At 41.3% G+C, this 117947-nt stretch overlaps 5 protein-coding genes across 6 annotated transcripts; 3 read left to right on the top strand and 2 right to left on the bottom strand.

Annotated features, from left to right (window-relative positions):
- The first annotated feature begins 15228 nt into the window (after positions 1-15228).
- On the top strand, positions 15229-25285 carry LOC139458033 (solute carrier family 22 member 1-like). The gene is made up of 9 exons (XM_071239352.1): positions 15229-15364; positions 16135-16361; positions 18034-18264; positions 18826-18936; positions 19267-19280; positions 19898-20374; positions 21354-21488; positions 22948-23033; positions 25164-25285. The coding sequence occupies exons 1-9, from the start codon at positions 15229-15231 to the stop codon at positions 25283-25285; spliced, it is 1539 nt and encodes a 512-aa protein (XP_071095453.1).
- A 6135-nt stretch (positions 25286-31420) lies between these two features.
- On the bottom strand, positions 31421-47594 carry LOC139469776 (organic cation transporter protein-like). The gene is made up of 10 exons (XM_071252066.1): positions 47459-47594; positions 39170-39396; positions 38017-38247; positions 37494-37696; positions 36259-36966; positions 35636-35770; positions 34584-34669; positions 33186-33303; positions 31982-32054; positions 31421-31564 (listed from the first exon to the last, which is right to left on the bottom strand). The coding sequence occupies exons 1-10, from the start codon at positions 47592-47594 to the stop codon at positions 31421-31423; spliced, it is 2061 nt and encodes a 686-aa protein (XP_071108167.1).
- A 4314-nt stretch (positions 47595-51908) lies between these two features.
- LOC139469767 (small ribosomal subunit protein uS11-like) lies at positions 51909-63057 on the top strand. The gene is made up of 8 exons (XM_071252053.1): positions 51909-51945; positions 54756-54862; positions 55830-55971; positions 57763-57893; positions 58755-58780; positions 58999-59073; positions 60942-61007; positions 62349-63057. Exons 2-8 carry the CDS (start codon positions 54781-54783, stop codon positions 62454-62456), a joined length of 630 nt encoding a protein of 209 aa, XP_071108154.1. The 5' UTR covers positions 51909-51945; positions 54756-54780; the 3' UTR covers positions 62457-63057.
- Positions 63058-69013: 5956 nt separating this feature from the next.
- Positions 69014-90665, bottom strand: LOC139469756 (uncharacterized). The gene is made up of 12 exons (XM_071252041.1): positions 90579-90665; positions 87562-88396; positions 84708-84840; positions 82831-82981; positions 80979-81168; positions 80434-80542; positions 79279-79370; positions 76473-76632; positions 74691-74896; positions 73397-73515; positions 69799-69862; positions 69014-69242 (listed from the first exon to the last, which is right to left on the bottom strand). The coding sequence occupies exons 2-12, from the start codon at positions 88342-88344 to the stop codon at positions 69147-69149; spliced, it is 2103 nt and encodes a 700-aa protein (XP_071108142.1). The 5' UTR covers positions 88345-88396; positions 90579-90665; the 3' UTR covers positions 69014-69146.
- Positions 90666-95215: 4550 nt separating this feature from the next.
- LOC139469746 (uncharacterized WD repeat-containing protein alr3466-like) lies at positions 95216-117579 on the top strand. Of its 2 annotated transcripts, XM_071252020.1 has the most exons (21): positions 95216-95449; positions 96496-96586; positions 97291-97378; positions 98387-98483; positions 99578-99686; positions 100952-101020; positions 101539-101607; positions 102269-102452; positions 105401-105494; positions 106538-106636; positions 107097-107187; positions 107731-107932; positions 109033-109129; positions 109247-109386; positions 110695-110820; positions 111340-111392; positions 111856-111957; positions 115033-115216; positions 115905-116020; positions 116405-116498; positions 116872-117579. In XM_071252020.1, exons 1-21 carry the CDS (start codon positions 95347-95349, stop codon positions 117124-117126), a joined length of 2463 nt encoding a protein of 820 aa, XP_071108121.1. In that variant the 5' UTR covers positions 95216-95346; the 3' UTR covers positions 117127-117579. The 2 variants fall into 2 exon arrangements, with proteins under 2 accessions (XP_071108121.1, XP_071108130.1); XM_071252029.1 differs by lacking the exon at positions 116405-116498.
- Positions 117580-117947: the final 368 nt, after the last annotated feature.

Genomic DNA, 117947 nt, shown 5'->3' with positions numbered 1-117947 from the left:
TAATATTGTTCAGTCATAACACTGTCAGCTCACGTATAGATAATCATTCGTAATATATAAAACTAATAATACTTTTAAAATATTTTTCAAGATATAGGATATGGATCACAGCCTTGTTAGCTTGAATAATGTTTAGTTAGTAATATGATTTCGGTGTTTCGTTTGCATATGTAAATACTTATGATTTCACTTATGAGATAATTTGTGTACATGTTTCACTTACAAAGGTCAGGAACATCTGTCAGATGAAGTAGCGGTTTTCGACTTGAATTAGTTCATCAGGTTCCAATCTAGACACTGGTAATGACAACGTTGGCAACTGTCTGTTTAATGTGTAAATGTTCCCGTTTTACCTTAAAAACTGACGCATTGTGTCTTAACAATTGCCAATCATTAGAGGTTAAACTTAATTATATTTCATGTCTTTATTCAGTATTTTGCTACTTCAAGGAATGTTCCAAAGCTTTAGTGTTGTATGGCATAACACCAAAAAATGAATATAATCCGATAAAAGTTGTCCGGATTATCCCAGCATCGTTTGCTTGTGCTAGATTCAACCTTAAAGACGTGCTCTAAAACAAATCTACGACCTTCTCTGTACTTATTACGCTGTTGGGAGGGGAGAGTGTTTAATTCATTGGGTTTTTTATTCTTCTTTGCTTGAACTTGACAAGAAAGCATTACAGGGATAGGGAAATATGCATACTGCTACCACAACGTGACATTCACGGCGTTTACGAGTATATGTGCAAGATGATTGTTCTGCGAACACATATATGCTAAGCCATCAAACTGAGGTCATTAGTAAACTACAAATGATGCCCTGTATGTACCTTGATGTCTCACAGCTGATTTTTCAGTTTATTGTCGTTATTTGAAGTGGTTCTTCTGTTGGACTGGGTATCGTGTAGTCTTTGTTTGGCCATATTTAAAGAAGACTGAAAACTAAAATGTGACACAATCGATACGAACCTGTGAATTTGGACGTACCCAGATATATCCCTTAGTAATGCTTACGAACTGCTTGGGAAATAGATATTCCATGACTACACGGTCATACACAAAATGTCAAATATTTAGGGTTCTCCTTACCCTTGTCTCTTGTCACGACATGGAACTGGATATATTAGAATTCTAATTAATTCGAAGCTATTAGTTATTCGAAGTCTATGGTGAGGTTTACATTCTAGAGATTATGTAAATAAATATACATCCACTTGAATTATTATTTACTTTTACATGTATAAAGGTATCACATGTCATGGTTGTTGCAAAAATAATTTGAAACTTTACAATGATAAAAAATCAGAATGATATTCTATCAGCGTATGCAATGCGTTATTTCAATGATCATCCATGCATACACTGCTGCTGGTAGAAACGAACGGCGTGTAATCTTTCCTTCTTGAACATACAAGTATGGATACGTCACTTTCTTTAACTCAGACGTAACTTAGTCTTATACTTAAAGTTGGCTGATTGCTCACGGATTTCCTTCGCTATTGTAATACGCTTGTTCGAGATTTTATGGGATTCGAATAGAGATTTATATCAACAAGTCGTGATCAGATTAAAGTATGTACAAAATACGGAGACATCTGGAAGGTAGACATTGTGTGTTCACCACATGCAACATGGATCTTTTAAGCTCAGGGTATATAGCAAATGCACGTAAAATCGACTCCGAACGTACTCTCTAAGACGTTGTTCCATACCAGAAGGTGTTTATTCAAGATTGTCAGTAGTTGTATAATGCATGTGGAAAAGAATAATGCCGTATGAAATATGGCTTAAGTTTGTTGAAGATATGCCCATAACGATGATAAACTACATGGATCAGCCATATAAACAGCATGTGTTTCTAAAACTATGCATCATCCACACATCACATAAAAATTTAAGTTTTTCTAATAAAAACACTTTGTTGAAACAACACATGTTAAAAGGTGCATCGAAATTATATTTTCTGACCAAGTATCATCATAGATATGTTTATTTGTTTTAAAGACATGCAAACTCTATGAACCCAATCCTTAAAGAAATATGAAACATATCATTCAGGAAAATTACTCATAGGCTAAATTTGTCACTGAATTATTCTAAAACATCCAGTTGATATTTATTAATCTTTGATCAGGTCACGCATTTGTATGCCATTCTGAAACTTGGGAGTTATGGCTGTAAAAATGTTTACAATGTATTTTCAGATTGTCAAAATTATGATTGTGCGAAAATATTCAGTTACTCATAAAGCGTTTTTCTTGTTATGGTATTGATAAGATTGTCGACATGTGGAGGAGACGTCATCAGCCAAAATCTATGTTAGTGTCAATTCACTTTTTCACGAAGTGAATCATGCCTCAATATTTCACAGACATCTTCTGTTTGCCCATAAAAAGTAATCGTCCTTTTGAGGAATAATATCAAAATTGTCCTGCTAGCTCCAGTCTCTGAAGACGATCTTGGCAAGCAAACGCTAAAAGTAGCACCTGCGTAAGACATAATTTGGAGCTAACGTCTAGCGATGTTCAGACTTGTGTTATTGTATTAAAAACTCTGGTCCAGACACTAAGGGTTGTTAACAAATATAGAACAATTTTAGAGAGTTTTGAACAATATCAAATTACGAAAAAAATGTAAATTGTGCATTACGAGTTACGATGCTGAAATATGATTCATGATGACAAACAGAACAATTTGAATGTTGACACAACCGTCTCAACCAGGTGCATATTGTTTACATTTCATTCAACTATCATGAAGTACACAGAGAAAACGATTGAAGAAGGTTTAGAATTCCATAAGTTTGTTAACGACCAGGCGTTTGTGAAAATAGATACATGTGCACCTACGTCAAAGTTCACATTTAATCTATTTTAGAAAGAATGTAAAATGAATATGGTTTTGAAAAAATATGACATTTTTGCGTTATATCTTTCACGTCTGAGGCTTCGAAATAATTTAAGGTATTTCACTGTGCTATTTTTATCAATAAGTGTTAGTTGGTTTGTTGTCAAGAGCGGCTTTGCTTACTCTGATTCACCGGAGAGCAATACTAACACTCGCCGGTATTTCGCTTCTTTGGTCACAGTAACCGCTTTTTTTCCAATATTTGTGATAATTTCAGTTTGATAAAGTTTTATTGTCTCTCTTATTATGGAACTTCTATGAGACTCGGCAATGTTTCTGTTGCTTATATATCACATTAACACTATATATGAACAATAAAAAAATATATTTTGGTTTATTCAGTACCATCATACCTTTTCATATAGATATGTGCTTTCATGCATACGTCAGAAATGTACAGAGATACGGGTGGCCCAGTCGTCTAAGGCGCCACAATTCGCTGTGCAGAGTTAATTCCCTTAGACGTGCCAGAGTCCATTGATAGTGGGTTAGAGTCGAAGTTTCAGTCTGATTATTCTTTATATGTGTTCGCGAGTTTTTTAAACAAACGCTTATTTTTTATGCAAATTGTGTGAGTATCAGGTTCTAACAGTAGGGCAGGACATGCGTATCCTTTTCAGGATCACCTGGTGCCATCACTGATTGCCAGTGATCCATTCCTATAATTTTCACCTATATTTTGTCTTTTGCGCCAAGGATGGTTGTTCTCTGGTGTTGACGTTTTATATTTCGTTAAATGTTTGAGTTCTCCAGTAATATTTTCCGGTTGCCTGTAGATAATCATGTCTGAGTCCTACAAGCCAGTGGTTGACAGCATGAGCATCGATGTCAACAGGACAAAGCGACACACGATCATCCTGGTCAATACTATTTAGCCTGCTCACATAGGTCAGTCACCCGTATTCATAAGCAACCTATGCAGTTTTTAATGGATCAGATGGTCAGCTTATTTCACATGCAATTAAACAGAGATTATACAAAATGGAAGTACCAACTCTAAGAATCATGGGGGTGTGTACTGCCCTATCATTGCGGGGCCACGATTCGCTGTGCAGGGTTGCGTCCCTTGGGCATGTCAGAAATCTATGATTGTGGGTTCGAATCCTGGTTCGCCCGATTATGTTTTTAGTTTTGTCAGCACCATACCCGTGCTCGTGGTTTTCACCGAAGTGGTAAACGTCTGTGACCTGCATCACTTCGGGCTTTCCTCAAACATTAAACATTAACGATATAACTGGAACACTGTTAAAAGAGGCGTTAAACCAAACTCACTCACTATGATTGCGGATGAGTACGTTGTTTGAATGTGGTGCATCTTTAGATTACTTTGACAGGTCTACATCTAGACAAGTACATTGACACAGGATAGGTACACATGAACGTAAGAGGACATGAGGGAGTGAGTGTGAGGAAAAGCAGTGAATCCCCGGAAGAGTTGATAATGATTTGAAACGGCGGTCTAGACGTCCATATGGCATCTTAGAAAGGATATTGTCGCGTTTTCGCATTATCGCCCTTTCAAAAACAAGCAAAAAGTTTCAAAATTAACCAAAGCGCGACAATGCGAACCAAAGCGACAACGCGACAATGTCCCTTCTGGGATCCCATACATCCATGACTGCGGAACTGAGAATATAGGTGCGTACTCAATTGATGCAATATAGATGACACAAGGAACTGTGCTTCAAACTGTCCAGTAACTGTTGCAATTTTCGACATATGTTCATAAATTAGAATGCATTATTTGTTATATTCACCAGCATCTTAATTCTATGTTATTAAAAGGATTTAAAACTTTAAGAATAGTAAGTACCTTAGTTTCATTAACTGAAATAAGTTATCCAACTACAACTGTGGACTTTTTCTCGGTGCTTATATCATTTTTTTTCAAAATCACATAAGTGTTTTTTACACGCAACCTGTACTTTGAATAAATAGTGAAACGTTTATACGGAGCATATCGATCCATTGAAATCGCCAAGGTAGAAAAATTTCGACATTAACGAAGTATAGCAAAAGACTTTTAAAAGATTGTATTTGATGTTTCCCTGCCTGGCGCTCGCTTTTATGGGATAACAATAATGAGGATGACTATCCGTTACAAGGACTGGTTGGCTCGGAATCAGTTACTGTGTCGGAGTGGGATATCTATGTTTTAACGGAGGTATGGTATATCATTGACTGGCACTATAAAACTGGGAAAGTCTTGACTTGTACAGGCAGGTCGCTACATATATAAAATAATCTTGAAGGCGACGTTAACCTGACATCACCAAACCAAACAGAAACCGTCCTGGAGGTGGATTTTCGAGACTAGCCAGGTCCGAACCCACAGAGTGTCGCTGTATCGACATGTACAGGTGCCACGAGTATCACAAATTTGTAATTCAAGTGGTTTTGGTTACATTGCAAACATATACAAAAAAACAAACAAAGGAAAATTATACCATTAAAAATAATCATATAATTCACTTAAATTGCCCCTAATAAGAATGCCTAGATCATCTATCACCCGGTGTAGGTTTCGTGAACGGGATCATTAAACAAATGGGCGTTAATCAAAGATTTGATTTTACCATCACCACTGTATTATTTGATTTAGTTGTTGTGAGTGATAATAAAGACATGTCTTTGTTTTCTTTCACCCTAGTGTATCCCTCAGATGATTGCATGGTCTTCCTGTTGAAATGGAGGCGGTCCAAAGAAAGGGACATGATTATATTTGCGCAATGGCTTAACAAGTTGCTGAAGGATTTATTCTTAAGCTTTTATACCTTGTTTTATTAGACATGCTATTACCACGCAAATTAAACAGTAACCGGAACGTTTGTTTTTGAATGAGAGTTAGGAAGACCACACGAGACTTATCACCTGTCCGCAGTATGACATATGTGAGACGTATTAATACCACAACAAGGTCTTTTAATAGCGGCCATGAACCCTATTCCTTTCTCTAAACCAATCAGAACGCTGGAGAGGTGTAGAATTTAGTGTATTGTGGAGAGACATTCTCAACAGGCCATGTGCTCATCTGCGGCTTGGATCAGAGTGTCTGAGAAACAGGCACTTTGAACAAAAGAACCGCTATATATTAACTATGCTTTAGCGATAGTATGGTATTAAGTACAGTAGAACATTGATATAACGAACTACAAGGGACCGGAGGAACCAGTTCGTTATATACGTTGTTCGTTATATACGTTTTCGCTCGGAAACGTCCGCCATCTTGGCTAAAGCTAAACACAATATCCACATACACGTTTATACACGTTTATACACGTTTATACACGTTTCCTCCCGCATCTACTGGTGGTTCAGTTAAAAAGTACCCAATGATAACTTCAAAACATTTTTATCCAGTTGTAGGATCAATGTTTGTCTTACAGACAATATTGGTCCAAATTACATGGACATGTAAGATTAACATAATGCAAGTTTAACACGGTTGAATTGTCAGTAGCACTTGACACTGAGTGAGATTTCCCAGTTCGCTATACGCGTCACTAATTAGTGGTAGATGGGCCTTGTCGGTGATCAGATATCAGTTCGCTATATCCCTTAGTTCGGTGTAGAGAGTTCGTTATGTACGTAAATTATATGTGAGAATATATACTAGGAGATAAATTGTTTTTTAACAGTTCGCTTTGTTTATGAAACAAAATGTTTCATTCAAAGTTGACACGTGATTAATAAAAGACATTCAAGAGATAAAACCAAGATTCTTTTTGTACACATTTATCATCGATATCCAACACTAGCATCGCCTGTTGATGTATATCGCTTAAGTGACATCAAGCGATGTATCGTAGGAGATTCCGCTGCAATTGAAATTGTATCACTATGCTTTGCAGGCCACTGTGGCCTCATCGGTTACCAGCTGGTTAGCTGTACTTTTAACAAGACAATAAGAGTCGATAAGATTTCAAAACTCTGAGACTTGCTGTATTTGATATCAGAATAATTTAAAGCAACAAAACCCTTTCCATATCCATGAGAAGTATGAGTCGATTGTACGAGTTTGACTATATAATCAATATGTGTTTATGAATCACTATCAAATAGTGATGATGCAAGGTGTTCGCGAAAAGGTGAGCGTATCCTGGCCCACCGGTGGCACCGTCACAAACACATGCAAGTCAAAGGCAGGTCAATTTGGTCACCTAAAAAACACGGGGGGAAAGGCATTCTCTATCTAAGTAACGAACTCTCGTGAGTACCTACTGAAATGAGTTTGATCTATAAGAAACACAACCAACGATAGTCACAGATATAAGTCATTGCTTTATACATATTTTATGTTATGTTTGTACATGTCATAAAACTAGTAACTCCAACTTTATCGGTTGCAGGTAAGAGTGTCTGGCTATTAAAAGGCTATCTGGCTATCTATTTATATTTTCCATTTTACAGTAGGTGTCACGTAAATTTAAAACCATACATTAATTTCTGTATCAACCACTCAGGAATGTCAGCCTGGAATGTGGTTCCCCAACATTCTTCAGTGACATCATCAGAGTCTAAGCCCTCAGTCCTTCAGTAGTTTTTCATTATGTGGTTTTACAATATTTGCATATTTCTTATTAATATGAATATTATTGTTGTGTACAGAAACGATGTAACATAACGCTGGCGACGATACCCTGAGACTCCCTGAGGAGAAAGTAAGTTGTCGGAGACGTACTCAGGAAGCAGATATCGACACCTCTGGGGCCTGAAGGAAGTGTTTGTTCATTTTTGTGTGCTTTAATGATACTATGTGTTCAGTGATATCTGCCTCCAAACACCTCTACATCCTATAATCACAAATTGAACCGCTAGAAGCCTGTCCCGCAATGCAAACTTATATATCCTTAACATATTATAGATTCTATACCGCCTAAGCATAAGTATATATTTACAACTGTATTTAGGTAAAGAATTAGATTCTAACACAAAGACCGGAACCCGGAACGAAATAATAAAACAAATCACAGCAATAATTGGGGGTTTTTTTCAGAATAATCTTACCCTTCGTGAAAAATACAACAAAATACAAAGAAGGATCAGTTGTAGAGGTGGACAATTTGAGAAAAAACATATTTTGATATAAAGGCCTATGGGGTATTCATATTTATGTCAGAATAACTTAATCATTTTTTATATTACTATTTTGTACCCAAAGGATGTAGACCTTGATCTATACACAATTATATTTAGTACGGGTGACTTCATGTTTACACTGACAGACTTTCAACAACCCGCTGTTTCGCGGAATAAATAGTTCCTCAAAAGGAGAGGTGACATGGGCGTATGTATGCTCAACATGCTCTACAGGAACAACGTCTGTAGTTTCTTCAGAACAAATGTATTCAAATAGTATCCACATTAGATGCGGAAGGTCTGTAAAGAACTACCTCAGTAAGTCAGTCACAATGACAGCCCGTCGTAATACATTTACATCAAGTACAAGACGTCAAAATGGCCGACACGATTAACGTGACGGGAGAGATTACCGAAGTCGTTAATGAACCTGTTGCGGTTACATATGTTGATCATCATTGATCAGTTGGATGATCATTGAAAAGTGATTATAGAGATGTGTCAAATAGATACTAAGCCTAAGGTTAATTCATAGATCGCTGTTGACTGTCACTTTCAGTCTACACACGGATCGAGTCGATACTACGGTAGTTTGGATGTGTATTTCTTCCTTTTGTTCATTAGGATGGGTCGTAGCGAGGAATCGCGAACGATCATGCAATGCAGTCAAACTCTCTCACGTTTCTAAATGTCCGCTGAAACGTTGAGTTCAAGATTAAAGGGTCTAAATGATGAGAAAAAAACGCTTCTGTATGTATTCGTGTGAAGGAATTCCCAGGGGTTTCCCCAGGAATGTGGAAGTAGTCCGTCAGTGTTTACGTCATTTCAATAACACGGTCTCGTGAAAAACGTATGAACGTCAACTTGCGTCGTTCATACACTTACAAACGTCAATTTCGCGGTCATATGACCGACCTCTCGTCCAATGGAAACGTCGTGTATCGTGTAACTTCAAAATAGATAATTATATATCAATAAACTGGATGGAGTCCTAGAGTATACGCCATGACAACCACATGCATATCAACTCATGACTATCTCTGTCCAAGTGGATACCAGAGCGAGAAGGATCGGGATGGACTCTGGATGTATGTTCAATATCATTCATTCGTTTTTCCTCATACAATGGGCTATGCAAAAAGCGTTTAAGTGCATTATTAGTTTATCTTGTCGACAGTCCCAAAGCATCGACCACAAACGGAACACATTCACATAACACATGGAGGCTCTAAGGTAACACCAATGACGATGAGAAAGTCACCTTCACGATAGGCCTTTCTTCCCTATATTCTCTCTCTTCTGTCTCTGTATTCACACTGGGGAACAAAAAGAACGAATAAAGATAAATAAATTGATTAAAATTCCAAAATCACATAGCCACATAGTTTCCTTTTCACGTATTTCATAATTAAGGGCCTGTGTTGGTAGTCTCTGCTCGTGAATGTCGTCCATTCCACACCATTTAAGCATTAAAAATTATGCTGAGCTTATAAAATAAAATAAACTGATTTTGGGATAGTGTTAAACTGTCAACCGGGAAACGTGACAATAGCTGTGAAAAGGTCCACAAAGCGTGTGAGAGTGAGGGGAGGGTGTGAAAAGACTTGTCGAGTGGGGGGTAGGCGGCCCTGCACCCACCGTTCCGCCCGCGACAACCATTGTCACCAATCTGCTATCTCTTCCCCCTCAACTCTAACTCTACTATATTTGTTATTGAACAGTTTGTTTCAATAGACACGTGTGTTACAGGTTCAATGTGTAGTGATAACTCGTAAGACGCTATGTTCAAAGAAGATTTGTAGATATTGGTACAAAAACCAGGGCACAACACTTGAGGGAATGTACTCACAACACGTGACTCGTGGTAAGACATGTATTAGTACATAAATCAAGTTTAAATATTCTCTTGTAAATAAAGTTAGATCATGTAAGGCTCCACTGACAGTCAGGGTGAATTTTGAAGGGAATTGTTACAATGGCAAACACGAAGACGCTCTTTTTGTATTGGCAAGTCTTATTATTTGAAAATCCGTAAAGCCGATAAAATGATGTGCCATGCCTTTAGTTTTTTTTCAATATGGACATTAGTCGGTATTATTTTTAAATTTGTAAATAGATCTACTATCTATTGGGTTTTTTCAATATATTGGACGGGGCACGGGTGGCCCAGTCGTCTAAGGCACCTCAATTCGCTGCGCAAAGTTGCGTCCCTTGGACACACCAGAAACCTATGATTGTGTTTTCGAATCCCGGTTAGTCTAGATTATGGTTCTAGGTTTGTCAGCTTCATACCAGTGCTCGTGGGTTTCACCGAAGTGGTAAACGTCTGAGACCTGCCTCACTTCGGGCTTTCCTCCCACATTAAGCTGATACGCTGTGATATACATGTAACTGGAATAATGTTAAAAGCGGCGTTAAACCAAACTCACTCACTCAATATTTTGATCAGATGTGTACATGAATACTTAGTAAGGTGATGAGAGTAAAAGTACTGGTTGAAGATATGCGATCGAAAGCTACGGAAGTTACGTCAACAAACATCAGTGGTTCCTTTAGGGATACTTGCAGAGATATAAGAAACACAGTAAACGACTTTATATGTGTAGAAAGTAAATAAATATCCACAAAGACTTCATGGATACCATTCTGTATCGACCACATCACGTTCCTGTCCTGCTCGGATGGTCATTTATCACCATAGTTTGTCATACTTTATGGTTCACTCTCGTGCATGTAGACTTTGGTGGGGTGAGGTGAAATTGGGTTTAGCGTCGCGTCCAAGTTTATTGCACTTATATAGCGACGTGCATGTACGTGTCTGTGTGTGGCTGCTTGTACTAGTCCGGACTGATGCCGATTTATAGTGCTCGCACACTGATCATGAGATACCATGCCGCAGTTTAACATGAATACTCCACCCAGATACCGTATACTGTCTCCGACCCGCCTTGTCCTTGGTTTAGGCCCTTAATGCCGCGCGCCAGACAGGGTAACAACAAGTACCATCTTTGAACGTATTTTGGTATGATGCGGCCGGGGATCAAACCCCGAACCCTCTGCTCTCCGGGCGGACGCTCTACCACTAGACCATGGAGGCGGTCTTGTAGTCTTTGGAATATTATGAACCAATATTATGGATGGTGATTCTTTTTTTTTTCATATTTAAAACAACGACACATTACTAATATCTGTCATTGTAGTGAGTTGTTTCACTTATCGATTTGCAGATGACTATTTTGGAAATATCAGGTGTTATTGAATATTTGAATCAACTTATCATATTGAGATTTAACGCCCCGCATTTCGGCGTAGTTTGGGTAATACAGCCGTGCCAGGATCCGCTGATATTAGTACGAATCCCAAAGTCGCCCAGATTATAATCCTGGAGCCAGGACTACACGTCAGTCAGTTTGGGAGTACTCCTTCACACTGTGATATCACTGAACATGGCGTTTGACCAAACACACTCATACATCGCTCACTGATCACTCGCCAAACCCTATTATTTACCTATTTCGTGAGCGAGCTCTTGGGGTAACACGTAACGTTGAAACAGATCAACATTATGTTCTTATATACCGACGATCAGATTACCTTCGTCAACATACATGCATGGCGGCCGCTGGGCACTTACGTGTTGGGAATTAATCAGAAACGAAAACGTAAATGCCTGTCTTTGCACACAATCGTCTCTACTGTCTTGAAGTAAAATTCGTTGAGAAGGTATTACAGGAGTAATGACGGTTGGAAGTGATATTTTAAAGGTCGGGCGTTTTGTATGTATATACAATTCCTTTTCGTTACTGCGCAACAGCATTACTTGAACATAACAAACACCCTGGGCTCGGCTCAATATGGCAGGGGAGATAACTACTGTCACTGTTCAGCAGGTGAGTGTGAGGTGTTTTATGTTTGCTTCGGATGACACGGCATATTCCATAAACACTTTAAAATCTTTAAGAATGCATTTTGTTGTTAATTGTTACGTAAACAATGAAACTGCAAACAAACCAAACAGTTTGGTTTTTGTTCTAAATAGGTCCAGAGGGGACAAAATAATGCAAGGAAAGATACGTGACGCATGAATTGTTTCACTGATTGACAGTCGAAATAATTATCGATTTTCAACTAATTGGGAGATGGGGAGTGGGGGAGAGAAGTGATTGAACATCGAAGTTCATTCAACATATGTCAATGTCTGTATAAACATCTGTCCAAAAGACAAGTGTGTCTTTATTTCTATGTATAACATACAAGAGGGAGATGAGAAGGGAAGAGACCATTACTCGAACACGTATACACCTCCGCTAGCTGTAGTACAGTACATACTGGCTGTCAGTTAGACCGTCTTTATCTATGAATAGTGGATACTCTAAGAAGCGATGCTTTTGAAGTGTTACCAACAGTTGAATGTATTGTTGAAATATACCCAAAAGAGTTATCTCCCTTAAAATGAAGTTTCTCTTACAATTCGTTCCCTTAAAGGCGTTTGCCAGTATGTGGACTCAACGCTATGTGATTCTATTCACATACATCATTATATCCCCACTGGGTGAACTCCTGTGTGTACAACAAGCATTGGGCACGGGGAATCCCCATTGAATTCACTATGGAACTGTTTTTAACTTCTTTCTCTTTTCACGAGCACCCGGTGTCATCAATGGTTTTTAGTGAGCCTTCATAGAATGGTCCCCGCTATTTTGTCATTTATGAAATTCGCTTTGCCATACAATCGAGACTTATTATTCTCTGGCGTTGACGATTTTCAGTTGTCCCCACTGATAATACCTTAAATAACATAAACATTATATGGAAGCATCACAGCATTAATTGTTGGGTCAAAGAACCTGTTATAAGTGACATATCAGATAATGCCACATGTAAGGCCAGTATCTTAACTGAGGAAGACGTCTGCCATGCATAGTACTATCAACTTTTAACTTGACTCTAAGACATCCAATCCTCTTTTATACTGGATTCCAAAAAAACATACAAAGAGCGAGTTATTGCTGGGCCCAGCTTATGTACCACCAAATCACTGTCTGAAAGATTAATAATAATCCTTACCACAGTCAAGGAAGGACTTTCTTTATATTCAAAGAAAGTATTTGAGACAAGTGGAAGCAATACCATCTGAATTCTAAAGAACTCAAAGGATTTGCTTGATATATTTTGGAAATCTCAGGAAAGAACCAAGTTCGATAAACTTAAGGAACAACGTCATTCCTTGATCCATTGGACATTTTTCACAAGCGGAAATGACCACAGATATAAGTAACATATCTGTCTTCGGAGTTCAGGACAATTTGTCAAGTCTGAAAGAAAATATGTGAAATGCTTACATTTGGGATTTAGGCAAGAAGTAGGCATCCCCATCATCAACTTCCCCTTTATGTCGAGCAATGTTCCAACAGCTCCAGGATTTTGTGTTCACATTTCACAACTACATTTCACAGATACAATCGAGGATGCTCTTTCTACGAAGATTTCAAAGATCGTCATACGACTCTTGCTCAAAAGTCGTTTGATCAAGGTGACAACTTTCAAAGCCTCAGTAAAGGTTTAAAAACATTTTTTGTGCAGACATGTTGAGGACATTTCTAAATTTGAAGCATTAGTGACGAAAATTATGACCGATGCAATTCCCTATTCTGTTCCAGTGTTTATTTAGGTGAACAATTGACTTGCCTTTGTGTGTGTTTGTGGCCGATGCCATCGGCGAGGAAGAATGCACTCACCTTTTCGCGATCACCCGGTATCTTCCCTATTTGATAGTGATTCGTGAACACCCATTCATGATATAGCCCATTTTGCAGACATACCAGTTTGTAGACAGGTATATAAGACTTACAGATTTATCTATCTTCCAGAATAGAGATTTTATCTTTTTAGATTTTGTTACAATGTAGATGAATGAAACTTGTGTCATATACCCTTGGATCAAAGGGCTTGTCATCAGTTCTAAGTGAAAGGCCATCCCACCTCAAACATAATCCTGTTCATGTGTTTACTCGGTCCAGGAATGGCTCGTAAACAAGCTCTTTATAACACAACTGAACTGATATCAAAAGGATTATTAAAATAAGCTTTGTTATAATGAGAATAGCAGTAATTGATAGTAACTGACTAAACTCTTTTTGTTCACTGGAGATGTTATTACAATATTTGCTACCTGATGATATGAATTATAATACAATTTAGGAAACCTTGCAACACAAGTAATCTCTTAAAACTGGCAATGGCAAAGAATGACGCATAGCTAACGTATACCACGGGGTTAGCCATGAAACCAGGCAAGCTCAAACTGCACAGTAGTTAAGCGTTATGTTTTGTTTGTTTGTTTGTTGTTTAACGCCGCACGCAGCATTATCCCAGCTAGATGACGACTGTCTGTAAATAATCGTTTCTGGACAAGACAAGCCACTGATTGATATCATGAGCATCGATGGAATTGGAATCGATGACATGCATCAACCAAGTCAGCGAGCCTGATCCCGCGAGCCAGCGATCTAGTTAGTTGCCTCTTACGACAACCATAGTCCCCTTTTACGGCAAGCATGGGTGCTGAAGATATTCTACCCCGGATTTCCAGTCGTTGATGTTGGCCCAAAGAGCAGCTGCTCAAGGACTGAGAACCCGACTTGACTTGGGTGCTGCTGGCAAACTTACTAAGTTAAATTAAGTTATCTTGATGTCTTAAAACATGGAGAAACATTCTTTTATGTCCTTGACTAATGTCTGCAAAGTGGGATCTGTGGGTGATGCCATTTCATTGAAGAGGTAGGAAGGTAGTAAATTGCAGTGCATTTAACCTTGTCTTTGTTTGTTTAGTCTGTCGCTTTTATTTTGTATTTATCATAGTGACATTCCTGTGGGTAACAAGTAAATCGTCTCTCCTACCCAACGGGAACATACATGTATACATAATTAAAGGGGTATAGCATGGTTGAATTGTTTAACTTGTTCTTTTATAAAATAATTTGCAGATTATCGGTGTATATTCACTAAAATTGGCATTGTGATCCTAACGATATGTAACAGTTCGTATATGTATACAATACACGGTGACAAATATATCTGTCAAAGGATAAACTCCAAATAAGCAGTTCAGCGAGCTGTGCACGCCACCGAGACAGATGGATGTGACAGATGTCATCATTGAGTCAGTAAGTTACAGTCCGCGTGACTGGCATGAGTAGCAGGCGAGTCTGACATCCAACTTCCAGACACAATGGAAGTATGAATTCTAAGGTCCGAGTTGAAGAGTTTCTTCAAGTTCTCGGGCGTAAAGGACGCTATGAGATATGTCAGTACTTCTGGCTGTTCCTGTCCATGATTACAGTCTCCTTTGGGAGTCTTGGTTACATCTTCGTCGGTGAGTTCTTCTTATATATACTTTGGTAAGACCGCCATTTCATATGGAAAATTATGGTTGTTCTTCATACCTTTTCATATCCGCTAAGTTTTCAAAACATTACTACTGGGCTACATTCATGGTGGATGTTGTTATGTTTGCAGTAGCGGGACACTGTTTCATCTAGTACTCGAGATGAACCTCTACATTACTTTGGCTATTGGCAATTTGTTTCTATTGATACGAGCTTCGTGAAGAATCGGGGTAGAATAGATCTTCCACAATCCATGCTTGCCGTAATGGGCGACTATGCGTATCGTAAGAGGCGACTATGCTTGTCGTAAGAGGTGACTAAAGGGATCGGGTTGTCAGGCTTGGTTGATGCATGTCATCTTATCCCAATTGCCTGGATCGATGCTCATGATATCAATCACTGGATTGTCTGGTCCAGACTCGATTATTTACTTATTTACTTATTTATTTTCATATAGCTGGAATATTGCTGAGAGAGGCGTTAAACAACAAACAACAAACAAACAAATCTCTTAATACGAAAATGGCAATGACTGTCTACAAATATTTGATTCAAGACAAATGTATATATCAAAGTATATACGTTATATCAGGTAATAAAATCATTGCTGCCAATATTCGTTATGAAACGTTATAACTAAAGGTGTTATTGATGATATCGCGTTCAGAGAAAGCAGGTAGTTTTGTGAGACTGTATGCCCTTTCATTTTGAAGATCTACCTCCTACCTTATTACCACGATTATATTACTGACTCCAGGCAAGAGTGTGACTCACCAGTGTGCTACCTTGTCCGCTCAGTCAATTGCAAACATACTAGCATCTCTTGGCATTCCTGCTGCTGACGTGGTTGGAATTGACACCAACTACTACAAATGCAGCGTGGACGTCACCGTCAACACTGTAACGTCGTCACAGACAGTGGAAGTAGGATGTCTGGACGGTCAGGACTTCGGGGATATCCTCTTTACGTCTGTCATATCAGAGGTAGGTATAGCAGTATGAATACACACCTGCCTCATCAGAGGTAGGTATAGCAGTATGAATACACCCCTGCCTCATCAGAGGTTGGTATAGCACTACATAATAGACTCCTGCCTCTTCAGAGCTGTTTATGGCACCATATATACATATCAATTACATTTTTTTATTAACAAACATAAATTGTTTCCGTGATAATTTCCATTTCATTTTCAGTATACACGTTTTCAGTAACAACAGATGTAGTCACTAACAAGTGCAAATTACTGACTGTAGTCACTCACAACTGCAAATTACTGACTGTAGTCACTTGCAACTGAAAATTACTAACTGTAGTCACTTTAACGGCAAACTACTGACTGGAGTCACTTACAACGGCAAATTACTGACTGTAGACACTTACAACTGCAAATTTCTAACTGTAGTCACTCACAACTGCAAATTACTGACTGTAGTCACTTACAACTGCAAATTAATGACTGTAGTCAGTTACAACTGCAAATTACTAACTGTTGTCACTTACAACTGCAAATTACTAACTGTAGTCAGTTACAACTGCAAATTACTAACTGTAGTCACTCACAACTGCAAATTACTGACTGTAGTCACTTATAACTGCAAATTAGTGATTTTGGTCACTTACAACTGCAAATTACTAACTGTAGTCACTCACAACTGCAAATTACTGACTGTAGTCACTCACAACGGCAAATTACTGACTGTAGTCACTTACAACGGCAAATTACTAACTGTAGTCACTCACAACTGCAAATTACTGACTGTAGTCACTTACAACGGCAAATTACTAACTGTATTCACTTACAACGGCAAATTGCTAACTGTAGTCACTTACAACGGCAAATTACTAACTGTAGTCACTCACAACTGCATATTACTGACTGTAGTATCTTACAACTGCAAATTACTAACTGTAGTCACTTACAACTGCAAAATACTAACTGTAGTCACTTACAGCTGTTGCAAACGGCTGCTGTATATTACCATCTTCCCGAGGGAATGGCGTTAAACTGACTGTCAAAGTCCAGTTTCCATCCTTGCCGAACTAATTTGGAATTCCGGAGTTACACTTTGGTTGAACTAACGAGTCTATGCATAGTCAAATCAAAATCGCGTAACGAATTAGACATCCGTCTCAACATGGATTTCAACGTGCAGCTTTCGGTCGACTGCAGGATTTGCAAAGCATGATACCGTCAGCTGGGCGTCGACAGATATTTTGCAAATCTTTTCATGTTGTTTATCTATGTCCTCAAGTGATTTGATGCACTCTTTGCGGATCAACACCCGTTTTATTACAATACAGATCCTGATTATCGGTAAAAACGTCTTGACTGGGCGCCGCCATTTCGTTTGAATCAAATGCAAGTGATACGGGAGGTGGAATCTGATTGGTCCATAGGAGAGGTTTAGAAGGGATATAACTCGGAAAAAAACACTGGTGGCGCTACGATTGATCCCAAATGCAATTGCAAGTGATATGAGAGATGGCATCTGATTGGTCAATAGAAGGGACGCGGAAGGGAGATAACTCGAGATAGCCTCTGGTGGCGCTACGATCGAGCCTGGAAAATCCAGCCAAATATAGTCAGTTTACGCCCTTGCCTCGGGAAGATGGTATATGATATCCTTGTAGCAATTCTGTTTTGTTTCTTCCCAGTTCGGATTAGTATGCGACAGACGAGTGCTGGGCGTGTTACCCAAGATTGTTGTGATCGCCTCCCAGGCTGTTGGCTCTTTGACCCTTCCCGTGTTGGCGGACTACGTGGGCAGGAAGCCCGTATTGATTGGAGCTCAGGCTTTATCACTGATATTGATGTTATCTCTAGCCTACACCCGCAACATTGACCAGTTCCTCATCCTGAAGGCCCTCAGTGGTGTGTTTATTGACGTAAGTAGCCAGATTTAAATCTGCATTTGGGACCAGTACTTAGAGTAATACGTACCAGGAAGTACGGATTATCTATCACGATAGAGCCTTGGCGGGTAGGTTGTTGTATATATTGCCCATATTCTGAGAAATTGTAGACAGGTGTGGGTTTACTGATCTCAATGGAACCATAACAACAAACTCATCCTGGTCTGCTTTTTATATATTCTTTGAAAGAACTGTTTATACTTCGTACCTATTTTTCGAGACGTGCGTAATTTGGTTTCTTATGCGGAGTAATACAAATCATCTGACAGGATATTACTTTGACAAGAGACGGTTTGTAACAGGTTTCTTCTAATTTTATAACAACACATATTCCTTATTACAATATCTCGTGAATTATTCTCTAAGTATAATTCTCAGTGAGAGAGTTATTGAAGATAATTGCACTAGTATCCGATCCCATGGTAATATTAAAGTCAAAGTAATAGATGCAGTCATATGTCAGTATAAAACTACATTTACTACCTAACACGCAATTATTCATTTAATCTGTGAATCGTTTTCTTTTTCTTCAAGGGTGCCCATTTAGTATCGTTTACAATGGCTTTAGAACTAACCCTCGACAGAGACCGGAAGTACATCGCCGTTTTATTCGGTTTGGGCTGGTTCCTTGGATCCGTCACCTTGGTAGGCGTTAGCTATGGCTTTCGTCTGGATTCCTGGAGGAGCATACAATACTTCACTGCGGGAGGATCACTATTCGTTTTCGTACAGATACTGTAAGACCATTTCACTTCCAATCCAAGTCTGTGGAGCACTCTAATATATTACGTGTTATCCATAGACAAGCGGAGTTTCTATATTACGCCATACACCACTGTAGTCATGTACATTGTTTTTCTTGGTAACTACCATTGTATGTGCACGTGTCGAGGTTGGAAGATTGGATTTAGATGAAAGGGGAGTAAGCCTTGGTCCAGGATTCACATTACTCTGTAAAGTGCCTAATTTTTGTAGCCCACGTGGTGTAGGTAGGTTAGCGGTCTCCTTTGCGGGTAATATGGATCGAGCGTTGAATTCCAAAGCATCATTCTTAAGAGCGATATGGACTTTTAGTGCGTGCGTGCGTGCGTGCATGCGTGCGTGCGTGCGTGCATGTGTGTTTTGGGTCGGGGCCGGGGTTAGGGGAGGCTTATTCGCGTCGATGTAATACCGTGAACCGAGGAAACTTCCCTTCTCGACTGAATCGAATCATTCGACCCCGGCACGTTGTGCGTTCAGAGGTCGTTTCAAATGTTACCAACAGACATAACGCTCTAATAACGTACAGTTAATGAAAAGACACCTTGTGACGGGATATATCAAACGTATCGAGTGAAAGAACTTCTAGTTAAGAAGGCTTAACTGTCTTGTTCTATTCGCAATAGGACTTGTACTTTGTTCATTGAAATTGTACCGACGACTTAATTTTCCACTCAAATTTTAGTGTAGCCGGCCCTTCTAATAAATTAATACAATAGTATATGAATGCATACACACTGAGCATTTCATTTGCATTATTTCATCAAGATAAAAAGCCATTAAAAGACCGATGTAATATGCCGTGCGTGGTTTGTTATATCACATTGTCTTTGGTGTTTTCTTGTAGGGTTGTAGAAGAATCTATCCGCTGGTTGTTTGCCGTAGGTCGTAATGAGGAGGCTCTGCAGTTGGTTGTGCACGCCGCTGAGGTCAATCATGTTGATATCAACAAGACTTTAAGTCGGCACTATGCTCGTGTGAAGACCCCAAGATCAAGTGAGAGCAATGAACCATCCAGCTCAGCACCATATTCCACAGCGGAAACTTCACCTGACACATCAAGTACCGAAAACCCCACTGATGTTACACCAACAAGTCCTGAACACGAAGGTGCATCAACGACGACTGCAGCAGTTCCAACAACATCACTATCAGGGAATACAACGCCAGCAGAGACACCAATGTCGGGGACACCAGGGCCAGGAACGGCGACATCACCTCGAGCGACCTTGGTGAAGGCAGAGAATCCCGAAGACCGTGGTTGCTGTGGTATAATAAAGAGCAAACGCCTGCTGAGGGAGACGGTGATTTTTGCCTACGTGTGGTGAGTTGAGAGCTATTTCCAGAGACCTGCACGTTGTGCAACCTGAGTGAGGTAAGTTGGGAGACCTTTCCGGAGGCCTGCACGTTGTGCGACCGGCGCGTGGTGAGTTGAGAGTGAGTGAGTGAGTGAGTATGGTTTTACGCTTTTGGCAATATTCCAGCAATATCACGGCGGGGGCTTCACATATTGTACCAACGAAGGAAATCGAACCCGGGTCTTCGGCGTGACGAGCGAACGCTTGAGCCACTAGGCTCTGGTGAGTTGAGAGGTCTTCCAGGCGACATGTGTCTGATGAGCTAAAAGGTTATCCCAAGAGACCAACATTTGGTGAGTTGTGAGGTCCTCCCGGAGACCTGCGTGTTGTGAGTTGAGAGGTCCTCCGGAGACCTGCGTGTTGTGAATTGAGAGGTCCTCCGGAGACCTTCGTCATGTGAGTTGCGAGGTCCTCGCGGAGACCTGCGTGTTGTGAGTTGAGAGGTCCTCCCGGAGACCTGCGTGTTGTGAGTTGAGAGGTCCTCCCAGAGACCTGCGTGTTGTGAGTTGAGAGGTCCTCTCGGAAAACTGCGTGTTGTGAGTTGAGAGGTCCTCCCGGAGACCTGCGTGTTGTGAGTTGAGAGGTCCTCCCAGAGACCTGCGTGTTGTGAGTTGAGAGGTCCTCTCGGAAAACTGCGTGTTGTGAGTTGAGAGGTCCTCCCGGAGACCTGAGTGTTGTGAGTTGAGAGGTCCTCCCGGAGACCTGCGTGTTGTGAGTTGAGACGTCCTCCCAGAGACCTGCGTGTTATGAGTTGAGAGGTCCTCCCGGAGACCTGCGTGTTGTGAGTTGAGAGGTCCTCCCGGGGACCTGCGTGTTGTGAGTTGAGAAGTCCTCCCGGAGACAAGCGTGGTCTGTAAGAGCAGTGTCCTTTTTCATACAGAGAGGGCATTTCTTGTGTTTGTGATGCAACGCGTGACATACTCGTATAACTTTTCTGTTCAACAGGTTTGCTGTGGGCTTTTCTTTCTTGAGTTTGTACCTGGCTGAGACGGCGTTGGCGGACAACCTATATCTCAACTTCTCTGTCAATGTTTTGTCGGAACTTCCGGCGGGGATCATCTTCTTAGTGGCGGTTGACAGGTTCTCTGCCATTCTCCAAGATCGAATCTATGAGCCTCAACACCTGGTGTTATCACTGATATGTTGCACTTATTGTAGTATTACTGCTAGTGGACAATACACCTGTGAACTTCTTGTACTTATTGTAGTATTTCTGTTTGTGGACAATACACATGTGAGCTTATTGTACTTATTGGAGTATTACTTATTGTGGACAATACACATATGAGCTCCCAGTACTTATTGTAGTATTACTGCTTGTGGACAATACACCTATGAGCTTCTTGTACTTATTGTAGTATTACTGCTTGTGGACAATACACCTGTGAGCTTCCAATACTTATTGTAGTATTACTGCTTGTGGACAATACACCTGTGAGCTTCCAATACTTATTGTAGTATTACTGTTTGTGGAGAATACACATATGAGCTTCCGGTACTTAGTGTAGTATTACTGTTTGTTGAGAATACACATATGACCTTCCAGTACTTATTGTAGTATTACTGCTTGTGGACAATACACCTGTGAGCTTCTAGTACTTATTGTAGTATTACTTCTTCTGGACAATACACCTGTGAGCTTCCAGTACTTATTGTAGTATTACTGCTTGTGGACAATACACCTGTGAGCTTCTTGTACTTATTGCAGTATTACTGCTTGTGGACAATACACATGTGAGCGTCTTGTACTTATTGCAGTATTACTGCTTGTGGACAATACATCTGTGAACTTCTAGTACTTATTGTAGTATTACTGCCTGTCGACAATACACCTGTGAACTTCTTATACTTATTGTAGTCTTACTGCTTTTGGACAATACACCTGTGAACTTCTAGTACTTAATGCAGTATTACTGCCTGTGGACAATACACCTGTGAACTTCTTGTACTTATTGTAGTATTACTGCTTGTGGACAATACACATATGAGCTTCTTGTACTTATTGTAGTATTACTGCTTCTGGAGAATACACATGTGAGCGTCTTATACTTATTAGAGTATTACTGCTTTTGGACAATACACATGTTGGCGTCTTGTACTTATTGTAGTATTACTGCTTGTGGACAATACACCTGTGAGCTTCTAGTACTTATTGTAGTATTACTGCTTGTGGACAATACACCTGTCAACTTCTTGTACATTCAAACCTTGATATCCCGGATTCCCTTAATGTGGAAGCCCGCCGTGATTTAGAACGTTTCAATTTATAAAATTTTACACAATATATTTAATGTTTCAGAAAGTGATAAAACGTATAATAGATACTAACAACAGAACGCTGATATACCGTTTCAGAAAAGAGCGGTTGTTGTGTTGGTGCTATATACAGTACATCACATGTTCATAAAGCCGCATGATCTGCACCAGTGCGTTCTAGAGTCATATCCATGGACTGGTAGTCAACTAGCTAAATGATGTGGCTTTAAGCGTATACAGGCACTCCAGGAAAATGTTCCGACGACTGTTGTTTTTCTTACAGAATTGGGCGGAAGAACACAATGTTCATGTTCTTTGGTATAGCCCTTGGGTTCCTCTTCGCATGCACCCTGGTTAAAGTTCTGGCAGGTAGGGCAAGTGATCTCCCATAAAAAAATCTTTTACTATATAATATATATAACAGAGAAGGTAACTCCAATTTGGCTAATTTCCACAAAGCAATGAACACAAAGAGTTTGTCTTGTCATTGGAAAGGGTATGTAGATAAAACTGTTTCATTTTACTTTTGACAACAGATGTGGCCGTTCAGACGTATGTGGTACCTGTGTTGGGATTGATCGGGAAATCTGGTATCGCTGGACTTCAGTTGACGCTATTCCTCTATACTGGAGAAAGCTTCCCTACTTCTTCGCGGTAACTCTCTCTCTCTCTCTCTCTCTCTCTCTCTCTCTCTCTCTCTCTCTCTCTCTCTCTCTCTCTCTCTCTCTGACTTATTTTTGGTTTTTCCTTATAGATTGATTGGGCTTGGCACTAGTTCGCTGGCAGCAAAGTTCGGAAATTTGGGTGCTCCGTTTGTCTTCTTTTTCGTAAGTACACTGTATGCTATTTAAGATCTTCACCGGAACACAGCCGATGGTTCTGTCTATCAAATAAGCAATCAGTGTGGACCCTTACCATGCTTTATACAGTAATATCCATGGGTTCATTGTCCGTGGAGACCAACCCAAGTGCAATTTCTTCTTGTCAGTATCGCTTAAACCTATGGCACTACTGCAAACACACTCTCTAGGGAAGGCAAATCCGTCTAGGACAGAGCGTTTCTCCTTCTGAACAGTGTGGCCAAACAACACAAACGTGTTTAGTGTAATAATGTACTGTTAGGAATGTTTAGACTAATTCGTCATTATTTATGTATTTCGTATGTACACATATCATTATAAATCTGTTTACATCTGTCCAACTATTACTCACCCCAATGTAACTTTCTCAAAAAAAAAAAAAAAACCAGCAACACGAGAGTAATGCCCCGTGCAGCTCCGGGCTGGTATTGGTCTTCAGCAACTTATGCTTGTCGTAAGAGGCAACTATGCGTGTCGTAAAAGACGACTAACGGCATCGGGTGGTCAGGTTTGCTGACTTAGTTGCTGCATGTCCTTGTATCCAAACTGCTTAGATTGATGCTCATTATGTCAATCATTTGATTGTCTGGTCGAGGCGTGATTTCTTTTAGACCGCCATCATATATATAGCTGGAATATTGCTGAGTGCGGCGTTAAACAACAAAAAAACAAACAGGAGTGGTCATGTCAGGATTGACCTGCAGACATATGCACTGGCACGATGCTACCGTATAGAACCATATTAGGGGCCGACTACAAAAATTACATTGTTGCAATTGGGACGGCGGGGTAGCCACACCGTTGGCTCGTAACGCCAAAGACCCGGTTCGTGTGTGAAGCCAATTTTCCGGTGTCCTCCGCCGTGTTATTGCTGGAGCATAACTAAAAGCGCGTTAAACCATATTCATTCTTTACTTTCCTGAGAAAGTGTAATCCCAAATATAACATGTGTTACATTTGACCATTTTCTAAATGGCATTGTGTGTTCATACCTTTCGGCCATGGGAGCCTTGCCAATTTACACTGTCAGAGGGGTACACAAAGTAGATGATCTAGACTACCAGTTGTCGGACTTCACTTTTTGTGGAAGCCTCGGTGGCTGAGTGGGTTAGATCGCTGACTTTGTGTGCTGGCGATTAGATGACTGACTCTGGCAGTGGGTTCAAATCCCTGACGGGACGCAACCTACAAAAAGTACGAGAAACTGTACTTTACTATGAAAGCTTTTTATATCAGAAAAAATGGCAGAAAGTATCCTGTCAAATGCACTCTCATCCTTGCAATGCTACAGTATAATGGCCGCGGCACACTACAGATATAAACATTTACAGTTTCCATGTCACCTGAATATAGTTTGCCGATGCCAGGACATCTGGCTGTTACCACCGTATAAGTCTCCCGTAATGATTCCTGGTTGGAATAAGGCACCAACAACCCATGCTTGTTGTAGGAGGCCACTTGAGGGAATCGGGTGGCGAGTCATTAAACCCCTGCGACGTGGATCCTTGCCGTAATATCATTAATTGAACTGCCGGCTCCAGACTCGATTATTTACTGGCCGGTGTCTTATAGCTGGAAAATTGTGTGGCGTTAAATAACAAATATATAAAACAAACATATTTAATTGTTGCTATTCCAGGAGAAAGAGTTTCCATGGCTACAGACGACACTGATTGTGATCCTGCTGCTAATAGCCACTTTTGCCATCTTCCCACTGCCCGAGACGAAAGGGAACGACTTACCAGAGAGCGTCGCCGATGAGGACGTCATATACAATACATGACTTGACGCAATACTACATCTTCTTAATAATATGTTGTAAACTTTACGAGTGCCTTGCGCTATTGGGGTCAATATTCAATAAATGTGGGATAAAGATTTTTCATTCTTTTAAAATAGCACAATGTTTGAGAAAATCTGGCATTGCTTCACGCACAAACACGCTCATAGAGAAATAATTCCAGACATGAAGCAATGCCAAAGCAACATTATTACCAGTCGTGAAGACAGCAGCATTTATATCATACATCTAGACAAGCAATGGTAAGGCAGATATCACGCTTGTGTGTTTTGAGATTATACAGTGTCATTCTTCAGGGACGGAATTTAAAAAGGGAGGAGGGGGATATTCCACATTGGCCATTTGTAACATCGGTGGAGGGGGGAGGGGGGGGGGGGGGTGGAATTCTTGCATACAAAATGTCATCAGATGTAAAAAAAAAAAAGGGGGGGGTGGGGCACCTCCAGAACACACACACCGGATCCGCCACTGTTCTTAAATTATGTTGTCGAAGAACTGTTCTCATCTCTCACAAACATGAACTTATCATTGCAAGTTTTCCTTGCATTAACGCATGGATATACATGTATATTACGTCAGGAGATCGGGGATTTGTCAGTCGGACAGTGACCGTAGTCAGTATAGTTCCACCTGAAACCAGTTTCTCCAGATTCCCGATGGTTTATTCCGACTCGATCGCCGATTGACAAGGGCGACGCCATGTTTTTTTTGTAAACACTGACCTACCTGGCTTTTGATATTTGCATCTATATCCGTATATGACCCAAATGGATATGTTTTTATACGTTGGCTTTATCCTGCAAAAGAAACCTGCCTCTCGTATGTTAGAAATGCATATCAGTATAAAGACGTGCAATAGCAACATACATATCGGACAATAAAGTATACAATGCCACACGTATATCTGCCCACGAGCATACACCAACAACATAATATATTTAATTGATCTTGATTTTGTCAGTGTGTTTTTGGGCTAGTCAGTTAGTCTCGAGAGCGATGACGTGTTGTATTTACATCATATTTACACGTGACGTTGCCAGGCAATGACAAATTAGGAATGTCTCAGCGCTGACATGCTTATTGTATTCACAATGTTGGAATATTGCTCGACCTAGAGGGAAAGTTGACGTTATCTCTTGTCATATAGTTTTGTGGAGAGTTTTTGTCACAGTGAATCTTTTAGCATAGATCTAAATGCGGAAGGTGAGACTGTCCTTTACTTCTAGTACAGGAGGGTAAACCGGAAAGTTTTAAAAAGGGAACTGGATATTTGATCATTATTGTGAACGATATCAGATCATGATTATACCTGAAGCTTTAGTAAAACTTCTTGTTCAAATTCCGGTGTTTTCATTTTGACAATACGAGCAGAAACTCCAATTCAAAGTCAAAATGTCCAGAAAAAGAAAGGCACACACATATATTGTTTCTACATGGCTTTCTGGGGGCAAAGGACCCAAGCCGCAGATGTCTTCAAAGTTATTCGTAAAGAAACAGATCTGCAAGAATCAGCGATAGAAATTGCCACCAGTCCTACAGTCATTTCCAAATTGCCCAATAGTTAAGGTATCATAAGTACAAGTAGAAATTTGCCATTTTGATATATGTTGTCATTATAAGAACTAGTGGACTAAAACTGTTAGTTTCTAACGTTGAGGAGTGGTGTACAATTGGTGCCCATTGGAGTGTCTACTTCTTTCTTAAATGTCCTATCCTCAAATTCCAGCGTTTAACATACTGTTTTCTCAGTACAAGTCTGCCTTCAGTTTTTGAAAATATGTCCTTTCGAAGTTATTGCCGTGAGAGCACGTGGGACGTAAATCGTCTCGCCAACTGTTCCCGATTGTCGTTGTTGTTTTTATGTATATGGAATGTTGTTAATTTACTATGTAGCTGTATGCCTTCAGCCTGAACAGAATGTAATCTAGGAAACAAAAAATATAATAATAGTTAAGAAACGTGCCCTTTTCAAATAAATTAACAGCATCAAGAACAATTAAAGAACTACCAATGCATACAAGTAGTATTGGCAATCCTGAAAAGGTAACCCTTTATTAAGATTTATTATCAATATTGAAGTTTTGGGCTATAATTTACAACTGAAGGAAGCGCGGTTTGCTGTGGAGATGTTGTCCGTTGAACCGGAGATTCACTTATTTTGGGTTCGAATCTCAGGTCAGGTATATGCTATACAGTAATGTTAACCAGTCCATAGAGAGATGATGAACTATTGCACAAGTATGTCTTAAGTACATGTGAACTTCAGACGTTCAAGATTATTAATGGCGACGTTGCATGTCCGTGTGTGTTGGGCTGCTGTGTGAGATACCATGTCGCAGTTAATTAATACTCACTCCGATCAGACCAGGCAGGGCAACAACAAATACCATCATTTAGCGTCAATACACACACCTTCTGATTTCTGGGCAGACACTCAGTCATTTAGAACACACAGAGCTGGTCAATTGTATAACATTGGTAAAGATATCTGTAGCACCTAGATACTATGGTTGACCTTAAGATCGCTTTGTTGAACAAATGAAGCGGTCATTTGTTTAATATGGGACTGTTAAAAGTTAAAAATAATATAAGAAAAAGAAATATTGCCGAAGATAAATATATGTATTTCAGTATCAGTGTGTGGTATTTTAGAAGTTGTAGTATCAAAGAAGATCAATTCTAACCCTGATTTTCACTGGTCCAAGTGATTTGGTACCGCTACCAGTTTCCGAATAACACCGCGTGACGTGCTGCCACCTGACAATGGCTATCACCCGGAGCATCCCAAGAGCTCTGGCACGATTTGCAATAGTCAGTATTTGAAGTCGAGACATTTTTTAAGTATGTATTGTAATCTGCCACTGTTAATGAGGACGAAAACTCAATACGTCGACCTGCACGTACAAATAAATGCAACTGATTGTCTTCGGGTGTTGCGTTTGTGTGACCATGATGACAACAGTGGTGACAGGTGTGGTCAGTGTATATCTTCTCCTGTATTAGGTGTTAGGTATCCTTGTTCCCATTAACCTGTGAAGATCCGGGGTAGATCGCTTGCAGTATGTTTGTCGTAAGAGGCGACTGCGAGGATCGGGTTATCAGGTTCGCTGACTTGGTTGATGCATGTCATCGTTTCCTAATTGCGTGGATCGATGCTCATGATATCAATCACTGTATTGTATTGTCCTGGTTCTATTATATACAGACCGCCATCATATAGCGCAATATTATTGAATGCGACTTTAATTAGTGAGTGAGTTTGATTTTACGCCGCTTTTAGCAATATTCCAGCAATATCACGGCGGGGGACACCATAAGTGGGCGTATGCGGCTTTAAACAACAAACATTAATGATGTCAAAAACGTCATCAGCGTGAGTTCTTTGACGGCTGGGGATTTGTCTATTTATATTTCGAGTTTAAACACCTGGACAGTTGCAACTCATTTCTGTGTGAGTGAGGGGCGGTCGGGTAGCCCAGCGGTTAAAGCGTTCGCTCGTCACGCCGAAGACCCGGGTTCGAATCCCGACATGGGTACAATGTGTAAAGCCCAATTTTTGGTATCCCCCGCCGTGATATTGCTGTAATATTGCTAAAAGCGGCGTAAAACCATACTCACTCATTTTGTGTGGGTGACTCTTCCATACTTACATGTATATTGTGTACACACAAAAATACCACTGGGGTCCGTTCCACATAGCGATCTCAACGTAACGACTGTCGCAAGTCTAGGTTAAAGTATGGCAGTTACGATCCTCTTAGCGATACGATCGCTTTGAGGAACCAGGGTCCACTTGCACAAAGTAATCTAGTGTCAGTGAGTGAGTTGGGTTTAACGCTGCTGTTAACAGTATTCCAGTTATATCACGGCGTATCAGCTTAATGTGGGACGAAAGCCCGAAGTGATGCTGGTCTCAGACGTTTACCACTTCGATGAAACCCATGAGCACAGTTATGGTGCTGACAAACCTAGAAACATACTCGGGGTGAACCGGGATTCGAACCCACAATCATAGGTTTCTGGCGTGCCCAAGGGACGCAACTCTGCAGTGCGAATCGCGGCGCCTTAGACGACTGGGCTAAAAGTGATCTAAGCGCTACAAATAAATTATCTCTATGTTTAAGTATTGAGTTACGATCGTCGTAGCGCTAAGGTCGCTTTGTGCATGTGGACCCTTGTCAGGCCGCATTCCGCATGTAAGGAACCGGCACGTAGTACTGTCTCTTACTCATTAACCGGTAACACACGTCATGCATTTCAGGGCCTATATTTTCGAAACGATCTTAGCTAAGATAAATCTTAACAACTTACGTTCAAAGATAAGATATCTTAAGGTTAAGATAAGATAGATTCAATGATGTTTGGCTTGTCTGACAGCATTGCTGAGGATCATTTACTAGTATTTGTCCGTTGATCCTCAACGTGACAACGATTTTATTGTTTGAATGGTCTCAAGTATATCTATATATTTTTTAAACATAAAACGGGAAGATGTAGACTTAAATATTATAAACACCAAAATATTTTAAAACCGGTTTATTGAATGCAAAGATTATTGTGTTGAAAATGTGTATTTTATATTGATCAGTCAATTTCATACAATAAACTTTTTTTTCTGCGAACATAAATTGGAATTTGCAAACTATGCTACATTTTGACGAGAACCAGAATGAGCATGGAAACCCATTTTTTATTTGGGAAATGAATGCAATAACACGTGACCAATTCAGTTAATCAGAATGCAGGAATTTCCATGAACCCAACGAAAATTTAATTATATGCCGTTAATCAATGTTTTTAAAGAATGCAATTGTTCAACAGACAGTTTTTAATCATTTTTTTATCAAATATTTGTCTTTCAAGATGATATAGATAACATAGGTATTGAATTTAAACGAAACAAATTTCAATTACTTTTGCAAGAAAAATATTAGATATTGTATACAAATATTTGATCACGTGTATTTCCTTGTAAGTCAATAAATACTACACTGTATAGTTAAAATTCAATTATCAAAACCACCCGTCCCACACGATTTTAGATGTAAAAGCTTATGCGAAACCTTTATGGGTTTTTTACATATGTAGATTGATATAATTTTATAAAATGCGAAAATAAAGACTAAAGCATTGACACAAATGCGATCCAGAAAATATAACAGCGGAACTCTGCGCTTTATGAAAACTGTAACATTGAGAAAGGTGTCCCGGGCGAATACAAAGGGAAACCACAATCAACTAGAGTTTGAACTAAGATTAGATCCCCCTGAGTTATCAATGGGTTCACGGTCATTACTGTTGCCTGCCGACACCTTCCGTTTTTATCCTTCCCAAAATATCGAAAAGGTATGTTATTTCACACTTTTTCAGCATAGACTCGGATAGAAATATATTGTAAGCTATTGACCCCACAGTTATGTGGATCGCTATCGCGATTAAGAACATTTTTTACGTGAAATCCTTGATGCGTTCTTCGTGTTTTCGAAGTGTCAATTTGAATCACTCAGTTTTACAAAATGAAATGTCAGTGTTTGAACGTAAAGCAGACTAATTGTTTGGAAAAATATCTATGGAAAAGTATGCCGCCATCTTGGATGAAGATAAAATAAACTCACGACAGGTATGGGGCTATCTTAGATTTATGACAATCTAAGATATCTTAGGGCTACGATAGTTTCGAAAATACGCTACGATAGCCTACGGTTTCCTTACGACAACTTTACGAAAATTTTAGGGCTACGATCGTTTCGAAAATCTAGGCCCTGGGTTTAAATAGAAATATAACTCAACAACGAACAACATCTCGGAAATTTTAAGAACAAGTAGACCAAATATTACATGTTATACACAACACGAGTGAAAAAGCAGATCAGCTTGAAACAAACATATATTTATCAGTGAAAATAAAAATAATTTCCCCACTACCTCTGTGGATGAGCAGTGAGCAGTACGGCTCAGGCAAGATAAGTACATGATTGAAATAAGCCTTTGAATATCATTAGTTGTCTTTTTGTGAGATTTGCAAGTCCTCTGTATGACGTCCCAGGGTTTCCATCTGCCCCTAGTCTCTTTAATGTCCTTAATATAGGGTACAGTCAGTTCCTGTAAAGTTCCTCAATGTCGTCCACAGTCTGGGGCAAATCTTTCCCTTTAGTTTCGGGCAGTGGTATAGCAACAAATATGGCCATGAACAGGAGAGCCGAGATTAGAGCTGTCGGGAACCAGGGCATGTCCTCAGCCTACAAATACAAAACACATGATCAGAGAACATGCTAGGAGTCCGCTGATTGGCCATTGGTTAACGTGTGCAGTCACGTTTCTTAATCATGGAAGGGCCGGTGAAAACGTCTGAGATCAGTATCACTTCGGTCTTAACCCACACATTTATATGTGCTACAAGGTCAATGCTATTCAAACCGGCGTTAAACCCAAATCCCCGACTCACACTTTTCCCAACTGCGTTTTATTACATCGGGGTTGGTGGGGTATACGTAGCCTAGTGGTTAAAGCGTTCTCTCATCATGCCGAAGGCCCGAGTTCGATTCCCCATATGGGTACAATGTGTAAAAGCCATTTGGTGCTCCGGGTAGTAACGAGGCCGGAATATTGTGAAAAGCGGTGTAAAAACATCGATCGTGTCTTCACACCCTACTTACAACAAAGACCATGAATGGGGCTCCAAGTGCACCTAGTTTCCCCGACATACCAGCTGTGCCGAACCCGATCAGTCTGAAAGTACAAACAGTACGATTATATAACAATACTTGACGATACTTGAAGGTGTTTTGGCAGGCATGGCACGCACGGCATACAGTAGGGCCAGCGTTGGGCTGGCCTGTGGTAATGGCCATGTTACATCATCTGTCAAGACCACTTATTGGCTGATGATACGTTATATCATGTGTCTAGGCCAGTGGCTGGGTAATACCATGTTATATCGCGTGTCTAGGCCAGTGGCTGAGTAATGCCATGGTATATCATGTGTCTAGGCCAGTGGCTGAGTAATGCCATGTTTTGTCATGTGTCTAGGTCATTGACTGGGTAATGCCATGTTATATCATGTGTCTAGGCCAGTGACTGGTTAATGCCATGTTTTGTCATGTGTCTAGGCCAGTGACTGGGTAATGCCATGTTATATCATGTGTCTTGGCCAGTGACTGGTTAATGACATATTATATCATGTGTCTAGGCCAGTGACTGGGTAATGCCATGTTTTGTCATGTGTCTAGGCCAGTGATTGGGTAATGCCATGTTAGGTCATGTGTCTAGGCCAGTGACTGGGTAATGCCATGTTATACCATGTGTCTAGGCCAGTGACTGGTTAATGACATGTTATATCAAGTGTCTAGACCAGTGACTGGGTAATGCCATGTTATGTCATGTGTATAGACCAGTGACTGGGTAATGCCATGTTATGTCATGTGTCGATGTGTCTAGGCCAGTGATAAAGTAATATCTTGTTATGCAATGTGTCTAGGCCAGTGATTAAGTAATATGATGTTATGTCATGTGTCGATGTGTCTAGGCCAATGATTAAGTAATACTATGTTATATTATGTGTATAGGCCAGTGACTTGGTAATGCCATGTTATATCATGTGTCTAGGCCGGTGGCTGGGTAATACCATGTTATATCATGTGTCTAGGCCGGTGGCTTGGTAATGCCATGTTATATCATGTGTCTAGGCCAGTGACTGGCTAATGCCATGTTATATAATTGTCAAGGCCAGTGACTGGGTAATGCCATGTTATGTCATGTGTCGATGTGTCTAGGCCAGTGATTAAGTAATACTATGTTATGCCACATGTCTAGGCCAGTGATAAAGTGATACCACGTTATGTCATGCACTGTATTACTGACCTGTAGGTTGTGGGAAATGTTTCTTCGACGTACAGAAACAGAGTGTAGTAAGTCCCGGCCACGCCTAGTTTTCCCAAGAATCCGAAGAGTGGTAAAGCCACCGAGGTAACGCCCGGGCCTGTACAATTAGGAGTATACTTAGAAATCGATGTTCCTAGTATGTGTACAATAAATAGAGAAGACAACACTTACTTTTGTTAGATAACACGGAAAGTTCACGAGTTTCGAGTTTCGACAAAAGTGGTATCTAAACAAGGATGAATGTGGTATTTTATTTATTACGCACGCTCATATGTATTTCAGTGTGAACAAATAACCTTTTACGTTCGTAAAGCAAACCAAACCGAAACGGGTTGGATGAATGTTGATATAATCCCAAACATTGGCATTGTTGACAGTTCTGTGCATACGCAAAGGATCTTCAACGTAATCGAGTCACGAGTGTCCCGCTCGTCCAAAGCAATATGCTGTGCAGGGTTGCATTCCATAAGCAAGCCAGAAAGATAATCGTGGGTTCGAATCCCGGGACTAGATTATGTTTCTAGGTTTTGTCCCATACTCTTCACCAAAGTGATAATTTTCTAAAAGTGCATCACTTTCCTTTACATCAATCTGACACGCCGTGATATCCCTGAAACCCGACTTACGCACCTTAAGGCCTTTAGGGGGCAGACGGTCAATAGATTGAGCACTAATCCCGCCAACAAAATACCACGATACACAGTCAGTGAGGTCGAAGTTGGAAATGTTTGTTTGTTGTTGTTTAACGCAGCACTCTGCAATAGACCAGCTATATGACGGCGGTCTGTAAATAATTGAGTCTGGACCAGACAATCCAGTGATTGACAGCATGAGCATCGATCCAAGCAGTTTTACTGCAAGCATGGGTTGCTGAAGGCCTATTCTACCCCGGATCTTCACGGGCCCGAAGTTGGAAATGGCTCTTCCATTGTACTCGTCCATCTTATAATCCATAATTAGGCAGCCATTGTCGCCATCTGATCCCGGTGTCTTCCATATTCATGATTACATATTCGATTACAGAACGTTGCACCAAGAGCCCCGTTGGTTAAAAAAACGCCACAAAATGCAAAATAGAATAATTGGTCCTCAAGTTTTACCAAAGGAAATAATCGTTCCCTGGATATGTTGGATGTCCTAAATAAATGCTTTTTTTAAAATTGTTTGTCTTCCTCTTTCACAGGAAATGATGTCCCTTTTACATCAGTGACAGAAAAGACATCCTTTCTCTGACATAAATTCAAGTATCCCCAAACCCAAATATTAATTGGTGGTTCCACAGTCAACTTCTATAGCGTGTGCTTCTCTACAAACACAGGGTCAGCTCTCGTGGAACGATACCATGATTGTGAGAAGCATCCCCTCGGTCATACTTACCTGCAAATAATCGAACTATAGTTGAAAGTGTCAGAAAGCCAACTGCAGTCCCCAAAAAGAGAAAGATAGTCTTTTTCCTCCCAATGCTGCAAAAAAAAGTTTTTGTAATCTGAATCTGTGAACATATAGAGAAAATGTATTGTTACAGTGAGTTGGTGAGGTGAAATGGGGTTTAACGTCACGTTCCAGAGTATTGGACTTGCATAGCGACGTGATGCACGTGTGTGTGACTGCTTGTTCTAGTCTAGTTTTTATTATGCTAGCCAACTGATATACCGCATTTGGATACCCCATTCGGACACAGTATACTACGAACCGACCAGTACTCCGATAGTGCCACCTCTTTACCTTCTTTTGCACGACGTGGTCAGGATAGAACCAGCAGCCTTCCTCATCTCTGGGCCGACGCTCATTCCATTACACACCGAGGAGGGTTTTGTTTTAAATAATATAATCATGTAATAATTAGGTATCTAAAAAAGAAATATTCAGATTTTCCTTTTAAGCGTTTGTTCGTCTCGCCGAAGGCCCGGGTTCGATTCCTCATATGGATACAATTGTGGTGTTCCCCGCTGTGATATTGCAGGAATATTGAAAAAGCTGCGTCAATCAAAACTCAATCACTCAGTCCCATATTAAATTGCCACACCGCAATATTATTAGTTATGGTGTCTTCAGTTGCCATATACGTGTCATATTAGGTTAGAAGAAAGATATTGGGTGGTTTTCTTTAAAAAATAATGTCTTTTCACATCTCAATTAATGATATTAAAACATAAAACAGTGTGGAATAACGAATTTCTGTACCAGAATTTTCATGTAAAATATGTGAGGTGGGTATTGGAAAATCCCAAATGGCTGTTGCTGACGGTGTACGGTCTCATATTAGGTCAGTAACAACCATCTTGGATTTTTACTGACGGTATACATTCTCATTGGGGTTAGTAGTTCTGCTCTCTGATTGGTCAATCCCACTTTGAGGCATAATAAAACTGAAATACGCGGCGTTGAAACAGACTTATTCTAGATTAATGGGTTAATACGTGATATACCTGTCAACCGCAAAGAGCAGGATGATGGCGGCGGGGAGTTCCGACAGTACGTTGATGGTGAAGTTGAGGTACAGGTCGTCGGCGAGAGAGCTCTCAGTCAGGTACAAGGTGTAGTAGGAGAATCCAATTACGAACCTTCACATTACCAGACATCAGGCATTAGAGAGACAACATACAATGGATGAGATATCCATCTTTGTGCAAAGGGAGGGGCAACACGACCGAGAAATTATTTAAAGTGTTTTGGAAAGTGTCTTAATGCTATAACATATTTATCGACCAATCCTTATTATGATACAGAATATGCAAAGCAAGGTATACTTGAGCATTGTCGTAAGAGGCGACTAACAGGATCGGGTGGCCAGGCTCGCTGACTTGGTTGATGCATGTCATCGTGTCCCAATTGCGGGGATCGATGTTCATGATGCCAGTCACTGGATTGTCTGGTTCGGACTCGATTATTTACAGACCGCTGTCATATAGCTGGAATATTGCTGAGTTCGGCGTCAAACGACAAACAAACACACACCTAAGAATGGTCTTTGACATTGAAATTGCACTAAACGAAATCAGACCTGTTGCATGTGTTTCATTATTTTGTTTCCTATAAATCTTGTACTTACCAAATGTAAATGAAAATAAGCAGGTTTATTAATAAATGTTTGTTGCGAGCAAAAGCACAACAGTTAGGTGAATCAATATCTTCCTTGAATCCAGTATGTGTCGTTACTACTCTTGGTCTTGTTGATATTTCTGATGCTGTTCCTGCAACTAATATCGGTGCTATTGCTGTTGATGTTGCTGCTGCTGTTCCTGCTGATGTCGTTGCAGGTTGCGATGCGTCTTCTGGAACTGATGTTCTTATTGGAGCGCCTTCTGGAACATTTGTTCTTGTTGGTGTATTTTCTGGACCAGATGTTTCTGTTAGAGTGTCTTCTCTAATGGATGTGCTTGCAGGTTTGTCTTCTGGAATGGATGTTCCTGTTGGTGTGACTTCTGGAACTGATGTTTCCGTTGTTGTGTCTTCTGTAATGGATGTTCCTGTTGGTGTGTCTCCTGAAACAGATGTCTCTGTTGGTGTGACTTCTGGCACGGATGTTTCTTTTGGCGTGTCTTCTGAGGCCGGGGTGGTGCCATTTGCAGGATTAGAGTTCGTTGTAGGCTTAGGTGTTGTGGTTGTGATGACGTCTTCCTCATCATTGTGTCCTACGCCATATATCAACTTTTCATCAACATCTACACCATTAACCTCAGCTGCGAATTCCACCAATCTTTGGGCACTCTTATATCGACCGACAGCAAAAAGCCAACGAATAGACTCATTCAGTATGCTGAAATATGGTTATCAGGAGATGGATATGTATACAAATAACAATACTCATGTCAGTGCAGCACTTACCATGAAATCTTATTTTAAAATATAAATGTAAGGCTAAAGAAGGAATAGTTTCTCGTGCATCGTCGCGACACTCTAAATCCTGCGTATCAAACATTTTTATTGCTAACATAAAAATATTTTTCCAAATGTCCGCCTTATATGAAGAATTCTGTGTTATCGATAAAATGACATGTTGACATCTGACATTGTGTTAAAGAGCAGAGTTTACTGTGTTCCTCCCGTATCACTATTGTTTTCAATTATTTATAAATTCAATAGGCCAACCCCTTCCTCACATTTGTAAAAGCTGTGGCCGAGAAAATTTTGTCATGCATCTTAAGGAATGCAGTCTACCTGATTCAATTTTTATTGCTTATCTTCTTATAAATATTGCAGGGTATGAAACTTACAGCCATGTTGCCTATTACGAAAGCAAGCAATGCACAATGAAGATATGCCATAGGTCATAAAATAACTTACAGGATTTGAGCAAACACAACAAGAGAACCAGCCGCCAGTGCGTACTGTATGGTTCGCCAAGACATCAGCCTCAGACTAAACCCAATGGCGCTTAAGGTCAAGCCCGCTATGGACCAACTGAACAGTAAGAAGAACGCCAGAAACTTTCTTTCCTTTGTGAGGGTTAACTCCAGTGCCATGGTCACCAGCACCAGCAGCACACCCTGGAACAACAAAGGAACAACCTGGCAAAGTCAGTTGAAACATTTACAAAATCAGAAAGACCTGGATCTTGTCACTTATTGCAAATGAGTTTCACCGTGACAATTTTGGGGTCGCTTCTTTATTATTTGACGTCGAACACTGATCCGCGCCGTCGGGTTACGATGACAAGTAATCAACCAAGTCATCAGGCGATTTATAAAAGAACATGTAGAGTTATATATTCAACGTGGTGATGAGGATTCTCGGGTGCGCTACATCGCCTTAAATGAGAACGCGACTTAATGGATAAATAGCAATCGGGATTATATTTTACACTCACTTCAATAAATATTCCAGAAAAGGCTTTAAGAATGGTTAATTCAACAATAGATCGGGAGAATGCCATCGCCACTGTCAGGAGCAGGGTCACCGCATGCGCTGTGATGATCATTGGTTTTCTGCCCAGCCTGTCGGCCAGAAGAGGAATGGTGATGGCGCCAAATGCTTCCCCGGCCAAAACCAGGAACTGCGGTAGTCTCGACTGGATCTTCCTGTCGCACACCAGGCCAAACTGGAACATGTGTATGTACGCCTTAGCCAACGACGTTCAACACATCATGCTTTGCAATGGACAGATCATGCTACCCAGATGTGATACAACAGGCCAACTAGCCAACTATGCCATGACAGACCACATCACCTACCTTCTCGTAACAGACCCCACTAAAAACCTATCCCGCCTACCCCACTACCTACAATGAGCAGGTCATACTATCCAGTTGTGACACAACAAAGCCCACTAGCCAACTATGATATGACAGATCACATCACCTAACTTCGATATAACAGACCCGATTACCTACCTTCTCGTAACAGACTCCATTATCTACCTTTTATGCAACAGACCCCATAGTTACCTTCTATGTAACAGACCCCATTAACCACCTTCTATGTAACAGACCCCATTAACCAACTTCTATGTAACAGACCCCATTAACCACCTTCTATGTAACAGACCCCATTAACCACCTTCTAAGCAACGACCGCCTCCGTGGTCTAGTGGTAGAGCGTCCGCCCGGAGAGCAGAAGGTCCGGGGTTCGATCCCCGGCCGCGTCATACCAAAAGACGTTAAAAGATGGTACTTGTTGTTACCCTGTCTGGTGCTCGGCTTTAAGGGGCTAAAACAAGGACTGGTCGGCTCGGAGTCAGTATACTGTGTCTGAGTGGGGTATTCATGTTAAACTGCGGCATGGTATCTCAGTGAGCTAGCACTATAAATCGGCATCAGTCCGGACTAGTACAAGCAGCCACACAAACACACACACGTACATGCACGTCGCTATATAAGTGCAATAATCTTGGACGCGACGTTAAACCCCATTTCACCTCACCTCACCTTCTATGCAACAGACCCCATTAACCACCTTCTATGTAACAGTCTCCACGACCCACCTATGCTATGAGACCCAATACAACAGACACCAATCCCTACCTCTGATACAACGGAAGTGAACCGGAGAGACCCGAAGTCTTGGCCATCTAGACATCCTACTACAACCGTCTGTGAAGTTGTTGCAGTGTTTACGGTGACGTCGATGGTACATTCGTTGTAGATGCTGTCAATTCCTACCACGTCAATCGCAGGGACGTTGATTGACGCTAGGATGCCGTCGATGGACTGAGTGGACAAGGTCGCGCATTGGCTCGTTACACTTTTACCTGAAACAAGACCCAAAACTTTTCCAGTCGGTGTAGGAAACTTAATAGGACACAGTCGTCATTTTCACTTTATCTACCATCCTGTACACGAACCACTGATCAGTGCATTTTTCAAAAGAGGCTCAAAATGATAAGGAAATAATGAGTAATAAGGAAATTGCTACACTCGCATGTGTTTATATGTATGTTACCAATCTCGAGGTGTATATGGTGTGATGTCCCCTGTGTGTGAACTTCCTCAACCATCAGCTAGTATTTTAATGTATTCTGAGATAAATGTAAATGTCACCTCTGGGGAATATATATGTTTTTATCTCATCTTACATTAAAATACTAGCTTGTGATTGGTTAAGGAGCAGGCAATTATTTTCCATGTAGCCCACTCAGAATGTATTGCGTAAGTGAAATAACTCATTTCGTTTGCATCGTCTGCTACGAGTTGTTTGCTACGACTCGATGAAACTGGGGACACATGGAATGTCCTATCTATTACAGTTGTCTACCGGAATTTTTCTTTTCATTACAAATGTAAAACACTGAAACGTACATTCTCCCTACCTAACACGTTTCACTACCCCTTGTAATTGCGACTTAAAAAGTAGTTCCGAGATTTCAAAACCTTAAAAAATATAAACAAAAGTAATAAAAACATATTTGAAGTGGTTCCTAAAATTATTTACCATACATTATATACAAAACCAACTTCGAAAACAATAATCCTGAAAGCTACGAGAGCGCTGTTGGAAGCGAAGGAATACACGCTGGTCAAGTAACAAAAAACGAGCAGTCTCGATTGACGAGTTAAATAAGTAATTTACAGTTTATAACGAACATTTTCAAGAGAATAACAAACGGCAAGAAGCGATATTACCTCATATAAACGACCATCTGTCATTATTTTGCCTTGTCACTGTGGGATTAACGTAAAAAGGTTCGTGTCCGGACAACAGTTTGTGTACGTGACAAACACTTACAATAAAGGGAGACAATTGGTGGGGAGGTAACGCTTGTATTACAATAAAGTTCCGTCAAACAGTGAAAACATCACTTCTCTCAACTTCTGAAAACTCAGTCTTTCACACTGAAGCATACAATGTAAAATATTATGTCACTACTGGGAAATGTATATGTATATGTCATTACTGGGGAATAGATATGTACATCTTACTACTGGGGGGAAATGTGTATCTGTCATTACTGGGGAATATATATGTATATGTCATTACTGGGGAATATATATGTATATGTCATTACTGGGGAATAGATATGTACATGTTACTACTGGAGGGGGGGGGGGGTGTATCTGTCATTACTGGGGAGTATATAAGTATATGTCATTCCTGGGAGAAAATGTGTATCTGTCATTACTGGGGAATATATATGTATATGTAATTACTGGGGAATATATGTTTATATGTCACAACTAGGGAATATATATGTATATGTCACTACTGGGCAATATATATATGTATATGTGACTACTGGGGGAAAATGTGTATATGTCACAACTGGGGAATATATTTGTATATGTCATTACTTTGGAATATATATGTATATGGGGAATATATATGTATATGTCACTACCGGGCAATGTATATGTATATGTCACTTCTGAGGATATGTATGTGCCAGTACTGGAGAATATATATGTATATGTCACTACAGGGGGGAAATATGTATATGTCACTACTGGGGGGAAATATGTATATGTCACTTCTGAGGATATGTATGTGCCAGTACTGGAGAATATATATGTATATGTCACTACAGGGGGGAAATATGTATATGTCACATCGGGGGGGAAATATGTATATGTTACAACTGGGGAATATATTTGTATATGTCATTACTGGGGAATATATATGTATATGTCACTACTGGGGGAAAATGTGTATATGTCACTACTGGGGGAAAATATGTATATGTTACAACTGGGGAATATATTTGTATATGTCATTACTGGGGGGAAATGTGTATATGTCATTACTTGGGAATATATATGTATATGTCATTACTTGGGAATATATATGTATATGTCATTACAAGGGAATATATATGTATATGTCATTACTGGGGAATATATATGTATATGTCACTACTGGGGAATATATATGTAAATGTCACTACTGGGGAATATATATGTAAATGTCATTACTGGGGAATATATATGTTTATGTCATTACTGGGGAATATATATGTATATGTCACTACTGGGGAATATATATGTAAATGTCACTACTGGGTAATTGCTTTCATTATCAAAAGAACAGTCTTATATACTGAAAATCAGTGTCTAACTGTGACGTAGCTAAGGCATTTTATAAGTTTTGGCAACTTTGGAGATATAAATTTCGACACAATTTTGCGAGGGCACGAGGCCTAGCCAAGCGGGATCAGTTTGCCATATCTGTGCTTGTAGACTGTAGACTCTGCGGCTTGAACCTTTCTCCACAAATTAAAATAGTTGGATTTGGCCGAAATATGTTTGAATTGTTACCTTGTTTCGTTTTGTCGCTGTGTGTACATCTGACTACACTTCCTAACGTTATGACAAGACAGACCGACTGTCAACAACGTCTGACCGTGGCCGTGACGTCTCATAAACTAGGGTTAGAGTAGCTTCCCTTTGACAAAGGGCAGTTACTCTAGCAGACAGACAGATCGATTGCCGCGAAAGGCAATTAAAAACAATTGTTGTTTTGCGTATATGTTGCTTCGCCACTGTATAAGAAAGAGATTTCAGCTGGAACTATATTGGCTACTGTCACTGTCCGACTGACACATCACTTACCCTGTGACATAATAAATATTAATGCGCGCATTCCAGGAAAACTCGCAATGTTTCAGTAATGTTTTTGGGAGAGGGAAAGCGATTTTGAAGCACAGAATTAAAAAATGACATTATATGATAAAGAGGTTATCACGCTTGTGTGTTTGGGGATGGTAAATTTCCTGTATTAGGAATAAACACTATGTATTTAGCTCGCCAAGGCTCGCTAAATACAATGTTTATTCCTAATGCAGGATATTCACCATCCCCAAACATACACGCGTAATAACCTCTATATATGTCATTACTGGGGAATATATTTGTAAATGCCATTACTGGGGAATATATATGTATATGCCACTACTGGGGGGAATATGCATATGTCACAACTGGGGAATATGTATGTATATGTCATTACTGGGGAATATATATGTAAATGTCACTACTAGGGGAAAATATGTATATGTCACAACTGGGGAATATATATGTATATGTCACTACTTGGAGAAAATATGTATATGTCACTACACGGGAATATATATGTATATACACGGTCTTCCTGTGGGGTCGTGACCTTGGGTCTTCCACCACTCCTCGGCCTGTCTGCAGTACTGCCAGTTTGCCTGTGACGTATGACAAATCTGGCGATGGTACACTTGAAGCACCCTGTGATCATGGCAACGTGCTCCTGCGTCGCTCCCATTTGCAACATACCGATGGCCCTCTCCCTCAGCAGTGCGGTTAGTCAAGGCATGTTCGTCGTTTTAAACGTTTTCATGTAATGAGAGAGTACAATCCTGCTCCTGAATTTCATATGGTTAACTTTGTGCACATTTTGCATATTTTAGTGATTAAGTTCACTTTTCTCGCAAATAACGTGAAGCACGTGCACATGTTCACAGGGAATAGGTTAGTTGCATTCAAGCTATGTGTTCCCAACTGTTTTCGTGTTGTTTGGCAAATTTGTTGAAAACTGACGACCATTATTTATTTGGTGGCGGTTTTTTGGCCCCTTAGTTTATGTTTATACCAATGCATTGAGTAAAGGGAAGTAACTCGGGTCCTTGCGTCGCCTTGCTAGCTGTAAAAATGGCTGAATCAAAGCTTTTTACTCGGTGAGACTTCGGGTCATAAATTCCGGTAATGTATGAATGAATGTCGGGACATATGGTGTGATGTACCCTGTGTGTGATTCTTACGGCTAGGGGTACATAGGCTCACACACAGAGTACATCACACCTATTCCCTCGAGTATAATGTCTCTACTGTTGGATACGGAGCGACACTGCCTGCCAATGTGTTCCGTGGGATTTACAGAATTTATCACCTCCAAACCCCTGTACTCTGTTTTACTGAAAATGAACTTTGATTATGATTCAAGATCAAAAACGTAAAAATAATAGTAGCGGTTTTGAGCGTGTTATTAGCTGGACCCAAAGTAGGAACACGAATATTAGCGAATGTTATTTGAACCCTTATGGTTAAACCATTATTTCATAAATATAAATCTATTTTTCAAAATTAAGTATTTATTACTCACAGACTTATGAGATAGGATATTAAGTGAGTGAGTGAGTGAGTGAGTATGGTTTTACGCCGCTTTTTGCAATATTCCCCGAATATCACGGCGGGGGACAACAGAAATGGGCTTCACACAGTGTACCCATGTCGGGAATCGAACCCGTGTCTTAAGCGTGACGAGCGAATGCTTTAACCACTCGGCTACCCGACCGTCCCCATATGATATTAAACTTTATGATATATAGTTGGTAAAGCTTAACAATAATTATGATGCATGCTATTACTTAAGTATGGAGATTTTATGATGTTTCACCCAGTAGTGCAAACATTTTTACAAGTCTCAAAACAACTACCCATTAATTGAACTATGTTTATTTTCGTAAGCATAAGCATGTATCATGTTGTATTTCTTGCATGTGAACTTATTTCACGTTTTACTAAGTCCTATAACGCAGTGTTAAGTCCCTTGGATATAATATCATGGTTGCGATTTTATGGATTATGTGGTGTTACAGTATGACTAGAAATTATTGAGAATTTAAAGATTGTAATTTTTTTAATTTTTTCACTCATTACTCACGTATTAAATGTGAATATTAGTCCAACATAACTCCAGCTTCAAAGACAGGTGAACACTTAGTATTTTGTCAAGTCACCATGGGCAGCAATGCAGGCTTCAAGGCGGCGGGGCATACTACTGATCAAAGAAGTTAGAAAGTCGTGGTTCATGCTGTCCCAATATCGGACCACCTCTTCTTTCATTTCAGCAATATTTGTCAGATTTTTTATTGACACTTTCCTCCCCCCCCCCCCCCCCCAAACATTGTCTAATGGATTTAATTTAGGTCAGGGTTGGGGCTGTAGCTTGGCCGATCTAATAATGTCATATTTTGGGTCCGAAACCAGGCCTCAGAATGCTTTGAACGATGTTTTGGGTCGTTGTCTTGCTAGAAAATCCAGGAATTTCCATAGAATACTTGAGCAAATGGAAGTAAATATCGGGAATATCTGTGTACCACTCACTGTTCATTTTCCCTTCAAATACACACGGGGGCGTGGCCCCAAACACACAGATATGCCACCCCACACGTGAAATTTTGGACTGTACTTTGGGCGCAGATACAAAGGTTTTTCAGTTTGTTTGGTCCAGAATTTTAGTGTAGTAGGAAACAGCCACACAGAACTTTAATCTGAGAAAATCACACTGTCCCAGTTAAAATGTCAATTCTCTAAACACCAGTTCAACCTTCGATCCTTTTGTTCAGGTTTCATGATCGGTGATGGAATTCCTCGACTTTTCTCCCAACCTATTGCATGCAACTCAGTTCTAATTGTCTCCTTACAGACAGCCAAAGTTCCTCTATCAATCATATTCAGTCTTAAGTTTCCTAAACTCCTTCGTTTGTTTTTAGAAACAAGAATACCAAGCCGCCTCCTGTCATCGACTGTCAATTTTCTGGGCCTACATGCGCCTCTCTTGTGCTCAATGCTATCTCCACTTTCAAAAATTTTCAAAACACGATAAACAGTGGACAAAGGGATGCCTGTTCTACTTGCAATCGCTTTAGCTGATCTGATGTCCTTGTTATAATACTCTAAAATCAACCTCCTCTTCTCTAAATCATCCATACTGGGGATCACTGAAAATGATGTCTGCTAGCAAGTAAACAAAGGGGGATAACACTTCACAAACTAATGAAATAGGATTAACTGAGTTGTCTCTCTTGAATGAAACCAAGCACTTGATAGCTGGTCAGTGTTTTTTATACTAGATATCCACTTAAACATATCCCTAAAATTCTCAATAATTTTTGGTCATACTATAAATCATACTGACTTTTCTGTATTTTTCGGTACTCAAGAGTACATTACAAACAATATAATAATATAATATAATAACAGTTATACATTTACTCAAATGTAATATATGTTCTATGAAAAATTGTATAATAAATAACATGTATATATTCTGCAGTGCATCATGGTTTGTACTGCTTAGCAAAGATGGAAATGTATCTATATTTGGATGGACATAATGATTTTGTTTGATGTATCTATTTCTTAACCTTGTAAAGCTGGACATACAAGGAGGATATGGTACTGCATTCAGATTACACTGTTGGCAAATTCTCAGTTTTCTATTAGTATTTGTATATATTCACTTCAACACAGATGGGTTTTATTCTGACCAGTTTTGTAGATATCATATTATACCTGCTTTCCCAAAAATAGAATAATACCAATACAATTTAACAGTTACTACGTTGGGTATATCTCCTGAAGCGCCATACAAATATTGTTCAGTTACATGTTGTTGTTTGTTGTTGTTGTTTAACGCCGCACTCAGCAATATTCCAGCTATATGACGGCGGTCTGTAAATAATCGAGTCAGGACCAGACAATCCAGTGATTAATATCATTGGCATCGATTCTCCCAATTGGGATACGATTACATGCATCAACCAAGTCAGCAAGCCTGCCAATCCGTCCCAGTTAGTCGCCTTTTACGACAAGCATAGTTGCCTTTTACGGAAAGCATGGGTTGCTGAAGACCTATTCTACCCCGGATCTGTTCAGTTACAGCGTGGACTGCCGCTGCCTATTAAGGCGTATGTTGATTGCATGTGTAGGCCATGTGTTATGTCTGTTGAGTTACCTTTTTAACCAAACAATTAATGTTAGAAAACCTTAAGTTAGCGTCAGCAGCAGCCACGATTCAAGGTTATAATGTATAGCCGAAAGGAGCTATAATGTACTAGAGAACGAACGGAGCTATAATGTACTAGATAATGTACAATGGGCGGATGGCCTAAATAAATAATATAACATGTCATGTTTGAGTCATCTGTGTCCGCGTGCATATGAAGTAAATAAGAGAGTATAAAAAATATATTTACCGATAAAGTTAGTGTTCGCTCGTCACACCGTACGCACGGGTTCGACTTCCCAAATGGGAACAACTTGCGATGCCTTTTTTCAAGTGTAACCCGCCGTTATGTTACGGGAATATTACTAAAGTGGCATAAAACAATACTCATACACTTTCAACTTTGTATACTTTTGCTGCTAGGATCCGCGGCCAATGGGTTTGAATCTCGTATTCCGCGGAATTATGGTCAAAGCGGCCTTATGCCAGAATCACACATTCGAGTATGTAAAACACATGGCGTGAATGGGGATAATTGTAGAAGTGTGTTTGGTATAGTTCGGTACGAGTATGATGCTTGAAACCACGAGGTTTTGCGTTTGCGGTGATGTATGGCTACCGCTGATCTTTGAAATGGGATATGAATTTAACTTTTGCCATAACATTCAATCATTCAGTCAGTTTACCTCCTATTCTTAGTATTTTCCAGATTCCAATGTATTGACATCGTAAGAAATGTTATTATCTTGAACACGAGACAAAACTTACTGACAGAGGTATATAGCCGTATTCCGTACGTAACATCCTGAAATAGGTACGTCTTCATCAGCGAGGAGTGAGTGAGTGAGTGAGTGAGTGAGTTAGGTTTAACGTTGCTTTAAAGTAATTCAGCTAAACCATGGCGTGCCTTCTTGTGGGAGCGAAACCTGAAGTGATGCAGGTCTCAGACGTTTAACACTTTGGCGAACCCTACAAACATACAAACATAATCTGGGCGAACCGAAATTTGAACCCACGATCATAGGTTTCTGACTCTTCTAAGGAAAGCCACACCCCGCCCCTCCCCCTCCAACGATGAACAAGGAGACTAAATTTAGCACGTCATCATGAACAAAGAGACTTACCAACGAAGACGTAGCCTAATATCCCATACGTAACCGTCAACATAGACAGGAAGAGCCATACGTACTGGCAGATGTGATACCGTTTACTTGTTCCCAGAGCTCTAAGAACATCTTCCACGCGAACATCCGAGTGCATTTCGATTGTGTTTGGTACGGAGCTACATCTGATGCGGGGATGAAATGCAGATCACAATGAGTCTCCTCTAATTATTAAGTCTGTCATATGCTGCATGGACGTGACGGGGTTATTTATGGTTGCTATAAAACAATTGGCCTCGACAGCTCCTAAAATAGCTTCGTATTTATGTGGAATTTAACAGTGAATTTAACATAAACGTGGAATTGAATATGAAATGAAGTTAATTGTGGAGTGTGATGGACACCTTGCTTGAGGTTCAAGGATCATAATTTGAGACCAATCATCCAAGTAACTAGGAAGACGCCAAGTTGTGGAGCAGTAGATCCTGAAAAAAACAAGGAACATGCCAAGTTGTGGAGCAGTAGATCCTGGAAACAAGAAACATGCCAAGTTGTGGAGCAGTCGATCCTGGAAACTAGGAACATGCCAAGTTGTGGAGCAGTCGATCCTGGAAACTAGGAACATGCCAAGTTGTGGAGTAGTAGATACTGCAGCGTAATAATATTCGAATTATTTATTTTCATTAACGTTAAACAAAGAGAAATATAAAAATAGACACCCACATAGATATGAAACAGTTAACCCATCTTGATGAAGCTTGCTCAAACTGACTACACTGCTTGTAACTCAACGAAACCATCAGCAGTGTTTATGGGATAAAAACGCATCAGGAAACATCCATCAAAATGTCAGTCATTCCTGATGATTTATGACTCAAGAGAATAAAATTTAAAAAAAACGTTAAACAGACCACTTCAACACGTGTTATATCAATTCCTAGGGTTTCGAGCAATATTCAATCTCATTAAAATCAGATCTTAGTTTTCGCTACCGCTAGACATAGATCCGAGGACATCCCAGTACGGGTCACGTCAGAACGACCTTTCGCGAATTTTGACCGACTAATGAAATGACTGACAAGAAATCGACATTGCCCAATCAGAAGGCAGTTTTCTAGAGCTTTACGACACTGGTTTCAAACTGGCGACTACGCTTCGAAACATATTAAAAAAATTAAACTGATAAGAAGAACATTCTGGAATGGCTTATATATGGCCTAGACTGTATGGATATAATCATAAAACCCGTAACTGTCGTTCGGAATACCCCGTGTTAAATATTTCGTGGTTGCATGATTAGAAAACACATTCCGACAGTCACTTTCATGATCTGGTAAGCGACGCTCTGATTGGTTGGATGAAAGTTCGCTCTGACGTGACCCTTAATCGGATGTCCTCTGATCTTTGTTTAGCGATAGCGAGAACTAAGATCTGATTTTAATGAGATTGAGCGATATTGCTCAAATGAGTTGCCTTCTGGACTCTCAGACAAACACTACTACCATGTTTTTTATTGTCAGAGATTATATAAGTTGGGCAAGCCCATGCGTGTCTCATCTCACATTACACCAAGACCATCGGATGCGGGAAGAAAGCGTGACCATTGCTGCTGCTATGTGAATATTATTACCACTATTATATTTTATACTGCCATTGTTTTTGTACTGTCACTCAATTGTGTACTGTCATTGTAATTGCTGTGCAGTAATTTATATTCATTTGTCAACCTAGTTACATTTATAATACATTTGTTAATTGTATACCATTCTGTTGTTGTTTGTTTGTTTCAGACGGGTTTCTTTTACCTATATATTTCTGGGTTAACTTATTGTCAGAAATTGGGGGCCCGTCCGGGATCTAAATACAAAATATCACAATTTTTTTCAAAATTATTGGATAAACATTGTTTTGTACAATATTGCGTGAAGCCAACAAATCACTATGGAATTTAGCGTAGATTAGTTTGCTAGCCAATCTTCTACGGAACAGGTCGAATCGACCAAACATTACAAACTTGACATCAAATCACGTATGCTTACGGCTGATGTCAAGAAAGTTTGATAAGTACCTGGTTTGGGAAGAAATTTTGGATGACGATACTTTGGCTTTGACTGAAGAACGTATGTTTAGGCTTTAAAGAAATAATAATTTGAAAGAGAAAAATTGGCTATGGAGACTTGAAGCTGAGAAAAAAGAGAGATTTTCGGATTAAGTAATTAGGAATTGAAGCTGAAAAAGAAAGCTCAAACATATTGATTTACAGAATGATCTCTCTCAGTGCCTCAACAGGTGATAGATTGTTTGATCTTTCCTGGCAGAATATACTTGCCCCGAAAAGTTCTAACTACATTTGAAAAGGTGGCTAACAGTTTAAAATTGCCTCATGATCATTGGACCGTGTTGTTGCAAAGTGTATTCCGGTCAAGTTCAGGAAGTGTATTCTGCCTTTAGTTACCTTTTTATACGAGTTCTGATTATCGGGTTGTTAAGGCTGCAGATTTGAAAGCATATTAATTGGTTCCTGAAACCTAAAGGCAAGTATATGTCAGCTAAGAAAAGCGATGGTTCTTCTTTTGTTAAGGTTTGATAGGGAGAAAGATACTTCCAGGGTGATTTTGACAGATTGAGTCTGTTGGAGGGCAGTATGTGTCAGCGGACATTCGGACATATCTTGATGAGCAGAAAGAGGATCAGATACTGCTACTTTGGATGATTATTATTCGCTAATTAAAAGGGTTAGTTTTAGGCAGTCAGGGTTTTCACTCAGGAATTCGCAAGGTTACAGATCAGGAAAGTTTGATGACAAAACGTCAAGTTATACTCCAGTAAGTTCTAAAGATACTTGTGGATTTTCGTCGGAGCCTACTTGTAGATATTGCCGTATTAAGCCAGGGCATATCATTACCGAGCGTAAAAAGATCCTTTTTAAAAAAACAATTCTCCCCCGAATGCTTTTGTGAATGTCTGGTCACATCATTTTTTCGGATAATGAGGAGCAGACCCCTCATTAAAGTATGTTGTTGTGAGAGAGGAGTACTTGCCTTTTGTTAGGAAATGTTTTGAGTCAGCTAAAGGTGACAGTTCCAATGTTAAGCCAATTACCATTTTGAAGGATTCTGACTGCCTCCGTGGTCTAGTGGTAGAGCGTTCTCCCGGAGAGTGGCAGATCCCCGGCCGCGTCATACCAAAAGACGTTAAAAGATGGTACTTGTTGTTTCACGGTCTTTTGAGTTTTAGGCGTTTCGTTAGCATGCAGTACGTACAGTTAATGATCATAAACAGCGATATGCTCATGCGATATTATTGGTATCCTGAAAGAGGATGGGGGGCTAGACTCGACCAGCAAATCATAATAGCAGGAAAATGGTGTCTCACGTAACCTTGATTCATAGTTGTTTCCATGTTTTCTGCATTCGGAACAAGCACGAGGAAAATGATATGTCACGTATTTTTTAGATTCAAAAAGAATCATATTGGTGTAGATTAGACAGAGCATATGAATTCTCTTTGTTGGGTGATGGTGGAGGTTAGATAGAGAAAAATATATTTCCAGGTAGAAAACACCTTACATATAGGACCGCCTCCGTGGTCTAGTTGTGGAGCGTCCGGTTGGAGAGCGGAAGGTACGGGGTTCGATCCCTAGCCGCGTCATACCAAAGGACGTTAAAAGATGGTACTTGTTGTTACACTGCCTGGCGCTCGGCATTAAGGGCTAATACAAAGACTGGTCGGCTCGGAGTCAGTATAGACCGGACAAGTGTATGCACGCACGCACGCACGCACGCACGCACGCACACACGCACACAAACATGTGTGTGAATATATAAGTGCGATGTTAACCCTGTTCCACCTCACCCTCACCCTCACCCTCACCCTCACCCTCATATCTAGTGACATACCCAAGTCACGTTACATGTCAGGGTGATCCGCGTATACATCATTTCACAAGCCACACAGCAGCTTTATCACAATCATTAATATTAAATCCATGTACTATAGTTGTCTTTTATGTAGTAGTTGTGAATATTAAAAGGATCATACGATTTTCTCTCAGTGCATGGTGGCATTCCTGAATAAAGATATCGTAATGAATACATAGACTATAAACTAGGCTATCAGAAAGGCATTTAGAAGTGAATCACATAAGGAAGAGAGTATATGGATGTAAACGTTGTGTTCCTCATAACAAAGAAGTTGACATCCATATATTCTCTTCCTTACGCTATTTGTTCACGTTCTCTATGAAAGGACAATTCAATACTTGCATTGGTTTCAAAATTACTAATTCAAGAAAGAAAAAGGCAAAATAACAATTGCTATTCCAAACCGAGTGAGGGTTACGGTATATATAACCACAATATATAGGGCCATGATGGTTATTTGTGACTAGGTGAGCCGAGTGATGCCGGATTTGTACGAGAGATTCCGAATGAGAATTATTAAAGGGCAGGTAACTCTCAATTCCTGTCGCGCAACATGGTGTTGCATGAGGTTCAAGCAAGCATCAGGTAAATATGACACAGATTACGTAAGAGGTCATTAGCATTGTTGCTATGGTTGTGATCGGTTTGGATAATTGAGTGGTGCACTTTGCCATGCCGACACATAGGAGTTATTCTGTAGGCAGGGTTCAGAACGGTGCATTTTAATTGACCGCTTCTCATGAAAAAGAGTCTGGAGATTATTTTCACGTTTGGGAGATAAACAGAAGAATGTCCTGTCAATACTAAAATCTTGTAAGCGTCCTAATACCATTTTCTCTTGGCAAATTTTCAATTAGGTCTCCCTCACAGTTAGTGCTAGCTGGCCGGGAGTTGAGTTAAACTGAAACTAACCATTGCTTGGATGGCAGGATATATTCTATGTGATAAATATGCTAACTCAGCCCACCTTTAGAATACAGTTCCACAAACTGATCAAACACGTGACAATACCCTATGACGTAATTTGTGGTATTTTGTTGCAAGTCACGCCGGCGAAATAATACCCTGTTACGTCAGGGGCCATCGAGTGTGCATAAGCTCCTTCCAGTGATCTATCATCTCTACACGCAATGTCATTGAATACGCCCAGCAGTGTTGAAGGTTTTGAATATTTGGTTACTAAATATAGCCTGTGGCAGCACATTTTATAGCAAGCGCTAGTTTACGAAAGTACCTATATTTTATATATATTTTTTACTTTGTTTTTTTCTCGTAATTCAAGTGGCTAAAATCGTTATTTTTTCTTTTCATTAAATTTCATTATTATGCACAAGAGTGCAGTTTATTAGGGATATTATATTGGCACTGAACACATCCAAATGTCGCTAGTGTTAGGGTAGGTTACCCCGAACACTTTCCTTAGCCTTTACGATCAATCACCCCTCATTCATGATCATTAGGGTTAGGTACCCGTTAAGTGGCTATTATAGATTCTGTAGTAGCTCCTAATATTCTTCTTCTTCTTCTTAGGGGCGGTCGGGTACCCTAGTGGTTAAAGAGTTCCCTCGTCACACCGAAGACCTAGGTTCGATTCCCAACATGGGTACAATGTGTGAAACCCATTTCTGGTGTCTCCCGCCGTGATATTGCTGGAATATTGCTTAAAGCGGCGTAAAACCATACTCACTCACTCACTCCTAATATTCTTCACACAAAAACATTGAGCAAAAAGGATTAAATGGTTTTGTGTCAAATATTTTGGCTACTGGAAACTGTCCTTGAACATTCACACAAGACACTTTCACTGGCTGCATTTTTTCAGTACTGATTCAAAAGCGAACTCACCGTTGTGTCGTCACTAGCCATGCTCATGCCTCGTTCGTTCCTTACTATTTTCCACATCATCCTTACAGTGTTCCCTACCACTTTTTTCTGTCACAAAATCACCCGACGAATTATTAAATACCTTGTCATTCATGCGTACTCGCGAGTTTGACGTCTGGCGCCTGGAGCCGTTTTCAGTTCGCTCCATATCGGCTCATCCCTCACCACTCGGTATCTTGTAGATTACGGAATGGGACGAGTGTGCAAAATGGCATCGTGATCATTCCTACCCGTAACCTTCGTAAGTGTCCGTCGCCTATTCAACCTTTTTCGTTCAGTTCCGTAACATCGTAGGCATGACTAGGTAAATATGCACTTAGTTTCACAGTGTGGACATAGCTCAGTCAGTTAGCTGTCGGGCTAACAATCCAAAGTCGGGAGTTCGCGTCCGACTGATTCTCACAAAAACTGGTTGCTTGTCTTTGAGACATGTGACCTACGACAGAGATCGTCCTCACGAGAAGTTGTTGTACTGTATTCCAAAGGTGCTCCGCGAACTCCTTCATGCAGTGGTGGGAATTAAGCAAGGTAATAAATATGTACAACATCGTTCCATGGTTAAACCCCCAACTCGCTCACTCAAATCTGTGCGTGGAAGTTGTTTGTTTGTTGTTTAATGCCGCAATCAGCAATATTCAAGCTATATGACCGCAGTCTGTAAATAATCAAGTCTGGACCAGAAATTCCAGTGATTGACATCATGAGCATCGATCCACGCATGGGATACGATGACATGCATCAACCAAGTCAATGCACCTGACCACCTGAACCCATTAGTTGACTCTTACAACAAGCATAGTGGCCATTTATGGCAAGCATGGGTTGCTGAAGACCTATTCTACTCCAGATCTTCACGGGTCGCGTGAAAGTTGCATATTCTAGATATACAAAAGGGTTAGAAATGGTCTTTTGATGTTAGTCGTAAAAGACCACTTACGAGATCTGGTGTAGCATGTACTACGATAGCTAGAATATTGATGAATGCAGTGTTCACAAGTTCAGAAGCTGATACAATACACTGCGATTGTAATATTACTAATAAAAATCATTGTAATTGTACACAAGTTGTGTTATTATGCATTAACAAGATTTGTGATGTGTATTGAGTTTGCACATCATCAGGTGGAGGTACCGCCTCCGTGTTGTAGTGGTAGAGCATCCGTCCGGAGAGCGGAAGGTCCGGGGTTTGATCACCAGCCGAAAGACATTAAAAGATGGTACTTGTTGATACCCTGTCTGGCTTTCGGCATTAAGGGGCTAAAACAAGAAATGGTCAGCTCAGAGTCAGTATACTGTGTCCGAGTGGGATATTCATGTTAAGTCTCTGGGATAGCGCTTTAAAATCGGCATCAGTCCAGACTAGTACAAGCAGCCACACACACACACATGTGCATGCACGTTGCTATATTCATACAATAATATTGGACACCCATTTCACCTAACCTCATCTCATCAACTGTAGAAACTTATGATCTGATAATGTCTCATCTTTGATTTGTCTTGTATTTCAGAAGTTGAGATTCCCACAGCAACGTCATGTTTCGCTCTGTGCTTATCGGTCTTAGAAGACCTTTCACATGTGTAGTTCCGCTGATGAGGCTGCAGCCAAACTGTCAAGGTGAGAGGCTTGGAATGGTTTAAAGACCAACTTCATTGGTCAAGTTGACATATCTCAGAAAAATGTTTTGCAGGATCTACTCAATAAAGCTGACCACCATAACAATTTTGTTAACAAAATCTGAAAATTGCAATAATGTTAATTCTGTATGGCCAAATACAAACTTTTAAAGATTGTCAATGTCCTTTGTCCTTCAGAATAGTAAATGGTTGTAAAGTAATACCTTTGAAGTTAGGCATGATATAGCAGTACCACAGAAGACAGTATGGATATTAACAGTACCTTTGAAGTAGTTCTAGGACTGTTGTAACGCTCAGAATTCCTTACAATAGTCATGGGGGGCGGTCGGGTAGCCTAGTGGTTAAAGCGTTCGCTCGTCACGCCAAAGACCCGGGTTCGATTCCCGACATGGGTACAATGTGTGAAGCACATTTCTGGTGTCCCCCGCCGTGATATTGCTGGAATATTGCTAAAAGCAGCGTAAAACCAAACTCACTCTCACTCACTACAATAGTCATAGCACTACAATTATTTATAAATAATTGCATGTGCTTCCGTGACATTTGATTGGCTATTCAAGTAAATCTTTTTGTTTTTAAGTTTCCATAAACCCAAAATAATTAGGCCAACTGTCTGACTACTGTTTCCTGATGTGCTGGTAATAGGGCTGATGGAGGATAGATTGCGTCATTATGCTGAAGGATGTCACTGATTTCGTATTGTTGTCTATAGATGTTTGTGTCAACGAGTAAAGAAGCAGACCCAAGGAACTTTTTCCTAATGAATGTGGCTGGATGGGTGGTACTTGTTTGAGCGTCTGTGTACGCCAACAGCCTGGTGCATTGTGCATTATATCAATCACTTGTTTGTCTGGTACAGACTGATTATTTACGGGCTGATGTTTTACAGCTGGAAAACAGCTGAATGATGTGTAAAACAAAACTAAGCCAATAAATGATTTTGCTAGGTGGACTTGATCAGGGAGCTGCCCTTCACACATCTCCACCTCTAACAGTTCTGGACAAGGACAACCGGCATAAGAAGTTCTTGTTAGCCCAGAAAGCTGACTCCCTTTCTGTTGATGAAAGCATTGAAGTGGAAGAATTTCGGTGAGTTTATGGAACTGCCATGTTGAACATTCTGTTAAAATACCCTTTTTGTGTAATTTACCATTTTACAAATTTTGGGACAGATTGTTCTGTAATCAAAAGTATGATACTAACTTATGTTTCATTTCGTTGTTATTCACATTTGTGACCCGTGAAGATTCGAGTTAGAATAGGTCTTCAGCAATCCATGCTTGCCATAAAAGGCGACTATGCTTGTCGTAAGGGGTGACTAAGGGGATAGGGTGGTCAGACTCGCTGACCTGGTTGATACATGTCATCATATCCCAATTACATGGATCGATGCTCACGATGTCAATCACAGACACAGACCACCGTCATAAAGCTGGAATATTGCTGAGTGCTGCATTAAACAACAAACAAACAAATATCACATTTGTACCACCAAATGTCCCTTGGAATTCAGTGGCAATAGACATGGTATGGGACCCAGTGTCTGATACTGAGGACTGACTGAAATGGAGATCAGTGGTCACAATGGATACTTAAAATGAATAGTTCATGGAATGGAGGGCCAACTCTCATGTGGTCGCACCATGACTGATGTAATGATGGGATATTGCTGAAAGCAGTGTAAAGCTCAACTCACACATTTTGTTGTCAGCCCGCCAGGATATTACCATGACTACTGGAGTATGGGTAAAAGAAGAATTAAAGTCAACTCACTGACTTTGTTGTCCTCCTGTCAGGGTGTTTCAGGAATATTGCTAGATAAGGAAATAAATAACGAGTGGGCGTGGTTTATCATGCAGTAAAACCAGCCCCACATGGTTTATTCTCCCTGCAGTGTTTTATTGCTGTGATAAACAATGACCGCAAGTTGTTTTTTCTTATATGATATATCAACATTTTGAACAGGCCCTATAAGGATGTAAATAAAATGTATATTTACTCGTATAATACTAATGCTGACTCCCGAAATAAAATTTGACCTCGGCGATGTCGGACAAATCCATTTTATGAACAGGTGAGTTAATGTTGGTATTTTCCGTATATTCTCACAAGTCTCATGTCGACTTTCTGTACCTTTTCTCCCAATACTGATTGTCGCGTCTCTCCTACTTTTGGATGTGATCAGTCAGCTGCTGTGTTTATCTGCGTTGCCCAGCTAAATCTATGGGGAACAACTCACTAGACACTTCCCTCTCAACAATAACGTCGTCGTATGTGCAACGTCATCAAGTTGCGAGCACATGTTCGAATCTCCAGAAATGACGTCATGATAGAACAATGTTTTATCATGAAATAAACCAAACTTCATTCTTCATTGTTCTTTGCGATTTATCGTGTAGATATCTTATATAGCCGCTTAAAAGTCCACTCACTGACTTTGTTGGCAACCTTATAGGGCATGACTGGAATATTGCTAAAAGCAGCGTAAAAGTCAACTCATACGCTTTGTTGTCCACTTGCCATGTTAAAAGTGGCATAAAACTCCACTCACTCACTCACTCACTCCACCCACTGGAATATTGTCCACTCGCCTTGTTATAACTGTAACATTGCTAAAAGTGGCATAAAACTCCATTCACTCACTCACTCACTCCACCCATTGGAATATTGTCCACTCGCCATGTTATAACTGTAACATTGCTAAAAGTGGCATAAAACTCCATTCACTCACTCACTCACTCACTCACATTAGTCACTTTGTTTGCAAGCTGTTGTGTGATAGCGAGTACAGCAGTTGTGGTGTAAGATGTGATTGAACACCATACTTGCTCCACTGTATCAGCAGTGCTTCAGTGTGACATGTATGTCCGTCTGCTGCAGCCCCGGAACAGTGTATCCGACGATGGAGACTGCAGGGATGCTGGTTGACGGGGTCAGGTTCGACATGCTTCCCATCGTCCATGTCAAGGCCACACACAACAATACAATCGTCACACTTACCAATGGTGAAGGTAGGCCTATCTGGTGCCATGTTTTACAATAGTAACTAAATACTGGTGCTTAGTGAATAACTGACTATACACTATACAGGTATTGTAAGCAGTAATGCAACAAATGGGTTGCCAGATCTTGCCTCAAGCACATCAAGAAGGGGCTGAAGTGAAGGTTGCTCCCATCATGTGACATGTGGGAGTTCATCAGAACTTCCAATAAGGATGAGGTGGTAGGGCGATAACATGATTATTTGTTATTTCAATGGAATGACTGACAAGAAGTTGACATAAGCCAACAGGAGGCAGCTTTCTCGTGCCTTACAATGAAGATTGATTTAATGAGATTGATAACAGTCATTTATCATCCAAAACTGGCTCCCACAGGAGATATCGCTTGGATGAGATCAAGCTGTATCTACACTGTAGATATCGCTGCAATGAAATTACATCACAATGCTTTGCAGACCATTGTGACGTCACTCGTTACCATGACGTCACAATCAAATGACATCACTAATGGCTCTGCTACTGAAGCAGTTTGCAGTACTTTTTACACTGAAGACACTGCTAATTACTGTCTACAAATTGAAAAAGTTGAAAGAATGATGTTGGATGATAAATAAAATCTCACCCTTGTGTCTTTTGATATCAAATATATCAACACTCGTTGATAAAAGTGGCAAAAATCCTCGGCAAGCCTTTGAAATTTTCCACTTTTATCAACTCCTGTTGATATATTTGATATCAAAAGACACTCGGGTGAGATTCTCTATGAATTATACTGCTGAAATACTGACAATATGTGGACATTAAGTCCCTTTTGTGCCTTTAATTGAATTTGCAAGCTATGACTGAGGTGTTTGCCTGCTCGTGTTGCAGGGGCGCCCATGGCCAGTGAAAGCGGGGTGAGTGCTGGAGTAGGCAACAATATTCTTTATGAAAAAAAAGTTTGTTTCAAGTAATCTGTAATTGGTTTTGAAGTTTTGAAGTCATGGTTATGTTGTAAAGATAGTGTGATGAGACATGATACAACATGTAGTACAAATTTCTCGTAGATGAGACAAGTGTTTAAGTTGTGAATACTTAAAGCCTCGTGGCTGATTGTTGTGTGTCTGTGTCGCAGGGCTCCGTGGGATTCCGGAACACAAGGAAGGGGACAAATGTCGCTGGACAGGCTGCTGCCCTGGCACTCGGAGAGGTCAGTAGGAGATCAGTGCTCCCGTTCTTTAAAGCCGATTTTGGACAGTCATTGCACATCTTCCCGAGGCAAGGGCGTTAACTGACTGTAAAAGTCCAGTTTCCACCCTTGCCTAACTAGGCTGGAATTTCAAGGCTCAATCGTAGCGCCACCTGTGGCTATTATGAGTTATGTACCTTCTATGTCCTTCCTATTGACCAATCAGATTCCATCTCTCATGTCACCTGCATTTTTGCTTCAATCAAAATGGTGGGGCCCAGTCATAACGATCTGATCAATAATCAATATAATCAAGATCTATTTTGTATTATAGGTCTTACCTCGAGAAGTGCATCAAATCACTTGATCACCTTGATTAAAAAAATGAAAAGATTTGCAAAATATCTGTTGACGCCCAGTTGTCGGTAAACATGCTTTGCAAACCCTGCAGTGGACTGAAATCTGCATGTTGAAATCCATGTTGTTTTGCAAACCAGATGTCTAGTTCATCACGCTATTTTGATTGGACAATGCCTGCTGGTCCAACCAAAATGTAACTCCAGAATTCCAGCCTAATTCGGCAAGGGGGAAGACTGGACTTAACTCCCTTGCCTCGAGAAGATGGTCGTAGCACTAAGATCACTTTGTGATGGCTTCTATAATGAACATTAAACTCAGACAGTAAGTCGGATAGTCCATGATAGCCACCCACTGAAAATGATACCTCTTTACCTTCCTGTTTTGTCAGCTTTCGACAGTTATGGCGAAATCAAATCCCCTCCCAACCAGTAGTAAGCAAGGTTTTTCCCTGACACCAAATAATGGGTCCTGTATGTGTACAATTTGAGAATGGACACAAAAATGTGTCTGTTTGAATAATTAAACTACTCAAAATAGTAGATTGCATATTACATTTAAACGACATTTCTGTTCTGGTGATAAATACACTCACATGTCAGAGTGTCAGAGATTAATTTTCTCTGACATTGAAGTCTTCATCTTAAATCTGATCCGTTTAAGGCTTCTGAGCATTTGCAACGATGGGACTCCCATTTTCACCCCTGGGACCCCCATTTTCACCCCTGGGACCCTCATGTTCATGCCTGGGACCCCCATGTTCATGCCTGGGACCCCCATGTTCATGCCTGGGAACCCCCATGTTCATGCCTGGGACCCCCATGTTCATGCCTGGGAACCCCCATGTTCATGCCTGGGGACCCCCATGTTCATGCCTGGGAACCCCCATGTTCATGCCTGGGACCCCCATGTTCATGCCTGGGAACCCCCATGTTCATGCCTGGGACCCCCATGTTCATGCCTGGGAACCCCCATGTTCATGCCTGGGACCCCCATGTTCATGCCTGGGAACCCCCATGTTCATGCCTGGGACCCCCATGTTCATGCCTGGGGACCCCCATGTTCATGCCTGGGAACCCCCATGTTCATGCCTGGGACCCCCATGTTCATGCCTGGGACCCCCATGTTCATGCCTGGGAACCCCCATGTTCATGCCTGGGACCCCCATGTTCATGCCTGGGAACCCCCATGTTCATGCCTGGGACCCCCATGTTCATGCCTGGGACCCCCATGTTCATGCCTGGGAACCCCCATGTTCATGCCTGGGACCCCCATGTTCATGCCTGGGAACCCCCATGTTCATGCCTGGGACCCCCATGTTCATGCCTGGGAACCCCCATGTTCGAATTCATGCCTGGGACCCCCATGTTCATGCCTGGGAACCCCATGTTCATGCCTGGGACCCCCATGTTCATGCCTAGGAACCCCCAAAGTACTTGAGACTCTTCTGGAAATAGACAGAGGCCTGTAAGTCCCTGGCTGGGTACAGCTGTTGTTGATGTGTGGAACTAGAACACTATGTCTGATTGCAGAAAGGAGTGTCCAAAGGACTGACGAAGGTTCGTGTCAGCATCAAGGGCATTGGACCAGGCAGAATGGTGACTATTTAGTCTTATATAATAATCTCACATTAGATAGGGCTGTCAGCATTAGATGCTGTGGCTATTAACACTGTGTAAAGGCTAGTAGTATGTAAACAGCACTGAACTCGTTATTGGTCACTAACTTAAAACCCCCAGAATAGGGGGTCTATATTTAAGTTAGTGACCAATAATGAGTTCCAGTGGTAAACAGACACTCAATGACTGGTTCCTTCACACACACAGATAGTTCATGTTCAGGGTTAATAATTTCTTGGTTTGTTTGCATGTATGTAAATCAAACACATGTGTAATTTTGTCATGCACATACATTGGGGCGGTAGGGAAGCCCAGTGGTTAAAGCGTTAGCTCGTCACGATGAAAACCCGGGTTTGATTCCTGACATGGATACAATATGTGAAGCCCATTTCTGCTGTACCCCCCTCCCCGTGATATTGCTGGAATATAGCTAAAAGCGGCGTAAAACCATACTCACTCATTCACTCACTCATGCACGTATAAGGTCAAGGTGAAGTTGACAATGAAAATGCTTCAATACACGATATATATTTGGATTCTTTTTAACTTAAAAACTTATTCTTGAGGGAGTTCATGGCAGTGATTGCAAGTTACATGTTTATGACTTTGTCATTAAGGTAGCTAGAGGCGTAAAACTTTCTGCTTTAAGTGTCTGTTCTCCTGAGTACCAGAAATCCATGGTCATTGGTCTTGAATCCCACGATACATAGGTCACGATACGATTGTATCATGATACGCATATTTTTGTCAAATCTCATGGAAAGGTCTTGGCTGAAAATATTTCAGAGCATGACCAAAGGGAAAGGCTAGCTGTAGACGCATGTTTGTAGTGGCTATTTTAAATAGTGAACTTGAAACCGTAATTACAACACATTTTGCAGTATTTAACTGACAAAAACACTTGGGGTCATTGAATGAGTAGTAGATAGTTTATTTTAGCAAGTGTATCGTCTTGTATCGATACAGTAAACAATGTATCATGTATCGTATTGTCTCATGAGTGAGTGAGTGATTGAGTATGGTTTTACGCCGCTTTTAGCAATATTCCAGGGACCCCAGAAATGGGCTTCACACATTGTAACCATGTCGGGAATCGAACCCGGGTGTTCGGCGTGTCGAGCGAACGCTTTAACCACTAGGCTACCAGACCTCCCCTATTGTCTCATGAAAACTCATGATGCACCGATGTGTCATTTCACCCCTGCTGCATGACTTCGGGCTTTCCTGCCTTATCAAGCTGACACGCAAATATATGGCGTACTATTGAAAGCGGCGTTGAAGCCAACTCACTCCCTGACTTGAACTGTCTCCCTGTTCCAGCCTGCACTGAAAGGTCTCCAGATGGCAGGCCTCACCATTGTCTCCATCACAGACGCCACACCACTGCCCTTCAATGGCAACCGACCTCGCAAGAAGAGACGCCTATAGTAGAGTGTGTGGTGTTGCCTTGTGCCATATGTGAATACCAAGTGGATGTCATGATACGGCTTGACCCTGGACCTGTACAGCTATTGTGACACGTTATTGTAGCGCTGCCTATTTAAGTATGCATGACATGAATATCAGCCTCTGAGCAGGTCCAGGTAAATCCCTGGATTTAGGTGTTCTGTTAGTTTGAACATTTACCCTCATATTTTGTTCCATGAAGAATATGTAAATCACAGTGTAGTGAGTGAGTGAGTGAGTGAGTATGGCTTTATGCCACTTTTAGCAATATTCCAGCAATGTCATGGTGGGTGACACCAAAAATGGGCTTCACACATTGTACCCATGTGGGGAATCGAACCTGAGTCTTTGGCATGACGAGCGAACGCTTTAACCACTAAGCCACCAAAACGCCCCATATCACAGTGTATTTCTGAGGGACCCATTTATTGAGCACTGAAAAAAAATTTTTTTAGCTCACCTGGCTAATGAAGTGGTTGACTAATTGGTCTAGAAGTTAGTCAGGAGAGCAGTGCTTTATGTGGTGATGTGGTATGTGTAATTTGTAGTGGGGCTCAACTTTATTTGTGATTTGTGTCTATTGTGAGTTCGACATTTATACTTTGTCCATACGGATAGCCATGACTCAGCCAGTTCTGTTCAAAATGTCATGAATTTGGTGCATGTCTTGTTAGTAGTGGGACTTAATACATGTTCTATTTTTTGGCAATATTTTAAATTTGAACTTAATTTGACCTTTCCTGGCACGGTAAGCACCGTCTCCTCAGAAACTACTGGACCACTGAAGCTGAAACAAGCTTGTTTCTGCCAGTGTTGACACCTGAATTTGTTCAAGTGGTTCTAATCCTCTTTTCTGTTTCACCACCTCGTCTTTTTTTCGAAATGTTTTAGATTTTGACCTTGCTTTGTGCAAGGTCATGTTTTTCCAAATGGTGTATTTGGCATCTTCTCCCACAAATTGCCAGACTGAGGGAGCTCAACCTTTGACACGTGTGTCTCCTTATGTTAACATGATATTGTGATCAAATCATTACATTTTAGAATTATTATTAATTTGTCAGAATTTATGCAGAAATATTTGAACTTTAATGACTGTCTTTGTTGACCCTTTAAACTGTTGACTGCATGTCCAGGTGAGCTTTGTGCAGTGTTGTGGCACTCCTCATATTGTGGAGATATATGGATACTCTGGTGCTATATTTCTGCCTGACTCTGTGTTTACAGGTAATGGGTCAGTGTGGGGCTGTGCATGTACCGGTATGCTATGTTGTCAATGGGTGCCCCAGTCAGTTCCCTGCATCTGCCCGAGGCAAGAGAGTTAAAAGTCTAGTTTCCACCCTTGCCGAAGTAGGCTGGAATAACTGGGCTCGATCGTAGCGCCACCAGTGGCTATTACCAGTTATGTCCTTTCTAAGCCCCTCCTATGGACCAATCAAATTCCACCTCTCGTATCATATGCGTTTGCTTCACACAAAATGGTGGCGCCCAGTCAGGACGATCTGAGAGATAATCAAGATCTATATTGTGATAAAACGGGTCTTAGATCGCGAAATGCATCAAATCACGTGAGTACCTTGATTAAAAGCATGAAAAGATTTGGAAAATATCTGCTGACAACGAGTTGACAGTGCACATGTTTTGCAAATCCTGCAATCGACCAAAATCTGCTCGACAGTTTATGAACCGGATTTCGATTTCAGTGCGCGATTTTGATTGGACTTGTTAGTCCAGCCAAAATGTAACTCCATAATACCAGCCTAGTTCAGCAAGGTGGAAACTGGACTTTTATAGTGTGTTAACTCTCTTGCCTCGGGAAGATGGTTCCCTGTAGAGAGTAGGTTACTGGGCTCTGTTTGTGATATTGTATGGTGATACAATGAAATAAATTACTGTGTGGTGGTCTAAAGTCTTTGTTCAAAATGATTTTCAAAACACATTCACTTGAGCATGCTGAGCTGCAGAAATATCTTCTTTGAAGTCATACAAGGTTATCACGCTTGTGTGTTTGGGGATGCATTAGGAATTGCTAAATACAATGTTTATTCCTAATGCAGGATATTTACCATCCCCAAACACACAAGCGTGATAACCTCTTTATCATATAATGTCATTCTTTAATTCTGTGCTTGAAAATCGCTTTCCCTCTCTCACAAACATTACTGAAACATTGCGAGTTTTCCTGGAATGCGCACATTAATATTTATTACGTCACAGGGTAAGTGATGTGTCAGTAGGACAGTGACAGTAGCCATTATAGTTCCAACTGAAATCTGTTTCTTATACAGTGGCGAAGCAACATATACACAAAACAACAATTGTTTTTACTTGACTTTCGCGGCACTCCATCGGTCTGTCCACTAGAGTAACTGCCCTTTGTCAAAGGGAAGCTACTCTAACCCTATAGTCTATGAGACGTCACGGCCACAGTCAGATGTTGTTGACAGTCGGCCTGTCCTGTCATAACGTTAGAAATGCAGTCAGATGTACACACAGCGACAAAACGAAACAAGGTAACAATTCGAACATATTTCGGCCAAACCCAACTATTTTAATTTGTGCAAAAGGTTCCAAGCCACAGAGGTCTACAAGAACAGATATGTAAAGTGATCCCGCTTGGCTAGTCTTGCTAAATTGTTACGCAAATTATATCTCCAAAGTTGCCAAAACTTGTAAAATGCCTAAAATGCTACGTCACAGTTAGACACTGACTTTCAGTATATTAGACTGTTCTTTTCATAATGATAGCAATTACCGCGGTAGTTTATCCACATTCCCGATGCTTAATTCTGACTCGATCGCTGAATGACAAGGGCTACGCCATGTTTATAAACAGTGAAAGTAGTCCTTACTTGACCTTTGATATTTGCATCTCTATCCGCATATGACCCCAACGGATATCGTTTTTATTTGTTGGCTTTATCCTGCCGAGAAACCTACCCATTATATGTTAATACATGACATCTACCCGATTCTTTCATATTACTATAGTGGATCTGTAATGAACATATAGTAATATGAAAGAATCAGTGTTCTTTAACTTCTTTAAGTAGTTTACATTAAGCTGTATGTATCCGATAGATGAAAATAGCACTTCTCTTGACTAAACAGTTTGGAAAGTCTCGGATGCAACAAACAACACTTCTTACGTTCATTGTGTTGTGTCATTTACACCAGGGCTCATGCATTTCAACACAGTTTCAGCACGTCAGCCATGTTGGTTCAATGACCTTATATTTCTCTAACATGACCCTGTGATGAAGTGGGTCAGTATCACGCTGTCGGAGTGTGTTGTTCCAGCAGAGCAACAAGGGGAGGATACACGTTGCACATGGATCATGTTGATGTCAATTGTGCATGCTTCCCTAGGCTAATATACTATTGATGTGTTGTGCACAGAAACCTTCACACCCAGTATGCTGAAATTTTCGTCACACCAATTTCATTCCTCAAAATGTTTTCAACTCTCCCATTACAGATGCCAACTATATTGACTACATGTGTTGTGTCGTCGATCACCCATAATCATATGTATTTTATCAACACTTTCTTAGTGGTGAGAGATGAATGTCTTCCTCATTTTGGATCGTTTTCTAGACTCTCTTCCCCACCCCCCCTGATCTCCACTGCCCACCCCTGGCAGTGGCAAGGGAAGGAACATCATCCCCTGAAGCTGATGCCTCATCTGCATGGATAAATGGTGGACAGCCCTTTCAGTTGGAGATACCTGATGACAGCATGGTAGCCAATTTGTCCATTTCCATCAGAGAATACCTATTTGCTTTGATGCCTGCAGAAATATGCTGCCTGGTTGTGTATTTGGCTCCACTAGGCTGTGAGCATGGACAGGATGGTACTCCTTGTACTCCATACATCCTGTTGAGGATGTACATGCATCCTGCATCATGTCCATAGTTAGGCTAAAAATTACTCTCTCTCTCTCTCTCTCTCTCTCTCTCTCTCTCTCTCTCTCTCTCTCTCTCTCTCACTCACTCACTCACTCACTCACTCACTCACACACACACACCACACCACACCACACCACACCACACCACACCACACCACACCACACCACACCACACCAGAACCACACCACACCACACCACACCACACCACACCAGAAAACAGCATGGGAAAAAAACAGGAGTCTTCTATAATTTTATTCAAATTAAAATAAAACCAGGAAATATATAGAGTATCACAGTCTTAACAGCCAATCAAATAACAATAATGCCCTCAAGAATATCACTGGTCAGTCTGACAAGTCAGCTTGCCAAGTGTGACCACTAATGCACATGCTGCCAGTTTTGCCTTTATTTCACATGATTGATTATCTGGGCTCTGCACAGAGCCACATATCGTATGTACAGTTGTGTAGTTGTAATATGCAGACAGGAACATTAAACATTATGGTTGGATAACAGCTTCCCTACAACACATTATATCTTCCCTACAACACATTACATCTTCCCCACAACACATTACATCTTCCCTACAACACATTATATCTTCCCTACAACACATTACATCTTCCCTACAACACATTATATCTTCCCTACAACATATTACATCTTCCCTACAACACATTACATCTTCCCTACAACACATTACAGCATTCTGCTGGGATGACAAGCAACATTTACATTAAAATGTTTTTCTTTATGAATCAACCTCGATCCTAACCCTTGCAAACTCATTCATATTCATTGGGGTCACGACCTCTCTCTTGTCCCCTCTGTGTACCAGTAGTGTCATGTCATGAGAATACATGGATATGGCTCAGTGTGAAAGGTGACAGTGTGACATGCTTCACAACAACAATCTGACATCAACTCAATTTGAAAATCTATTGCATGTATTAACAACACTTGTAGCCCAGGGAGCAGAGAATGTAACTGAAGAATGTGCACACTGATCCCCTGACCAGGGTAATAATGGATCCATACTTTGAGCATGTTGAGCATTCTTGAGTTTGGATTTGGGGGTTAAAAAGTCTCTATCATTTATATTATTATTTTTATCCATATATTCCAACATTAAAGATTCCTCTTGAAAGGTATTCCCTGCTATATCTACTCTATACATTTGTATCACTATGTAGATGTGATAATGTGATTGCTCATCATAAATTCACAGAGGTGCGTGGTTATTCTAGGCAGGTAGGTAGGACTCTATGTTGGATGAGTGGGCTTGAAGCTTAAAGCTTGCTGTGACAGCAACATGCTCGGAATGTTTTGTCCATAAACGTTTCTCCTGCACCTCTTTTCATAGAAACAATCTACCCCTCTCCAAGGAATGCCCCAAACATGCCACTGTGCTGATGTCTGGCCTCTGTGAATACAGCACACTAAGCAGCAAGTGGGGGATTTGGGGTGCATTGTAAAATGATATTTAATATTAATATTTATATTAAATAAAAAAGGTCTTTATTCTGTTTCAATATGTATCATTTTACACATCTGTGCATCGGATTGGTTAAAAAACATCACTGATTAACATCTCAGCCTTATCATAGTTGATCACACATTGAAAAACACAACTCAAGACAAAATAATTATTTTTGAAATTTTAGAGATTTTGTATGAATTATGTAAATTTTCTACATACATAGGGATTGTCGTTCATTGTTGATGTGTATTATTGGTGTATTGTTCCATCCTTTGTTCCACCCAAGTAAGTATTTTTACAGTGAAACAACTGTCCCTTGACTTTGACATATTGTTTAAACCATGAAGGTATTTTTACAGTGAAACAACTGTCCCTTGACTTTGACATATTATTTAAACCCATGAAGGTATTTTTACAGTGAAACAACTGTCCCTTGACTTTGACATATTGTTTAAACCCATGAAGGTATTTTTACTTTGAAATTACTTTCTTGACTTAGGAGAATTATTTAAACCCAAGTAAGTATTTTACAGTGAAATAACTATCTTGACTTTGACATATTGTTTAAACCCAAGTAGGTATTTTTACAGTGAAATATTTAAATGATGTGATTTCCAGGAGTCGACATCTTCCCGAGGCAAGTGAGTTAACTGACTATAAAAGTCCAATTTCCACCCTTGCCAAACTAGGCTGGTATTATGGAGTTAGATTTTGGCTGGACTAACAAGTCTATGCATAGTCCAATCAAAATCGTGCACCGAAATCAAAACTGTCGTGAAGATTTCGGTCGACTGCAGGATTTGCAAAGCATGTGCACCGCTAACTCGTCAACAGATATTTTCTAAATCTTTTCATGTTTTTAATCAAGGTGCTCACGTGATTTGATGCACTTCACGATGTAAGACTCGTTTTATCACAATATAGATCTTGATTATCAATCAGATCGTCTTGACTTGGCGCCACCGTTTTGTTTGAAGCAAATGCAAGTGATGAGAGATGGAATCTGATTGGTCAATAGCAGAGGCATAGAAAGTACATAACTCGTAATAGCCACTGGTGGCGCTACGATCGAGCCCAGGAATTCCAGCCTAGTTCGGCAAGGGTGGAAACTGGACTTTTAAAGTCAGTTAACTCTCTTGCCTCGGGAGGATGGGAGTCGATGTTGCCAGTTGTTTGTTACATTACAGCGGGATGGCTTAGTCACAGTTTTGACAGCAAGGATTAAAAAATATTCCACTGCTATAGTCCTTTATAATCACATTGTACAGTACATTGTTGACTTCATCATCAGAGATTGTCAAGTGCGTTGCTGAAGTGCATCATATCGTCCAGAGATTCCAGATGGAGCTTTCTTTCAATATAGCTGAAGTAATATTCTGGAGCCTGTAGGATAAATGAAAGTTATGCTCTACAACAGTGCAGTGAAATTAAGGACATAAATAATCACAAACATCTAACTTACAACAATGGGATAAAATGTACATTACACGTTTTAGTGTTGTCAGGAAATATAAGATAGCTGTGCGATAAATCGCAAAGAACAATGAAGAACGAATGGGTTTATTTCATGACAAAACATCGTCCTATCGTGATGTCACTTCTGGAGATTTAAATATGCGTTCGCAACTTGATGACATCATATATTGGACGACGTTAGAGAGGGAAGTGTCTAGTAAGTTGTCCCCCTTAGATCTAGCTGGGCTGTGTCCCTCATGGTTTATTCTCCCTGCAGTGTTTTATTGTACGATAAACAACTCGTCTTATTTCTCAAATACACAATATCTGAATTAAGAGCTATTAGTTTGGATGACAGACTAAGGTATAGTGTCTTGCCTTGCCAATTCTTGATATTCACCAAGGAATCTGGATAGCACCTCAGGCCTCCATTCCAGAAGGTATATCTCATTGAGGAACATGAAATAGTCTTGCATGTACTTACTCGGTGTGACAGTTTACGCAGAAAGGCAACATGTTCTCCAGTCAACTTTTTAAGCTTCTCATTCCTGAAACCCAAGACAACTTATTTAATGACCATCTTGCTCTGAAATCACCCAGTGACATGATTTATATATCCACCATCTTGCCCTGAAATCACCCCGTGACATGATTTATATACCCACCATCTTGCCCTGAAATCTCCCCGTGACATGATTTATATACCCACCATCCTGCCCTGAAATCACCCCGTGACATGATTAATATACCCACCATCCTGCCCTGAAATCTCCCCGTGACATGATTTATATACCAACCATCTTGCCCTGAAATCTCCCCATGACATGATTAATATACCCACCATCCTGCACGGAAATCTCCCCGTGACATGAGTTATATACCCACCATCTTGCCCTGAAATCTCCCTGTGACATGATTAATATACCCACCATCTTGCCCTGAAATCTCCCCGTGACATGATCTATATACCCACCATCTTGCCCTGAAATCTCCCCATGACATGATTTATATACCCACCATCCTGCCCTGAAATCTCCCCGTGACATGATCTATATACCCACCATCTTGCCCTGAAATCACCATGTGACATGATTAATATATCCACCATCTTGCCCTGAAATCACCCCCTGACATGATTAATATACCCACCATCCTGCCCTGAAATCTCCCCGTGACAGGATTAATATACCCACCATCCTGCCCTGAAATCACCCCGTGACATCATTTATATATCCACCATCTTGCCCTGAAATCTCCCTGTGACATCATTTATATACCCACCATCTTGCCCTGAAATCTCCCCATGACATGATTTATATATCCACCATCTTGCCCTGAAATCACCATGTGACATCATTTATATACCCACCATCTTGCCCTGAAATCACCCCGTGACATGATCTATATACCCACCATCCTGCCCTGAAATCACCCAGTGACATGATTTATATACCCACCATCTTGCCCTGAAATCACCCCGTGACATGATTAATATACCCACCATCCTGCCCTGAAATCACCCAGTGACATCATTTATATACCCACCATCTTGCCCTGAAATCTCCCCGTGACATGATCTATATACCCACCATCCTGCCCTGAAATCTCGCCGTGACATGATCTATATACCCACCATCCTGCCCTGAATTCTCCCTGTGACAAGATTTATATATCCACCATCTTGCCCTGAAATCACCATGTGACATGATTAATATATCCACCATCTTGCCCTGAAATCACCCCCTGACATGATTTATATACCCACCATCTTGCCTTGAAATCTCCCCGTGACATGATTTATATACCTACCATCCTGCCCTGAAATCACCCGACATGATTTATATACCCACCATCTTGCCTTGAAATCTCCCCGTGACATGATTTATATACCTACCATCCTGCCCTGAAATCACCCCTGACATGATTTACATACCCACCATCCTGCCCTGAAATCACCCCTGACATCATTTATATACCCATCAACTTGCCCTGAAATCACCCCGTGACATGATCTATATACCCACCATCTTGCCCTGAAATCTCCCCATGACATGATTTACATACCCACCATCTTGCCCTGAAATCTCCCCATGACATGATCTATATACCCACCATCTTGCCCTGAAATCACCCCTGACATGATTTACATACCCACCATCCTGCCCTGAAATCACCCCTGACATCATTTATATACCCACCATCTTGCCCTGAAATCACCCCGTGACATGATTTACATACCCATCAACTTGCCCTGAAATCACCCCGTGACATGATCTATATACCCACCATCTTGCCCTGAAATCATCCCATGACATGATTTACATACCCACCATCTTGCCCTGAAATCACCCCGTGACATGATCTATATACCCACCATCTTGCCCTGAAATCTCCCCATGACATGATTTACATATCCACCATCTTGCCCTGAAATCACCATGTGACATCATTTATATACCCACCATCTTGCCCTGAAATCTCCCCGTGACATGATCTATATACCCACCATCCTGCCCTGAAATCACCCAGTGACATGATTTATATACCCACCATCTTGCCCTGAAATCACCCCGTGACATGATTAATATACCCACCATCCTGCCCTGAAATCACCCAGTGACATCATTTATATACCCACCATCTTGCCCTGAAATCTCCCCGTGACATGATCTATATACCCACCATCCTGCCCTGAAATCTCGCCGTGACATCATCTATATACCCACCATCCTGCCCTGAATTCTCCCTGTGACAAGATTTATATATCCACCATCTTGCCCTGAAATCACCATGTGACATGATTAATATATCCACCATCTTGCCCTGAAATCACCCCCTGACATGATTTATATACCCACCATCTTGCCTTGAAATCTCCCCGTGACATGATTTATATACCTACCATCCTGCCCTGAAATCACCCCTGACATGATTTATATACCCACCATCTTGCCTTGAAATCTCCCCGTGACATGATTTATATACCTACCATCCTGCCCTGAAATCACCCCTGACATGATTTACATACCCACCATCCTGCCCTGAAATCACCCCTGACATCATTTATATACCCACCATCTTGCCCTGAAATCACCCCGTGACATGATTTACATACCCACCATCTTGCCCTGAAATTTCCCCATGACATGATCTATATACCCACCATCTTGCCCTGAAATCACCCCGTGACATGATTTATATACCCACCATCTTGCCCTGAAATCTCCCCGTGACATGATCTATATACCCACTATCTTGCCCTGAAATCACCCTGTGACATGATTTATATACCCACCATCTTGCCCTGAAATCACCCCGTGACATGATCTATATACCCACCATCTTGCCCTGAAATCTCCACGTGACATGATTTATATACCCACCATCCTGCCCTGAAATCTCCCTGTGACATGATTTATATATCCACCATCTTGCCCTGAAATCACCATGTGACATGATTAATATATCCACCATCTTGCCCTGAAATCACCCCCTGACATGATTTATATACCCACCATCTTGCCTTGAAATCTCCCCGTGACATGATTTATATACCTACCATCCTGCCCTGAAATCACCCCTGACATGATTTATATACCCACCATCTTGCCTTGAAATCTCCCCGTGACATGATTTATATACCTACCATCCTGCCCTGAAATCACCCCTGACATCATTTATATACCCACCATCTTGCCCTGAAATCACCCCGTGACATGATTTACATACCCATCAACTTGCCCTGAAATCACCCCGTGACATGATCTATATACCCACCATCTTGCCCTGAAATCTCCCCATGACATGATTTACATACCCACCATCTTGCCCTGAAATCTCCCCATGACATGATCTATATACCCACCATCTTGCCCTGAAATCACCCCGTGACATGATTTATATACCCACCATCTTGCCCTGAAATCTCCCCGTGACATGATCTATATACCCACCATCTTGCCCTGAAATCTCCACGTGACATGATTTATACACCCACCATCTTGCCCTGAAATCTCACATGAAATCACATGATATTCAGATCTAGATTCACAGGGTCATATGATATTCAGACCTAGACTCACATGGTCACTTGGGACTTGTGCAGCCAGTTGAGGACATCTTTACTGGACCAGCCTGCGACACTGGCACCCTTCCCAGCATCCACTGGGCCTGCTCGGATCACCGGAATCTTAGTCTCATCCTTAAGCAGATGTGGACAATTATAAGAAAAAACACATTGCTGAATTTATTTTAAAAAAGTAAACATTAAGCGAATAAAAGCAATTTTGCAGAAATATCCTGGCTGTAGACACATGTATCATTGTTGATGATGGTGGGAATCCATCTTCTATGACTAGCATCTAATGTCTCCATTCTAGTATGACAAACAGTCCAGGAACTGGAGAAACCAGTTTGTTATCTACGTTGTTTGTCATATACATTTTTGCTCGGAATTATCTGCTGGATAAAACAAAACACAATACACGTAACTGCTGCATTGACCTGTATTAGCAGTGATCACTTCATAGCATAAGAGTCACCAGTGTGAAGTGACACTCGTGAAATATTTTTGTTTAATGAATTAGTCCAATTACAGGTAGGATTAACATTAAGCAAGCTAAACAAGATTGAATCATCACCCCTGATTGTGTTAATTTGCCACTGATTGCAAACAGTCAATTGTCAGTGACACTTGACATTGATTGAGAATTCTCCGTTTGCTATAGACGTCACTAATTAGTGATATTTGGGCTTGTTCGGGATCAAATATCACTTCGCTATATACGTTAGTTCACTGTAGAGAGTTTGTTATATACATATATATATTTTTTATTCCACCACTCATATCATTTGCATTTACTTCAAACAAAATGCCGACACTCAGTCAAAATGATCTCATTTATTGTAATAAAACAGGTTTTACCTCGCAAAGTGCATGATATCAATTGAGCACCTTGATTAAAAACATGTAAATATTTGGAACATATGTGTCGACGCCCAAATAACACTACATGTGCTCTGCAAATTCTGCACTCAAACGAAGTTGGCACAGAAGTTGCAATGTTGTTTATGAACCGGATATCGATTTCCTTATGGAATTTAGATTCGATTATGCATAGGCTAGTTAGTCCAGCCAAAATATAACTCCATAATTCCAGCCTAGTTCTTCAAGGGTGGAAACTTGACTTTTATAGTCAGTTAACTCCCTTGCCTCGAGAAGATGGACATAAGAAGGGTCTCACATACATTGGTTTATTTACTTCACAATCAAACCTGCTGCGAACCTCAACCTTCAACTCTAATATAAAGCGAATTATCTCTGGTAGCATTGCAACCCGCTTGACAGTTTTGCAAACAAATGGCCATCGCACTTACAATAGGCATTCCACGATTTGATGTCTTTCCCTTGTTTCCAAGTTCTTTGATGAGATCATTGACCTTTGCTTGGAAATCGTATTTGCCACTGAGTTCGAAGAAGAGTTTTGTCCCCTTGATCATACCCAGCCAGCCATCGGGCTTGTAGGCACGCTGCATGAGGAGAGGTACTATGGTCTTCTGGAGGGAGAACGCGTACTCCGCTTCTGCAATTATAAAAATAGTTCGTGAGTAGAAGGCATTCTGTTAAGTAATAAGTAATTAAAGTCATTTTGTTTCAGACACAAGACAAGAATTACTCGAAAACTAATTAAAAGTTCTTTTGCATTAAAGTTATATTTTCAGAGACAATGTGTTCATCTAGACAGATGTTAGAGACTTCATACCTTATTTCCTTCTAAATACCCTTGGGGAATTTTTCTGGCATATGATTGGATGACATTGAAGGTCATGGTTACTCAATATGAAGTAGGTATACGTAACTTGACTATTTAGGAATGGATTTTGATAAAACTAAGGCTGCTTCAGTTTTTTAATGTAATAGAAAGAAACAACACCATCTAAATTGAAAAGGAGCTCACTATGCAACTAAACCCCTTTGTGCCATGGGACCTCTTGAACTGTGAATTAAGATGTCAAACGCAATGACAACACAATAACCATCATTATTACAATCATCTCTGCTTTAATTTGGTGTCTTTCGTACGATATAGTGCAATGGATTGTATTTGAACTTCAATCACTGTTAAGTTTGATCATGCACCCATGTGACATACATTTGTTATTAACCAGTTTATCTTACATGCCCACTGATTTCGACACACTCGGGTGCTTCCATGTTACTACCTACCAGTAAGGTAGACAACTAGCAAACTATGAACACCACCACTTTCACCAATGGCAGTGCATATCCCTTTTGGAATTTAGATACTGTTGAAAAGAAAATCAACTCAAGTTGAATGTTGTACTACTTGGTTAAACTGTCTGAATAAATAAGAATCACTTTTTATACAATGTATATGTTTTATAAACTACTACACAGCACAGTGCAGCACTGAGCAGTATACAAGCTGACTGATAGCGAGGCACCTTGAGGCTTCAAATATAAAGACATTGCAATCCATGTGTCCAATCTGTCCTTGTGTATACATACAGATAAGACAGCTACGTTAATAATCGCAAAGAACAATGAAGAACAAAGCACGGTTTATTTCACAATAAAACATTGTTCTATCATGATGCTCTTTCTAGAGATTTGAACATGCGCTCGCAACTTGAGGACATCGTGAATTGGTCAGTGTTATTTTTGAGAGGGAAGTGTCAAGTGAGTTGTTACCCATAGATGTAGCTGGGCAATGTAGATAAACGCAATGGCTGACAATCGCTTCCAAAAGTGAGAGAGATATGATAATGGGTATTGGGAGAAAAGGTACAGGTAATCGACGTGAGGATCGTGAGAATATGTAGGAAAGACCAAATTTAAACCCCCTGTTCATAAAATGGAGTTATTTAACATTGCAGCAGTCAGATTCTATTCAGGAAGTCATCATTATGTAAACACAGGTAAATATTTTTCAAGCGTGTACATTTTACTAACATTCTCAAAGAGGCTGTATGTAATGTTGACATCTCATACAAGAGATAACCGACTCATGGTCGTTGTTTATCATACCTCATGATTTATTCTCCCAGCAGCATTTTATTGTATGATAAACAACGACCACAAGTCGATTATTTCTTAAATAGTGTTGAGATGGTAGTCTCCTTGGTGGATGTGTTCACCTGATCTGCAGTTCTGGCTCTCCTTGTAGCGCTCCGACATACAGACGAGCACGACAGCCGAGTTCTGCACAGCCTCCGCCATCGCCTGGAGTGTGGAGCCCCCCATGTTGTCTACATCCATCCACACACTGAAGCCTTGAGCTCGCAGCATCTCTTTCACCTACACAGCATGAGTCAGGGAGTTTGGTTATTGCAGTTTCAAATCTATAATCAGCGGATTCTGGCATGGGTAGGGGATGCATCTCTTTACAGGAACAACAGTACATTACATAACATGGCTATCAGTGATTCTTAACATAGCATGATTTTTGACAGCAGATTGCAGTGGAGTAGTATTCATTATAGGCAGTACTCTTAAATTGGGCTAGTAACATTTCCGTATAGCTGACCTAACTGTCTCGTTGAAAATTCTAGGCAATGATGAAGTGAGTTAAGACATCATTTAATGTCCAAGTCTGTCATTTTATTTTCATTTAGTAGTTTATCAGGAATTCAATGCAAAGTAGTTATTAGCAATGCATGTGAAAGCCTATGAACATCCACCAACTGCAGACTCTAGTCTGCTGATGAGGTGCAGTAGGTACATGGACTAGACTCTAGCCTGCTGATGAGGGGCAGTAGGTACATGGACTAGACTCTAGTCTGCTGATGAGGGGCAGTAGGTACATGGACTAGACTCTAGCCTGCTGATGAGGTGCAGTAGGTACATGGACTAGACTCTAGCCTGCTGATGAGGTGCAGTAGGTACATGGACTAGACTCTAGCCTGCTGATGAGGTGCAGTAGGTACAAGGACTAGACTCTAGCCTGCTGATGAGGGGCAGTAGGTACATGGACTAGACTCTAGCCTGCTGATGAGGTGCAGTAGGTACATGGACTAGACTCTAGCCTGCTGATGAGGGGCAGTAGGTACATGGACTAGACTCTAGCCTGCTGATGAGGTGCAGTAGGTACATGGACTAGACTCTAGCCTGCTGATGAGGTGCAGTAGGTACATGGACTAGACTCTAGCCTGCTGATGAGGGGCAGTAGGTACATGGACTAGACTCTAGTCTGCTGATGAGGTGCAGTAGGTACATGGACTAGACTCTAGCCTGCTGATGAGGTGCAGTAGGTACATGGACTAGACTCTAGCCTGCTGATGAGGTGCAGTAGGTACATGGACTAGACTCTAGCCTGCCTATGAGGTGCAGTAGGTACATGGACTAGACTCTAGCCTGCTGATGAGGTGCAGTAGGTACATGGACTAGACTCTAGCCTGCTGATGAGGGGCTGTAGGTACATGGACTAGACTCTAGTCTGCTGATGAGGTGCAGTAGGTACATGGACTAGACTCTAGCCTGCTGATGAGGTGCAGTAGGTACATGGACTAGACTCTAGCCTGCTGATGAGGTGCAGTAGGTACATGGACTAGACTCTAGCCTGCCTATGAGGTGCAGTAGGTACATGGACTAGACTCTAGCCTGCTGATGAGGTGCAGTAGGTACATGGACTAGACTCTAGCCTGCTGATGAGGGGCAGTAGGTACATGGACTAGACTCTGGCCTGCTGATGAGGTGCAGTAGGTACATGGACTAGACTCTAGCCTGCTGATGAGGGGCAGTAGGTACATGGACTAGACTCTGGCCTGCTGATGAGGTGCAGTAGGTACATGGACTAGACTCTAGCCTGCTGATGAGGGGCAGTAGGTACATCGTAACATGGACTAGACTCTAGCCTGCTGATGAGGGGCAGTAGGTACATGGACTAGACTCTAGCCTGCTGATGAGGGGCAGTAGGTACATCGTAACATGGACTAGACTCTAGCCTGCTGATGAGGTGCAGTAGGTACAAGGACTAGACTCTAGCCTGCTGATGAGGTGCAGTAGGTACATGGACTAGACTCTAGCCTGCTGATGAGGGGCAGTAGGTACAAGGACTAGACTCTAGCCTGCTGATGAGGTGCAGTAGGTACATGGACTAGACTCTAGCCTGCTGATGAGGGGCAGTAGGTACATGGACTAGACTCTAGCCTGCTGATGGGGGGCAGTAGGTACATGGACTAGACTCTAGCCTGCTGATGAGGGGCAGTAGGTACATGGACTAGACTCTAGTCTGCTGATGAGGTGCAGTAGGTACATGGAATAGACTCTAGTCTGCTGATGGGGGGCAGTAGGTACATGGACTAGACTCTAGCCTGCTGATGAGGTGCAGTAGGTACATGGACTAGACTCTAGCCTGCTGATGAGGGGCAGTAGGTACATGGACTAGACTCTAGCCTGCTGATGAGGTGCAGTAGGTACATGGACTAGACTCTAGCCTGCTGATGGGGGGCAGTAGGTACATGGACTAGACTCTAGCCTGCTGATGAGGTGCAGTAGGTACATGGACTAGACTCTAGCCTGCTGATGGGGGGCAGTAGGTACATGGACTAGACTCTAGCCTGCTGATGAGGTGCAGTAGGTACATGGACTAGACTCTAGCCTGCTGATGGGGGGCAGTAGGTACATGGACTAGACTCTAGCCTGCTGATGAGGTGCAGTAGGTACATGGACTAGACTCTAGCCTGCTGATGAGGGGCAGTAGGTACATGGACTAGACTCTAGCCTGCTGATGAGGTGCAGTAGGTACATGGACTAGACTCTAGCCTGCTGATGAGGTGCAGTGGGTACACGGACTAGACTCTAGCCTGCTGATGAGGTGCAGTAGGTACATGGACTAGACTCTAGCCTGCTGATGAGGGGCAGTAGGTACATGGACTAGACTCTAGCCTGCTGATGAGGTGCAGTAGGTACATGGACTAGACTCTGGTCTGCTGATGATGGTACCTGGAGAAGCTTCTTCTGGTCGGCCCACTGGTAGCTGATCATGATGTGTCCGCCTCCCTCCTCTCCTCCAGTCTGGCCCTCCAAGGCACTGTCTGATAAACATAACATCCATCACCACAACATCACCATGATCACTGATTCAATGACCTACATTACTGACTCAACGACCTACATTACTGACTCAACGACATAAAACACTGACTCAACTACCTACATCACTGATTCAACGACCTACATCACTGATTCAATGACCTACATTACTGACTCAACGACCTACATCACTGACTCAACGACCTAAATCACTGACTCAACTACCTACATCACTGATTCAACGACCTACATCACTGATTCAACAACCTACATTACTGATTCACTGACCTACATCACTGATTCAACGACCTACATCACTACCTATACATTACAACCTAGGGAGTGGGTCAATGTGGCTTTCTGAGTCACAGTCACTGAACAGTTTAGTCTGGGCCAAGTGGCAAACGTGATCAGAAAGCAACATAACTAACATGACATACTGATTGTCAGGTCACACATTGTGAGAACTCGATTCCTGTTTTAGTCCAACATTGTGGAGATGTCAGCAGATATTTTTTAAACCTATAGGAAACCTTATTACTCGTATCTAGCTATCTGATTGGTTGGTCATTGTCAATTGGGAGGTCAGTATGGACACCATGATGTCATAGTGTTTGTGATATCACATGCTCGTCACATCACAATTGACCCAGTTCACATATTGCCTTCACACATCAGACAGCGACACAGTGTAGAGCAAATGGCTCACAAACATGTAACAAAACATTAACTGTGTCTGTAACTGCTGTAACTACTGTAACTACTGATGAATTCGTTGCAAGTGTTCTTAGCAGGACGTACAGGACTTACAAGCTCAAAGTTTGTGTCCACCCCTTGACTCATGGTGTACAAGGCCACACAACCCGTAACATCTTGTACACTCAACTACTGATACATGTCACTCATACTTGATACTCTAACCATTTGCTCTGTTGGAGAAAATATGCTCTTTCACTTTATTGGTAGGTAGCAGATCCAATTTGTATACAGTTTAGTAATAAGCTACAAACAACTGGAATAAAGTGATCCCATCCTTAGTGAAATTTAGCCAACTCCATTACTTACCAACACTGTGTAAATGTATTTCCCATAATGCACCACCACCAGCTTTTGACAGCTTCTTGTTGTCTGACATTTTGACAGACTTCAGCAGCTTCATCAGTTCTTCATTCTCCTGTGAATAATCCCAACAAGACATTTGGTGAACAAAATATTTCTGTGAAAAATGACAAACAAGCTGTTATATTTTTTTTATAATTTTTTGTATCTTGTTACCTCAGACGTACATCTTCTATCTTCTGCATCCTTGTATTACACTTGTGTGTATGTGTGTGTGTGTGTGTGTGGGGGGGGGGGGGGGGGGGGGGGTAGGTCATGACCCCCCTTCTGCCCTTTAATCCTATAATAAACTACAAGTCCCTTTGTAATGTTCCCATTTATAACTTTTTTTATCATGTTTATTTGAAAAAGTAGAACTGTGTCATTTTTTCACCCATCTTGATATTTCTGGAATATTGCTAAAAGCAGTGTACAACAATAGTCACTTACCGGCCTCTGCTCACACTATCACACTTGTATAATAATTTACAGTATTTTGCTGAAGAACCCACATGAAAAGTTTTCCTGTTGTCCTTGTCGAAGGAGAGCTCCCAGATACATTTGACAGCAACCAGCTTCTCGTCATCGCTTCCATCCTTCACAATCTTCATCACTGTTGGCACAGCACCTTTCTTCTCAATCAGCTTCTTATTGTCATCATTCTTGGCCAACCCCGTCAGTCCCTCCACCAACTCCATCACACTACAGGAACAACATGCAGAACATACATCAGGTGGGGGCAGTGGGGTAGCCCTGTGGCTAAACATCAGGTGGGGGCAGTGGGATAGCCCTGTGGCTAAACATCAGGTGGGGACAGTGGGGTAGCCCTGTGGCTAAACATCAGGTGGGGCAGTGGGGTAGCCCTTTGGCTAAACATCAGGTGGGGGCAGTGGGGTAGCTCTGTGGCTAAACATCAGGTGGGGCCAGTGGGGTAGCTCTGTGGCTAAACATCAGGTGGGGCAGTGGGGTAGCCCTTTGGCTAAACATCAGGTGGGGTAGCCCAGTGGATAAACATCAGGTGGGGCCAGTGGGGTAGCCCTTTGGCTAAACATCAGGTGGGGCAGTGGGGTAGCCCTTTGGCTAAACATCAGGTGGGGGCAGTGGGGTAGCCCTGTGGCTAAACATCAGGTGGGGCCAGTGGGGTAGCCCTTTGGCTAAACATCAGGTGGGGCCAGTGGGGTAGCCCTGTGGCTAAACATCAGGTGGGGGCAGTGGGGTAGCCCTGTGGCTAAACATCAGGTGGGGCCAGTGGGGTAGCCCTGTGGCTAAACATCAGGTGGGGCCAGTGGGGTAGCCCTTTGGCTAAACATCAGGTGGGGCAGTGGGGTAGCCCTTTGGCTAAACATCAGGTGGGGGCAGTGGGGTAGCCCTGTGGCTAAACATCAGGTGGGGCCAGTGGGGTAGCCCTGTGGCGAAACATCAGGTGGGGCCAGTGGGGTAGCCCTTTGGCTAAACATCAGGTGGGGCCAGTGGGGTAGCCCTGTGGCTAAACATCAAATGGGGGCAGTGGGGTAGCCCTGTGGCGAAACATCAGGTGGGGCCAGTGGGGTAGCCCTGTGGCTAAACATCAAATGGGGGCAGTGGGGTAGCCCTGTGGCTAAACATCAAATGGGGGCAGTGGGGTAGCCCTGTGGCTAAACATCAGGTGGGGCCAGTGGGGTAGCCCTGTGGCTAAACATCAGGTGGGGCCAGTGGGGTAGCCCTGTGGCTAAACATCAGGTGCACTTGTTTTATAAATTAATCATTTTGAAAATGTTTCTGAGACGGTAGAAAGAACAAATAATTGTTCTGAAAGACAATTCTCTCCAACAGATTTGGCATCAGATCCTATGTCTGTGGTGTCAACACTTTTGCAGGCAAATCGACTGAGGGCATCAACCTCCCACCTCTAGGCATTTGGCATACATCTTAATTTGTCTTGGCATACAAGTCATGAACTCTTGAGCCATATCATTTTCGCATAGAATGAATGAACCATGCATTCTCATCAGCTCAGGGCTAAATGTTTTATTGCTTTGTCACTCTTTGAAAGAAAAAAAAGATCAGAATTAAATTGCAACATTGAACAATTGGCATCCGCGTACCAGATAAACATTTCATGGCATCCAGCATATGTCACTACAGCATCCGGAATACCACTTAACAGTGCTCGGCATCTGGAATACCCTAAGGGGATTGGCACAGGGATCTGATGGCCTGTAAAGATCTGCACCCACAACCGTGCCACGATCCACAAGTCATGGGATCAAATTCAAGATTTCACCCTGATAAAGATTCTTGGTTCGTCAGCACCACACCCGTGTTTAATGGTAAATGTATGACCTGTATCCCTTTTGACACACTCACTGTCTCACACAACTATACCTGAAACCATTATAGCGATGATCCTGTGCTTTCCAGGCCAACTTGATCATGCTTAGTATGAAGTCAAAGACAGAATCGTCAGCCAGAAGGAGGTCGTTCTGGGACTCATCAAGGATGTAGGACAAGGTCAGTAATGTCACCATCTTCACGTCTGGGGAACAAAGCCATGAATTACAAGGTCTGTAACGTCACCATCTTCACATCTGGGGAACAAAGCCATGAACTACAAGGTCCGTAACGTCAACATCTTCACATCTGGGGAACAAAGCCATGAATTACAAGGTCCGTAACGTCCCCATCTTCACCCCTGGGGAACAAAGCCATGAATTACAAGGTCCGTAACGTCACCATCTTCACATCTGGGGAACAAAGCCATGAATTACAAGGTCTGTAACGTCACCATCTTCACATCTGGGGAACAAAGCCATGAATTACAAGGTCTGTAACGTCACCATCTTCACATCTGGGGAACAAAGCCATGAACTACAACGTCCGTAACGTCACCATCTTCACATCTGGGGAACAAAGCCATGAACTACAAGGTCAGTAATGTCACCATCTTCACATCTGGGGAACAAAGCCATGAATTACAAGGTCTGTAACGTCACCATCTTCACATCTGGGGAACAAAGCCATGAACTACAATGTCCGTAACGTCACCATCTTCACATCTGGGGAACAAAGCCATGAATTACAAGGTCCGTAACGTCACCATCTTCACCCCTGGGGAACAAAGCCATGAATTACAAGGTCCGTAACGTCACCATCTTTACATCTGGGGAACAAAGCCATGAATTACAAGGTCCGTAACGTCACCATCTTTACATCTGGGGAACAAAGCAATGAATAACAAGGTCCGTAACGTCACCATCTTTACATCTGGGGAACAAAGCCATGAATTACAAGGTCAGTAACGTCACCATCTTTACATCTGGGGAACAAAGCCATGAATTACAAGGTCCGTAACGTCACCATCTTCACATCTGGGGAACAAAGCCATGAATTACAAGGTCCGTAACGTCACCATCTTTACATCTGGGGAACAAAGCCATAAATTACAAGGTCCATAATGTCACCATCTTTACATCTGGTGAACAAAGCCATGAATTACAAGGTCCAAAACGTCACCATCTTTACATCTGGGGAACAAAGCCATGAATTACAAGGTCAGTAACGTTACCATCTTTACATCTGGGGAACAAAGCCATGAATTACAAGTCACTAAAGTCACCATCTTCACATCTGGGGAACAAAGCCATGAACTACAAGGTCAGTAACATCACCATCTTCACATCTGGGGAACAAAGCCATGAACTACAAGGTCAGTAACATCACCATCTTCACATCTGGGGAACAAAGCCATGAACTACAAGGTCAGTAACATCACCATCTTTACATCTGGGGAACAAAGCCATGAATAACAAGATCACTAAAGTCACCATCTTTACATCTGGGGAACAAAGCCATGAATTACAAGGTCCGTAACGTCACCATCTTTACATCTGGGGAACAAAGCCATGAATAAGAAGTTCCGTAACATCACCATCTTTACATCTGGGGAACAAAGCATTGAATTAGAAGTTCCGTAACGTCACCATCTTTACATCTGGGGAACAAAGCCATGAATTACAAGATCACTAAAGTCACCATCTTTACATCTGGGGATCAAAGCCATGAATTACAAGATCACTAAAGTCACCATCTTTACATCTGGGGAACAAAGCCATGAATTAAAAGGTCAGTAAAGCTTTTGCCATCTCTGCCTCTTGGAACAAAGTTTGAATCAGAGTTCAAAGTCACTTCCAAAGAAAATCCACTCAGAAAAGATAATCCATCTTTTCGTGTAGCTTTCAGATTATTCTCAAAATATATCTTACCTGTTTTTTTAGATTTAAGAAAGGGCAACAAGTGTTTGCTGATCTCCTGGGCCCGCATCAATGGTCGATTTGCTGGATTCTTGGATGTATTGTGAAGGATGCCAACACACGATTCAAAGGAGTAACCCAGGTCCTTTAACAGGAAAATGGTTAGAAGACACAGATGTAAATCATACACTAAAACCTCCAGTGATGTCATCCTATTGTTCTCCAGTAGGGTTAAACCTTATAACAGGTATGTAATAATATCCCTGGGGATATAAAATAAAATCCCAGGGATTTTATTTATACAACTTCCATTTAGATTGTTATATATGAATGTTTCTTGCAAGAAATTTATTTTGAATTTTACCACAAGGTATTGAAATCTAAAATCAAATAACAAATGTTTTCTTTATATTCCCAAGGATCAAACACGCAACCTTTGTATCTGTAGCCCAGTGAGTGTACCACTAGACTACAGGGGCGCTGATAAATCACAATGCTTTTAAGAACGTCTTTTCAAAGTACCTTACACCGCCAGCAACAGATATTTTACGCCCATTTCCTAAGGTTCATAGAAAGTATGTTTGAAACATAAAATGTTGATAAATGTTGTTTTAAGTTTCATTTTTCAGTTCATAAGTCAGATAAAACACTTACCCTCAGGTTTTTATGATATTTAAACCCCTGATCCTTGGGATAAAACCTCGGGGTTGACACCCCTCAGTTTTATCTTGCAAATGCGAGATTTAAATATCACAAAAAAAGTTCAGACGTGCTTTATCCTACCCATATCTCATGGCTAGACAAATTATATTTCCTTGTTTTGAAGATAGACCTATCCGCCCCTCGGTCCTTTTGTCTGTCAATCAAATGCCAAGCCAAACCGTGCTCTTACTGCCCAAACAACTCGTCTTGGTGTGTTGTAAGTGACTTGTAGTACGGGTTGCGACAGTCATTCCAAAATTGCGCGAGTTTGTGTAAAATTTAGTGACGTATAATATGACGTTAACTTTTAACGTTAACGTTTAACTTTTAATCTAATTGTTAAATCAAGTGTAAACTTTGGAATTTTCAAAGGCACATTAGTAATGTCAACTATTAATTTTCCAAAATTTAGCAAAATGCGTTCTTTGTCCAGCTGTTTTTATGTTTGACAGTTACATTGTAATCTTTTAATAAAGTTACAAACATTTCTATTGTTTTTTGTTGTTTATTAACGTTATTACTCTTGAACACTGTGTACAACACTAAAGAAACATTGTATGTTTGAAATTTCTCAAGCTAGTAGGCAGGGCTTGCTGATCTTAGCACCAGCCAATGGTAATAATCTTTAACAAACCGTGTTCTTACTACCATGATACAGCACGGGTAAGATCAAAGGTACCGCTCGCAACCCGTGCTACAAGTTGATAAAAGAGGTCAAATATATTGAAAAATATGTAACAAGTAACTAAATTTCCAGTTTCTAAGTCTGCAAGAATGAATGAACTATTGTTTAACATTGTTGCAAAATAATGATGTACAACATTTAAATTTACTTGACACAAAGTTTCGACTCTGCGCCTTATCAAAAATCTCAGGAGGATATTGTTTCTAACGATATACAATATATTGCAAAATCCTTATGATTTCAACAAAATATCATAAGAAGATAAATGTCCGAGGTTCAGCTTCATGAGTTTGGCAATTTCAGAGAACATGTTTACAGAGTCTGTATCTGTGTACTAGTCCGGACTTAAACAGGTTTTATAGAGCTAGAGCCCCCTGAGATATCATACTGCAGTTTCTCATAGACACCCCACCTCAGATACAGTATACTGACTCCGAGTCAACCAGTCATTGTTTTATCTCCTTAATGTGGAGCAACAGGCAGGGAAACAACAAGTACCAACATCTTTTGGTATGATGCGGCCAGGGATTGAACCACCGACCTTCTGCTGTCTGGGCACAGGCTCTAACCACAAGACCAAAGAGGCGGTCAGATGCTTACACAAGATACAACTACCAAATGATGATAATAATGGTATTTATATCAACAATACTAGGAGACTTGGCAGACTCCACTTCACAGAGGAGATGCTTGAAGCAATATTACCCCAGTCAAAAGGTCACTGGCAGACCCAGGGAAGTAAATAACCCAAGCTGCCTTGTAGACGCTACCAGGTTTTGCATCATCTTCCTGAGGTAAGGGAGTTAACGGACTTTAAAAGTTCTGTTTCCACCCTTGCCAAACAAGGCTTGAATTACGGAGTTACATTTTGGCTGGATTAACGAGTCTATGCATAGTCCAATTAAAATCAACATCAGGTTTGTAAACTGACGTGCAGATTTCGGTGATTGCAGGATTTGCAATGCATGTGTACTGTCAGCTCAGTATATATCTACAGATATATTCCAAATCTTTTCATGTTTTCAATCAGGTGAATCTGATGAACTTCACGAAGTGAGACCCTTTTAATTACAGTATAGATTTTGATTATCGATTAGATCGTCATGACTGGGCACCGCCATTTGTTTAATACAAATGCAAGTGATATGAGAGGGGGAATCTGATTGATCAATAGGAGGGACATATAAGGGACATAACTCGTAATAGCCACTTGACCATTTGCCTCGGGAAGATGGTTTTGCATTCATATTACCATCTCATTATTCCTTTCACCCACATGAACAAAGTCACCAGCTATACACCTTAATCAGTGTGGCAGGGCAATGTTGAAGACCTGGAAACCCCAGGAGTCAAACTTGCCAAGCATGGTCACCATCAACTCACGGCCACCAACACCACTTGACTTGAGCTGATTGTGAGCTGTGCACTGTCACTATTCAGCTACTTGAGAAGCTAACTACAATTCTTCAGCAAACCTACCCCTTCCTTCATGTGCTGAAGGTCCTTCCCAAGATCTTCAAACACTCCAGTGCTGCCAAGTCTCTCCGAGAACAGTGAACTTGCATCAGAATAATTCCACATTATACCCCGGATGGTAAAAACAAACATCATCTCTGGTTTTGTTATCAATCCATGCAGGATGCTGTCTGTCATGTACTCCAACTTTTCTTTCGTCATTAAGGCTTTGTATGAAGCATATAAGACAATGGCTGCATCAATTTCAGCTAAAAAATCAGCCATGTGTGTTCTGTTTCTTTCATTCTCCTCCATGAACTTCAGTGACAAATCTCTTTCAATTGAATTCTGCAAATAACTCCTTTCTGTTTCAAGTAGTAGGTCCCCCTTCAGCACAGACACAAATTTGTACTGACTATCAAAAGTATCAGCTAAATCAGGGTGTTTTTTCTTCATTGCATGCAACACTTTCGCGTCTGCTTCACTCATGTCAGCTACTTTGGTCTTTTCCTCTTGAACAGCCTTGGGCTCTGCAACCGATTTCCCAAACACATCCTCCTTTGTTTTGGGATCATACAACGGAGCATCCACTTCATCTTCTCCGCCATCTTGTGGGTGTGGCTTCTTATTATTTTCAACGGAAACAGACTGGACTGGTGGTGGTGGTGGCGGTGGTGGTGCAGATGCTGTTGCTGGCGCTGGTGCTTTGTCTTTACTTTGCTTCCCGGTTGACCTTGACCTGTTCATTTCTGGATCAGGATCAGGATCGTCAGCCTCCGGCTTAGCTATACTAGAGGTACTGCCCATCTGTAGCACGCTCAACTTGACCTCGTGGACTTACTGGCATCAGGGAAGTAGCCTGAAATAACACAGACATATTTTATCACATCAACTTGATATCAATCTCAAAACAGATCTCAGTGCACGTAAGGGTGTAATTTTAATGAGATTGAGTTGATATTTTTATGAACATGAACTTTATCAGGATAACAGATGAAAAAAAGAAGCTATTTGACAAGAAAAGCCAAATTTTCTTCTTGTTGAGGGTTTTCAGATTGATCTCAGCCTCGTCATGTGATGTAACATGTTCTGGATACTATACTAATTCTATTCGCATTATCAAAAATTTATGACAACGTTTTGCCTGAAGAATATCCTCACATATTAATGTCAATGAAATATTCAAGCATATATAGAACAAAATCATCCAATGAAAGACTATAATAATAACTACAAATACAATATATATATAACCCCAGTACTAACACCATGTCTTTCTGACAGCACAATTCTCATGTTCCTACGTTTTGATGCTGCTTTTCAATGTCACACCCCAGTAAAGTCAACTCTCACATGTATCAATTACTCTTCCCTATATTTCAGTTGATGTAATATTTCAAAAATCAAAATCTTCTCTTAACTCCATACTATGAAGTAGACCGTTGATCGGGCTATAAAGTGTAGCGCTTTAAGCACATTATTTTACAAATTAGACCCCGACAATTCAGTAATTTTCTTTCTTGTCATACTGTCCTGCTCATCTCCCACACATTGGGACTGACCAGCTGCTGTCAGTAAACATATGTCAACATATTTTTAATATGTTTCAACCTTTTCCTTGAGATTTGACAAATCTTATTGGTTGGTTGGTTGGTTTGTTGTTTAACGCCGCACTCAGCAATATTCCAGCAATATGACGGTGGTCTGTAAATAATCGAGTCTGGACCAGACAATCCAGTGATTGATATCATGAGCATCGATCCACGAAATTGGGATCGATGACCGTGCATCAACCAAGTCAGCGAGCCTGACCACCCAATCCCGTTAGTCGCCTTTTATGACAAGCATAGTCGCCTTTTACGGCAAGCATGGGTCGCCTTTATCATAAATAGGTGGCATGCATATCCTTCTTTTGTTAATCAAAAGTACACTGTCAGCACTGGAAGGTACACTGTAGGGTTGGAAGAACATCGTAGAATTGTTGCAGGCACATGGTACTGATGTGAAGTGTAAACAGACAGATATAGGCCTATCTAACTTCCTTATTGCCGGAATTGACTGTAAATGAATATTTAGCTGAAAAACCAACATCATCAATATACATCCATCAATCCGTCATTTTCTTTTAATATAAAACAATTTGTACATTAAGTTTTATCAAAGGGTAATAATATGTTTTTCACATTTTCAAATTGTTGGTTTCAAAAGGGAAAGCAGAGCATGTCTTATTTTCCGCTTTATTTATTATCAGTATTTTTATTACACACTATTTATTAAATTTACAACATTGTGGAAAGTGCATGCATCTGGTTGAAGAATTCACTGGTCACAACTTAATGAATTTTAACTGTCAGAAGAAATTCAACATCATAATGACCTGAAACAAACTTAAGTTTGACTCAAATCTCAAAGTCAGTTTTTGAACTTAAGTTTATTTCGAGAAATCGGGTCCTGGATTGTACCTTTTTTACCTGGTTACTTTAAATCCTTGAACATAGGATTTATTTAGTTTGGAAGGTCTCGAGACATGACATTTTTTCAAGGCATTTATTTTTTTCAGATGGGGATTTTCAGATCATAGCCTTGGATTTTTCGCATGTTCTGTACCTCCAACTATTACGGTATACAATAGGCTTCTCATTCATATTAATTAGGCTTACATATCTATACTTTGTAAACTAAAATGCCACACGCTGTTTATTCAAGGCCGAGGGTTGTGTGACCCGGTGTTTTTTTTTCAAGGAAGTCGTTTCGATGATTCGCCTGTATGGGCCCACCTCTATTGCTGGGTTTCTTCTAATAGCTTTCCTATTATTTCTTTCGAAACTCAAAATTACATCTTACACATAACTTCCCTCTTTTCATAAGTTAGTACTGTTATTGTGGGATTCTTATGAGCTCGTGACGCGAGGTCAGGTTTGTGTGCTCTGGACCATGACCAGTGTGGTTTATTTGAAAACAGCTGAACACGCGTTTTCCCCTTTCACGAGAATCCCTGCCTGGGCCAAATTCACTTTATGAAATTATAAAAGCTACCTTACATCATAAGCTACTCTTACATCATCCGCGCCTAGACTCCCGGTGATACCTGTCGCATGTCAACCTTGGAGTGTCAAGCGACTTCTTCACATGTGTAGAGACTATTGCTAGGCAAAACGTAAACACAGAGTCAGGGGACATAACTCTTGAGACGATCCCATTCATTAGTGAGTCCAAAGAGCTGTCTTGGGTTTTAGGGGTTTGGGGGAAAATAGTTGTACACTGTACAGTATATATTGTATTTAAATGGTCATATTCCTCTTTGACGATTATCTATTCAGAAGGTGGTTGTCTTCAGGCAGTATTGTTGACTCTTTGAGTGAATGTAGATATTGTTTTCCGTTCTTTATCATTTATTTTGTCGTTTTATGAATGTTTATTCAGCAAGCAGTTAAAATCTGACGAAAAATACTGCTACTACAACTCGCTTTAAGATCACCATTCACTGAACGAAGATCGATACATTAAACTGTTGTCTCCATCAGTCTAATATAAATGTCGTAATTAGTATTTCGATATGATATTGACATTTCTTTTGATTTTCTTCTTCTTTTCAAAAGAAATGTTTTGATTTTCTTCTTTACCCGCCGTGATATTGCTGTAATAGTGCCAAAAGCGGCGTAAAATCAAACTCACTCACTCACTCACTTCTTCTTCTTTTGGTGGGTAGGGTTAGACGACTGGGCCGCTCGTACCCCTCAAATGGATCTGAAAAGTCTGACTTTAAGTGAAGTTTCTCCATAGGGTTGACATTTCATACGTTTTTCCTTCATATTCTCTCTTAAAATGTCAATCGATTAATATATATAATAACCTACACGAAACGAAATTATCTATGGTGGCACGTGTTCCTATGCACAGCGCACAGGTCACAAAACAGGTGAAGTTTAGCAATGTCGGTCTCGTAGAGTCCTTGGATGGGTGACCGCGTTTCGGCAGCATTGTTGACGTCATTAGAACCTTATTGTGACGTAAGGTCGGAATGACGTCACACTACAAACGACGTCATGACTGAAGATTGTTGGCGTCATTCGACAAATTGTGGTTCCGCTGCTGCGACTTGATGTCCTTATAAGTAAACACTAAAATCCGTCTCTATACGTAGACATCTTCTTCGGTAATAAATAGTATATTATGTTCGTGTTTATGTCATACTAAGTTTGCGACACTCGTACCTAAATTTCGGTATTTAGACACGAGTGTCGTAAACATAGTAGCTCCATGGTATAAATTCTCACTTAATATCCTCTATTTATGGGTGAAAAATCACGTTTTGACTTCTTATTGAAATTTAAAACTACAGTATCTTAGGACCACAAAAATTGAATCTGCTTCAATTCATATTTATTACAGAGACACATTTGGACTCATTTTCTGCAATGTCCCATTTTCAGACTTATGCCTATTTATGTAATAATTGCAGTTTATATAATGTCTGATTAATTGAAAGTAGACATGTATTCTGAAACGCTTTGAAATAATGTTTTTATTACATTACGAACTAACTAGAGAAAAGTTAGACTAACATATAGTCTCTGAAATGAACATATCGTACAGAAAAAAACAGTTGTTCAGTTATCTTAATAAAAATCTAATAAAAAGGGAGCCCAGTGATTCTCTTCATTTTCCTGATACTGCAGTAATCTAGACTTGCCAAACATTATAGACTTGCATGGGCTGTAGTTGATATAAATGTATCAGGGTCTGTAAGACAGACTAGAGAAAAGTACCAAAAACGATTTACAGTCCGCACACATAGCGATTTTTACGGAAATAAGTTGACGTCAAACGTCTTTCTCCGAAAGGTCCCTTTTCTCCTCGTGGGGCACATATGTTCTTTTGAGTGTGCTTATATCATCAGATTGTTTCCTTCACAAATATGTTTTGACATATGCAAGAACTTTAATGACTTCAATTAGCAATGAAAAGAGTGTGATGTATGTTTAGGAGGACACTATATTCTATTACCTGAAGATGCATGCTCTACCCGGGTGGTTGCGACTCTGGGGACCTGGGGTCGATTCCCTACATGGCTCATTTTTGGTGTCCCCTGTCACAATATTGTTGTTAAATGTGGCGTATTAAAGTATTTTATCATCCAAAACTGGCTCCCACAGGAGATATTGTTTTGATGAGATTAAGCGATATCTACACTGTAAGCCACATACACTGTAGATATCGCTGCAATGAAATTACATCACAATGCTTTGCAGACCATTGTGACATCACTGGTTACCATGACGTCACAATCAAATGACATCACTAATGGCTACTGAAGCTGTTAGCAGTACTTTTTACATTGAAGACACTGCTAATTACTGTCTACAAATTGAAAAAGTTGGAAGAATGATGTTGGATGATAAATATAATCTCACCCCCGTGTCTTTTGATATCAAATATATCAACACTCGTTGATAAAAGTGACAAATGTCCTCGACAAGCCTCGGAATTTTTCCACTTTTATCAACTCGTGTTGATATATTTGATATTGAAAGACACTCGGGTGAGATTCTTTATAAACCACTCACAACAGTTACGGTGCGGTGGGTTGGCCATATGGTTACAGTTGGTCACGTTGAAGACCCGGGTTCGATTCCCTACGTGGCCATCTTTTGGTGTCCTCCGTCTTAATATTGCTGTTATTGTGACCACTCACTCACAACAGTTCAGGAGAGATTGGTATGACTTAGTCATTACAGCTTGTTACACAGAAGATCCGGGTCTTATATATGGGTACAATTTGTGAAGTCCATTCTCGAACTAATTGCCATGAGTCATATAGAGTGAGTGAGTGAGTATGGTTTTACGCCACTTTTAGCAATATTCCAGCAATATCACCGCGGGGGACACCAGAAATGGGCTTCACACATTGTACCCATGTCGGGAATCGAACCCAGGTCTTCGGCGTGACGAGCGAACGCTTTAACCACTAGGCTACCCGACTGCCCAGTCATATATAGAGATTGAATATGTGTGTCATACTGATTTTACGAAATGAGAACAGTAAACTACGGTTATGACGTACTCAAAGGGACTACTAACCAGTACCAAAGGTAATTTTAGTTCGTTATAACCGTAGTTCGTTATAAGCATATATACAGCATAACTACAGCAAATAGTCGGGACCAAAAAAGTAAATTCGTTATACCCGTCAGTTTGTTATAAGCGTGTTCGCTATAACCGTAGTTTACTGTATCAGGATGTTTGTATTTCCCGGGCGAGAGCAAGGGTAATACACGAATTTTTACACGGGTTTTGTACAATCATTGTAACACACATGCGAGTATAATAGTCTCTTTATTACCCATTACATCTTAATTCGTTTGAGCTCCCCTTGTACTGATCACAACTGTCGTTTAGGACGCTATCTTCAGCTTTGATGTCGTATCTAGTGTGACGTCATTCCGACCGAACATAAAAAAAGGATTCGAAGGACGCCAACAATGCCGTCCACGTGACGTTAACAATACACTGGTGCGCGTGAAGTGATATTTGCACTAGTGCGCATACGATTTATTCAGTTTTTCAGTACCTCATGTTTGTCATCGCTTTATTTGTCCGCCATGTTTGTCATGGTGTCGAGTAAAATTAGGATTGGATGGTGTACGACTTGTTACCTTGCTTATTGTATGTGTGCCATCTCATCCGAGGAGATGGGGCGAGCTCATGCTATCAATCACTGGTTGGCCTAGCTAAGCTCGATTCTTCCCAACCAGGTCGCTGTAATATAGCTGTCGGTATTGATGACCAGAATCACTTCTTTCTATACATCAGTAAATGTCACAGCTAATATAAACTCAGTTTGGCGATCAGATTATATTATATATACTGTTGAAACGTATACTGAACAGTTTTACGCTAATGTTTTAGCTTTCGAAGATAGAAAGACTTTAATTTGTTTTATGAATAAGTAATATTGTAGTGAGTCTCAGTATTATGATTGTGCTATCTGGGTGTCAGTGGGGAGATTGTTTGTTTGTTTGTTGTTTAACGCAGCACTCAGCAATATTCCAACTGCATGGCGGCGGTCTGGAAATAACTGAATCTGAAGCAGGCAATCAAGTGATTGACATCATGAGCATCGAACTACGCAGTTGGAATATAATTACATGTATCAACCGTGTCAGTGAGTCTGACCACCCGATTCGGTAAGTCGCCTCTTATGACAAGCCACAGATGCTAAGACCGGATCTTCGCGACGTGTCTTCAGAGAGACTGACACAGCCTAACACATTGTTATATGAAGGAAACGATTATTGGTGTCATGACTATCTTACCAGCGCGAACGTGGCTATAGAACTGATCGTAGTAAGTCTCTTTGAAAACGTTAAGGAGAACTATTGTCGAATGAAACATTTCTGTACGTGGAATACATTTCATGCCTTACACACGACTGCGTGTTGCACGTGCAACTCATGCGAATTCGTATCGGTTAAAGAATTTGTGTCAGTATATTACCAGGGACATAATGCCAGGAATTGCTCACCATTAAACCCAAATCAGAGGTCAAATGGTCTCAGCCCATATGTATCACCGAGGAAATGAAATCCGGCTTTGGTTTTCCGAAAACACCCGATTCATTTCGAATGCTTTGCGGAAGTCATATACACGCATGCGTTGTTGTCAAGATATACAATAATGGCGGTCCATGTGCAGTCTTGTTTACAAAAATGACATGTCTGAGTGTGTTTTGAAGACATGTTGAAGAAATGAATAATTGGTGTTAATGACAAGTATGGATACACTTGGCTGTATATAAAACTAGTCGAAATGGCGATGGAAAAGCAATATGTCATTCGTGAAACTCACACAAGGTCCATCACTGCCCTGGGATACAACCCTGCTCGGCGGGAGATTCTAATGGGATGTGAAGGTAAAACAATGGCATGATGGTGCATGAAATTATTAATGTGGTGACATTGTTATTCACATATCGGTAGTTTTGTACCTCCAGTAGAAGAGACTACACTATGTCAACACCCTGACTTACTATTAGCAGCTGATCAGGCCTTAGAAATAATTTGCACATCCTGTCAAAACAAATTGATGTCAGTAATGTCAAACCGAATGAACACATCGGATATGAATACCCAATATTGCCAGGGGTGGTAGAACCCACAATAATACAGAGTCAATTTAAATCAATTAATGTCACTTAATTTAGATCATGTACTTTGTTGGGTAGATCTTTTTTTACCTGTTAATAAAATCGATCAGGCTCCCCATAATATCAGATAATCCCTCATAATTATTGATGCATAATCTATGAACATTAATGAAGTTGTCAACAAAACAGAATTGAAGTTAGATAAACTGCCAGTGATAAGAATTTACTCAAAATGATAACAATCTGCTACTTTTGACACAAGTCTGAAGCCCGAGTTTACTAAAATTCCTTTCAGTCCAGTAAAACCATCTGTAAAAACTTCATATGATAACACTAAAATGTACTGAAAATAATGCTCAGAGCCAAGTTGAGGCTAGTGGAGTCCAAATGTTTTTTTACACAGTCTTTGATACTAATTGTAAGCTGATCATTATATTGTTATACTTATGCTATAGCACGTATAGTGTCAATCATCCTAATGTTCCTAGCCCAGGATGCTATAAAATAAAAATGAGAAAAACAAAGACAGACTTCCAGTGAATTAATAATTGTTTCAGCTGCAATAATTTTAAGGAACTTTGTGTAAGGTCATGGGGCATTGGGTGGCTTCTTTGTCTGAGGTGCAGCAATTTGCCAGAAACCTATATGATCATGGGTTCGAATACCACATTCACCCTAATTATCGTGATTATGTCAAGAAAATGTCAATTTTTACCATTTGTATATCATTTTGTGTAGGACATAACTACTATTAGTAACTTTTTACTTATCTTGAATGCATATTAGTGTAGCATTGTTTCATTTTTTTGTAGATGGTGTGATCAAGGTATGGGAGGCTGAGAGCGGGAAGTTGTTGTTGACATCAACAGAACATCGGGGATGGGTCACAGACTTCCTCTTCTGGTAACAACAAATCATTACCGTTTTAAAATATGTGTTTTGTAAATCTGATAGTTCTATTTAGACTCATATAGATTTGTGTGCCCATATACTAGGGCTGGGACGGGTAACTCGGGTATCCGGGTCGGGTGGGTTCTGAGTAGGACCCGGGCACCCTCAAGACTACCCGGACCCGTGGTTAATCACGTGATATATTGTTTAATGACAAAAATGATCTTGAACTATATGTCACTAATGTTCGCATTTCTTTCTGACTATGCACACATTCCTTCTGATTTTTCATATGGTTGAATAAACATGATAAAGATATAACATAATTCAACTTCAGTGTATGAATGACGAGATTGATTATTACATGTGTCTAAATACGATTTGACTGGGCTATGCTAAAAATGTTCCCAATCGGACATTATAAGACATCTCCTGAGACCTACAGTGGGTACCCGGGTAGGGTCGGGTAATAGGGGGCTGGGTACCCGGGTAGGGTCGGGTAATAGGGGGCTGGGTACCCGGGTAGTAAATTTGGACTCGTCCCAGCCCTACCATATACTTGAATATTCACCTTTATGTCTTGTTTCCAACGAATTTTTGTTCTGACTAGATTGACACATTTTGACATCTAGGAATATATAGATAGTGAACAAAAGTGCCTGTCCTTGTTATCAAATTTAGACAAGTCCCTATTTATTGTTGATCCTGTGTTCCAGGACCAGGGCCAAGCTCATCCTGTCAGCTGCCAATGATGGTTTTATTGTTGCGTGGGGGTCCGGTGGTGCGCTATTTGACAAGATCCAGGTCAGTCATGTTGTTAGAGCACTCTACAAATTGCCCTTACAAATATTGATTAGAAGAGAATACATGGAAATCTTCCTTACCCAAGACTACCAAGACAATAAGGAGCAGCTGCAGTCCTGTAGATCAAGATATTGATGCACCATGATCACTAGCTTGATGGGAGTGCAGATCCCTGGCCTAAAATGTGTTTTGAAATTATGTACTATTATCCCCACCTTTGAAATTTAAGAACATTATATCTTTAATCATTGTGGGGGGCACGGGTGGCCCATTCGTCTTAGGCGCCGTGATTCGCTGTGCAGAGTTGCGTCCCTTGGGCGCGCCAGAAACCTATGATTATGGGTTCGAATCCCGGTTCACCCCGAGTATGTTTCTAGGTTTGTCAGCACCATACCCGTGCTCGTGGGTTTCACCGAAGTGGTAAACGTCTGAGACCTGCATCACTTCGGGCTTTCCTCCCACATTAAGCTGACACGCCGTGATATAACTGGAATAATGTTAAAAGCGGCGTTAAACCCAACTCACTCACTCACTCACTCCTGTGTCTTTATATTCTATAGGGATTACCATGCACAAGACTCATAGTTTCAGATTTTTCTGAAATCCATTAACGCAGTGAAAGTGGGTTTGAGTTTCTTGTCATCCCATTAAATACTGTATACTAATACTACTGTTAGGATTCAGCATGAAATGAAATAACTTCGCGTGTTTATGTTTTGGGGATTCTCAATGCTGAGTGGTCAGCATGGTCAGATTAAGCAGTAGGATTCCATTTTGCTGCATTGCTGAAAACAATATCAAATAGCTTGATTTAAAAGACAGTGTGTGTATATCAGTGGTATATAATAACCTACTTCAGTACTTGAAACTCATCATAATTTATTATCTGTCATTTGATTATAGTTTAGTTAATGCTGTAAGTCTGAAGCCAAGTGTTTGGCACCTTTACCCTGTGTACACACAAGTCTCTACCTCCTCCATGGCTTTTCTCTGTGTGGTTGTTGACAGATTGGTGTGCCTGTGTACTGCCTGGCGCTCAACCCACGCCGCCATCAGCTGGTCTGTGGAGTGAATGGCGGCATCAGAGTGTACAGCCTTGATGAAAGTAAGATGGTCTCAGTTGTTACCAAATGATCATTTATTTGGCTATTTCAGTTTCTGTACAAGAACATTTTCCATATATCTCTTTGTGTCCAAATGTTTTGAGGACCTTGACTAGAAGTGAGTGTATGTCATGGCCTATCTAGTGTTCATCAGCTGACTACACATAGTGTGTTTTGATTCTGTCCTTTTTGACAGATAAGCCTAACCATTATTTTGCAATGACAAAAAAAATGCTCAACAGTCAAAAACATTTTGCTTTTTTCCAACCAACCCAACAACAATATTTTCCCTACCTTCCCCTGACACATTTTCACCTAAGTCTGGAAACAAACAAAATTGGGGTGGGCTAACTGAGTGGATACATGAAATGTTTCATTTTCAGCATGGTTGGAGTTCCAATTCATCATCCATCTAACATAGTGCACTTCTTTCATTGAAAGGTCAAACTTTTCACAGATGTTCATTATGCATTTACAATCAAACAAAAATTTGAGTTCACTGGGGTTTCGAGACATCAGGAGAAATCTAGGCTTAATTTTGATACTTCGTTCTCCCAATCATGTTTGAGACAACCAGGAATTCGACTCATCCTAGTCTTACTGCTTAAGATGACACACCTTTTTTTAGGCTTCAAATTTGACAGTCAAGTTTTCTGTAAAATAGTATGTTAATATGAAATAAGGGACCGTATTCGACGTAATAAGCGCCCAAGGCAATATTTGCTCATATATTGGCTATTGAACAATCCCAATTAGCACCCTTTCCGACTTATTTATTCGTGTATAATATGCACTCGTGTGTTATATGAACCCTTAATTATGGGCAATTAAATTCTTAAAAATATATCTATCGTGTATAATACACACAGATTCTTCTTTTATATCATTGCAGGCTGTCAGCATAAACCACAAAATTTACAATCTTTCAACCTCGTTTTTAATCTCACCAAAATTATATTCTAATAAGACCCCCCTATTTCTAATTTTGAGAGCGCCCTGGGCGCTTTATACATCTAATATGGTAAGTTTTTAAGGAGTATACTGTAGCAATGTAGTGTGTACAGTACCTGTGTGTTGATGAGGCTGTCTGTTATAGACAAAGAGTGTGGGCATGTCGTCAACAACCGGGTGCTCTATGTAGCCAGAGAACACACGGACATCGTCAAGAACATTGTGTGTTACGAGTCACGGATATACTCCGCTGGGTAGGTCTTTGTGTTGTTAGGCTTACTCCACAATAATCACAATTCTTACTTTGATTTATCTGCAGAAAGACAGTTAAATGTTTCTAGGATCCCAATATAATGTTTTCTTGTACCTGAAGTTTACACATGAATGCAGACTCTAGTATGCACAGAGTGTGTGTGTTTGTGCATGTGTGTTTGTGTTTGTGCATGTGTGTGTTTGTGCATGTGTGTGTGTGTTTGTGTATGTGTGTGTTTGCGCATGTGTGTTTGTGTTTGTGCATGTGTGTGTGTGTTTGTGCATGTGTGTGTGTTTGTGAATGTGTGTGTGTTTGCGCATGTATGTGTGTGTTTGCGCATGTATGTGTGTGTTTGCGCATGTGTGTGTGTTTGTGCATGTGTGTGTGTATTTGTGCATGTGTTTGTGCATGTGTGTGTGCTTGTGCATATGTGTGTGTGCATGTGTGTTTGTGCTTGTGTGTGTGTTTGTGCATGTGTGTGTGTTTGTGCATGTGTGTGCTTGTGCATGTGTGTGTGTGTGTGTGTGTGTGTTTGGGCATGTGTGTGTGTGCTTGTGCATGTGTGTGTGTGTTTTTGTGCATGTGTTTGTGTGTGCTTGTGTGTGTTTGTGCATGTGTGTGTGTGTTTGTGCATGTGTGTTTGTGCATGTGTTTGTGCATGTGTGTGTGTGTTTGTGCATGCATGTGTCCAACAGTATTCAGCCCCACAGCAGAGTATCTCAACTATCATAGTCGAGACAAAGAAACTTTCACCATATATATGAAATATTTATGGAGAAGGGTTCAAAATTAGCAATATGTCTGTCAGTCCAGGAGTAGTGAAACTCAACAAGGACTAGTAACGTATAGTGAAATAAAACTTAATGTCATAGGCTAACCCATGTGCATGTCATCTGCATGACAATGATGCTAAGTATCACAAGATCCGTGTTACAATAGGGCTTCAGCAACCCATGCTTGCTGTAAAAGGCTTGTTGTAAGAGGCGATGGTTATTCGCACTGACTTGGTTGATACATGTCATCGTATCCCAATTGCTCGGATCCATGCTCATTATTTGTCAATCACTGGATTGTCTGGTCCAGACTCAATTATTAACAGATCGATATAATATAGCTGGAATGTTGCTGAGTGCGGGGTTAAACAACAAACAAACAAATGCTATGTATTACAAATATTGCATTTCACTCCACAGCCTAGTGAACATATAACATAATGTTTACCCCGTGTGCATGTGGTGTGCATGACATCGATGCTGTATCTTACAGGTATGACAAGAAGCTTGTGATATATGACTCGTCCTACACAGGAGACAACAGTCTGGAGGCAGTGTTCATGTGAGTAGTGCTTCCCCAAACTCTACAGTCAACCAGGCTTCAATCACTTACACAGATCTTCTTGTCCTTTTGGATTCTATTTCTGTATCCTTGGATGTATCCTTTGTAAGATGTAGCACAGTCATGTGGCAGTGCCACACGTCCCAGAAATTAAGGTATGTTACATTCATACCTCATCATAAAAAAGGCTGTGGACTAGTTGGATGTGACAAATTTATGGCATTTGTGATGTAGTTTTCATCAGTTCCTGGCAGAGGTAGATTGGTGTGTTTGACATGATCTTGTCATGTTGTGTTTGACATGACATTGTCATGGTGTGTTTTTGACATGAGATTGTCATGATGTGTTTGACATGACATTATCATGGTGTATTTGACATGATGTCATGGTGTGTTTGACATGACATTGTCATGATGTGTTTGACATGATGTCATGGTGTTTGACATGATCTTGTCATGATGTGTTTGATATGATGTCATGTGTTTGACATGATATTGATATGGTATTTTACCCAACAGCAACCCGCAGGCTCATGATGCTGGGATATCCTGCCTCCTTCTGGCTCGAGACAACGAGAACAACACATGGTAGGAAATAGGGCGCTTGTTAAACTAGGTCTTACCAATCTTTGATAAACCAGGGTATTAGATCTCCGTTATGAGAAATACACTGGTCCCATTTGCCACCATAGGTTTGTTTGAAGTCCATTTCAAATGACACAACACTAAAATTAGCTGTCCAATCAAATTACACAATCAAATTACACAAGAGATATAATTTCTGTGGAAGGTACTGATGTGTGTGATGAAAATCAACAAAACTACATGTATAATGAATGGGAAATTGTCTTAGAACAGAAATTATACACTGGTATGCCTTATTATAACACCAACAAATTAGAGATAGTCCATTATTCCAAGCTGCATTAAGGATTTTCCAGATATTACCAATATTTATTATTTTAAAGCAATATATATAAAATATGGTCTGTGACTTGAGCCACTAGTCGAAAGCCTGAGTCAAGCAAAATTTCTTCTGGTCTAGCAAGATCAGCTAATACTATTCCATATACTAAAAAAAGAGTAAAGACTACTGAAAACAATGCTTGGTGAACAGTGTTTGGTATAGACTGGGAAAATATTTGCCATCTAAAACAGAAATGAAGGTTTGTTTTTATTTATCCCCGATTCATTACTTGATGACATTGTTGTGGGTGCTTGTGTGAGATGGAATGTTCCTCTGTGTCAGGATCTTGACGGGGTCATTTGACAAGAGTGTGAAGATATGGTCACTTGACGGCAAGCTGGTACACAAACTGGACAACTTCACGGCCACTGTGACCGGCATCTGTTACGTGCCTCGCAACAAGACCGTGTGGGCTGCTGGAGGGATGTCATATGCCAGCCTCTTTGACCCAAAGTCAGGGGACAACGTAAGTCTCTTCACCAGTCATGCTTGTTCAGTGGTAAATCCATCGTCCAGAGGCAAGGGAGTTAACTGAATGAAAATTTCCAGTTTCCACCCTTGCTGAACTAGGCTGGAATTTCTGGGCTCGATCGTTTGTGCCACCAGTGGCTATTACGAGTTATATCCCTTCTATGTCACTCCTATTGACAAATCATATTCCACCTCTCGTATCACTTGCATTTGCTTCAAACAAACTGGCAGCGCCCAGTCAAGACGATCTTATCGATAGTCAAAATCTATGTTGTGATAAAAAGGGCCTTTATTTGCGAAGTGCATCAAAACACCTTTATTTACACATAAAAAGATTTGGAAAATATCTGCCAAAATGTAACTCCATAGTTACAGCCTATTTGGGCAAGGTTGGAAACTGGACTTTAAAGTCAGTCAACTCCCTTGCCTTGGCAAGATCTAATAAATCTTAGCTCAGTGTTTTCTTTAGTTATCTCATCCAGACTTAGATATCAGTATTTATCTCCACTAATATGGATGACTGACCTGCTACGTCAGTTGCCATGGTTGTCATCTACCTAATGGTAGCCCTCAAGGAAATGTCACTAGACCTTTCTGAATTTAACTAGTCTCAGACTAACAGGCTATGTTAATTTCGAACACTGTGAGTCATTGGTCGTGGTGCAAAGTGTTTCAAAATTGTCAACAAACTGACAAATTTACTGACAGTCCAGGAGTGCTTTCCAACAGCTGTCTGTCCATGGCCAGTACTATTCTAGGTGGACTTGTACTCATTAAAGCGCCCTATCCTGCTTGTATGGAACTATATTTGAAACTTTATTTTAATTGATTACGCAAATCATGTTCATGTTCTAATTGTACTCTTATGCCAGGGTGTCAGTATGGTAATCACAGTGTTTGACTTTGTAGGCTAGTGATCTTCACTGGGAGAGTGTACTATAAACTACTGGCCTGTGTGGCCACATGTATTTACGTTATCTCATGACTTGTCTTGTGAATTTGTCACTGCTCTGCTGATACAATTTATTATTATTCTTGCAACTTTGATTACCTTTAGAGTGTCAAGAGTTTTCTTTGTATTTCTGGTTTGACCTGTTTTTTGCATATATTTATGACACAATATTTAGTGTTATCCATATGGCATTCACAGATACTGGCCCTCTCAGGTAAACAGGCGTTATGACAATACTAGCATGGTAGAAGGATGCATGGGACTAATTGGTGCCAGTATTTTGATTATCACATTTTATTTGTTGTACAATATAGATTTTTATCATGGAATTTCTCTTTCTTGTAATGTTGGGCTTGGTAAGGAAGTAGCTTTTTATCATATACCAAACGTAGGAGTGTTGTAGCTGTGTGCTTCCGGTTGTCGGACTTGGTAGTGTTGTAGCTGTGTGTTTACGGTAGTCGGACTTGGAAGTGTTGTAGCTGTGTGTGTCTGTTGTCGGACTGTGTAGTGTTGTAGCTGTGTTTCTGGTAGGCGGACTTGGTTGTGTTTTAGCTGTGTGTTTACGGTAGTCGTACTTGGTAGCTGTGTGTGTCCGTTGTCGGACTTGGTAGCATTGTAGCTGTGTTTCTGGTAGGCGGACTTGGTATTGTTTTAGCTGTGTGTCAGACCTGGTAGCATTGTAGCTGTGTTTCCGGTCGTTGGACTTGGTAGTGTTGTAGCTACGTGTTTCCGGTCGTCGGACTTGGTAGTGTTGTAGCTGCGTGTTTCCGGTCGTCGGACTTGGTAGTGTTGTAGCTGTGTGTTTCCGGTCGTCGGACTTGGTAGTGTTGTAGCTGTGTTTCCGGTCGTTGGACTTGGTAGTGTTGTAGCTACGTGTTTCCGGTCGTCGGACTTGGTAGTGTTGTAGCTGCGTGTTTCCGGTCGTCGGACTTGGTAGTGTTGTAGCTGCGTGTTTCCGGTCGTCGGACTTGGTAGTGCTGTCGCTGCGTGTTTCCTGTCGTTGGACTTGGTAGTGTTGTAGGTGTGTGTTTCCGGTCGTCGGACTTGGTAGTGTTGTAGCTGCGTGTTTCCGGTCGTCGGACTTGGTAGTGTTGTAGCTGCGTGTTTCCTGTCGTTGGACTTGGTAGTGTTGTAGCTGTGTGTTTCCGGTCGTCAGACTTGGTAGTGTTGTAGCTGCGTGTTTCCGGTCGTCGGACTTGGTAGTGTTGTAGCTGCGTGTTTCCGGTCGTCGGACTTGGTATAGTTGTAGCTGCGTGTTTCCGGTCGTCGGACTTGGTAGTGTTGTAGCTGCGTGTTTCCGGTCGTTGGACTTGTTAGTGTTGTAGCTGCGTGTTTCCTGTCGTTGGACTTGGTAGTGTTGTAGCTGCGTGTTTCCGGTCGTCGGACTTGGTAGTGTTGTAGCTGAGTGTTTCCGGTCGTTGGACTTGGTAGTGTTGTAGCTGCGTGTTTCCGGTCGTCGGACTTGGTAGTGCTGTGGCTGCGTGTTTCCGGTCGTCGGACTTGGTAGTGTTGTAGCTGTGTGTTTCCGGTCGTCGGACTTGGTAGTGTTGTAGCTGCATGTTTCCTGTCGTTGGATTTGGTAGTATTGTAGCTCTATGTTTAAAGGTGTCAGTCTTGGTAGTCATGTAGCTCTGTGTGTTCATGTGTTGAGGTGTGGGACCTGTAGCTACATGTGTGTTGAACTGCTGGACTTGTAGCTACATGTGTGTTGAGGTGTGGGACTTGTAGCTATGTGTGTTGAGGTGTGGGACTTGTAGCTATGTGTGTTGAGATGTGGGACCTGTAGCTACATGTGTGCTGAACTGCTGACTTGTAGCTACATGTGTGTTCAGCTGTTGGACTTGAAGCTACATGTGTGTTCAGCTGTTGGACTTGTAGCTATATGTGTGTTCAGGTATAGGACTTGTAGATCTATGTGTGTTGAGTTGTAGGACCTGTAGCTGTGTGTGTTCAGGTGTTTGACCTGTAGCTGAGTGTGTTCGTGTGTTCAGGTGTCAGACTTCATCGGAACGTTCCAGAACCAGGAAGAGGAGAAGTTCCACCTGCATCTGCTCCAGTTCTTCCCGGAACTCAACCAGGTCGTGGGTCAGTAGCTGCTGCTGCCACTCAACACTTAGCCAGGCAGACACTGTGTCCCTGGACTAGGCCTGAGCCAAACTGACTCTGTCACGTCAATTAAAACAAATTCTGCCCTTTCATTGAACAAGCAGACAAATAGATACAGACACATTTTTAATGATCATTCGAACACTTTGTTCTTGTAATGTATTTGGAAAGTGTGACTGCATTTCTGTCACATGATCATATCGTCTGTTTTGAAGGGCTTACTTCTTCAAGAAAATACTTTCCATGCTATATGCTGAAGATATTGATGCTGACGACTTTAAGTAGCTGTTTAAGTTTATGTTTCAAAGTGTTGCCATGGTTGAAGTGAATGTTAAAACAGACAACCATGTGTTAGAGGGTGTACCAAGTACTCTGTCCCTATGATCAATGATCCTGATGTATGTGCTATTGGGTCATCTGATTCAGAGAAACGTATGCAGAAGTTCTGCCGCAACATACATGATAGTTTTACTGAAGGTCGTTGTTAGGATATGTAAGATGTGATGTCACATGTTTGATATAAACTGACCACAACTTCATTTTGTATGTGATGGCTGATTTTGAAAGATTCACTATTTATTGTATGAATTTAACATACCGGTATACATGATATGGCGCACTGAGTGAATATGCAGGAAACATTGATGTATTTTTAGACGGCTCAGTTGTCTAAGGCTCTGTAATTTGCTGTGCCGAGTTGCGTCCCTTGGGCACGCCAGAAACCTATGATCGTGGGTTCGAATTCCGGTTCGCCCTCATTATGTTTCTAGGTTTGTCAGCACCCGAGCTTCTGGTCTCACCAAAGTGGTAAACGTCTGAGACCTGCATCACTTCAGGCTTTCCTCCCACACCAAGTTGGCACACCATGATATAACTGGAATACTGTTAAAAGAGGCGTTAAACCCAACTCACTCAATTTTAGACATGGGTTAGAAATGGTCCCAAGCTACATGTGCTCGTCATAAGAGGTGACTAATTGGATCAGGGAACACAGTAGTACACTGTGGATGTCTGTGTTTCAGCGTCCACCAGCAGGCGCCACCTGGTGGTGTGGAAGTATCACTCGTCCGGCTGCATCACAGCTCTCAAGTGCAAAGCTCCCCTGGAGAGTCTTTGTTACAGTAAGTGTCTCGATTACACCAGTCTCAACATTCCTTGTGGAAGCTAGACAACATGGCAGATGTCTTGTGGAGGTCCAGGGTTGTCCAGAGTGTCTGTTCTAAGAAGACTTTCTTTACAGTACATATGCAGCAATTTTGTCAGAGATATTGTCATTCTTCTTACATTTCTTTCATCATTCTTAAATAGGGTGTTCATTCCCATATCAAATATGGAAAGAAATTTGGGTGGTTGGCTAGCCTGGGGGATAAAGCTTGTGATCTCCATGTTAAAGACAATTCTCCAGAGGGGTACAATGTGTGAAGCCCATGCCGTTGTTATATTGGTGGGATGTCGCTAACAGTGGCATGAGGCATACTGACTGAAGTCTAAAGAGCAATCTGTAACACTGGAACTATATGACTTCATGGCTGTAAAATAAAATATGTTTATAGTTTGATGTGATTGATTGTGTGCCTGCAGCTCGTAAGGTGCCGATCCTCATCTTCTCCGGGGACAACGAAGGTGTAATAATGAAGTGGGAGAGGATGCAGTCCAACCATTTCATGTATAGGTACGTTCCTTTCAGGTCATACCACAGTGTCTGAAGTTTAAGGGGAGGTGGGGTAGCCTAGTGGTTAATGCATTTGATCATCATGCCAAAGACCCGGGTTCGATTCCCCACATGGTTACAATGTGTGAAGCCCATTTCTGGTGTCCCCGCCATGATATTGCGGTAATATTGCTAAACGCGGCATAAAACCATACTCACTCACTGAAATTTATCATGTAATGGTAGGTTGATGAGGGTGAGTTATGTCCATTGTTTTGACTGGTTTGTAATGACCCACTACTGCCAAGGTTGGACGATTCAATTCAGACGAGAGGGGCGCAAATCTTGGTTCCCCGTTTTGCATTTTCGCTTAAAGTGCATCACTGTCATTGCCCATGTGGTCCAAGTGGGTTAGATCCCCTGAGAGTTGAACACTCCTATCACCCTTGAGGTGGGAGCTAACCTATAACTGTGTCCGTCAGAAGTAATGCTTGTTAGGATGTTTGACAGCTGCTTTTTCTGTGTCTTGTTCTGACCGTGACACTGATGCTACTTTCCCCGCAGTAAGGAGCTGTTCCTGCTGAGTGACTCCAAGCTGAAGAAGAAGCGTCGGGCAGGAAGTAAGGCCAGGGAGCTGATGATCGAGCAGCAGATGCTGTCACAGATTCTTCCTCCATCAAGTCGGACCGAAACTGCCAGCTCACAGAAGTCCAGCAACAAGAACATCACCAGTCACTATGCCTTCAATAAGCCCATGATACCTCCTGTGAGTATACATTATCAGTCACTATGCCTTCAATAAGCCCATGATACCTCCTGTGAGTATACATTATCAGTCACTATGCCTTCAATAAGCCCATGATACCTCCTGTGAGTATACATCACCAGTCACTATGCCTTCAATAAGCCCATGATGCCTCGTATGAGTATACATCACCAGTCACTATGCCTTCAATAAGCCCATGATGCCTCCTGTGAGTATACATCACCAGTCACTATGCCTTCAATAAGCCCATGATACCTCGTGTGAGTATACATCACCAGGCACTATGCCTTCAATAAGCCAATGATACCTCCAGTTAGTATACTTCACCAGGCACTATGCCTTCATAAGCCCATGATACCTCCTGTGAGTATACATCACCAGACACTATGCCTTCAATAAGCCCATGATACCTCGTGTGAGTATACATCACCAGACACTATGCCTTCAATAAGCCCATGATACCTCGTGTGAGTATACATCACCAGGCACTATGCCTTCAATAAGCCAATGATACCTCCAGTTAGTATACTTCACCAGGCACTATGCCTTCATAAGCCCATGATACCTCCTGTGAGTATACATCACCAGACACTATGCCTTCAATAAGCCCATGATACCTCCTGTGAGTATACATCACCAGACACTATGCCTTCAATAAGCCAATGATACCTCCAGTTAGTATACTTCACCAGGCACTATGCCTTCATAAGCCCATGATACCTCCTGTGAGTATACATCACCAGACACTATGCCTTCAATAAGCCCATGATACCTCCTGTGAGTATACATCACCAGACACTATGCCTTCAATAAGCCAATGATACCTCCAGTTAGTATACTTCACCAGGCACTAGTGGGTCACAGGTGGCTCCGACATATATAGCACTGTTATTCACTGTGCATCACTTGGGTGTGTTAAACCAAGGTCATTGGTGCAAATCCTGAATCGCCTTGATTATGTTTCTTGGGGTTTTGTTTCCTTGAGGGGGAAATGTCTAAGACTTACTTCAGTTCAGGCCCTCGTCCCTGAAGCAGCCTCTTTTGTAATTTCCTGACAATATAAATGAATTCATTATCAAGCACATTTGTTTGTTTTTCAGGTGTCAACCCACAACCATCCCAACACAACAATACTCAAGATAGTGTTTGTGGAGAGTTTGGACTTCATCCTCGCAGCCTCCGAGGACAGCAATATCTGTGAGTGTTGAGGGCTAATAGTGTTGTCTTGTTAGATATTAGACCTTGTCAGGTTACTTACAGGAGTTGGACAAGCATGTGCAGATACTGATGTTGATGTTGTTGTTGATGTTGCAGATGTCTGGGGGTTTGACGAGGCTGCCGTTGAGGTGCTACGGAACATGAAGCCTCAGGACCTGGAGGCTCTCATCAACAAGTACGCAGTGTTGCTGGACTCCGCCTCCGAGCTGCTGCCAAAGAACACCACCCAGAAGAGGGTCAGTGTCCCCACACATGTTGTAGCAGTGGGTCAGTGTCCCCACACATGTTGTAGCAGTGGGTCAGTGTCCCCACACATGTTGTAGCAGTGGGTGAGTGTCTCCACATACATGTAGCAGTGGGTCAGTGTCCCCACACATGTTGCAGAGGGTCAGTGTCCCCACACATGTTGTAGCAGTGGGTCAGTGTCTCCACACATGTAGCAGAGGGCCAGTGTCTCAACACATGTAGCAGAGGGTCAGAGTCTCCACACATGTTGTAGCAGAGGGTCAGTGTTCCCACACATGTTGTAGCAGTGGGTCAGAGTCTCCACACATGTAGCAGAGAGTCAGAGTCTCCACACATGTTGTAGCAGAGGGTCAGTGTTCCCACATATGTTGTAGCAGTGGGTCAGTGTCCCCACACATGTTGTAGCAGTGGGTCAGAGTCTCCACACATGTAGCAGAGGGTCAGAGTCTCCACACATGTTGTAGCAGAGGGTCAGTGTTCCCACACATGTTGTAGCAGAGGGTCAGTGTTCCCACACATGTTGTAGCAGTGGGTCAGTGTCCCCACACATGTTGTAGCAGAGGGTCAGTGTCCCCACACATGTTGTAGCAGTAGGTCAGTGTCTCCACACATGTAGCAGAGGGTCAGAGTCTCCACACATGTTGTAGCAGAGGGTCAGTGTTCCCACACATGTTGTAGGAGTGGGTCAGTGTCCCCACACATGTTGTAGCAGTGGGTCAGTGTCTCCACACATGTAGCAGAGGGTCAGTATCTCCACACATGTAGCAGTGGGTCAGTGTTCCCACACATGTTGTAGCAGTGGGTCAGTGTTCCCATTCATGTTGTAGCAGAGAGTCAGTGTCTCCACACATGTTGTAGCAGTGGGTCAGTGTTCCCACACATGTTGTAGCAGAGGGTCAGTGTTCCCACACATGTTGTAGCAATGGGTCAATGTCTCCACACATTTTGTAGCAGTGGGTCAGTGTCCCCACACATGTTGTAGCAGAGGGTCAGTGTTCCCACACATGTTGTAGCAGAGGGTCAGTGTTCCCACACATGTTGTAGCAGTGGGTCAGTGTCTCCACACATTTTGTAGCAGTGGGTCAGTGTCCCCACACATGTTGTAGCAGTGGGTCAGTGTCCCCACACATGTTGTAGCAGTGGGTCAGTGTCTCTTGTAGGATTTTTTCTTGGTAAGGGTAACTTCATATACGGATCATACAGAACTATTTCCAAATACTGTACGTCCTAGACAAACATATGACAAGAAATGTTTGCATTTACCCTTGTAACAGTCCAGACCACTTGTTTACTTTCAGGAGAGTGACTCCGTGACAAACCGTGTGGCCGGGTTCGTGTGCAAGTTTGTGTTCTCGGAGCACATGAGTTGTGTGACCAGCCTGGTGGCGGTGGGCCGGGAGCACGGACAGAACAGCACATACGTTGTGAGTAGTAGAGGGGGGAAGAACTTGGAAGTACAGTGTAACTGAACATCAGATTCCATACACCACCTTTAGGTGGCATCCAGACTCTCCAGAATATGATCCTTATCTTAAAACATGTTCCAATAATATTATGACAATATGATGCTTTGTAGTTCAACTGATTATCAATCATGCAGGAGGTCATCTGACGTCAACTAGCAAGTCAAGTTTTTTGTGAAAATGTTGTTAAAATCTTTGTCCTTTCATTTGAGACATAAACTAGTTAAAGTGACTTCAGAAAGAGGCCCTCCAGGGGTTGTCCTTTGACAAAGAGGCCCTCCGGGGCTGCTTCTTGGATCGAGGCCTTCTGATGGTTTGTTTCACAATATCAATCTGTTTGTTCGACCAGCTATTGAGCATTGCCTGACTTTCTGTATCTAGTTTAACATAAAAAAATACTTGTCTTTTTACACCCTATATTCATATAACTGTTGGAATATACTTTTCGCTGTCGTGAAAAGTAGGATGTTCTTGTTACAGCTGAGCGGTGGCTGGGACCGGAGGATCTGTATCTGGGACCTGGAGAAGGGACGGTATGTATTGCCACATCTTCATTGTCACTTTCTTCTTCTTCATCACATTCTTAATCTTCTTCTTCATCACATTCTTAATCTGAGTTGCATCCCTTGGGCATGACGGAAACCTATGATTGAGAGTTTGAATCTCGGTTTGCCCCAATTATGTTTCTAGGTTTGTCAGCACCATACCCGTGCTCTAGGTTTTCACCGAAGTGGTAAACGTTCGGGCTTTCCTCCCACGTTAAGCTGACTTGCTGTGATATAACCAGAATAATGTTAAAAAGCGGCGTTAAACCCAATTCACTCACTCACTCATTCTTAATCTTCATCTTCATCACCTTCATCACAACACCTTCTTTTATTTCATTTAATTAGAATTAGAATTTCAGTTTTGGATCATCTTTCCATTTTCCATTTGATTACAAAATGTTCCTTTATCAATATATAGCAGTCCATGAAGGGATGTTTTCACTTTCAGACTCCATGACAACTTCCGGGCAGCGAACTCTGCTCATGGTCAAGACAACATGGAGCTGGCATGTGACGGTGTCATCCTCTGTATGGACTACTGCCCCAGCAAGTAGGTGTATCTATAGTAAACATGATCACCCGGTGCCATCCTCTGTATGGACTACTGCCCCAGCAAGTAGGTGTATCTATAGTAAACATGATCACCTGGTGTCACCCTCTGTATGGACTACTGCCCCAGCAAGTAGGTGTATCTATAGTAAACATGATCACCTGATGTCACCCTCTGTATGGACTACTGCCCCAGCAAGTAGGTGTATCTATAGTAAACATGATCACCTGGTGCCATCCTCTGTATGAACTAATCCCCCAGCAAGTAGGTGTATCTATAGTAAACATGATCACCTGGTGTCATCCTCTGTATGGACTACTGCCCCAGCAAGTAGGTGTATCTATAGTAAACATGATCACCTGGTGCCATCCTCTGTATGAACTAATCCCTCAGCAAGTAGGTGTATCTATAGTAAACATGATCACCTGGTGTCATCCTCTGTATGGACTAATCCCCCAGCAAGTAGGTGTATCTATAGTTAACATGATCACCTGGTGTCACCCTCTGTATGGACTACTGCCCCAGCAAGTAGGTGTATCTATAGTAAACATGATCACCTGGTGTCACCTTCTGTATGGACTAATCCCCCAGCAAGTAGGTGTATCTATAGTAAACATGATCACCTGGTGTCATCCTCTGTATGGACTAATCCCCCAGCAAGTAGGTGTATCTATAGTAAACATGATCACCTGATGTCATCCTCTGTATGGACTACTCCCCCAGCAAGTAGGTGTATCTATAGTAAACATGATCACCTGGTGTCATCCTCTGTATGGACTACTGCCCCAGCAAGTAGGTGTATCTATAGTAAACATGATCACCTGGTGCCATCCTCTGTATGAACTAATCCCCCAGCAAGTAGGTGTATCTATAGTAAACATGATCACCTGGTGTCATCCTCTGTATGGACTACTGCCCCAGCAAGTAGGTGTATCTATAGTAAACATGATCACCTGGTGCCATCCTCTGTATGAACTAATCCCTCAGCAAGTAGGTGTATCTATAGTAAACATGATCACCTGGTGTCATCCTCTGTATGGACTAATCCCCCAGCAAGTAGGTGTATCTATAGTTAACATGATCACCTGGTGTCACCCTCTGTATGGACTACTGCCCCAGCAAGTAGGTGTATCTATAGTAAACATGATCACCTGGTGTCACCTTCTGTATGGACTAATCCCCCAGCAAGTAGGTGTATCTATAGTAAACATGATCACCTGGTGTCATCCTCTGTATGGACTAATCCCCCAGCAAGTAGGTGTATCTATAGTAAACATGATCACCTGATGTCATCCTCTGTATGGACTACTCCCCCAGCAAGTAGGTGTATCTATAGTTAACATGATCACCTGGTGTCACCCTCTGTATGGACTACTGCCCCAGCAAGTAGGTGTATCTATAGTAAACATGATCACCTGGTGTCACCTTCTGTATGGACTAATCCCCCAGCAAGTAGGTGTATCTATAGTAAACATGATCACCTGGTGTCATCCTCTGTATGGACTAATCCCCCAGCAAGTAGGTGTATCTATAGTAAACATGATCACCTGATGTCATCCTCTGTATGGACTACTCCCCCAGCAAGTAGGTGTATCTATAGTAAACATGATCACCTGGTGTCATCCTCTGTATGGACTACTGCCCCAGCAAGTAGGTGTATCTATAGTAAACATGATCACCTGGTGTCACCCTCTGTATGGACTACTGCCCCAGCAAGTAGGTGTATCTATAGTAAACATGATCACCTGGTGTCACCCTCTGTATGGACTACTGCCCCAGCAAGTAGGTGTATCTATAGTAAACATGATCACCTGGTGTCATCCTCTGTATGGACTAATCCCCCAGCAAGTAGGTGTATCTATAGTAAACATGATCACCTGGTGTCATCCTCTGTATGGACTACTGCCCCAGCAAGTAGGTGTATCTATAGTAAACATGATCACCTGGTTTCATCCTCTGTATGGACTAATCCCCCAGCAAGTAGGTGTATCTATAGTAAACATGATCCCCTGGTGTCACCCTCTGTATGGACTAATCCCCCAGCAAGTAGGTGTATCTATAGTAAACATGATCACCTGGTGTCATCCTCTGTATGGACTACTGCCCCAGCAAGTAGGTGTATCTATAGTAAACATGATCACCTGGTGTCATCCTCTGTATGGACTAATCCCCCAGCAAGTAGGTGTATCTATAGTAAACATGATCACCTGATGTCATCCTCTGTATGGACTACTCCCCCAGCAAGTAGGTGTATCTATAGTAAACATGATCACCTGATGTCATCCTCTGTATGGACTACTCCCCCAGCAAGTAGGTGTATCTATAGTAAACATGATCACCTGATGTCATCCTCTGTATGGACTACTCCCCCAGCAAGTAGGTGTGTCTATAGTAAACATGATCACCTGTGTCATCCTCTGTATGAACTGCTCCCTCAGCAAGTAGGTGTATCTATAGTAAACATGATCACCTGGTGCCATCCTCTGTATGAACTGCTCCCTCAGCAAGTAGGTGTATCTATAGTAAACATGATCACCTGGTGCCATCCTCTGTATGGACTACTCCCCCAGAAAGTAGGTGTATCTATAGTAAACATGATCACCTGCATCTTGTGATATACTTCATCCAGGTGATAGCGATGGACAACTGGAAGCCAGGACTGACTGGTATTAAGCAATGGACAATGGGAGGCAGGGGGTAAATAACTCTGATATAGGTATTAGCAATGGAAATGGCAATGGACAGATGGAAGTCAGCTGGAAATTACACAGACAATAACCAGACACAGTCGTGTTAGTCTGGCTGAATGATCAAAAAGAGGCAAGCTCTGTCATGGGGACAGGCGAGAAACGATGATGAAAAAGTCAATGTTAGAAAGGTTTTAGCAATATTTTGCCATGTTCTGGGTACAGACCACTGCAAGAGCCATGAACATGATGAGCAGGGAGCATTGCTGCAAGAACACGGAACCATGCACAAACATGAGAAGCCTATATACATGGCTTCAGTTTATGACCATTACCAGGTGGAGTGTCACTCAACAGTCTAGCATATGTTCTTCTTCTTCTCTTCCAGGAATGAATTTGCTTATGCCTCAAGTGACAAGATGGTTTATATACGCAAATTCTCAACAGATGGTTCAAAGATGACCTTGGTGAACACATTACAAGGCCATGATGGGGAGATTACCTGTGTTCAGTGGAACCCGATCACCAGCAAGTGGGTGACTGGCTCTGAGGATGGTACAGTGAGAATCTGGGTGAGGAATACCGCCACTAGTGGGAATATGTCACTGTAGTTGTTTAGTCACCGAAACACAGCAAACTTAAGGACCAAAACACAACTATGATACTCTTATCTTCTAACCATTGCAGACCGCCTCCATGGTCTAGTGGTAGAGCGTCAGTCCGGAGAACAGAAGGTCTAGGGTTCGATCCCCAGCCGTGTCACACCAAAAGACATTAAAAGTTGGTACTTGTTGTTACCCTGCCTGGCACTCGGCATTAAGGGGCTAGAACAAGGACTGGTCGGCTCAGAGTTAGTATTCTGTGTTTGAGTTGGGTATTCATGTTAAACTGCAGCATAGTATCTCGGTGGGCTAGCACTATAAAATCGGCATTAGTCAGGACTAGTACAAACAGCCATGCACACACACACACACAGACACACTCGTTTGCATGCACGTCGCTTTATGAGTGCTACCATCACCATCGCATAACCATGTTTTGCTTGTTTCATTTTTAGCCACCTTCCAACATGGTGTATACTCTTGCCCCTTTTAGCTGAAATACTTTTCAAAGCAGTGTTCAACCCAACTCACTTACTTGTTTCACCTATTTGTAACCTTACTGCAAGACATACACTGAAGTCTGAAGACGTTCCAGTTTTGAATCACTGATTCCAGTTTTCCATGTGTTGCTCACTGTGTCTGTTTCTGCCTGTTTCAGTCTGGGAGTGGAATGAATGAGTGTGAGACAATCCTGTCGGTGCAAGGCGGCGTGGCCTGTCTGTGTATGGACATGGTTCACGGCGCCATCGTAGCAGGCATCCAGAACACCATCAGGTCAGTGACAAGTGCCATGAATACAGATTCCTTTTATTATCAATCACAAGGAATGATATCTGGTGCAATAGCCTCACTTGCAGGTGCCACATTTGGCTGTGTAGAGTAACAAAGATGGTTTTGTTTACTCCAGAGTTTCACAAAATCAGTTAAAGTCTAAAACCTGTATCATTTCCGGCTTGTCTCCCACTCTAAGCTGACATGCTATGAAATAATGTCAAAGCTCAACTAACTCTATTCTTCCATGACAAATAAACAGCCTAGTTAAGAATTAACAGAAAAGGAAACATTTTCATCACATTCATGGAACTGATATGAACTGAAAGTCACTGGAGATCATCATGGCAACCATTTTATGATCAGACTCGTGTGTGTGGTTTGCAGGGTGTATGAAGCTGAGTTCTACCGCCTCGTTCAGAGTAACTTGGGCCACACCGAGTCTGTGCGCAGCATTATACACATCCCGGAGAGGAATCAGGTGCGTTCTCAAAATTCATTACAAACCATAATTTCATCCATCCTCCCAAGGCAAGGGAAGTAACTGACTGTAAAACTCCAGTTTCCACCCTTGCTGAACTAGACAGGAATTTCTGATTGGACTATACATAGACTCGTTAGTCCAGCCAAAATATGTCTCCCTAATACAAGCCTAGTTCGGCAAGGGTGGAAACTGGACTTTTAATGTCAGTGTATTTCCTTGCCTCAGGAAGATGAATTTCATATTTCCGGGTCCTGAAGGCAAAGTATATCATCCCTAATTCCGGTCTACTTGATGAAATAGTTGACATTATTATTGACAATGTGTGAAAATGACAAAGTCGTGTTTGTAATGTATATTTATTTTGCTGCAGTACGTGTCATGTTCATGGGATAAGACAATCCGAGTGTGGAATGCTTGGAAGTTACCAAGGCGACGGAAACAAACAACTAAGATGTCAGAGAAGCGCAAGAACAGTGAAGATGGGAAGCAGACAGTTCCTGATGGGAAGGCCGACGACGATGGGAAGGGGGAGAAGTTGGAGGGAATGTCAGAGGAAGAAGAGGAGGCGGAGGACATGAAGGAGACAAGTCCAGCGGCAGGAGAAGACCGCCAGAAAGAGGAATAAGTTTGTGGAAAACTTGAAAATTTTAGTCAATATTCAACCTGTCATAATTCCTGGAATTGTCATGGTCTTCGTTTTTGCCATATCATTGTAGATATGTGTATAGAACTTGTTTGTGAAAATTGTGCTTGCCAATGAAGTGTTGCCAAATTTGCTTCCAAATCATGTGCTAGTTGTGTAGGTTAGTAATCATGTCATTGTAATGATCGGCTTCAGAAAGTCCGACATGAGCATAAACATACCTACCTTAAGGGCAGCAGATGTTAGATATATTGTATATTTGTATATTTATTTTCATGTCCATATACATATTGCCTAGTGCATGATCTCCAAAGTAACCAAAAGGTTTGTGTATCCTCCAAGTAGACAACTGATATTATCTGTTAATGCATCAAGCCAGTCCCTGCATTATCTGTGATATCGGTGCGGCAGTATATTCATCCAAAAATAAATGTATTTCCCATCATGTGTCAGTCGTTCATATCAGTCTGTATTATCACCATGTGACCATGTCTGCTAACTGCTGAGCAAGAAACATGACCAGAAGAGGGTTAAAGTTTGCAATTCAGACTTTGATCAGAGGGAGTATAGTTCTTGTTTTCAAATTACAAAACAGCATTGGCTTTTGTATTCAAGATATTGTTGCCAAATGTATTTTCTTGCAAAGCTGTAGGTGTACATCAACCAGATCACAAATGACACAAATGAGTCCTTGTATCTTAATGCCGATGACATCGGTTAGATCATAATTGCAAGGTTCCTTGTAACAATTCTTATTTTGAAGTTTGAGGGATTTCTGATGATTTGATTGGTTTATTTGCATG

This window comes from Haliotis cracherodii, unplaced genomic scaffold (assembly GCF_022045235.1).
Source record: "Haliotis cracherodii isolate W230 unplaced genomic scaffold, xgHalCrac1.p SCAF_1, whole genome shotgun sequence".
Lineage (NCBI taxonomy): Eukaryota > Metazoa > Mollusca > Gastropoda > Lepetellida > Haliotidae > Haliotis > Haliotis cracherodii.
This window is presented reverse-complemented; position numbering and strand designations above follow the sequence as displayed.

Bases quoted from the DNA above. Each gene is read 5' to 3' on its own strand.
- LOC139469767 (XM_071252053.1), top strand. From the start codon at position 54,781: ATGTTTCGCTCTGTGCTTATCGGTCTTAGAAGACCTTTCACATGTGTA. The intron at 55,972-57,762 runs GTGAGTTTATGG...CGTCTGCTGCAG, and splicing joins ATTGAAGTGGAAGAATTTCG to CCCCGGAACAGTGTATCCGA. The intron at 58,781-58,998 runs GTGAGTGCTGGA...TCTGTGTCGCAG, and splicing joins CCATGGCCAGTGAAAGCGGG to GGCTCCGTGGGATTCCGGAA.
- LOC139458033 (XM_071239352.1), top strand. From the start codon at position 15,229: ATGAATTCTAAGGTCCGAGTTGAAGAGTTTCTTCAAGTTCTCGGGCGT. The intron at 18,265-18,825 runs GTAAGTAGCCAG...TTTTTCTTCAAG, and splicing joins TCAGTGGTGTGTTTATTGAC to GGTGCCCATTTAGTATCGTT. The intron at 20,375-21,353 runs GTGAGTTGAGAG...TCTGTTCAACAG, and splicing joins GTGATTTTTGCCTACGTGTG to GTTTGCTGTGGGCTTTTCTT.
- LOC139469756 (XM_071252041.1), bottom strand. From the start codon at position 88,344: ATGGGCAGTACCTCTAGTATAGCTAAGCCGGAGGCTGACGATCCTGAT. The intron at 82,982-84,707 runs GTAAGATATATT...TTTGTTCCCCAG, and splicing joins TCTTAAATCTAAAAAAACAG to ACGTGAAGATGGTGACATTA. The intron at 74,897-76,472 runs GTGAACACATCC...TTATAATTGCAG, and splicing joins GAGCCAGAACTGCAGATCAG to AAGCGGAGTACGCGTTCTCC.
- LOC139469746 (XM_071252020.1), top strand. From the start codon at position 95,347: ATGGCGATGGAAAAGCAATATGTCATTCGTGAAACTCACACAAGGTCC. The intron at 97,379-98,386 runs GTCAGTCATGTT...GGTTGTTGACAG, and splicing joins CGCTATTTGACAAGATCCAG to ATTGGTGTGCCTGTGTACTG. The intron at 111,958-115,032 runs GTAGGTGTATCT...CTTCTCTTCCAG, and splicing joins ATGGACTACTGCCCCAGCAA to GAATGAATTTGCTTATGCCT.
- LOC139469776 (XM_071252066.1), bottom strand. From the start codon at position 47,594: ATGCACTCGGATGTTCGCGTGGAAGATGTTCTTAGAGCTCTGGGAACA. The intron at 35,771-36,258 runs GTAAGTACAAGA...GGTAATGTGAAG, and splicing joins CTTATTTTCATTTACATTTG to GTTCGTAATTGGATTCTCCT. The intron at 32,055-33,185 runs GTCAGTAATACA...TTGTACTTTCAG, and splicing joins ACATTTCCCACAACCTACAG to ACTGATCGGGTTCGGCACAG.